The 144,179-nt window shown below is 42.7% G+C and overlaps 6 protein-coding genes across 11 annotated transcripts; 1 reads left to right on the top strand and 5 right to left on the bottom strand.

Moving 5' to 3' along the window:
- Positions 1 to 33,729: 33,729 nt before the first annotated feature.
- timm44 (translocase of inner mitochondrial membrane 44 homolog (yeast)) lies at positions 33,730 to 48,729 on the bottom strand. Of its 2 annotated transcripts, XM_079504975.1 has the most exons (14): positions 48,639 to 48,674; positions 47,853 to 47,906; positions 47,452 to 47,553; positions 46,496 to 46,672; positions 46,261 to 46,341; positions 46,016 to 46,156; positions 44,826 to 44,962; positions 43,827 to 43,912; positions 41,302 to 41,394; positions 40,228 to 40,352; positions 38,623 to 38,673; positions 38,316 to 38,405; positions 37,786 to 37,896; positions 33,730 to 35,966 (listed from the first exon to the last, which is right to left on the bottom strand). In XM_079504975.1, exons 2-14 carry the CDS (start codon positions 47,865 to 47,867, stop codon positions 35,847 to 35,849), a joined length of 1,329 nt encoding a protein of 442 aa, XP_079361101.1. In that variant the 5' UTR covers positions 47,868 to 47,906; positions 48,639 to 48,674; the 3' UTR covers positions 33,730 to 35,846. The 2 variants fall into 2 exon arrangements, with proteins under 2 accessions (XP_079361101.1, XP_079361100.1); XM_079504974.1 differs by lacking the exon at positions 47,853 to 47,906 and having other exon boundaries at positions 48,639 to 48,729.
- A 553-nt stretch (positions 48,730 to 49,282) lies between these two features.
- Positions 49,283 to 57,710, bottom strand: hnrnpm (heterogeneous nuclear ribonucleoprotein M). Of its 4 annotated transcripts, XM_079506056.1 has the most exons (16): positions 57,360 to 57,710; positions 56,623 to 56,819; positions 54,887 to 54,939; positions 54,224 to 54,231; positions 53,957 to 54,050; positions 53,413 to 53,844; positions 53,060 to 53,213; positions 52,563 to 52,612; positions 51,671 to 51,740; positions 51,437 to 51,559; positions 51,300 to 51,344; positions 50,918 to 50,989; positions 50,722 to 50,823; positions 49,997 to 50,580; positions 49,840 to 49,891; positions 49,283 to 49,704 (listed from the first exon to the last, which is right to left on the bottom strand). In XM_079506056.1, exons 1-16 carry the CDS (start codon positions 57,431 to 57,433, stop codon positions 49,541 to 49,543), a joined length of 2,274 nt encoding a protein of 757 aa, XP_079362182.1. In that variant the 5' UTR covers positions 57,434 to 57,710; the 3' UTR covers positions 49,283 to 49,540. The 4 variants fall into 4 exon arrangements, with proteins under 4 accessions (XP_079362182.1, XP_079362180.1, XP_079362179.1 ...); XM_079506054.1 differs by lacking the exons at positions 50,722 to 50,823; positions 54,887 to 54,939; positions 56,623 to 56,819; positions 57,360 to 57,710 and having other exon boundaries at positions 54,224 to 54,774; XM_079506053.1 differs by lacking the exons at positions 51,300 to 51,344; positions 54,887 to 54,939; positions 56,623 to 56,819; positions 57,360 to 57,710 and having other exon boundaries at positions 54,224 to 54,766.
- Positions 57,711 to 58,339: 629 nt separating this feature from the next.
- On the top strand, positions 58,340 to 61,982 carry LOC306927167 (ras-related protein Rab-11B-like). Its single transcript, XM_079506849.1, has 5 exons — positions 58,340 to 58,562; positions 59,834 to 60,029; positions 60,730 to 60,923; positions 61,050 to 61,130; positions 61,238 to 61,982. Exons 1-5 carry the CDS (start codon positions 58,523 to 58,525, stop codon positions 61,381 to 61,383), a joined length of 657 nt encoding a protein of 218 aa, XP_079362975.1. The 5' UTR covers positions 58,340 to 58,522; the 3' UTR covers positions 61,384 to 61,982.
- Positions 61,983 to 62,685: 703 nt separating this feature from the next.
- On the bottom strand, positions 62,686 to 75,086 carry marchf2 (membrane-associated ring finger (C3HC4) 2). Its single transcript, XM_079506859.1, has 5 exons — positions 74,937 to 75,086; positions 73,220 to 73,534; positions 68,528 to 68,723; positions 68,038 to 68,247; positions 62,686 to 67,589 (listed from the first exon to the last, which is right to left on the bottom strand). The coding sequence occupies exons 2-5, from the start codon at positions 73,399 to 73,401 to the stop codon at positions 67,431 to 67,433; spliced, it is 747 nt and encodes a 248-aa protein (XP_079362985.1). The 5' UTR covers positions 73,402 to 73,534; positions 74,937 to 75,086; the 3' UTR covers positions 62,686 to 67,430.
- A 1,356-nt stretch (positions 75,087 to 76,442) lies between these two features.
- LOC306926860 (ras-related protein Rab-11B-like) lies at positions 76,443 to 80,993 on the bottom strand. The gene is made up of 5 exons (XM_079506334.1): positions 80,840 to 80,993; positions 79,923 to 80,118; positions 78,830 to 79,023; positions 78,296 to 78,376; positions 76,443 to 78,190 (listed from the first exon to the last, which is right to left on the bottom strand). Exons 1-5 carry the CDS (start codon positions 80,877 to 80,879, stop codon positions 78,045 to 78,047), a joined length of 657 nt encoding a protein of 218 aa, XP_079362460.1. The 5' UTR covers positions 80,880 to 80,993; the 3' UTR covers positions 76,443 to 78,044.
- A 954-nt stretch (positions 80,994 to 81,947) lies between these two features.
- pip5k1ca (phosphatidylinositol-4-phosphate 5-kinase, type I, gamma a) lies at positions 81,948 to 143,940 on the bottom strand. Of its 2 annotated transcripts, XM_079505279.1 has the most exons (17): positions 143,583 to 143,940; positions 121,111 to 121,142; positions 119,492 to 119,578; positions 118,280 to 118,410; positions 117,761 to 117,878; positions 114,259 to 114,411; positions 111,878 to 112,177; positions 109,909 to 110,120; positions 108,450 to 108,533; positions 107,550 to 107,598; positions 104,425 to 104,509; positions 103,396 to 103,557; positions 102,456 to 102,597; positions 101,364 to 101,396; positions 100,945 to 101,064; positions 97,990 to 98,296; positions 81,948 to 84,308 (listed from the first exon to the last, which is right to left on the bottom strand). In XM_079505279.1, exons 1-17 carry the CDS (start codon positions 143,722 to 143,724, stop codon positions 84,306 to 84,308), a joined length of 2,160 nt encoding a protein of 719 aa, XP_079361405.1. In that variant the 5' UTR covers positions 143,725 to 143,940; the 3' UTR covers positions 81,948 to 84,305. The 2 variants fall into 2 exon arrangements, with proteins under 2 accessions (XP_079361405.1, XP_079361404.1); XM_079505278.1 differs by lacking the exon at positions 81,948 to 84,308 and having other exon boundaries at positions 97,858 to 98,296.
- Between the last annotated feature and the right edge of the window lie 239 nt (positions 143,941 to 144,179).

Raw genomic sequence — 144,179 nt, 5'->3', positions numbered from 1 at the left:
CCTATAGTTCAATGCTGGAGTATTTCAGATTCCCTTTACTAACTGAAGGCTAACATACAAAAGAACGCTTCAACAGTAGGCTACTGAATGAATGATATGGTGTAGTCGTCTAATGATCGGACTCTCATCACAGATATTTCATGTTCAAATCCCAGTCAAGTCTTGTAATACACTCATGCTTTTCAAGTAACTTTACCTAACTGAAGGCTAAAATACAAAAGAAGCTTCAACTATTCTGAGAGATGGTGTACTGGTCTGATGATCAGGCCCTCAACACAGAGGTTCCATGTTCAAGTCCCAGATTTCCATGTCTTCTAGTTCAATTCTGGAGAACTTTGAAATATAGGCTATATATTTCTAGTAAAGTGCATGAGCAAAGTATAAATTCAACATTGCACAAAGAAGTTAATATGATGTCTTTTCTCTGCATAATTATGGCCACACAGCGATCAACACTCACTCAGCAGTCAGCTCACTCTAATTCAATGTAGGCCTATTATGAATATAATGAAATGCAAATGTGTCTTATAAACCCATGGGGGTTGGCCACTTTGTGTGCAGGACACGAACATAAAATAATCAATCCAAAATCAATCAATCAATCATAGCAAAAATAGTTGAAAGTGAACAGCGCCGACAACGTTGTCCAGTTGAAAATGAACTACGCCGACACGCCATCCATACGCCGACCTCTCTCTGGACTGCGTATCAACGGCGTATCAACGTCCGCTCACGCCGTCGGACTTTTTTGGACTGTTTTTGTAATTTCAGACGGTTGAAAGTGAACTGAAAATGAACTACGCCGACACGCCGTGCACACGACGTTGATACGCCGTCCCTCTCTTGGACCGCGTATTAACGGCGTATAGACGTCTGCTCACGCCGCCGGTGCTTTTGTGCAGGAAATGTAAGAGATTTCCTCAGTGACAGAATTAATAAATTGCAGCTATATCTTTAGTGGATTTAAGTAACAGATGGAATGGATTATTACAACTAGGCCTAGTCTTTAGTGGATTTATTTGATCCAATTAAGCGATGGAATGAATAATTACAACTAAATGTCTTTAGTAAAGAAGTAATTAATACACATTTATATAAATAACTTTTTTGTAAACCTAACAAATTACTCTGTCTGTCCTTGGTCACTTTGGGGTTGGTTGTTTATCAGGTCTGGCTCCTTAATCTACTGGTAACGTATGCGCCTTGTTGATACGAGGTCTCGAGTTCGCCTCCCAGGCGAGGTTGCACTTTGAACCAAGTTTTTCTTTCTACCGTAGCTACATTGGTTTTTCCATCACTGAGTGGAATCAAACCAAGGAGGATCTCTCACACTTAAAGACAGTCTTTAAAGACTTGAAGAGACGGTAGACCACTGTTAATGAACTCAATTAAAACTTTTAATGATTTGCGAGTTCAAGCTGGTTTAAAGTTAAATGTTGTTATCTAAAATGACAACACCAACGACAGAAACATCTAGCTGCCCTCTGAACACTAGCCACTTTACACAGCGAGTGAGCTGTACATAAGAAATGCATTCATTCATTATTTGATCCCTGCGATTAAATCCAACTGGTGTCATCATAGACATTATTACAGTCACCAGGGGGCGCTCTGAACCATACCGTTCTGACGACGAACTGGAAGAAAATGTATGGTGTGTGGTCCTGCTGATTGAGCTGAGCAGGAGGAGAGTTTTTTTTCTTCCTAGGATGGCTGGGGAGGTCAGAAGCAGAGAAAGGTGAAAAGGAGGAGGCAGCCATGGCGTCACCCTCAGCTTTATGGATGTGACAATCCACTCTCTGGAGTCTGGAGGTGATGGAAGGAAGCCATCATCAGCCACACTCAGCGACGGATACAGGTCCAGTGGGCACCTCAATGTTAAATTACCATCCCCAAAACATAAGTCTATGCTTTGGAAAATGGTTGGAATAAATGTAAAGTATATGATTTGAACATGCCCAGTACATTTTGATTGATTGATTGAAGAATTTATTAACAGTTTGCAGAATTACAGTACATTTCAAGCACAAATTCAATACAAAGGCTGTTAACTGTGAGTGGACGACCCAATTAAGCATTACACTTGTTTCCAATAGGGTCCACCATGTTCAAATCATCAAAACATTTAGAGACGTACAAAAGACACTTCTATAGACAGAACAGGAATTCATCATAAAGGAGGTAAAAAGGGAAAAGAAACATATACAGTGAGGGGAAAAAAGGGGTGGGCGGTGGGAGGGATTCACGTTCAGCTCCGTTAATTTGTTTGTTTTCCTTGGAGGAGCTGCGTTGGGTCCCCAAGTTGGCTCAGTGGCCATACCTTGAGTTGGCTGTGTGGCCGCGACCGTCTCTAGTGTTGTCCTTGCGTTCGTGTTTGAGGGATTCCGATTTTACAGGGGCCAGTTTCGAATTGCAGCCGTCCGTAGGTGCCCTTTGAGAGCGGTTTTGAAAGAGTCAAGGGATTCGCATGTCTTAATGACAGTTGGTAGGGCGTTCCACATTTTGGTGGCATAGGAGCGAAAAGAATTTAGTCCCTTGTTTGTGCCGAATCTGGGTTGTACATGGTTCGTTGCACTCCCTCTGGTGTTGTGGGTGTGGACTTCGTTAACATTAAGGAAGTATCTAGACAGGTACATGGGTATCTTGGTGGTGTATCGAATCTTGTGGACCAGACCCATTGCAAGATGCTGTACTCTGTCGTCGACCCTAAGCCATTCCAGCCTGTCGAAGTGGGCAGGGGTGAGGTGGGTTCGGGGGGCTAGGTCAAGTAGGAGCCTGACCAGTTTGTTTTGGGAAGTCTGGAGCCTGGTTTTAAGGGCCTTTGAGGTGCTGTGGTACCAGGAGGTGCATGCATAGTCAAAGAAACCCTGTACAATCTTTAAAACAACTTTAGTGCTATTGCCATTGAGAATGCATTGGGCGTTTAAGTTAAATAACTCAGAAACTACAAAACATTTCAAAGTAAAAAGTTCCAGCATGTGTCTCCACATTAAGCTGAATTATATGAGTTTCTAGGTGAAAGTGATTAAGTGCCATAATCTGCCATTGAGCCCCATTATAAATTTCTACGATGGAACTATGGAATGTGGAATGCACTTCCCATTGCAATCAGAACTGCAGACTCACTCCCAATCTTCTGCCCGTGTCTGAAAACCCACCTCTTCAGACTCCATCTTAGCCCGTGGCACTTGCCCTTGCCTCGACGACCTTACAGGCGTATGCAAAGGCTCAATTTATGTAATTTAGATAGCATTTTATGCACACATATAGCACTCTATAGTATATACGCATGTAGTTTCATTATAGATATATTCCACTGTTAGGTTCTTAGTTTCCATATGATTCATGATGACTATTTTTATGTATATGATGTATTACCATGTGTTTGTTCTTGCTTACTGTAAATCGCTCTGGATTAAGAGCATGTGCTAAATGCCTAAATTGTAAATTATACGATTACAAGAAAAGGTATAGAGCAAAAGAGGAGATCCGGGCATGTTTCGACCTATACGGTCTTCATCAGGGCTGATGCCCTGATGAATACCGTATAGGTCGAAACATGTCTGTTCAATAAAGTTTTCCTCCTTTTAACATTAAGTGTGCCCGGATCTCCTCTTTTGCTCTATATCGATGTGTTATCCCGATTGATCCCAGGAGCACCTTTTTACTATATTTACATTTTTTTATACCTACACACCTCCTGAGCACCTGGTTGCCTCCTTGCCTCTACAAGAAAAGGTACTTTAGCCTTATTTGGGTTCAAGACGGAAGAAAATGTATATACAATTTTGTTACGAAACCCCTAGACAAAATAGTCTTATGACAGGTCTAGAGGCTAGGGTTTCACAACAATGTAAGAAAAAGGGATATCAAGCATTGGAGTTGCAAATAAACAGTCAACACAGGTTTAGAGTCACCAAAGGTGATGTGCTTTATTACTCTTGATTTGAGGTATATTTACATGTGGTCAAAATATATGCACGAAGCATATAATAAAGCAAAAACAATTAAGCCACTGCCAGGGGACACGGGTGTTGCCAAAATAACAAAAGAAGCAGCTAGGGAAACAAAAGACAGACTAACTAACTATCTAGACAATTAGTAAAACAAAAGCCTGCCTACCTAACTACTCTAACCAAAACTTACATGTGGTGGCAAACACCCCTTACCTAGTGTGCTTAACAAGGTTCTACCTACGTGGTGCCATGTATAGAGGCCTCTGTCTTACCTGTCCCAAGGCAGGGCATATAGTATAGAATTTACATTAGTAGTAGAACAATACACTAAAACATAAGGTTTGCTCTGGGGTCAAAGGGGAACAAAAATGATGCAGCAGTGACAGGGCTACAAACAAACAACTGAGGTGTACTGGTTGAGAGAGAGAGCCCAGGTGGGACTCAGCCTTTTATAGGCAGCAGGTGGTGGTGATTGGATGAGGGAGGAGTCAGGTAACAGGCTGATTGACAGATGAGGTGACTGGGGACTTCAAACCTGCAGAGAATGAGAGAGTGGAGGGAAGGAGAGACAGGGGAGGAATACAGAGCAACCCTACACAAACTACACTACGTGGCACGTAACGGATTAAGAGCATGTGCTAAATGCCTAAATTGTAAATTATACGATTACAAGAAAAGGTACTTTAGCCTTATTTGGGTTCAAGATGGAAGATCCAAAAATGTAAATACAATTTATATTCATATATTCATACAGTGCTATATATATTCATATTCATATGATTTGTATTTTACTCTTCTGTGATATGGATCTCCCTGGGTCTGAAATAAATGTGTTTTCTACGACTTTTACAATTGGGCAGCAATTAGTCAAATCTTTGTTAGACTTGAATGTACGATCCATTTTTATAATTTCCAAATTTCCAAAACAAGATGATTTTCCATGCATCATGTGGACAGAAAAATAGGATACATAGTTGCGAGTAATCTGCGACCTATGGTCGCAATTTATTACTATGAAAACCTGCAAAACCTGTCAGTCAGTTCGTCAGTCAGCTCCGCCCGTCACGACACTGACCTCATCAAACCCTGGATAGCCATACATGGAGAAGACTGGATCATCACCTAGATCTACATATATGGAGCCGGCCAGCAACTCTACATCTGACCCCACACCTCAAACCCTTAGATCTCTATACCCTGTACACTCAACATACGCTCCATATCTGGCCATACCAGTGCAGAATTCATTACATAACAGTATGTTGATCTGACCGCCCATGCCAAAGTGCCAGCGCTCGCCCAGCAGTCTGCCGTCACCCAGGTGGATGCGTGCACGCGACTGGTTGCTTCTCGCCCTCAGTGTTATTACTGTGATGGACAGGAGTGGAAATTACTTGCAGAAAATATCCTAAATCCCAGCACTCTAACCAACCCACTCACAAAACATCACCCCATACCCCAATGCCTAATCCAAACTGGATTAGGCATTACATCATACTGACACATTTTAGAGCTGACCAACTGGGCAGCTGATATGACACTTCAGAATTTGTTTATAGATACATTGAGCTTGACAGCGTTTCTCCTCCACCACATAAATTTGACTATATCCCTCATCGGCTTAATTCTGCACATGCTGAACTCCCAGGCCATGGATTACCACAATAATAAGCAGAAAATGAATGGCCACTGTTTTCAAATCAGACTTCAAAGTGAGCATGGGGTGCCTCAAAGTCGCTACAGGCAGCCACTGGGAATCGGAGCTGTCCTGTCGACAATGACCTTCAGAGGCATAACGCCGGCACCACTGGTGCTCTTATATGTACTGTATGAATGTGTGTGTGTGTGTGTGTGTGTGTGTGTGTGTGTGTGTGTGTGTGTGTGTGGTCTGACTGACGGTGGTACAGTAGTTCACCCCCAACATGGCTTTTTTTCCTATCGATTACACATTCCATGGAGCATTGAATTCATGGAGGTTTAGTTTTTGTCACATCCCTATTCCTAAGCCAATAATTTGCTGACCGGCGTAGTGTCCGGCGTAGACTCCGCTGGTCATCAAATTATTGGCTTAGGAATGCGACAAAAAGAATAATCTCCATGAATTCAAGGCTTCATGTGGTGTCTAATTGATCGAAAATAAGTCGTTTCTTTCATTCTTTGGTGAACTATCCTTTAATCACACTGAGCCCATGACCAACGGACTGGACCTGCTAACTGGCAAAGTCACCAAATAAATGGGGTTGACTATGGTGTGTGTGTGCGAGTGCATGTGCATCAGTGTGCGTGCATGAGTGTCCTCCGGTGTGGCTGGTGGGAACAGAACCTATAGGTTCCCTTGGTGGCTTCCTGTTGGCTGCAGGGGAGGTGATTGGTGATAAAGTTTTAATTGCTTCCCCTCAGTAGAGTAACATAATCACACTGTATCACATTAGCTCTCTGCCAACCCTATAACCGCACCTTCAGAGTAACCTCCATGCCCTGGCCTGGACCACCCGATATGAAATATCTATTCAGTACTTGTTCTACAATTTTAGACCTCCAGAATTAGAGATTTGCTGTCTTTCCCCACGCCAATTAAATTTCAAATAATCCAGTTACACAAAATGTTTATTGTAAACACATTTTTGTCACAGTTCCTGGCAATTGTGTGCATTCCATATTTGTCATTAGGCCAGTAACCTTGAAAAAAGGAAAAGAGGCAGCACAGTTCGTAGTCACGATGCAAGAAACTTTTATTGAACCGACGTTTCTGCAAACAGGATGCCTTCTTCAGGGTATTAGGCCAGTAACCACCATCCAACAATAGTAGCTTAGAGCTCTCCAGATCAATACCACAATGCAATTAATCAGTTCTGAGTACAGCAGTGGCATGGTGGGACAATGAGTTTTTAATGGAAACACGTTAACTCAAGCCTCCCTGACCTTGGTAAGAGTATTTATTTCGGGATGTATGTTCTGCCCTGAAGGAGAGTGTAGCGTGGGCAACAGCATGGTCTTAGTTATTCATAAGATCTTTAATAATGCACAGATTGTTCAACAGTAGTAAACAATCTCTCCGCAGTTTGAGAAAAGATGTTCTCAGCGAAAGACTTGTTCAATGTGATCCTGCAGCAGAAGAGGTTAATTACAGCAGCAAAGCTTGATAAGAATCTCATTAGTTTTTGGAAAAACAAACAAACACAGGATGTCAGATCTAGTTGCCAAAACGACATAGAGAGAGACAGAGAGAGACAGAGAGAGAGAGAGTGAGCAGCATTGGTTAAGAGGTGTAGAAAGAGATGACAGTAAACAGGAGACCAAGAGCGAGAGAAAATTAAGTGAGAGTGTGGAAGAGAGAAGGGAGAGTTGGGAAGAGACAATAGACAATGAGACAGGGAATGAGAGAGTGCACGAGAGAGTGCACCGTGCACGAAGGGAAGGCGGAATGAAATTAAAAGGGAAGAGGACACTATTCAGATAACAAAGTCTGATGGGGCCAGTTGACGGATGATGCTCTGTTTCTCCCCATGATTAGCATCACCAGAGGATTAATCCTGGTTACGTTTAACGTGATTGATCATTTTCATAAATAAACGAAACAAATAATAAATATATTAATACGAAATGAGAGCTAACCATTGCCAGAAATCCAGCAAGCCATGCTGACACAATGAATCACTTGAGTTGCTGGTCAAGGGAACCTCCTCTCTCTCTTCCTTTGTTTCTGTCCTTCTCTTCTCCTTCCCTCTAATAGATACACATATTGCACAAAGGGCCATGGCTAGAAATTCTGGGCCCCAAGACGAGATGTGAATACAGTACCCTTAAAACATACTGATGTTGACATTTATATTGTGGGGCAAAATATAGCCGCAAGCCCATGAATCATTATAATTTTTCATGATGGTACTGCATGAACATAACCTATACAATGTATACAATTACATTGTCATGTGTGTCTACTAGGGATGTTAATATACTATTTAATCGATTAATCGCTGTTAAGAAATTAGTCAATTAAACTTAACAGTTAATAACAATTTAGGTCTTTAGCAGACGCTCTTAATCCAGAGCAAATAACTAATCGAATTAATTGAAACGTCTCTGCTTTTGCACGTGATGTGACAGACAAGACAGTGCACTTTTCATTTGATTCTATTTCTCATACAAAGATGCCATTGCCTGGGCCTGTATCGCAAATGGTCAAATAACTATTTGATTAAGGAATATAATATGCATTTTGTATTCTTTCTGTATAGGCCTATCAGCAAAGTGTAGATTTTTAAATTAGACATTGAGGGAAATTAAGATACTCCGCTGCTTGTCAACTAACCGGTTAATCGATCGATAAGCTTAACAAAACTTATCAACTATCAATTAATGCCTTAATCGATAATTCCCATTCCTAGTGTCTACAGACAGCAGACACATGCCTATAAATAATGTATATCCAGCATGCAGTAGCCTACCATTCCTGACTGGACGTGCTTTATTTAACCCTTCACCCCAGTCCCTCAAAACCAATCAGTCAATACCATCCATCTACCTGCCATTAAGTGGCGAAAGGCGAGAATCAATCCCTTCTAATCCCCAAGATGCATTGAGATATTGAAGGAAGGTGACGGAGAAAACTCCCAAACTGATGAAGATAACAGGATTTTGATTGCTTGAGTGACTGAGTGATTGAGCCCTTCAGGCCAGTCGGGTCCAAATCCCCACTGGCCCCTCCACAGGAAACAACTGGCAGCCAGCCGGGAAATTACACGTGCAGTCGTGCAGGTCCACTTCACCATTCTACTGTATACTCATCACCGTCAAACATAGAGTCTGAGTGAAACCTCTCCACGCATCACACATCTGCCCAGTGAGTAATTAAATGAAAATGTTTACATAATTAATAACACCTAGTGTGTTAATAATTATGTAAACACATCAATAATGAAAATATGTTCTGACCGAGTAACTTCTACTTCTGCTGGCAGTGGCATTCTTTAATCGACCTTGCTAATTTTAGTTTCCACCAGGCCGAAGGCGTGCATGGGGAGTTTGTTTTCCACCCCGTCCGTCTGTCCATGTGTCTGTCTGTCCGTCCGTCAGTGTACAGCTAATCTCCACCGTTGGCCCGGTCGCTGCCAAACACACTCCCTCGATGTCAATTCTGAACCTCTGCTACAAATCTTCCAGAACAGCCTGTTATAGCGCCACCATGAGGCCGTTTGTTGCATATTACTACAGATTTTATCCATACTTTACATCACGCAAATCTGTAAACACTATCTCTATAGTCATGTGATCAACACAGATCTGTCCGCTTCCCCATATTCCATCCCGATTGGCTAAGATTGCCTTCCAAAGTTTGCAGGATTGTTCCGCTTTGAACAAAATCCCTCAAATCATAAACACAGCGTGCGATTTCCACTAGGCAGAGGAATAAATGCCACTTAATCTTTTTCAAACCAGCCTCATGGTGTTGATGGAGCTATAACAGGCCGATTTGTGTTTTTAGCAATAACTTCTCCAAACTTTGTAAGCTTACTCACTAGAGGCCAAGGAAAAACCTTTGCCCTGCATTTTTCACAACTGCCTTTTATAGAGCCACCAGGAGGCCGACTTATGTGAAATAAATGTTTTTACTCTTCACATTTTATCCAAATATCACTCAAATTGGTATACATGATCTTTATAGTCATGTGATCAAGACAACGTGATTTTTTAATGTTTGAACCGGTCTGGAACGGATGATATTGTTACGTCATGTTGTAGTATTGTTTTGTATCATCAGGCAGGAACAAACGGAACTTCCTTTTCCCTCAATGTCCCATGTCCTAACCTATGTCCCGATGTTTAGAGTACCAATAGGGGGTGCTGTTGCACCACTCGCTTCAGACTGGTCTGATTTTCATGATTTACTGGCTGCCGCTAGCCAATGGGAGATAAAACCCATAGTCGTTTTGCTGCACCTGGCAGTTATGACGTTAGTCATTCTTGTTCTAGTTTATTTTGTTTTACCTTCACTTGGTGTGTTTTGTTATTGTTGGAATTGAGAAGCCAAAATAAGTATTGAATAAAATAAGTATGAAATAAAATAAAATAAAATAAGTATGAAATAAGTATTTTATATATATATATATATATATATATATATATGCTGGACGCGAGTCTCCGATGCTTTTGGCAATTTAGTGATTCAGCTCAAGAGGGAACACCGCTATTTCTAGCACACAGATTGAGGAAAGCCCATGAGTGGTAGTGGAAATGGTCCGGAACCCTACGGAATTGCATTCCAGGGCAATGTTTCCCAGAGTGATCTACATCAAGAGCATGGGGTTCTGCTTCCAAATAAGACATATATTCACTCCATTAACTCGCAATGAAATCAGGGCATTTTGTAATGTTGAAATACAATCCAACACCCGATATCACTAAGGATTCAGGTTTATTTGATGGGGAAGTGTATACACAATTCCTGTGTTTTTCTTGAAAAATAAGTAATATTTTTCTGATCAAATTCATGCAAACCAATGTCTAAAAGGAAAATCGTAAAATTACAGCCCTTTTACTTGGGGCTGAATCCGCACCTTGCCACAGCTCTGCCACAACTCCCACCGCCACTAGGGTTGGCTCAGTTGACACCGACATTACGATCATTTATATTGCAATCGACAATGGTCGAGACATGTAGCGGACCCAGCTGGCCAATAAGTTTGAAGACTGATGATTTTAAGTTGCTTTATTAATGGATCAACGTAGAACTAAAATAAAGTAAAACATAATATGCATCATAAATCAAGACAATAATCAATAAACATATATAAGCACAAGCAGTTCACTTAAACCATATTTACATAACCAATACAAACCATACAGTGCAGATATCAAATGCAATATGAAAACAATAAACCTCAAAGAATGTAACACAAGACCATAAACAAGACAAAGATTTTCACCGTGTCCCCTTTCCAGCTGGGTGCTAATTGTTGAGTCAGTGTGTCCATGGTTTGATTAGAATTATATTTCACCTAATGCTTTGTAGATCTGCATTTTTACAAACTATCACAAGGTCACTCACTTCTCCTTTATGTTTGTACGTTCCATTGCCTTTCCTTTGGCTGTCCTTTGACTCCTTTCCATCCTTATAGTCAATGTTTGTCTCTCATGCTCAACCATGGAGGACTGTTTTAAACCAGTCCCCACCTCCACAGCTGAGCTACCTGGGTTCCAATCACCAAGTATCCTTAACTAGACCCATGTCAAATTAAAGGGCCAGCATGTCAACGCTTCCTGAACATCACAACAAAAAGGTAGACTACGGGTCCGTTGAGACAGTTTTAAACAGATTGTTTAAAGAACAGTGCACAGCACTTTTTAACCACTTAAACATCCAATAACCTGTATAGGTACAGGAACTTGGTTGTCAGGCGTCCCCCAGGGCTCTATATTAGTGACGGTTGTCCGGTGTCCCCCAGGGCTCTGTATTAGTTACTTGTTGTGCCCCCAGTAGGCCAAAGAAGACACTCCCTGAATATTTTTCAGGAAGTGTCTTAATTTGCACACACAGGGAGTGTGTGCATTCTTGTCTCCACCAAGCCAAAGGCATTGGAAGAGTATGTTTTGCACTCCGTCCATCCGTCCATCCGTGTGTCAGTCTATTCTATAGTATGTCGTATGTCCTTTTTCATGGTTTTCCACAATAAAAACATGATTTTCACATTTTTTTTTAATCGATAACCATGAAAAACGACATACTATAGTATGTAGTCTTTCATGATTTTCATCATTCTTTTTTATCGATAACCATGAAAAATGACTTATTATAGTCTATAGTATGTCGTTTTTCATGGTTTTCAACGATAAAAACGATGAAAATCAAGAAAGATGACATACAATAGGTATGGCACACATATCGCCACCGAGGACCCAAAGGAGTTTTATTTTAAAGATATTTTTGGGGCTTTTTTTGCCTTTATTGATAGATGTACAGTAGGTAGACAGGAAACAGGGAGAGAGATGGTGGGAGTCACACACAGAAAGGTTCATTGGGATCGGGACTCGAACCCGCAACACACTGTCATGCTGGATTACCAGCTAAAGTGCCTGGACCGCTAAGCCAGCCCAGGCCAACCCGAAGGAGTATTGTGCCGATCGAAGAACCTCGATCTGTACAATGGATCTCCGTGGAGATCTCTGAAGAATGGACAGAATCTCTGTGTGAACCATCCGACCAATGTCAGTGCTAGTCATATTGATGACATCAGAGATATCAGGCATCATTCCCAACAGGAATTGGCATATAGTTCATTGATTCTCAGTTTTGATTTGTGCTGCTCATATCCATAGATAAAAGTGAACATTTGAACTCTATAAATTAAATGTAATCAATGTTGAGTATAACTGCATGGACTATTTCTTGCGTAATCACTGCCAAAGATGTCTTTGGACGTCTGTCAATCCAAAGCCTACACTGCCAGCTGTCTTTTGACATGTATTGTGTTTTTAGTTTTTATGCTAGATGGCGCTCTTCGCTAACATATCAGTCACCATTTAACCCACAGTCATACAGGTAAACAGGATATTACAAAATCTCATTCATTTCATGACTTGCGTGTTATTGGATTTGAAGAAGAAAAAAGACGTCCTTGGCTCTCCATTTTTGGTCAGACATGCTATTTTCAACAGACAATATAGAGAACAGAGGGTGGAGTGACATTAGAGGCCTGCAGGTACCAGATATCAGGCCAAAGGTCTGAAGTGGACATATTCTAAATTGTAAATTGCCTCTACTCTTCATCAGTCGCCATAAATGGAAAGTGGAGGTGGAAGAGGTCTGGGATTTAATTTCCTCCGCTTACATATTTTATCCCCCTGCCCTCCCCCCTCCCTAAATCCTACCTTCCCTCCTTTCCTTGTTCCCTCCTGTCTACCTGCATGTTATCCATCATGTGATCTGACTTTAATATGCTTTAAGGCGGAATATGAGCCATTTATCATAGTGTGGCGAGGCTCGGGACACTGCCATGTTTAACATTTCATAGGCCAGTAAGTCTCAGCAGTAGAGTGAGCCAGCTGTGGAGCTGCTAATGCCTCTATTTATTCCTGCAGGCGGACTCATGGGGTCAATCCATCACCGCCAGCTCCTTCCGGTCCGCCGCTGTACCATGCCTGTTATGGAACCACTCCTTTGTAAATATCATACTAGTCACTTGATATGCCTATTGTGTGGATGGATGGATGGATGGATGGATGGATGGATGGATGGATGGATGGATGGATGGATGGCTGGATGGATGGATGGATGGATGGGTGGATACAAGACAGTGACCTTGTGGTTAGAGTGATCCGCCCTGACAGTTAGATGAGTCGTGAAAACTCCTGCATCTGATCATCCATTTATTCCATTAGATTAGATTAGGTAAATTAGTTATAATGTTTTAGTTATTTCAAATATGCTGCTGGCTGTATTCTTCTTGGAAAAATACCAAAAGATACTCCTATGGAAAGGCTATATTATTTTACTTATATTGACCAATTTAGTAGGCTTTAATTAGTATAGCCTATGTAAGGTTTAACCTCGTCAGATAATCCCCACATACAGGGCCGGCTGCAGGATGAAATGACTGAGGGGTCAATTGAGATTTTAGAGGACCCACCAGGACCGTAGCCAATGGTAGCGCTGCCCCACCAGGGGGGGGTCCAGGAGGGCTTTCCCCCCTGGGCTCCAGACATTTGTTTTTTAAATTTGCGATGAAAATGCTTCAATCAGTGCACTTTGACATACAAATGAAGAGGCTAGATCTATAAAGAACTACACACATCACATCATATTAGATTATGATACGGGGACGCCTCCCTGCTTGGCACTCAATGGGTTGGATTGGGGGGTCAAATCAACTAATCAAATTATTTGTCCACCAGGTGCATGCCGCTCCCCAATCACCCAGGCCTACTTATACCCTCTGTCAAGCAATTAGGCCTGGGGGAGGCGTGCCCCTGTTGTCCAAACAATAATTCAATTATAACCCATCAAACCAATGCAGTAGCTACAACAATTGTGATAATAATAATAATAATAAATAGACATACAAAACAGCGGGTTGGTTAATCAATCTGAAATGTCCAATGCGTTGACCATTGCCATGCAGGGACTGATGAAGCTGATTATTCTCTCATGTAAGCTGTTTATTAGCCATGGACTAACTTTGGGATCTGTAGTTGTGGTCATAGACCATATTCACACGGCGGCCATGTTGGCATTTTGCATTGAAAAAGGTGGTTGCATTTCATTAACTTAATGGCAAGTTGGCCACAGTGTGAATATGGTGAATTTCCTGTTGAGTCACCAATTTGGATCATCCAATCCAAAAAGAGAGTACCTATTCATCAGCTTCAATCTTCAATCAATTCAGATGTTGTTTGTTATTTTTTATTTATTTATACTTCACTTGTTTAACCTATATCCTGCATGACATCTCTCTCTCCTGATTGGATGATCCAAATTGGTATGCCGACCTGAACATATATTTTCTGTTTGCTAAAAACCTGGAGAGGCAGGGGACAAAACTTTAGCAATAATTGCTTTATTTTGTTTATTGTGAATGATGTTATGTTCCATCCACGATTTTTCCCCTCATTAGTTTGCTCCTCCTCATGTGACCCTCCACCCATATCTCTTTCATGCCCTCTTAACCTCTGAGCTGGATACAATCCTCTGCTCTTCCTAACTATCTGATAGTACAGACTCTGTTGTGGATAAATGGCTATGTTTTTAATCCTTGACACATTCCTTCATTTCAACAACATGTTTTGTACGATTCGGCCTTCTACTACCAATCTGCCTTAGGGAAGCTATTACAGGGTCTTATAGGGTTCCAAACTATCATTTAGCTGGGGACCCCCTGGAACTCCCTCAAGGACCCCTAGGGGTCCCCGGACCCCACTTTGGGAACCAAATACCAATGACTTACAGTATGAGTAGTTTCCCGGCCTTTGATAACCAGACTATTATCAGTTGAGACACATTGCATAGTAGAACTCATTAAATATGGTGTTGTTCTTGATGCAAATTACCCATGTCCGTAATCACTACAGTATGTTGGGTATAAATTGATTTACGGCCGGGCCATGTTACTGTGCACGGTACTTTGAGTGCTTCATTGTTCCCTATGGATTCACAGAGTGCTTTGTCTCTCCTTATTGTCTGCATTCACCCTCTCTCTCTTTCACACTCCACCTTCCGCCTCCAGCAATAAATCACCTTACCTGTCCGTCTCTATGACCCTGACCTTGATAACTATTGATGATGAGCGGATGGAACTCTTTATTCACCGCCTCATCTACCTGTCACACAGATGGGAAATGAACAGCTATCCACATTGTGTGGATAGAGGTGCTCGCACGCACGCACGCACGCACGCACGCACGCACGCACGCACGCACGCACGCACGCACGCACGCACGCACGCACGCACGCACATTTAGGCACACAACAGAGTGAGAGAGTGACAAAGAGGCATGCATGGGTGATAATGGAATAGAAATAGTTAGGTGGTGATCGAACAAATAAAGGAAGAGACAGCTCAGGAAGAAAACAGCGGGGTAGGAACGAGAGAAACTGGGGAATAGAGTCTGTGAGCAGGAATAGCAGACAGAGACAGAGAGGTGTCCTGAGGCGACCTCGGAATACTCTCAGGACAATCATCTTAATTTATACTCTGTTGTACAATGGTGTCGATTGCCAAAAATAGCAGATCTGCAAGCTTGTCGCCTCGCAACGTGTTCTGAGTTTAGATGTGCTAATTTTGGTGAGCGTCACGGCCGTCACTATCCTACTATGATTCTAGAAGTGTCTGTCTGTCTGTCTGTCTGTCTGTCTGTCTGTCTGTCTGTCTGTCTGTCTGTCTGTCTGTCTGTCACCCCGCTTTTCGCCTCACTTGACCAGTTGATCTGCATTTTCACACATAGGCATTGACCATTACGTCATGCTTGGCATCATCTGGCGTCATGATTGGCATCCCTTTTTTCAATTTAACAAATTCAACGCTGTTTATTAGCGTTTTTCGGCAACTCTGTAAACTCTAGGACTGTTTTCGCCGTTGACGACACGCATCCAGGTATGTCGTGTTACAGCACAGTTCGTTGCCTATTGAAATCAGTTACCTCCCGTCGCCTCCACTACGCAGCTCACAAAATCGCACCACTTGACAAAGCTGCTGTAACACGCAGAGCTGCGCCCCAGAGACGTATCTCAACCTACCTAGCTACCTAGTAGCATGTTATTTACAAACATCAGACCGGTCTGTACTGTACTGTACTGTACTGTACTGTACTGTACTGTACTGTACTGTACTGTACTGTACTGTACTGTACTGTACTGTACTGTACTGTACTGTACTGTACTGTACAAGCTCTCCTCCCTGGCGTGTGTGTATCACTGTGTGTGTGTGTGTGTGTGTGTGTGTGTGTGTGTGTGTGTGTGTGTGTGTGCGTGCGTGTGCGCAACAGTGACACTTGGTGGTCAACAAGCACTAATTCCGTGCTTGTACACGTGGAGACATACACATGCTTGGACACATGGACACGTACACAGGCTTGGACACGTGGACACGTACACATGGGGACATAGGGACACACATTGCTGTCTATAGGAGTGGTTAGCACCACTCAAAACTGGAGCAGGCCATGACACGGGTGTGCGTGTGTCTAGGAAACACGGAAGTGAAATCACTGCTGCCGAAGTAAAAACATTGTCAAACTGCACTATGCAACAACATTGCTTTATGTTTACTTATGTGGCCGGTTAAGACTGAGGTTAGGGTTATGGTTAGAATTAGGGTTAGGTTAGTAATAGGGATAGTAGTAGTCAGACACGATGTCGGACAATGGCTGACAACAATGTCAATATGTAGGAATATCCATACTGGCTCCATTGCCTGGTCTTGATAAGGGCTGATGACGGAGATTAAAGCATCTGATAAACAGGTTTTAGCCACTTCTACAAGTGACTTGGTGTGTTTGGATGTATAGTACTATATACATGTACTGTATGCATAAGGGAGCATAAGGCTGTAGTGACTCAGAAATAGGGAGTCAGTATTGATTGATTGATTGATTGAAATATTTATTAACAGTTTGCAGAATTACAGTACATTTCAAGCACAAACTCAATACAAAGACTGTTAACTGTGAGTGGACAACCCAATTAAGCATTACACTTACACACCAATTAAGCAGGGTCCACCTTGTTCAATTCATCAAAACATTTAGAGACGTACAAATAGACACTTGTCAAAGAACAGAACAGGAATTCATCATAAGGGAGGTAAAAAGGGGAATTCAGATTTTACGGAGGTCAGTTTCGAATTGCAGCCGTCCGTAGGTGCCCTTTGAGAGCGGTTTTGAAGGAGTCAAGGGATTTGCATGTCTTAATGACTGTTGGTAGGGCGTTCCACATTTTGGTGGCATAGGAGCGAAAATAATTTAGTCCCTTGTTTGTGCCGAATCTGGGTTGTACATGGTTCGTTGCACTTCCTCTGGTGTTATGGGAGAGAACATGAGGTAATAAGAGAACATGGGCAGTAGGGAGTACTATGGGAGCAAAATGAACTTATCAAAGACAAAGCTTTTCACACTGGGTGTGCAAAATTACAAGCTTGCAACATATTGTGAGATAGATTGCAGAGCTAACAGTGCTAACAGTTCACATATTATGACATGCCCAGAATAGGGAGTGTCTCGTCCCATAAACTGACATTTTGACAACCGTTTCTTCTCTAGCATGTGTTTCCTCCTCCATGGCCTTTCCCAGTCCTGACTAATAGAACACTGTAGCAGTGTGTAAAGTTAATTTAACTGTGCTTCCATCATCATTAGTGTTATTGATAAGATGCTGAGAGCAGGGCAGGATGGGTGATGGGGCAGCTCTCTGGCCCCAGCATAAGTCTGATTTACCCCTATGGATTAGCTGTCACCTTAAACCATTGCCTGTGTGTGTGTGTGTGTGTGTGTGTGTGTGTGTGTGTGTGTGTGTGTGTGTGTGTGTGTGTGTGTGTGTGTGTGTGTGTGTGTGTGTGTGTGTGTGTGTGTGTGTGCGTGCGTGCGTGCGTGCGTGCGTGCGTGCGTGCGTGCGTGCGTGCGTGCGTGCGTGCGTGCGTGCGTGCGTGCGTGCGTGCGTGTGCGTGTGTGTGTGCGCACGGGCGGGCGGGGCGGGGGAGAGGGGGGGCAATGGAGGTGAGACGATCTGTCACGAAATCCACCCATGGAGGGCCGGCGAAAGAAAAACAGAGACATAAAAAAGAAACATGCATGACTCATGATGTACAAACAGGAATTGGCTCATTTTGTTACCCTTTGAACTGTGACAAAGTCACAGTTTCACACTGTGAAATGTGACCTCTGAGTCACCTCTCTTCTTCTCTCCTGTCATGCATTTATGCCACTACACATCACTTCATGCCACGAGACAAACACAACTCTTTCACCATAATGTATACAGCAGGACATGAACTGGATGAGCGAATTGTCAGCACTGTCTAGTACTGTCTAGTAGTAAGTCTTTGTCAAAAGTTGAATGGCCATATACAACATGCACAGCAGATACCATAACTCATGAAGCCTGTGTCAGTGTGTCTTGCGAGGATTCGCTTTGTTCTTTTGCTGAAACAGAGGCTATCTATGAGCGCTCTGGCCATTCAATCTCGTGACATATCAGACCTCTGAACAGCAGCAAAAGAGCAGGCAGGAAGGGGGTGGGGTTGGGGCGACTGAGTGATCAATAGAAACAGCATTTGCTTCCATTGTTTTTCTTCCCCTCAGCGGAATCACAGATTCTCATAAAGAACCGCCTGCACAATTAGAGTGGGCTGGCTGACCGTGTCTGGGTTGGACGGGTGATTAGATTTAGAGAGGAGGGAGAACATCGAGAGACTGAGAGGAGAGAGGGAAAGAGAAATGGTGATAGGGAGAGAGGGCGTGAGAGGACAGAGCAGCAGTGTGGGAGGAGAGACATGGTGAGAGAAATGAGAGAGGGATAAGGAGATAGAAAAAGGATGAGAGAGAAAAGAAGATGGGTTGGTAATAGTGTATATAAATAATAAGAGTGAATGACATCAGACAGAAAGATAAAGGATAAGAAGAGGGAGATGCTGCCAACAAATGCTGAGAGATAGAGAGGGAGGAATCACTTTTCTGGCCTGAGCTGGGAGGGTGCTGACGGAGTGACATCTCGTGATGCTGGTGAGAAGGCCTCTACTACCCCAGGTCGAAGCTCTAATGCTGGGCCTGGAAGTTCCAGCACGTCCGCCTGTCCTCCAGGCCTCTGGGTGTACAGCTGGGAGGTAGAGAGGGGCTGGTCAGAGCACGCTCCCAGCCAATTATTATCATACTGGCTGAACAGGCGTGCCTGACCTGCCATAAATTTACAGACAGCTCTGCTGCTCATGTACAATGCTAAACAGAACCGCTGAATTCAAAGTGAGTCATGTCTACCTGTCTGTGCTTATGTCTCTCTCACCTATTTCTCCTTCTCTCGCCAATATACCTTTCTCAGGGCAGCCATATTGAGATAAACAGTATATAGGGCAATAGGTTACACATACAGGTGTTACCAATAATACTGATGAAGGCTCCATTCTATTCCAGGTCAGCTATTGTGCTTTCTGGCTCACTGGAAAGGTTCTGCCCAACAAAATGGAATGGAAGGTAAGGTTAAATCCTTGCCCTACTGTGTATGCTTATGGCTAACATGAAAATGCTCCCCCTCTCTCTTTCGGCTTCGCTTTGTTTCGTTTATTTTCTATTTCTTCAGGGTGATCTTATGAAATGAGAGAAAGACTATGAAATTGAGATAGGGGTGTAGGATACTGGCCACTGACTTTAGGAAAACTGGAGGCAAAACAGCTCTTAGATACTGAAAATGGAAAAACTGGCAAAAACAAGAGGCGCTTTATGAAAAGATGGACATGATAACCCCTTAAAAGACAAATGTAATTTAATGTGAAGCAATATCCCCAAACAAAAGCCTCACAGCTCTATTATCCTATAGCCTACCTACCTATATTTACCCTTTGATACCACCTTGACAACAAACAAAGGATGCATGTGCATTGTTCAAGGAAACAAATAAGATATTGCTCAAGATAGCCTAATGCTCATCAGTGTTGGACAATATTACTCAAGAGAATAATATGCTACCTGCAAAACCTGCAGTCAGTCAGTACGTCCGTCTGTTACGCCTCCATATAATATATGACGGCCATATTATGTCGTCAGTCCGTCACGCCTCGTGACCATGCTCCATATATGGTCGTCAGTCCATCATACCTCGTGAGTCGTGACATGCTCCATATATGGCTGTCTCCATATATGAAGATCACAACACTGACCTCATCAAACCCTGGATAGCCATACATGGAGGTAAATGGTAAATGGTTTGATTGATTGATTGATTGAAAATTTTATTAACAGTTTGCAGAATTACAGTACATTTCAAGCACAAACTCAATACAAAGGCTGTTAACTGTGAGTGGACGACCCAATTAAGCATTACACTTGTTTACAACAGGGTCCACCATGTTCAATTCATCAAAACATTTAGGGCCCTATTATGCGTGTCTTAAGTACCAGGTCTTATGACTTAACTTAAGACCTGGAGGCGTGGTCAATGCTGTTTGGCCACTCAGAATAGCCAAATGGCATTGATCACGCCTCCAGGTCTTAAGTTAAGTAATAAGACCTGGTACTTAAGACATGCATAATAGGGCCCTTAGAGACGTACAAATAGACACTTCTATATAGACAAAGAACAGTACAGGAATTCATCATAATGGAGGTAAAAAGGGAAAAGAAACATATACAGTGAGGGGAAAAAAGGGGGGGCGGTGGGGGGGGGGTGATGGAAATAAAATTCCGGCGACCCCAAGGATCAATTTGTTGGAAAGATGGCGAGAAAGGCCATCTAATGGATCAAAATAAATGATATCTATTCTGTAATGCTAATTAGAAAGGACTGTAAATATATATATATACCTTCAATAACCCAGCAGGGAGACAAAATACCGTGCTGTATTTACCTTACAAATGAGTGGATAGCCCTTTAAATCTTGAATGACAGCTGCACGGTACCATAAAAAATAGAAGGATACCTTAAAAACGAATAGGAGACAGACGAAATAAAGTTCTGAGGAAGTTTAAGGTTTTAACTGTAATTTTTAGTAGGTAATAAAGTCAATTTACATAGAGAATGTGCTACATGGTTCAGATAATAATAATAATAGTACAATACATCACTATAATTTAGAGTATTCAATTGTTCCAATATGGATCCGAACTGAACCTGAACTGAACTCCTCTTCACAGTATGTTACTGGCATTAATAGTGCATCTGACGTCAGTTGTTGATAAAATGTTCATTGGCTTGAGATAGTTCATTTCCGCAATATCCCACGGTGGCGCTGGTTGTCGAGCGCTCATTGGACCAGCACATGGATGATGAGACTGGTATTGTGACATCTTCCTTGGTTCCGTCATTGATGGCCATAGACCGGGAAAGCACTGAGGTTGGCGTTGCTATGGCAACCTGAAGATAACATTCTTTCCCTGCTAGCTGTGAACTCTTTCGACAGAGAAATGGTCGGCTATCTACTTTCTCACTGGCCACCAAGGTCAAATACATGTATTGTCTCAAATCAAAATAGACCTCTCAGTATGGCAAGTTAACTTGACTGGGGAAAGACAGTATGGAGACCGAATAAGGAGTCAACAAGATATAAGATCTGAATGTGGCGTCAGGAAATCCATAATATAAATATGATAAAATATTATAAAGGATAATATAGGGCTGAGATGATTAGGCACGTGGATGGTGACATGACATAAATAGGATAAGGAGAACAACCCGGAGTAAACAGGCAGTAGGCTAAGAGTAAAATTATGATAAAAGGGCAGGATGACCTATATGGAACACGGTCTGGGCCCAAGTTCTATATGTGTTGAGCAACAGAATATGATGGAATGGCCAACTTGACATGACGTGTAAACAACATGTCAGAATTTATCTATATGTCAGAATTTATCTATCAGGGGGATTCAGATTTTACGGGGGCCAGTTTCGAATTGCAGCCATCCGTAGGTGCCCTTTGAGAGCGGTTTTGAAGGAGTCAAGGGATTCGCATGTCTTAATGACTGTTGGTAGGGCGTTCCACATTTTGGTGGCATAGGAGCGAAAAGAATTTAGTCCCTTGTTTGTGCCGAATCTGGGTTGAACATGATTCGTTGCACTCCCTCTGGTGTTGTGGGTGTGGACTTCGTTAACATTAAGGAAGTATCTACACAGGTACATGGGTATCTTGGTGGAGTATCGAATCTTGTGGACCAGACCCATTGCAAGATGCTGTACTCTGTCGCCGACCCTAAGCCATGCCAGTCTGTCAAAGTGGGCAGGGGTGAGGTGGGTTCGGGGGGTGAGGCCAAGTAGGAGCCTGACCAGTTTGTTTTGGGAGGTCTGGAGCCTAGTTTTAAGGGCCTTTGAGGTGCTGTGGTACCAGGAGGTGCATGCATAGTCAAAGAAGCCTTGTACAAGGGCTCCTGTTAAGGTCTTCAAGGTGTTTTTGTCGACCAGTGAGGAGATCCTGTAAAGGAATCTTGTTCTTTGGTTGACCTTTTTGATTACGTTGGTGGCCATTTTATCACCGGAAAGATTAGCCTCCAGGATGGAACCTAGGTAGGTAATTTCATCTTTACGTGTGATAACATTGTCACCCACTCTAACCAAGAAGCCATTTGCCTTACTGAGATTACTATTAGATCCAAAGAGAATGGATTCAGTTTTTCCCAGGTGTAAAGATAGTTTGTTATCAGCGAGCCAGGTGCAGATTCTACCGAGTTCAGAGCTGAGGGCATTTTCAACCTGCAGTTTGTCCCTGTCCGAGACCAGCAGTGCCGAGTCATCTGCGAACAGGAACAAGTTGCAGTCACAAGCTGAAGTCATGTCGTTAACATATACTAGGAACAGTAGAGGCCCTAGTATGCTTCCTTGTGGAACGCCACAGCTCACTGGGAGGGGGGGGGACAGTGTTCCGTTCACTTCCACCATCTGTGCTCTCCCCTCCAGGTAGGATTGCATCCAGCTCACTGATGTGCTATCGAAACCAATTGCTTTTAGCTTGTTAACCAGTATGGAGTGGTTCACTGTGTCAAAAGCCTTTTGGAGGTCCAGCATGACCATGCCGCAGTATTTGCCAGCATCCACCTCTTGTTTGATGTGGTCGCTCAAATAGAGAAGGCATGTGTCAGTGGCAGTGGCATTTATATAGCGCCTTTATCCAAGGCGCTTTACATAGATTGTGCATTACATTCACCCATTCACACACCGATGGCGGTGGAAACCATGCAAGGCACTAACCAGCACATCAGGAGCAATTAGGGGTTCAGTGTCTTGCTCAAGGACACTTCGACACCGACTCTGGGGGAGCCCGGGTTCGAACTGGCAACCTTGCGGGTACCATCCATCCACTCTACCCCTGAGCCACCGCCGCCCCTGGAGAAGACTGGATCATCTGAACACCTAGATCTGCATTTATGGAGCCGGCCAGCAACTCTTCATCTGACCTCAAACCCTTAGATCTCCATATATGGAGCTGATCTGTTCTGACAATCCATATGTTGATCCTTCCCATAGAGTTATGGGGGGGCACGATCCCAACGAGCCCACCCCTGTCCAAAACGGTTGAGAAATGACAGAGTTACCATGTGGGGGTCCCCAGGGGTCCCAGAACCTTGAGACTCCCAAAAACCGACTGTCAGACTTGCCGACCGACCATCGGACTAACGACCGACCGTCGGACTTACCGACCAACGCGGCGGTCGGGTCAAATAGATTTCGCCCTTTTGCGGGGAAACTCTCATACTCCCAAAAGGGAGTGTGCGATGGGTGAGCAACTCAATGCAAGTGCATGGGAGGAGAATTCCGGTGTCGTCTCTATTATTTATCTCTATGATCCTCCCCCACCCGTCCTTCCTCTTGGTTTAGGCCCGACCCTACCTGGGCCTTAACTGGGCTGGCCCGAGGCCCCGCCTGGCCTTAGTAATTAGCACACATGTTACGCCTTACCCGGCCCGAAAACATAAATTTAAAAAAATCCATATATGGGCATTCCCAGACCAGCCCTTTACGGTGAGGTCGCTTCTCGCCCTCAGGGCGTCTTATATTAGGTATTACTTGGAATCAAGAGTAATTAATATATTACATATTATATTAGGCTACATATTACTTTTGCCCCCCCCCCCCCCATCTCAAAAAAGGGATTTACAACAACACAATCTGTTTAGTCTGTTTAGTCACCAATCAGCCCAAAAGGCTATAAAATAAAGCAGCAATCTCTCTTGACCTTTTTTTTATAAAGTATATTTATTGGTTTTAACAAACTTAAAGACAACAAACAGACATTACACAACAAGAACATAATAACAAACAACAAAATAAAATAAAAACAGCTCAGGCACAACACCATTATAAATAAAACTAGAAAAAGTGCCCTTCCGGGCACAGGTCTCCACCAGGAGGATAGGAGTGTGTGTGATGTTTGGCAAAATGTTTAGGAGGATGGTTTTTTTTATTTGTTTTTGCAACAATTTTCTTCATTTTGTTGAGGAAATGCAGAGCCAGATCACTCATAGCATCTCTAAGGATAGAATTGTGGATGAGCAGGACATGTGCAGCATTTTGTACAAAACGGGCCACTCCTGAAAACTTTGGAAGGCAATCTTAGCCAATCAGTGTACAATCTGAGAAATCCAACAGACTCGTCTTGATCACATGACTACAGAGATCATGTGTACCGTTTGCCATTTCTTCATACGCCTTTGATGGCAATTGGATGATTTGAGGCATTTTGTTCCAAAAATGTGTTTTGCAAAAATCAACCTGTTGGTGGCGCTATAACAGGCCAATGTGAAAAGGGTGGGATATATTCCTCAGCCTAGTAAGAAAATGTGTGAAAGATTTCACGTAAATTGCATGCTGCGTTCATGATTTGAGGCTTTTGTTCAAAACGGGGCAATCTTGCAAACTGTGAAAGCCAATTATAACCAATGAGGATGGAATATGAAATATGGGACAGATCCAACTTGAGCACATGACCATAGAGATACTGTGTAACGATTTGTGAGATTTTTGAACAGAATCTGGAGGAGAAATATCAAAAAATGTGTTTTACAAGAGTCGGCCTCCTGGTGGCGCTATAAAAGGCAGATGCGGAAAATGCAGGTCAAAGGTTTGTCCTCGGCCTCTGGGGAGTGTGCATGCAACATTTCACGCAGATCGGTGCAGTTTTAGGTAACAAATGTGAAAAGCTGCCTCATGGTGGCGCTATAACAGGCCGTTCTGGAAAATGTGGGGCAGAGGTTCATAGTTGGCATCCAGGGAGTGTGTGTGCAAAGTTTGGCATCGACCGGGTTAACGGTGCCGGAGATTAGCTGTTCACAGACGGACGGAAGGACGGAAGGAAGGACGGACACACGGACGGAGTGCAAAACATACTCTCTCCCCATGCCTTCGGCCTGGTGGAGACAATGATTGAACATACAAAGACATGGCAAAGACAATGAACCATAATGACTCTTGAGTTTTGATAGACTCCCATTCAGGAAATACATCCATACAGTATATAAATACATGTTAAAAAGGCAGACAATACAGTTATCATAGGCACACATGAATACTCCACTCAAAGGCGGCAACCACCCCCCCCCCCCCCCCCCTCCAGGCGGCAGGGCCACCGCCCCAAGAAGCGGCCCCGACGCAATGCATCGAGACCCCTGCCCGGGCGACCACCCCCCCACACCCAAAGGGCAGACCAGCCCCCACCCCAAAGCAGAGCACCCACTAGGGAAGAATGCTGGGTTGGCATGGAAAACCTCCAAGTATTGTGGCAGACAATGTTGGTCCAATATGATCTAAATAAGGGTCCCAAATTTTGTAGAAAGTGTCCAATTTAGAATGCAACAAGGAATACAGTCCATTATAATGTTATGCCATGATTTCTTTGATGGAGCAACATCCTTGATCCAAAACAAAATAATATTTTTCCTAGCAGCAAACGTTAATAAGTTGAACAACCTCTTATGTTTGACATCAATAACATGATCATCCGGGAGACCAAGTAAAAGACACAACGGGTTTAAATCGATTGGGACACCAAAAATAACAGAGAGTTCTGATACAATGTCATACCAATAGTTCTGAAGCTTCACACAGGACCAAAGACAGTGAACATAATTACCAATCTCTGTCTTGCATTTAAAGCAAAATGGGGACGCACTGACATCCATTTTATTCTTGAGAGCAGGGGTTATATGTATACGATGTAATATTCTGAACTGGATGGATTTAGTTCGGTTACAAACTGAAATCTGTTTTGCATAGGCCCACATATCTGCCCAGTCCTCATCATGAATAGAGACGTCCAGGTCTTTTTCTCTCTTGACCTTTTAACTAAACGGTACACACGCACACACTCGATACATCACTCACAATTCACAACACACACACACACACTCGATACATCACTCACAACACACACACACTCGATACATCACTCACAACACACGTGTTTGTCAAGTTTTAGGTCAGTGGGGCGAACGGTTCTCGTTCTCGAGTTACGTGCATTACAGACGTACATGGTATAATATTACTGTTTTGGCAGAGTAATACCTTACTTATATTACTCGTTACTGGGTAAAGTAATACTATTACCGTAATATATTACTAGTAACTCGTTACTGCCCAACACTGCTGCTCAGCATACAGGTAATTAATTCACTAACATATAGTATCCTCAACTACTGTTGCTTATGCCTCTGAATTTAGAAGGCAGTTTGGTTGGCCTCACATATGGTTATAAATCCCAGCAAAACAAAATAATATTTCACACTAATGGACGGACGGTACGATAACCACTAGAATGAACGGGACTCCTATTGAAATAGTCTCCACGTACATGGGCTGCTGGGCATATGGATGAATGATAAATTGTCTGTTAAAATATACATTACAGAGATTATTACAAAGCATTCCTTTATAGAAACAAGGCTTGTTTCTATTTTAACAGCAGATCATTGAAGCCACGATTTTGTAACCCATTCTTTCACACAGTGCCAATGCTTAAGCTGTAATCCTGGGCGCTACTCTCACTCTGCCAACCTGGGGAGAGCCCTGAACTGCAGTCATGCTTCCTTTAATGCATGAGGAGTGAGCAGGCCGCTTCTTGGAGTTTCCCCGGTAGGACGTAGTGTGTGGAAGGAACACGTTATTCCAACTAGTTCCTTTCCCCTCCATCAGGCGCCCAGGCTGACCATGGGCAGTATAGAGACATGGCTTACTGCATGTTTTTATGATGGTACCTACCCTAGGGGACACTGCAGAGAACATGCAAACTCTACAAAGAAAGGCCCTTTCGCCAACCGCACCTAGGGCATGGACACTGATGACATGGAGGAGAGAACACGCCCGCAGTGTCCAGTGTCCCCGGCAGGATCTTCTAGCTGTGAGGCGACAGCACTACCGACTGCGCCACCGTGCCCCATTCAAGTCACATTTCCATCAATTTTAGATTATGTTAATATTTTTTATATGAACTCTGATCCCTCTTCTTCACTAATGCCACTTGATGTAGTCTATCACTCAGCCCTCTGTTTTACAACTGGGCCTATATTTAGTTTTTAGTTTTGTTTAATCCTTGCTGTACTGTATTATAGTATTATTACACTATCGTGCTTGTTTTACCTTGATTTATTTTGTGTCCATTGTACAGCACCTTGTAACATTGTTTCGAAAGGTGCTTTATAAATAAAAATGTACTTACTACGGGCTCGGGCAGCACCTTTAATATGCCCTACATATGCGGAATTGCCTACAAAACGGCATAATTTAATCTCCCTTGATTGTGAATCAACAGCTTGTGAATAACACGTTGCAATCTGTCTGTACTGTGTGTCCTGTGTTTTCTGATCTCTTTTGTAATTTGTGTATACCGTATAACATTTGCTGTTGTGATTGTGGCTTCCGCAATCAAGGTGTCATTGAAAAAAGAGAGCTTGCTCTCAATTGACCCCTCCCTGAATAAAAGGGAAAATGTGTACGCTCCTATTTAAATGAACAGGATTCCACTGTGCAGGGAGATGGGTGCCGGGGGAGCTCAAGGACAGCATACTTAATGGGGCATCGGATAGAGGAGCCGGGAGAGAAGAGAGATGCCGCATATTAACTGAAAGGGAAGGCTGACAGGCATCAGAGACTTTGACGTGTGTCGAAAAATTCCATTTGTAAAACACAAAATGCAACCCGTGTGAAATAACATCACTCCAGTGACAAGTGGCAGGGAATTGAGCTCCACACAGTCAGTTACTTCTAAGGTCATCTCTCTTCAAGCAATTTGTGATTTAACACCATTTGCTTTCATACGGAAACGATTTGTTAGAATCTACTGTATATTATTATATCCATACCGAGCAATTCCTAGCTGAACTGCCACGACCCCCCACACACAAAGGAATTCCTATCTGAAAGCCCCATAGAAGTGCTATTTCTAGCTAACTAAATATGCAAGAATGATGGAATGATATTCTACAATCTGCATGATAGAACAGAATGCTCTATCTTGCCTTTTAGCCCACATATACAAGCCGGCCGCCTCTGATGAGCACAAGACAATACATTGAGAACAAAATAATTGAAAGAAAATGTTCAATTTATTGCTACACACAGTGACATTTATATTTACAAGATAGCAAAACGATTCACCCCTACTGCTTGTTCAGTCACGAGTTCAATCTGTAGAAACATTTTCATTATAACATACCCATTATTTATCTGTGCTACACGGTGGCATGCAGTGACAACTGAGGTGCCTTTTCCACCAGGGTTGAACCGGTTCGGTCCTTTTTTCCCGCCTAATATTGAACCAGTTCAGCGCGTTTCCACTGAGAATTATATGGTCCCGAACCTTAAAAGTTGGTTCGGACCTGGAACAAACAAATGGCCGCCAGTTCCGTGAAAGCACCAAGGTTGCAAGAATCTAGAACTGAACCAGTTCTAGAACCAAAGTTATTTTGGTGGAAAAGGGGCCACAGGGGCCACTGCCCTGGCCTACAGTAGGCTACTGTAATGTTTACTGTAGTGCATGCTGAAGACATGTATTATTAATGCAAGAACATAATGGCTTCTATTATAGGACGCTAACATTCCAGGACGACAAAGCCTGCAGTTTCTGTTCGCTTTGAATGATGATGTCAGTATATGAGGCAAGGAAGAGAAGATGGGTGAAGTGCTCCTTTAAGTTGTGTCATTTTGAACCAGTGTTTTTAGTTTGAATCAACTAATGACCTTTGGTTTATATTTGTATTAGGAGTAAAAAAGCCAAAGGAGTCAAGAGTTTTGCATTTTGAACATTGGTTGCTGTGTCTAGGATTTAAAAACAATGTACACATCAATGTTCTGTGATAAAAAAGAAACTGTAATGAACATCTGAGGCATAAATCTGTGTGTGTGCGTGCACGCGCACAGTCTGCGCACCATGTCCATGACTCATGAGTCAAAGAGATGGTGAGAAAGCAATGAACTCAATATAAAAGTAGAAAGGGATTCTTTATTTAGCATAGGCCATTGCTATTCCATGGTGTATTGTCTTCGTCACAAATGTCTTTGCTAGAGGACAAGACACGCTGCAAGGCTGCATACTGTATGTATATGCACTCACTCACCCTTCAAGCAAGAGCATGTATATGTGACGCTTCTGCCCTACTTCTGTGGGACCTGACCTGACTTGTGTGTGTATGTGTGTGTGTGTGTTCAGAGAAATGTGGCTTTATCTGTCAAGAAATCAATGGTGTCCTATGTACAGTATGTTTGCATGTGTCAGCGTAAATGCTACATTGTCTTATTGGTGTAAGTAAAAAAAAAAAGGAGCACAGACTCCTTTAGTAATTCTATATCCTGTTGTATGTATTCATAGCCTATGTGTATCAGATCCACTCTGAGTAAGTGCAGGCTATCTGAGCCAATTTTTGTATTAGGCTCAAACATCTCGTCGCAATCATCCGTAAAATAACGGAAAAGGCTTTCTTTCATCAACTGAACAACAGGTTTGAGGTCTTCCAAATCTGGATTTTGACCACACTACAGCACTGAGATTGGTCTTGTTAAGGTCTTCAATGACATCCACCTAAACAGAATTTCTGTCTTAGTATTACTTGATCTCAGTGCTGTAATCAACACATTACTATACCAACAGGAAAATTGGGTGGGATTTTAAGGCACATGTACACTCAGTATACTCCATTGGTTTGAATCATACTTAAAGGTGCAGGGCCTAATTGTGCCTTGGCAATTGCACACCTGAGCCTGTGATCTGAGTAGACATGGGATGGAGCGTTCCACAATGCTCAATTCTGTTCAACACCCGACCAACATGCTCCCACTGGCTCAGATTATGGAAAAACTAAATATCATGATTTTGCAGATGACACACATACATAATCATATTACCAGGGCCCAAGAGTTCAGATTTTGGGTAGCATAGTTCGGGTAGTAACCACTAGCCTAAAAAGGGGAATCCCTACACAAAGAACTCCAAATTAAACTCACTACCCAAACTCGAAACTAACCTAAAATAATGGCTTACCTTATTTAAAATGCAATTGAACATAGTCCTTGAAGTTTTGAACACCTTCATAGTAGATAGTATCAGAATGTATCAGAATGCTGCTGCAAAAAATTGGGACATTTACTCTTCCCATGACCCACAAATGGTTCCAGACCTAGTGTTTGGTCAACAGTGCTGTATAGAGAGTATGCACATGCATGATTTTCCCATCAGGACACGCCCCCCTCATCTAGACTGAGTGGCAACTGAGTTGTTATTGAAAACAAGCACTTCCAAACTCTGACACTTAGAAAAATAATCAAATGCATGGCATTTCTTGACAGAAAGTAGCTCATAACGTTTCTATGATATGATATGATATGATATATTACTTTATTGTCAGTTCGCACTGAAATTCGTTTTGCGACCCAGCGGCCTTGTATGCAATACATATACACATTTGACATAACACAGGACAAAAAATAAAAAATAAAATAAAATACAGTTACATACATAGAGAACATAAGGGCAGAAAGCAATGTCCACAGCTCAGTCTAGTTCTGGCCAAAATCCTGATTAAGCCTCAGAGTTGATTGATGGACAAAAGACCTCTTCAGTCTGACCTTATTGTATGCTGGAACACCATATCTCCTTCCTGAAGGCAGCAACCTATACTCTCCATACAAGACATGGCTAGTATTAGAGGTAATATTCCTTGCTAACCTTAGGATGCTGTTATCATACGTGGATGTATAGAGCCTCTGAAGTGGTTGTCCAACAATCTTTGAACAAATGTTTAGTTGTTGCAGCATCTGTGACTTTAAGGCTACAGACAAGCATCCATACCAGGTGGTACTACAGTACTGAAGAACACTCATAATAACAGAAGTGAAAAACAAAAGAAGAATCCGTCTACTAGCACCAAAGGATCTTAAACGGCGAAGGAAATAGATTCTTTGCTTTGTTTTCTTACACACTGATTCAGTCTGATCTTTCCACGACAGTAGGTGATCTATTTCTACTCCTAGATATTTATATGAACATACCTGGTTGATCTGTTCACTATGAATAGTGATGGGGGATCTGTGTGTCTCTAGAGGTGCACCAAAAATAATCTCTTCTGTCTTTTTTGTGTTAATGATGAGAGCGTTGTTATCACTCCATTCAACCACTTTATTTACTCTGTGTTGGTGCAGTCCAGGATCACTGGAACTATCTAGAAGAGAAATTAAAGTTGTATCATCGGAGTACTTTAGAATGTACTGATCTAGTGTGTCGGTGCGACAATCAGACAGACATTCCTCAGTACGACAGCTGTCGGTATAAAGGGTGAAAAGTACAGCTGAGCTTACACACCCCTGGGGGGCCCCAACATTCGTAGTTAATGCTGAAGAGAGGCTTGTGTTCACTTTCACCCTCTGTACTCTGTTAGTAAGAAAGGAAGCATACCAGTGAATTAAGTATGGATTCAGTTCCAACTGTACCATCTTTGACACAGTTGGAACTGAATCCATACTTAATTCATGTATTTTTTTGAAACAAAAACTTTCGTACAGCTGCAATGTTTAACATTGTTTAATGCAACCAGACAGCAAAGCAAAGCAAAAAGCAAAGTTCTTTGTTTACCCAGGGTGAATGGACTAAGCTCGAGATGCTTGTTTACAGCCAGACCCTGCTCATAGAACATTTCATGGTAGGGGTTCAATGCCTTGCTCAGGGGCACTTCAGCGGTGGTAATTTTAACGTGCCGGTCCGGGGATTCGAACTGGCGACCTTCCGATAACAAGACCGCTCCGCAAACCGTTCGGCCACCGCTGCCCCTACAGGACTTTTCTGTTTGAATGAATGGGCTGTCAAGGCCAGAAAGTAGTTTTTTGCCACTCAGTGGGCGTTCCTGCATAACTTCCAGGTACGATGATGTCACTCGCATACCCTATACTCTCACCATATCCCTGCCATTTCCTGTGTGTGTGTGTGTGTGTTGAGGGGGTGCATCCTGAGCAATGGGGGAGCTACTGTACCCTGAGGAGCTGCTGCCTCAGCGTAGCTTACCAATACCAGCCGAGGGGATCCATCATCCTTGACAACCCTGGAATCGTATACCTACCTACCACACACACACACACACACACACACACACACACACACACACACACACACACACACACACACACACACACACACACACACACACACACACACACACACACACACACACACACACACACACACACACACACACACACACACACACACACACACACACACACACACACACACACACACACACACACACACACACACACACACACACACACCTCCATGTATGAATCAATGTACACAGGCTTGCTCATCAGGCTCTCCACAACATGCCCCTTACTGTTCCAAGGCCAGCATAATCAATCCAGCCATGCAAGAGAAGGCCCATCTGAATTCACAGAGCACCGTTTGTGGATTCTATATACCTTCTGTACCTCTGACTGACTGTAACCTCGGTTTGTCAAGCAGCTTAGGAGAGTCATATAGACCCATTGTGAGTGCAAGCAAGGAGTGATTTGATCAAATTGTGGCTCTACGGGGGAAGACAGACGTGCACAACTGACAGATTCCATTCCCTTTGTAACACTCAGGTAACAAGTGAAGGGTTTAGTTTAGGGGGGACAATTTTACTATTAATTTGTCAATTAAATGCTGAACGTTTTTTAAATACATTATTACGTGCAGTACCACTCAATGAGTTATTTTCATTCCAGCAATTAGTCAGGCATCACATTTTTTCCAAATGGTGGATATTAAAGTCTTACTTAATTTGGGGGGGGAGGAAGGGGGTACTGAGAATTTCAAGCATAAAATTACTTCTTTGGTGCTTCAAGAATTATATAATGTATTGTAAATATTCAGCAGTGTATAAAGAACAGAATTGCCATCCTGGTTGAAGCTCTTGCATTTTAATTATAAAAATAATTATTTATTTATTCACGGGATAGAGCTTGTGTACAAATCAGTCAACATTTTAATCTTCAGCTAAAAATAGACGGTACCTCAATATCTATATATGTGAGTTGTAGTAATGTGGTCTGTGTATCTCCATGTTGTCTTGACTCTAGTCTTAACTCATTCATAGCTTACAGTAAATTTGTTGATAAGCCCACATAAGACATTCCTTTCAGAGGTGTTGCGGAAGGCAATTTTAGCCCACACACGCCAAGTTTATTAAAGAACATGTAGACACATGTAGGGCATGTGTCCCCATCACAGTGGACCACAGGTTCTCAAAGTGAGGTCCAATGAACCCCACGGTGTCCATGAGGGCATTCCAGGGGTTCCCCAGCTAAATTAAGTATAAACACTTCTAGCCGCATTACATTATTTGGCTGACAAATGTTCTCTTATGAGGGTTCCTGGCACAAAATGATTTAATTTCGGGTGCCCTTAAAATGAAGAGAGTTTGAGAACCACTGCACTGGACCACATAACAGATAAAGACGAAACAATGGAGATATTGGCACATAACATGGTCAAATTACTTCTACAGTCAGTCGGTGAAACGGACCATTAAGTCACTACACGGACAAATCTAGTGGGTGGTCTATTTGCACACAAGAGATTTTACAGTGTACACAACCTCATCATTACCCCCCATGTTAAACATAATGCTTTGTGAATGCAAAAGCTAGTGTTTAAGTGTAAGAATAGATCACATAAGAGTCCATTTTAGAGTTAAAAAAGACACATTTCATTATTAAATGTACTCTGGATGTTACTGTATACGCTACCTGCACATAGCCTATATATACACTCTAGTCTAGCTGGCCGTGGCACAAGTAGGAATGTCAATGATAATTTGATGAGTAGTACCACATCAGGGCACATTGTCTTCACATTGACAAGACTGAACACTACAAGTGAATTGAGTTCCATTTGGTTGACATGGACATACAGTATTTGAACCCAGAGCAGTGATCCTCTTATTGTTGGTTGTACACATCAACCTCTAAAGAAAAGTGAAAAAAAGATTCCAAAGTCTAATTCACAATTTCATCCATGCTGCCACCATTACATTCACAGAGGATATTGCATTTTACTCAAAGCAAATTGAATGTTACCTGAATGTTATTCAATACTTACTAAAATTAAGTGTTCCATTTCTGCTATGAAAAAAAAGAAAAGCAAATCATCTGCAAATTAACATTTTCCCATAGGAAAGGATGTAGGTCACATTGAAACCGCACTTAATTGGGCATTAATGAAACAATTTGAGCCTGCCCTTCATGTTATATTCCCAAATTCCTTAAGCTTAAATACTTGAAGGGGCATGGTTTCATTCAAATGTCCCACAACAACAATGTCTTAAAATCTGAAATTTCCTTTTATTTCAGAATAAATATACTTTGTTAAGTTTACAATTACACTGGACTATTATCATACAAACATGGGTCACAAGGCCACTATTATCCAAGACAGGGTTTGACAGAGAGGGAGGTAATTTTAAAGTCCATCACCTCATTGTGAAACTAACACCATTACAGCCGGCTCCAGCCACGTCAGGGGCTTAGTTATGTACTCATTTTACACTTTGCATCTTTTGAAAGCCATCAGAAATGTGCATGAAAGACAGAAAGCCCTGATATTTTACCAAGGAAGTAAATTAGGAGTAGAAAAGGGGGAGTACAAAGGAATCTTCAACCTCATGTCAGAAACAAACAAACAAACACTTTGGACTGTTCTGCACCAGAATAAGTAAACGGGTAAACAAACAGTAGGGGAGAATCAGACGATGGAGAAGAGTAATCTATCACCCCCTAGTGTCAAACAGTGGAATGACTGGGTTGTCTATACTGGGGAACAGCAGCTTGCAACCTGCCCATAGCAGCCTGCCGGGCTGTCCACGACCACAAGAGAAACCCAGAGCCAGTGTTGCGGGAATATGTTGGGCAGCTGATAATTAGCAGCAACACTCTATTTTGATGCTTCCTTGGCAATTGAGCCCATGACCGCTGGTCCTTCATGCTCTATCCATCCACGGCCTTCCTCTCCCCTTCCTCATTCCAAGCCTTGGACAGATCCGTTTCCAGATATAATCGCTGGGGATTATTGCATCCCAAAATGTGTCTGTGTTTTAATGTCTTTTTAAAAAAGAGTCATATGCCTAATTTAAACTCCATCGCACAATGGTGTCGCTTGCCAAAAGGAACCGATCAACAAGCTAACGATGTTAGCTATAGATGTGTTATTTCTAGCTACTAGCGTCAATGTCATACGATGAAGTATAGATTGAGCTTTAGAGGATCTGCTCAGTGCTGGAGGCCGAGATGTCCAGTAGTCTCCAGGCAGCGTTGGGGTTGAGTTCCTCCTGGTCTCGACACAGAGCCCACACATACATCATCCTCAGCACCTTGTCCTGAGAACAAACACATTGGGGTTGAGTTCCTCCTGGTCTCGACACAGAGCCCACACATACATCATCCTCAGCACCTTGTCCTGAGAACAAACACAATGGGGTTGAGTTCCTCCTGGTCTCGACACAGAGCCCACACATACATCATCCTCAGCACCTTGTCCTGAGAACAAACACAATGGGGTTGAGTTCCTCCTGGTCTCGACACAGAGCCCACACATACATCACCCTCAGCACCTTGTCCTGAGAACAAACACAATGGGGTTGAGTTCCTCCTGGTCTCGACACAGAGCCCACACATACATCATCCTCAGCACCTTGTCCTGAGAACAAACACAGCGCCCACACATACATCATCCTCAGCACCTTGTCCTGAGAACAAACACATTGGGGTTGAGTTCCTCCTGGTCTCGACACAGAGCCCACACATACATCATCCTCAGCACCTTGTCCTGAGAACAAACACATTTCGCTCTTCAATTCTACTTAATCACTATACATCATATAGACTGGTGAAAAGAAAAAAACACAATTTAGGCATTCAGTAGACAAGCTCTTATCCAGAGCAAAGTGCACGGTCAAAGTGGCATGAACGGGATCAACCAACAACAGGTATAATATGGACAAGGAATTAAGCTACTAAGAAAACAATTGCTGACGAGAAGGAAAATGCTACAAAGTAAGTAACTAGGCTCAAATCTAGATGATTAGACTTCAACCTTGGTAGTATACAACATGCAGCAGCTACTGTGTAACATTATCATACAGTACATACATAGATAGCATCTATCTAGTCAACAACTGCAGATGCAGAGATAACAATTAGCATCAAAAGTATTTGCTGATGTAAAGCATCCTTGCATCTCTTGAACGGCACTATACGAGTTAATGTTGTTATTGTTAAGTACTGAATATGCTAGGTCCTAGCAGCTAGGAGATGGGGTTGAACATGAGTTTTCAGACTACGGCAGAAGATGAGTAGTGACTTTTGCCGTCCTGACTGACGGCAGGAGGTATCCACACAAAACAAGACAGCCAACACTGGCCTTGTAAATTCACCCACCCCCGCCAGCATCGTCAACTTCTACATGGTTGGCTGTACTTTGCTGTCAACAGCCTGAAGAATAACAAGGATGTCTCTGTAATACCGACAGGTATAAACTAATACTGAATTACCTGGACCGTACAAGTACCCAGATAGCCCATGAGCATCCATAATCAAAAGAGCTTTGAGAGGAAACTGATTATGTGTCAGGGGTGAGGCGAGGAGAAGGACAGAGAGGGGAGGAGTGGAGCTGTGCATGGGAGAAACAACTGTCTTTAAAGACAGAGTCTGTAGTTTAGATCCGGCTCATAAAGCACAGAGGGTACATACACCATTAATCCACAACACCATGTTCTTTTCATCTTAGCACTGAGCCAACTGCCTGGTGCTGAAAAGATACCTCACAAGCGCCACAAATCTCTGGTGTCCCTCAGGTGTCCCCAATGGACACCGTCTGATTTTCCAGGTCTTATAAGGACCATACCAGTCTAATTCTAGCCATTAGCAGAGATAGCCCGAGGTCGTCTTCAACAATGTTTTGTATACAGTACATAAGTGTATACAGTAGTGATGCGCAGCTCGGCCTGTTCCTCAACTCACACTAAAGAAGCAATAAATAAATACAAGGAAGGAGAGAACAGAGACAGGGAATGAGAGGAAAGATAGCGCACGCACACGCACACACACACACACACGCACACGCACACTTATACACATCAGTTATACACTCTGAGGTCAAATTAACAATCAGGATTTCACAGTGCAGTTGTAACGTACCGGGTCTCCCTCCACCACCTCTCCTTTAGTGTTGCAGATCACCATGACAAGCTGGGCTTGGAACGTGATGATCAGAACTGGCCCCTGCTCCATCATCTTCCCCATGGCCAACTGAAAAAATATATTTCAACGATACCCATTTTCATATGCATTCAGCTGTCTATTACTGCAAACAGCTTTAGAAAGTTCAACTATCATTCTTTTGACCGCAAAATCACAGAGCTGATAAAGAGCAATCTCCTTCGACAGTAAACGTCTTTACACACCAAGGCCATGACGAAAAAACATACAAATTGCCAGTGAGAATCAAAAATCAACTATAGTTGATGAGGCAGGTTGACGTCTTAATTCAAGGTGACATTTTTACCTCTTTACGAGTAAGAATTGTGTCATTTTATCGCCACATAATGATGTACTAAAAAAAGTTGTTCTTGGAATGAATCGCATGGAAAGAAAGAAAGAAAGAAAGAAAGAGAAAGAAAGAAAGACGCATTGAGTGTGTAAAGGCTTGCCAGTCTGGGTCAACTCACGTCAATATTGTCAATGTCCAGAATCTTGGAGCGGAACTGTAGCCCCATGGCCTTGGCTTGCTGGATGGGGTGGGCTAACTGGCTGTACGTCTACAGGCCCACCAGGGACAGGCACAGAGGGAAAGAGAAATGAGAGAGGGCAACTTTTCTAACAACAAGAAACCCCATCCATGGATGGAAAAGTTGCATTCAGCAACAGTACTCCAAGGAATAATAGCAGTATCCTGAGATTCCAGTGATTTCATTTTTGCAGTTTTAGTTTCTTCTGCATTCTGATCAGATAGACAGTGACTTAAAGAGGTCGTACCGCCTCGTAGCTCCAGTCCTTCAGAACCTCCAGCTCCCCTCTGATCATGGCCTGCAGAACAAATCACACAGTCTTAGTTAAAGTTAGAGGAGAGATTGATTGATTGATTGATTGAAGAATTTATTAACAGTTTGCAGAATTACAGTACATTTCAAGCACAAACTCAATACAAAGGCTGTTAACTGTGAGTGGACGACCCAATTAAGCATTACACTTGTTTCCAATAGGGTCCACCATGTTCAAATCATCAAAACATTTAGAGACGTACAAATAGACACTTCTATAGACAGAACAGGAATTCATCATAAAGGAAGTAAAAAGGGAAAAGAAACATATACAGTGAGGGAAAAAAAGGGGTGGGCGGTGGGGGGATTCACGTTCAGCTCCGTTAATTTGTTTGTTTTCCTTGGAGGAGCTGCGTTGGGTCCCCAAGTCGGCTCCGTGGCCGTACCTTGAGTTGGCTGTGTGGCCGTGACCGTCTCTTGTGTTGTCCTTGTGTTGGGTCCCCAAGTCGGCTCCGTGGCCGTACCTTGAGTTGGCTGTGTGGCCGTGACCGTCTCTTGTGTTGTCCTTGCGATAAAGGGCTAATGCTGCATTCACAAGGAATCAGGCAAGCGGTAGACGGCAAACGGCAAAAACCTGCTGGACGGAATGGTAAAAAGATTAAATATTGTAACATTGATGCCGTCTGCCGTTACCGTCGCCGGTTCTGGCTGCCGGGCCGTCCTGTTCTGTTCTGTTTACCGTCCTGCTCCCGTCCACTAAAATGACTTCCAGTTTGCCGTCTACGGCTTGCCTGATCCCATGAGAATGCAGCATAATGTAGTAGTGCTGGGAAGTTGCTCTTTGGTAATGGGATTGTGAGGTAATCCAAAAATAAGAGGGTGGGTGCAGTGGTGCACTGCATTTAAATGGAAATGCCTTAATTTATTTATTTAATGTTGATTGGATGTTTTTGTCCAGATTTCCGTGGGCTTGGAGTGGTACAAACTAAAGGACCACTTCACCACTTTTCAACCTATCTTTAATAGGTCCTCACTAATAATCATGAAAAAATGGAGGGCTGGGGGCAGTTTAGAAACCGTCCTCCAGTGACATCATCATTAGGCAGATTCTTTTTTTTAAACAAGATTTCTTTTAACAAAAATGTTTAGATTTTCATTATCGTGAGAACGATGGCTTCCATTTACGCATTGCAACTTTTCAGGACTAGAAAGCCTGCTGTTTCTATTAGCTTGTATTCCCCATTGATGATGTCACTGGAGGACGGTTTCTGAACTGTCCACAGCCCTCCTATGAGACACAGACCGAGTAGAAGAACATTGGGCCATTTCTTCATGATTATTAGTGAGGACCTATTATATGAAGATATGTTGAAAAGTGGTGAAGTGGTCCTTTAAGTGCATGTTACAGACAGACAGGCAACATTATATTATCTGCAATGCTATGATTTGAACATGAAAGTCAGTCTATGACTGTCTTGACCACTTGCTTCTGATTTCTAAGCGGAACTGACAGATGATGTGACCCTACAGCGCATAAATGATAAATGTACTGTATATAATGTAGTTATGTAATACAATGTTAGCAGCAATGTGCACATACCTCCAGTACATTAGGGATTATGTCATGTTCACACTGTCTGAGGAAGGTATCCTTATCAAAGGATGGGTCTATTTTCAGAATCTCAGTCAGGACCTCGGACATCTCTGTCTTGGAGAACAGTCCACCTAATCACACATCCACACAGATGAAGATGACATTATTGTTTCATTTAAGCAGGACTGTGAAGAATTACAGTAAAACAAGGTATAGGGAAAGACCCAAAATGGAATGGAACAGGCAATGTTGCAGTTACTTGACTGACTGTTTTTACACAGTGGCATTAAAAGGTATATTCAGTGATTTGACTTAATTCAAATATCACTTATTTTTTCTTTTTTTCTGGATAATCCTCCCTACGATAGAGTGTGCTGACCATATAAGGAGTTCCTCCCTGTCCCCAGTGAGCCCCTGGGGTCAAAAAACCCTAGTTTCAGTTTTGGTGGCAGGTGGCAAAGCCTTCATCCAATCAGGATGAGAGGGGCCTTCCTCCAATCATAGATCATCATCATGTAGAGCGTGCATGTGCACATTTTGTTACCGGGGCGGACTGGGTGGTTTTCCAAATCACCCAAATCACTGAATGCTCCTTTAAAAGGAGCACTTGTTACTGTGCAGGTTTCTTGACAGACTCTTTCGAGACACAGAGTGAGTAGGCAGAAATGGTGCCATCTTATAATGAGCATTAGTGAGTTCCAATTATATGACATTAGGTTGAAAAATGGTTAAGCCAAATCAATGTTTTAGAGAGTTTGGAGTTATTTTTGTAGTATTTATTAAACCATTTAGATCTGAGGCCGATTTTGAAAAGGCCTTCTGAAAGAGGTTTATGAAAGACAGCCTGATGTCTTTCTGAGAAACTTCACAGAATTGAACCCGGAAAAGTGATCACCTTATCAGCTTGATGTCGGTTAGTAAAAACAGAAAGATGTGTTGGGGTGAGTGGTGAGTCACATATCATTGCGGCTTAAGTGACGTCATGTTGTAGTTTTCCCAACCATTGTGGTGAGTAGCTAATCACCTACAACTGGAGTATGCGTGGGCCTTTAGAGTGGGAGATCAGAATTGTGTCGTTACCTAAGATGTCAGTCATCTTCTCAGTGACAGCACGTGATGCTCTGATGAGGGCGTTGTCACTCTCGTCATATTTCATCTTCATCTCAAAGAATCCTGAATGGGCAGAGAGAAATATACACACAAAGAGTGATTGACAGAGGATAAACAAACAGACCGAGAGTAACTACACTACAGTACAGTAATGCTGGGCTCACACTACATGACTTTTGCAATCTTAATCAACAGGATAATATGATTATCGGGCTTGCTGGAGCACCTCGACGTGCTGTGATCACACGTGGAATCAGATGTAAACAACAGAGCCTGTTAAACTTGCAGTGGCAATGGACTAAGGGTTTTGATATGTCTGGGAGGACAAGAAACGTTATAGTCAGACAGTCGTGTTCTAGGCACATATTGACAAGCAGCCTGTTTTGACCGGCAGTTGCCGTCTCTTTCACTGAAGATCCGTCTCCTTGTAATCATTTCTCATCAAGAAAAATATCAAACGTGTTTGAAAATGATGATGAAAATGAGATGGCCATGGCCTCTGTGAAAATCTGGAGTTTTAGGTTTGAAACACGATATATCCTTCCACTGCTACGCTGAGGACGTCCAAATCTACATGCCTCTCACATCCAACAGCAATAACTCCCGTCTAGATGATATAATAACTTGGATGGACGCAAACTTCCTACATCTAAATGACATTAAAACCGAGATCATCATCTGTGGTCATAACCCCACCTTTCCTGTCAACACCCTGGGCCCCTTCACCTCCAATATCACACGAGCGCAAAAAACCTTGGAGTCATATTTGACTGTAATTTCAAATTTGACAAACAGATTAGCTCTCAGAGTAAAAGCGGCAATGTCTTTCCGGCACCCCAGAGCTCCTATTTTGAAGGAATCCCGGGAATGATTGTGTTAAAAGACGGAGTTTGCTCGCCCTCCCGCCCCCCACACACACTCTAGTATCATTGGAACAAGTACACACTGTTTACCTTTCGTCAGAAGCTTTTACATGGCAGCAGCGTCGCGGTACAAAGGCACAAATTAAATCTGAAATGTGGATGGCAGAAAATCCACCAAGGACAGCGATCCTGGAGTCCGATTTATAGAGGTTTGAAAATCCTCCTTCCAACTGGTTTGCACTGAGATTATATTTGCAATCCCGTAGTTGGAACGGTGGGGCGTTGCTATAGGAACCGGACCAATGTTAAAAGCTTCCATAAGCTTCAACCATTATATAGACGGAGTATACGTTATGGTACGTATATATACGGACCTGGGATATGACGCCACCTAGCATCGGCGTCCGTATATATACGTGCCTGGGGGGGGGGGGGGAAAGAGTTAATTAATGTTGTCTGACTTTAATGGTCACGTATTCTTCTTTTCTTTTATTATTTTCTTGATGTAATTTTTTACCATGTTTACTTTTTCTACTGTGAAGCACCGTGGTCTATTTCGGTTGTGTGAAATGGGCTATATAAATAAAGGTTGATTTGATTTGAATGAATGGGAACAGCATTGCTTCTCTCTGGAGTGATGGATGACTAACAGTAAGTTTCTGACATTTGCCCTGACAATACACACACCCACCAACTCAGTACTCACACACAGACGTTCCACAGAACTAGAATCCACAATGTATTCAAGACTAGAGTTAAGTGCTGATGATGCCATGACAGCAGTGGAACTCAATATTGTGGCAACTGGTGATTGTGTTGAATTTGCGCAATGTCATTTCTAATGTGATTTTATTTGCCGTCCAAAAATGATTCATCTCCAACAATCTTTTTAAGTAATGCATAATTGCTTGGCTTGCACAACACTTGAGCGCAGCCAGAGTGGGATGAAACACATCAACATTCTGAGGCATCTGTTTCAAAACGGCCTCCCTGTTCCTCTCCACCAGTCCCAGGAGGAACCCCCTGGTCTGACACTTGTTAGCTGCTACTCATTAGCCAAGTCTCTCAGTCTCCAAGGTTACAAAGTCCTTAAATAAAACAGACTTTATACATGCATTGCCTATGTACAGTGAAATATGTATTAATTTACCTCACAGAGTGTACAAATATTATGTGTCCCTTTGCACACACTCAGCATTACCAATGGATAGATTCACACAGATGATTCTACCGTTCATAAATACTGTATATGAACATGCATGGTTTAAAAGCATATAAACAATTGTATTCAAGTTATACTTATGCTGGAGTCTTACATAATATTAGATAACCCAAATCAGCCTGGTGTTTGCCCACTGACCTGGAATGTATTCAATACTTCCAAAAGTAGCCATCAATTTGCTGAGGGATTCTGATTTTGCATACAGTACACCTGCTTATTTCCCTACAAAACTGACTGATGACAAGTCTATGACATATTCCACAGCACCATCTATTGGTCAAACCTATAACTGCAGCATGAAAAATATAAAATGCAAAACTACTTTTTTGGCAGGCACATTAATACTTAATACATACTACTATAAGTAGACAATTTAAACACTCAATACAGAATAGTCACATGTTGCTTACTGTTGAAGACAGCATTATTGTCTTTGAAGTCCTTCCACTGCTGATACCATTTAGAGTCTTTGTGGAGCACAACACCCATGGCTTCCCTGGAGTACAGACAGACACACAGACACAGACACACAGACACAGACACAGACACAGACACAGACACACACACACACACACACACACACACACACACACACACACACACACACACACACACACACACACACACACACAGCAGTGTCATTCGTTATTAACATACAGGCTGTGTGTATTTGCCATGTCTCACCCCTTCATCAACTCAGGCCGACAGACAGTACAATACACATCTCACTATATCCTGGTGCATGTATATTTGTATATTTGTGAGTTCCAATGTGTAGTCTACTGAGATATTTGTGATCGGTGCTCGACTGATCATAAATAAACAAGAGCTTAGGCCAAGTCGATTACAGCAGCACTAACCATGCTGAATTTGAAGAAAACTGTGCTGAAAACTGCAACAACGCATTGATCTTTCATGTGACGAGCTGCTGAAAGTCAAGTTCACTGGACAGCTCCTCGTCCAGACAGTTCTGGATATCAGTCCTGAATGTGTTCCCAGTGTTGTGTAATGCTGCACTGACAACGTTGTCCCCTTCGCATCAACAAACCTTGTCCTCAACACCAGTTTTTCAGCACTAACATTAATACAAAATAATATCTCGCCTCAGAGTAGAAGCGGATCTCCGCCTCTTTCTTAGCACAATGCAGCCACGTATCATCGCAACGTTCGACACGGCAACTCGCTCGCTTTAGCTCGATCGGTGGTGTCTCTCATGAATCAAGTTCGCTTGAGACGGCGCGCATCCGTCGCGGTCTAGCAGCGCGGTCTAGCACCCAGTACTTTCACCACTGATGTCACTCACTGGTGAAAGTACTGGGAGAAAAAAACGCTTCAAGGACCTGTGATCAAGCTTTCACATAATGGGGTGTTTTAGTGTCATGGCAGAAGAATGGAGGGTGTTCACTTACTCGTTGGCTTCAAACACTCTACTGTCGTCATCTGCACCCTTGGAAGAGAACTCACTCCTCTTTCTGAGTCTGGAAGGGGGCCGGTAGGGACCAGTATGACCAAGGTCATCGATCTCTTTCTTTACACTCTCCATGCCCTGTGGGAAAAAACAAAAATAAAACCAATAACATTATATGCAGTACTTTAAAGACAAAGAAGTTGCAGTGTTCCGCAGTGTGATGTCGAGGGAGTGCTTGTTACCAACCCAGTCAGTCACTCGTTCTCCTACGGACTATAAATATTATTGTACTAAAATTAATAACAGGACTTTTTATGTTGCCTTGCTACCATATTGAGTATCAGACATCACTGGTAGAAGACTGTAAAGGAGAGATAACGTTATGTTGTGCTATGTTACGCAACGCACATTACTCCAGTTTCAGCCTCACAATATTGGCTCCCGGTGTTGTTTTTAGGATAGATTTTATACTTTTACTACTTGATACTTTATTTTTTTAGGAATAACCTCCCACTACACTTTTAACAGGCAGCTTCCGTAGACATCTTTAAAGCACAGCTCAAGACCTATTTCTTCACTCTTGCTTTTTGTTGAGGTTTTTTAATTTATTTTAAATCTGTGTTATTCATACATGTACTCAGTTTTGCCTTTTCTTTTATTATTTTATGTCTTTGCTTGTTTCTTGACCTGTAAAGTACTTTGCGCTGCATTTATGCCATGAAAGGTCCTATATAAATCAAGTTTATACTGCGAGGCAAATTGGAGCCCTGACGGAATGCATTTAATTCAATAAGAGCCCGGCAGACAAGCATATGAATAAACACTACATTTGAATGATATAACTTTGTAAAATAATCGGTAAGTAAAAGTAATAATCGAAAGTAAAAGGAGACGTAATACACATTCTCTTATTTTTCCAATATGCACATATAATATAATTTTATTGAAGTATCCAAATACAGACTGGGCTGTATGGGCTGCCTGTCAAAGCAAGACTACAGTTGTCTTTGGTCCCCTAGCTAGCAAAGTAAGAGGCTTTGAAGTCGAAAGGGGTTTCAACACACTACACTTTAATGTCTATGATTGGTCTATGATTGTAACACATTTTAATTTGTTACAATTTCATGTTGTCTAAAAGCTTCATAGTTGGTTAATAAGCAGGGCAACTAAACCCTTAAAACTGCAACCTACTTGTGATATTGCTTTAAATGCCCCAGTCTTTCCCAGCATCTCTCCACGCTTGGATATAGACTCTGCTGAGCTCTTGGCTGCTCCCTCCACTCCTTCCTTGATCTTCTTTCCAATGTCTGAACGACTAACCTCCTCAAGACCCTGCAAACATACATACACACCACTCAGATAATGGGACTTCCTCCCATTAAGCATGTAAACAAATGTATAAGATGATGATTTGAACTTATAACGTTTCCACATACCTCTTTGACAGTGTCTGAGAGGTCCCCCAATCTTTTCTTAAGGACCTCGGAGGTCTTCACAGTTTCTGACTCAATAGATTTCTGACAGAAAAAAAAGATGTAAGGGTTCGAAGATAAGACAGATGAACACAGCACGGCACAAATAATGCATCTCAGATTTTTTTTAAAAGCCCAATTTTTTAATCACAGAATAACTGACTGCTACAGAGGTTCTGGAAAGTAGCCAAACACTAACATATTTTTTCCGAGCTTGTGTCAGCGCGTCCGATTCGTCTAGTTTTTTGGCCTCTTCCCGGAACTTCTTGATGTTCTCCTTCATGTCCTTGTTCTTGTTAAGCTCCTGCTTCAGGTTATCCATAAACCCTCCCAGGAAACCTTTCCTCTTGCCTCCACCTTCTGACGAATACCGTACCTACATGAATATGAGTTAACGACACGTTTTAGTACAATAGTGTGTTGAAGCAGCTTGAATTTGTTATCTGGCAGTGGGTCTCTTGATGAAATGTTATTGAAGGAGTATTTCACTCCCCAAATGACTTAATACTCACACACCCCATGACAGCTTGCACACAAGGAGGATAATTTAATTTAAGGAGGATAATTAAATTTTCCTTTCTACATCATTCCTTTACACTTACAGTGAATAAATAATTCAAAAACTGTGAATAGTTGAAAAGGAGGGGGGGGGGGGGGGGGTCCAAGGTTAAAAACAGCAAAACTTTAGTTAATTTTAAACACACAGAGTGTAATCCAAGTGTTATGTGTCCAGTTGTATGCTCTTTCCTTCCAAAACAATTGCTTTATGCTAAAAACATTTTATTTTATTTTATTCAGTTCCAGTTCAAACCGTGACATGCACAAGTGAGGAACGTGTTAACAAGCACACGCGCCACAGTGAACAAACGTTTCGGCTATCCAGCCTTCACTGATGAAGGCTGGATAGCCGAAACGTTTGTTCCCTGTTCAAAATGAAATATATATTTTTTTGAACTGCAGCCTTGGTGTGTGCGGATCACTTCATTCACCATAAATTAATGTTCTACAAATGGAGATTGTATGGTACTTGTACTCAAGCCATCACAGGGTGAATGCCTGACGCATAGGGAAAGGGGTCGTTTTAGGAGTGAACTACCGGTACTCTAAGAAAAAGGAGGAATGTCATGGGTGAAAAATCAAAATGCAATCAACTACCTGTGAAGAATTTGTAAGGGACCCACATATCCTGTAGGCATGAGGTCTGTTGTGGAGGAGCAAGTAGGGGCTGGATACCAGCAAAGCTCTTCTGATACATATCTAGTGAAGAAGATAGATTAAACCTCACTCAAATACTGTAGACCAGCGGTTCCCAAACCTTCAGGCCCGTGACCCAAAACAGAAATTTGAAATTGTACCCAAACTAGTGAAAATAGCAGATCTACAAGTTAGCTACGAGCTTATAGATGAGCTATTTTCACTACTTCTTAAACAATTGATCAGTTGAGACGAATAACAGTCTAGGTCCATAATTTAGTCTGACCCCTCCCCGAAAAGGCCTATCTGTCCTGACCCCTAATCCATCATTTATACATTATGGATAATTAGTGTGGACTTACTGTTATTCGTCTCATTCGTCTAATTTATGGAATTTCTTATTCTTCCTGAAATTACTGGGGGGAAAAAATCATAGAATTGTTTTCAATTCATGAAAGATTTATTTTTGTAAATGTTTTGAAATATTAGAAACAAAATGTAGGAAACACCAAATAAAGTGACCAACAAAGGTCCTGACTCCTGACCCACTGTGCTGTCTGCTGTGTAGTCTACACAGCACAGTGGGTCATGACTCTCAGAAGTGTCTACACTAGACTACCAGCCAACTTCCTTTACAGTTTGTTATGAGGACACATATGTATGCATACAATTAAACTACACACTAGATTGTGTCATTTGTGTTAGAAAATGGGAGTCCCCAGGGCTTTTTGATTATTTTAGCCCAAGTATGTGACTGTACTACCATGCTTGTTCACATTTAGGTCTAATATAGACATAAAGTATTCAATCAATCAAAGATATTCTGGTCCAATTGGTTACAGATGGAAGTGAAAATATTCATTAAGACAAGAAATCCAGGACTAGACTCCAACATGAACACGCATATAGATTTTGCTCAGACATTTTCCTGGTTGTTTTCCATGCATCAAATCCAGCTTGGAGCTCATTCCATTCAGACGTTAGCAAGCTAGCTTAGCCTTTTTGTCAGAAAAGGCTCGTATCAATATTGTGGAACAAGACGTTTGATGCATACACGTCTCTGCATAGTCAATGCCAATTTTGCCAAATGTGCAATTGTAGTAAAGGTTTTTGGAGACATAATTTAACAGTGGTTAATATAAACTCACCTGATAACACTGGCACAAGGAGGTCGCCATCTTGCTAGATACAATGTGTGACCTTTTCCGGTGATGACCTTCTGACGTACGAGTGGGAGGGGCTTGGTATTGTACACACAGCATGAAAAGCTCATGTTGCGTAAAAGGGCTCTCCTAATGGGTCATGTTCATTAACTTGTTCCGACCTGACATAATCTAAACTAATTCCCTAGCTCCGACCAAGTCCAGCCACAATAACGTACAGAAAGACAAATAAAATTACCTTTTATTTTAAGGTGAAATATAAGGCAATCACATCAGGTAAATCCTTCTACACGAGAAACAATTTCACACTTTTAGGCCAATGCATGCCCCTCTAGTCCAGTTATGCTTATGCCACAACCTACCCAGTCAGGTAATAGTGCAGAACAGAAGTATCACAGTACTTGTAGCAGAGAATTGGAGGAAGTCAAGTCAGTACTACTACATGGAGGACATCAGGGATCTTCATAAGGGCATGAAAGGGATATATCTGTAGATCTTTCAGTTCCAAGATAAATGATGCGAGGGGGAGATATATATTATACATATACACTTTGTGCATTTATTTTGATGCTTGTACCTGTATGAAAAATAAACCTCTTCATTCTTGAAATGACAACAGAAACCAAGAATTTCCAGATTTTCACATTTTATTTATCAAAAACACCTTACAGGTCAAACCCAATGATAGGTGAAGCATGATGTAAAAGAAATAAAGTAAACTAAAACTTTGACTAAAAAAATTAAACATCGAACAATATCTAAAAAAACACAACTGCACCGTTACAAATGCCTAATAAAGTAACAAAATAATTATAAAGGTCATTCAACAGACAGGGCGCTTGGATATCAAAGCTATGACGACACGTCAAACGTACACACAAGATAGCTTATGCATTCCTATCAATCCTAACGTCGATCTCTCTCCCATTCAGCCTATAGCCATTCATACTCCGGCAGGCACGCTCAGCTGTCTCAGGGCAATCAAAGCGGACCACACCACAGCCCTTGGACTTCCCATTCTCCATCTTGATGTCTGCATACTGGACCATCCCTGTAGTAGGTAGATGGAGATAATGTGGTTAAAAGTATTTTGATGAATATTTATAACTATTTATAACTAGTATTTGTAACTGTCACAAATGGCAGGCAGGCAGACGGTTAAATCAGAAATAACAACAAATCTTACCACATGTGTTGAAGGTATCCTTCAGCATCTTCCAGGTGAAGTCAAAGGGCAGCTGGAAAAAAAAGTACATTCAGGTCAATTTGAATCCCATCTGTAAAGTTATTGTAAAACGCAATCAAAAGATTGAAATCATAGATGTCTTGTATGAGACACTCACATTTCTGACAAAGATCTGGCAGCCCTTCCTAGGGTTGCCAGCTCCAGGGCCTCCAGCTGCAGCTCCTCCGAAGGAATTGCCCCCAAAGCCTCTACCGTCCAGATCAGCAGGACGATCAAACTGGCCACCAACACCGGCACCGCCTCCCATCCGGTCCATGTTGGCACCCATTCGGTCGAGTCCTCCAGACGGGAATCGGTCGAGGCCGCCAGCAGAGCCCATGCGGTCAAAGTTGTTCCCCATCCTGTCGAGGCCGCTGTTGCCCATGCGGTCCATGCCCACAGGGGAGTTGAAGTCGAGGCCGCCACTCATGCGCTCCAAACTGGACGGGCCTAGGCGTTCGAACCCAGTTGGGCCGAGGCGGTCCATGCTGGAGCCCATACGGTCCGCGCCGGAACCAAGCCTGTCCATACTGGGCCCCAGCCGGTCCATCCCCGAGCCCATTCGGTCAAAGCCAGTACCCAGCCTGTCCAGCTCGGACGCGCGGTCCATCCTATCCATGCCCATCCCTGCTATACGGTCCATGCCAGCTCCTCCCAGGCGGTCCATTCCAGCACCCATGCGGTCCACACCCATGGAGTTTCCTACAAGATTGCGGAGTTAAGAACAAAAACAAGAGACAAGCAAAGATATCACATAATGGGACCAAGTCACAATGAACACCAGACCTTATGAGACACGCCAGGGGAATTTTTTTAAATTATCAAAATCCTGAAAGTACTAACCCATTCCTCTTTCAAAGGACTCTCCAAAATTATTGCGAGACATGCCCATTTCATTTCGACCAAACTCCCTTTCAAAAGCACCACCATTTCCACGGTCCATCTCTGACAATGGAAGGGATTAAACCATTAGAAGAGATCAGCAAAACGGGAAAATGTTCCACGCTCGCTGAAGAATACGTGCTTAGTTTTTTCTTACCATTTGTTCTGCCCATTCCAGAGGGTCCGAAGCGGTCGCCCATGTTGTTCATCCCACCAAAATTGTCCATGCCTGAAGAGCGTATGATGGATGCATTAAGAAAAGCAAAAAAAAAAAAAAAACTACCACAGCTGTATCATTTATGCAACACTTCGTGCATAAGAATGCAACTCAAAGTGCAATACAACACAGCAAAAAATACAAAAATAAAGGCACAAAATTATCAGCAGTTAAAAATTAAATGGTTCATAAAATAAAACAGAAAGAAGCAATGATACAAGCTATCCATTTGCCTTTGAAGACAAGTGGAGGCTTTTAATTGGTGCATAAAGATGTTTACAATGTTTAATGAGACCTATGGATAATGCATAAAATCACACACCTCCCATGCGACCTCCTACGTTTCCAAAGCCAAGTGCATCCATACCTACAAGTCAAAACAGCCAACTGTGATTAGCCATTGCCATAGCAAAAAAACAAGGTTTTATATAACCTTTTTAACACATGCAATGCCATTACCTCCGGGGCCCATGTTGCCCATGCCTGCTGGTCCTCCACCACCCCCTGGTCCTCTGTTGATTTGTGTAGCATCAATGGGCTGGCCGCCAGGCCCCAGGCCCAGACCAATACCACTCAGGCCACCTGGAAGAGAGCAGATTATGGGAGTAGAACATCTCCATCAGTCAAGGCAATGGATTTCTAGGATTTTTATCCTGATTAAGTAAATTTTGTTTTGTTTTATATTTTACTCACGGGGAAGAGCAGCTGGTCTCTCAGGTGGTCCAAAGTCTTTGTTGTTGTTGTTGGGCATGGACTTCTCATCCTGAAAATGACAAAACATATTGAAATAATGATCAGATCATGTAAACATAGCTTAAAAAGGTACGTATAGTAGAGACCAGCGGGTGGCGGATTTAGCTGCGGGTGAACCACAGTTTAGGGTGGATTAGGGTCAATTCAATATATTATGAATTCATATCGGATAAACCACGGGTGAAATAATGCTGGGAATAAATTAATGGCATCTATCTATAGGATTTATAACTAAATTAATGATATCCATCTATAGTCTTATAATAGTTTTTAAAAGGCACAAAATCTCGGCATATTTTCCATCAGGCACAAATTAGACGCCTATATTGGCTAAGGAAGGACCACAACAACAGTGTAGAGCCTAGAGTGGCAGCTGAGAGTGTGAAAGAAACTTACAACTAACTGAAACAAAAGGGAAGAATATAAGTTTGGCGTGGGACTCGGTGCCATGGGACTGCATGGGAGCGAGGGTTGGACTTGGATATGCCACATGAAGACGTTCGTTGCGATGCAAGACCGTGCAACGGACGGCAGCATTGTTGCCATGGAAATGGGTATATACAACCGCGTAACTGTCGGCAGTGGTGAGTGACACACCTTATAAATAGCCGATCTACAAGCTCACAATGCGTAGCAGCGAGCCAGCGACTCGTTGTGAGCTTGTAGATTGGCTATACTACTGTATACACTTTTGCTTCCCTGCAGAGGATTTCGGGTGGTTGCGGATATATAAATTGGATTAATTAATGCGGTCGGATAACGGGCGGATTTGGGTGACAAAAAAAGCTCATCCGTTGATTTTTAACGTATAGTATAGGCTGAAGCAACTTACCAGTTTAACATGCATGACCCTGTTGAACAGCAACTGACCATTGAACATGGCTAAGAAGAAGTAGTTAAGGAAACGCACAAGACATTTCAAAAAAGGTTTCAAAAGATTTTAGGTGAGAACAATGTGGATAAATAAGTGCCTGCATGCTAACTATGTCAAACGAATGTTTTCTTTTTCACTCAAAACCGGAGGCTCTTGTCATATTCAAGCAAATCAGTGAGGCACAAATATTCTTTTAGTGAAGTTGAGGAGAGTAAATACTAAAAGCGCAATGGACCAGTGGGACCACTACTGAAGGAGTTGTGCACATAGTGCCTACTGTTATTGTAAACGAAAACAAATCATTTAATAGTCATATTAAATATATGAAAATTTGTCAAACACAATTAAGTTAAAATCAACAAATTCTAACGAGCCGATGAGGTAACAAAGTTTGCATCTCTGAGTCACTTAACACCATCAATCCCCACTAATATTATATTTTCCAAAAAGGATACAGACAGCCTGGACCGCTTCGATGGGCATATCGAAGGTGACTGTACCCATGCCTCTGCTCTTCCCATCCTTGTCCTCAAGGATGTCCGTCCTCACCACCATGCCTGCCATGCTGAACACCTCCTTCAGTTTCTTCCAGCCCACTTTGTAGTCCAGCTATAAACAATAGGCCAGACAGATCTGGTTAGTTAGATGTTCACATTACAAGTTAGGCTTAAATCTGGAACATCAAAATGGTAACATTCTGTCTCTAAATGCACTGTTCCTCTCTAGATATACAATACAATATATTGCATAATATTCCTGAAACACTTGTGGGAACATTTTTTTATATCCGAAACATGGGGCCACTTACGTTAGCCACAAAGACTGTGCTGCCGATTTTGCCAGCCTGCAGGCCATGGATGATCTCGTTGGGAATGTTGGGGTTGTTCATCAGGCTGGGAGGGATATTGACCGTTGGGCCACCAGGGCCAGGCCCAGGGCCCATGCGGTCCATGCCCCCCATATTACGGTCCATGTTCATGCCGCCGCCCATGCGGTCCATGCCCCCCATATTACGTTCCATGTTCATGCCGCCGCCCATGCGGTCCATGCCCCCCATATTGCGGTCCATGCCCCCCATATTGCGGTCCATGTTCATGCCCCCCATATTACGATCCATATGTCCCATGCCACCCATGCCTCCACCCATACCCCCCATGCCACCATGGCCTCCAGCAGGTCCTCCACCCCCAGGTCCTCCGGCCTTGTGCACTTCCCTCTGGGCAATGATACCATCAGGGTCCTGTGGCACATGGGATTTACACAAGGATTTAGTGAAATGCAACAGAAACAGTAGACCAAATTCACATTCCACATTGGTTTCATAGTTCATTATGACTCATGGCTTGGTCTACCTCTTTGACTTTCAAAGGACGTCCATTGCAGTTGTGTTTGTTGACCTTCTCCACAGCTTTCTTCATCAGCTCCTCAGTCCTAAACTCAACAACACTGTAAAGGAAAGAAAAGTCCAGTGTTAACAGCCTGGTATGTTGTAATGAACTACCAGCTTTTGTGTTTATGATTTTCTGTTGAATGTTTGTGTACGAGTAAATGTAATGTTAAAAGGTGACATAAAAAAGTGTATTCCTAGTTTAGTTTGTACGTGTGTCCATACTACTTACGCGCATCCCTTTTTTGATTGAAGACAAGGTAATAGCCCAAAGAAGATTTGAAGAGAAAAGAAAATTAGTAAAAGCGAGACATGGAACACTTCAATTGGCAGTTGAGTATTTTTGAATAATTGAGTATCATGCACAAACATTCATTTGTAAGGCTTTGAAATTTAGCCTTCAATATTAGACATTTTCGGATCTCACAATCCGCATCAGACACTTACAAATTCCAGAGAGCGTGGTGATTCTTAAACCACTAAAAGTATTTTCCGACTTCAAAAGTCAGAAAATCCACAAAGAAAAGGGGATTCCCTACAACAAGATATTGGAAAGATCTTGCCCATTAAACCAATTCTAAGGAAGGCATTACATTTAACAACAATCTAACAGCCATGTTTCAACCGATTGCGGACTGGACCACATTTATACTATACGTTCAGCAACCACAGGGACATTATAAGCTACAGCAATCCCACAGGACCGGCTAGGAACCCTGAAAACCTGTATAATTAAGCACCGACCCATCCGTCAGTGCCAAGGACGACACCAAACACTCCTCAGTGTCACCATCTGACACACTCCCCCCAACAATGAAAGTAAATAAAGAAACCCAAGCAGACAAAGATTTGTCTAGCTTAATTCATAGTTTTTATTATGCGTTTTTGCACTTACCCTTGATTTGCCTTCTGCGTCCATTAAGTGTTCCACGTACGTTACCTCACCCACTACAAATCAGATCCCAGAGACGACACACACCAAGGGAGAGAAGCCGAGAGAACAATGGGGATTTAGAGCAGAAACACAAGTGGGGCTGGCCGGTGACAGTGAGCTCGGACTGACAGTCCTGAGCCTTCCCCCAGCACCTCAGCAGCAGTAGCAGCACAATCTGGTACAGGTCTACAAAATGCAAGCTTGCATCTTATAGAACAAAATGAAGACTTCTTAGCCTGTCCCTGTTGGAATCCAGAAACACCAGCAATAGATTGAGGACAACAACTCTTAAGTAGCCATCAGCCCTCCCATTTGGATATTGCCATCGAAAACCATATCTTCTGGCAATAGATTGAGGACAACAACTCTTAAGTAGCTATCAGCCCTCCTATTTGATATTGCCATCAAAAACCATCTTCTATGCAGGAAATAATTAACCTGTTGGCATTTTCAAGTTAGAAAAGCACATTCAATGCTTCAACTCATATCAACCCGCTTTTTGTCAAATATTGCCATTGGAAACCACAGGCTAATGCACCAATACATTTGCCCATTGTCTGTAGGCGTTCATCTACACTAGCAAAGGGCAGACTATGATATCTACAAAAAGCTGTTCATCTCTGAAATACAGTGAATCTGATTTTGTATGCCACATCGACCATAGCCACGCCGTAGCTCTAGAATCTTGATAATGTGTCTGTTCAATGAAAAGGGACATCACTGGCTACACCTCTAGCTACAAGGACAGGACGCAAGAAGCTGCTTCATTTTGTAGACCTGTACCCCAAGAATTCCCGAACACACGTCAGTTTGGCACAACATGGAGATCTGCTGAGAAAACATTTGCCACGTCAAGGTTCAAACCTAAAAAAGAAAATGCAATTTATAGCCACAGTCAAATATTATAAAATCAGTACGAAGTACTGAAAATGAATTGGTAACCTCTTAACACATGCTTCATCACATTAAAGCAGATGCCAATTTGAGGCATTGCTTTTGATACATCTGAAGCTTGCCCAAGCCATTTAGCTGTGCAACTTCTAACAATGTAGTCTGAATAAACAACAGTCATAAATTCTACATTTTATCCAAGTTGATGGACAATAGGCTCCATACGGAAATTCAATTGTTACATGAAGGTCTCAAAACTGTCTCCAATTGGAACATCTCCAAGATTGTGATCAGAGTTTTACTAAATGCTGGCATAATGCACCTGAAAGCAATTCATTGCCTCTGGGCAAAATCACGATCGATGATCGAATCACAGTCGATGAGGATGTAGGCCCATCCTTTCATTCGTTTCACCATTCAGTGTCACAAGCTATTGAATTTGTACATTTGTGTAATATCTTGTACAACTTCAACGTCATATGAACCATATGGGCTTTGGTAATGATAAGAGGAAATAACAGATGTCTAAAAATCCATGTTCCCAGCACTACAAATCTTTAAACTATGGTAAGATGACCAGAGTCACCAGACACATGCCTCTCGACTTGAGGACTCCTCCCATTCTTTTTCTCTCCAGCCAATTCCCATAGGACTCATGCCACATTGTACACCTCGAGTCCATGAGCAAATTTCCCAAAAACCCTTCAAAGCGAGCCAAAGTGATCCTTCACAATGACCAATGAAGATGCGTCTTTTACAAAGACCATAGTTGTACAATAAGTACAATTCTTATGTTGAGACGTTACCTTTTTCTTTCATTAGGTCTTTGAGTGCTTGCCATTTCACATCGTAGGGGATGTTGCTGACAAACACTCGGTATCTTTTGTTCACATTTCCATGTCCATGATAGGGTTCAAAGCGCCCGCCACCGCCTCTCTTCTGGGGCCTTTCCTTCCGCCCCCCCGCAGAGTCCTGCTTAATGCCGGGCTTTCCATTCATCTCGCTGTGTAAAAAAAAAGGGGAAAAAATAGTTGGATTTTAAGTCAATATCGATGAGAATGTAGAATTTAGCAAGGGTTACTGTTGCAGAATAAACCATGGTCAGATTTATATCGTATATTATAATGCGGAGTAGATTTCTTTGTCCAACAAATAGGCGGGCCCAAACACTAGCTAGAATTAAATTAAACATTTGTTCCAATTTGTAATAAAGTGTTATATAAATTAAATCTATGAATTCATCCTTAACTATATGTCCAGTTACCGGGTTTTAATTAACTCATCATCGTGGCCAATGTGACTAACGTGGATTCCAAAGTACGACCAATGTATTTACTAAACTAAAATGGCGCATTTTGAAATTAAGAAATGGCTTGCGAAAGGGTCATCTGTCGCGCGAAAGAGGTTCGTGCGAGGTATTTAATAATTAAAATGTAGCCAATAAGTAATATAGCTGGATAGCTGATTAGCGAGCTAGCACCTGGCTAGCACATGCTAACAAAGAAAGGTTGAATGAATGAATCAGTGTCTCGTCGTTAGTTACCCTTGGTGCTTGGCTGGCTGCACCAGGGCCGGGCCTGTTTTCTCTGGAGTACCATCGGCCTTTTCAGTCGACATCTTCTTGCGCAGTTTCCGTTTGTTTCTTCTTGCGGTTTTAAAATGTGAGCTGAAATGTTCCTTTCACACACTCCGTTTCTGTTTATAGCAACTTGCGTAGGCCTAAATTACTTTAAAAATGTATACAACTAATAACACCATTCACAGGACTACTGTTTGTTGCAGAAGAGCGGCGTTTACACCCCAGAAGCTAACGATTAACGAAATGGCGGAGAGGAAAAAATGTCACCAGTGTTTGTTATCTCGGGGTGGAATATGATTGGAGGAGAGAAGCCAGAGAGGATTATGGGAACCGCATTTGTAGTTTACGCCTTCTCCAGAGCCTTGCCTTCTCCCATTCTTCCACTATCCTGAAACCAGAGCGATGGCTCTGCCTGAAACCAACTTTTGCATAATAAACCCCACAAATATAATATGGCATACATGCCATCATTATGATTTATTTGTATCGTGTGAACCATTTAATAAAACATGTATATTATTTCTTATTTATTTAAAACATTTCTGCTGCTTCTTAGTGCTTTTTCTTTTGTTAGCTAGTAACTACAAACTGTTAATGCAAATTTCAATAAATCTATCAATATGCCTACTAGTACCAACAACAGCAATACAAAGAATTATATACTTTCATCCTCCCGTAATAGTTTAGAAACACATATACTATTTAATTATAATAGACTACTACTATACTATTATAAACGTTTCAAAGTGTTTTTATAAGATTTATTTTTGTATTTATACTCCGCAGTACGAGGGTGTCGCGTCTCCAAAAACAACTGATCTACAATTTACAACGTGTCCCGATCGCGACGCATTCAGTCGCATTGTTAGGTTTGTAGATCAGTCCTTTTGGGCACGCTCTACTACGCCATTGTGCGACTCCTCCTCCCCCTCTGCGGAGCCAGGAAGCACCCGGCCCGGCCTCTCCCCTAGTCCCCTCCCTGGCCTGAGTCGCCTCCCTTCGTATCGGTTCGGTTGTTGGGTTGCTGGGTGTGTGTGTGACTGACTGTGTGTATTGTATGTATGTGTGTGACAGGCATACTGTAGCAGCCGCAGTCACACAAACAAACGACATTGTTATAAACCATCATGGGAAACAGAGACGATGAGTACGACTTCTTGTTCAAAGGTAAAGTTGGGATATCGTCCACATTTAAAAGAAAGACGTTTGAAAAACAACGTGAACTAGCGAAGTTAGCCTTTTAGCCGAGCTAGCCTGCGTTGAGTGCTCTGTCAGTGTCAGGATATCACTATCAGCTGCTGCTGGTTATTAGAACAACTAACGTACCGTTTACAATATCAAGTTTTAATGTTTCTATAAACTGCATCGTGTAAAGTCAAATAACCTGCAAAGACTCAAGCCTGTTAACAAATACGAGTTGTTAATTTGGGAGTTGTTTGCTAGCCAACATTTAAAAAACAAGACAAATAAATGTCAACAATATAGAAAAAATACAAATGTGTGTATAATTATGGTTCTTAATATATAGAACAACATGGATGAACATTAATTTGGCCTTGCGTATTTCTGTTGGCATTATGACAGTTCAGAAAAACAAAAAACAAAGCAATGTCATTTTATTTTCATATTGTGTGCGTTAAGTGTTCAATGAAAGGAATTTAACTTCAGATTTAAAATTCAGATGTACAGATGTACAGGCGTATAGTATGGTATCATCCATTTTATGCTTTTCCAGGAAGAAGCCATTCAGGGACAGGAAAAGAGGCTTCAGAATCTGTTGAGTCAGATTTCCCAGTTTGTAGGTTGTTGGCAGCTTCCTGCTGCAAACTTGGATAAGATTTTTATGACAAGCACTAACCAGCAACTAGCAAGCAATCCATAAAACTATTGTTGTGTCACAAGTTCACAACTGGATGACTTACACTTTATTGGATATTAATTTCAGTCATCTTACTAAGTTACATTTTATTTGAAACTACTGTATTTCAGTAAAAATTCTGTGATCTTAAAGATTATTTTTTGGGCTTTTTCTGCCTTTATAGACTGTACACTACAGTGTGGTGACAGGGAATGGGGAGAGAGATGGGGGGGTGACACGCGGCAAAGGTCGTTGGGATCGGGACTCGAACTCGCGACACGCTGTCTGGCTTAAGGCTCATTCATAGTCTGGATTTTGGTTGGTGGGGTGACCACCGGAGCTGAAATAACGTTGAGCGATGAGCGGTGGTGAGTAAAAACAGAGAGAAGAGCTGGGGCGGTGGCGGTGGTTTGCTCTTCACCGCGGCTTGTGACGTCATGTTGTAGTTCGGTGGTCACCTCACCACCGAAAATCCAGACTATGAATAACGCTTTAACAGCCTAGGTGCCCGGACCGCTACAATAGCCAAAATTCTGTGATCTTAATAGAAGCTCAAACTTGTCATCTGTTTTGGCTCTAGTTGTTCTGATAGGAGACTCTGGAGTGGGGAAGAGTAACTTGCTGTCCCGTTTCACGAGGAATGAATTCAACCTGGAGAGTAAGAGCACCATTGGGGTGGAGTTTGCCACCCGCAGCATCCAGGTAGATGGCAAGACAATAAAAGCCCAGATCTGGGACACAGCTGGACAGGAGCGCTACAGAGCCATCACCTCAGCGTAAGTTTAACATTTTATGTGTTTGCCTTCAAGGTAAGGTACTGCCTACTTACTGCAGGCATATACAGGTCCTTCTAAAAAATATATATATTGTGCAAAAGTTAATTTTCTTCCAAAAAAAAGGGAAGTATTAAACCTTTTTTTGTTTAAATCTTGATGAGCATACAGCTCATGAAAATCAAAAAATCCTATCTCAAAATATTAGAATATTTTACGAGACCACTAAAAAAAGTTGTTTTAATCAAGAAATGTCGACCATCTGAATGGTATATTAATGTATGCAGTCAATACTTGGTCTGGGCTACTTTTGAACAAATTATTTCATCAATGGGGCATGGCATGGAGGTGATCAGCCGATAACAGCCGTAAATTGTCCTCTTGACAATACAACCTAGATTCTTTGTGGGGTTCAGGTCAGGCCAGTTGGCTGGTCAGTTAAGCACAGTAATATGGTAGCATGGTCAGTACACCAGTTACTAGTAGTTTTGGCACCGTGGGCAGGTGCCACATCGAGCTGGAAAGGAAAACTATCATGTCCATAAAGCTTGTCAACATACTGAAGCACAACAAAGTGCTCTAAAATATCCTGATAGATGGCTTTTGCACGATATTCTATTTTTTTAAGAAGGACCTGTATTCTTTTAGAATGAGATGATGTAGCTTCCTGCACTTATATCTTTTCTTACTCCTTTGTAACCAGGTACTACCGAGGGGCGGTTGGTGCTCTCCTCGTTTATGATATAGCCAAACACCTGACATATGAGAATATGGAACGCTGGTTGAAAGAGTTGAGGGACCATGCCGACAACAACATTGTGATCATGCTGGTTGGTAACAAGAGTGACCTGCGCCACCTCAGAGCTGTGCCCACTGACGAGGCTCGAGCATTCTCAGGTAAAACCAGTAAAACACCACAGAACACTGTTGTGGACAACACACTGATACAGTAGTGTACATACGAATGTAATTCATGCTCATCTGTTAGTCTCTAAAACAAACTTTACTCTTTCTCTGTCTCAGAAAAAAATACACTATCATTCATTGAAACATCAGCATTGGACTCTACTAATGTAGAGGAAGCATTTAAGAACATTCTAACAGGTATGGAAAGTGGGGGACAGTATTGTACAGATCAATGTATTATAAATTAATCAGGTAATGACATTTGAACTCAATAAAACAAAAAAATATATATCTTTCTTCCTCAGAAATCTACCGTATTGTATCACAGAAGCAGATAGCCGACAGATCTGCACATGATGAATCTCCAGGCAACAATGTAGTGGACATCAGTGTCCCTCCCACCACTGATGGGCAGAAAGGCAACAAACTACAATGCTGCCAAAGCCTGTGACACTCGCCTTTCTCCGCCTGCTCCACACCCACCCCGATACATCACACCTCCCTTTTTTCCCTGCACACCCCATGTTTCATTCCCATAACACTGCTCAAAGCCAATGCGCTCTAGTATGTCTCAGTCCTTATGTCTTTTTTCATTCTTTCTTTAATGTACAGTACCTCGTTATCTTTTAACTCACTTGTGCTCTTCTTTTCAGCCATCACATTTTTAAAAAGCCTTTGTGTCACTTGGTTTGTCATGGATTCAATGAATGTCGTTCCTGCAATGTAGGAACTAGGCAACATATAACATAAGTATGTGAAAACGGTTTGAACTGCTGTCACACAGTATTTGGTGTTCTGGAACATTTCAATGGTTACCACTAGATGGTGCTGTGTAAATAAACCACTGACAGTTGCTCCATCAGATGAAGCAGTTTTTGCAACGATATGCATTTGTAAGTGTGGTTATTTTATTTTTTTCGTCTGTGCATCAAGTTATGCCAAAAATACCCAAATTGTGTATTTATTAAAAGTATATTTGGCTAGACCTGTCATTGTTTTACTTTAAATGTAAGCACTGTAAAAAGATTTACAATAAAGTCCTTACAAATATGTGTATTCATCTTTGTGAAACTGCTAGTGGATAGATACTAAGTACTCGGAGTATGCTTTGCTAAACTGAAACTGCTAATATGCTTGGGTTGGCTTGTCACAAACAAGTTGAAGGCAGCAAATAATACCATTTACTATTCTCATATTTATTCAGATAGATATGGAAGTATTGGAAAGTATAGTGAAGGTGAGTGGTGCGGATCCCTTATGCCTCTTAGCTGTTGCATTAGGCAAAAAGCACTAATCTTTGACATTGAGTGATTGAAATGTACAACACATTTCTTTCCTACATGCTGGGAAGAAAAGCCCCCTATCAGAGTTAACCCAGTGGTGTCACAACTCAACCATTTCTAATGCAACATATGGAAGATGGTGTTTATTCCAACTAAGCTTCTTATGTTTGCCCAACGCAATGGGTGGGGTAAGGACATTCTGACCACACCCATATAGTAGCAGACTGCTGACATATTTGCTTCAGAATAGGTCTGTCCTTGCCTGAATTGCATCAGTTTTGTTTATGTGGGTGTTATAATGGGCAATGAGCTGTGGTGAAAAACAGTAATAATAATGGCACTTGATGTTTGTCAAAGAGCATAATCCTTGACTTATACAAATAAAACTGTAGTGGAAATATTAACATTGCCCAGTTGTACATAGTAATACATCAAAGACAACAATTTAAGCAAGGAAACCAATAAGCCAATGTGTTTACCCACACAGTTGCTTCATGTTTTATTTGCTTTGCAAACATTTCTTGGCTGATTTGCAAGTACCAATATTTTGGTGAAGACATCTTTCACTTTCTTTTTCCACTGCACAACATAAACATATTTAAAAACTAAAAAGGAATTGAAAACATAAATTACAAATAATATACATTAATATGTCCACACAAACACACAAAAACAGTGGTAAAATGTTGATTAAAAAACACTTTACCAACAAAACAGGTCTGCACACCATGTTGCTATTTATTTAACAAAAAAAAATCCCTTTCTGGATTAGCATGATGAGGAAGCTATAAACAAACAAACTAATCCCATTATATTATGATGAAAGTGCCACATGATGCTGAAAAACAAAGACTTAATTCTTCTTTGGAGAAAACAGGACCTGTTACGGTTTTAGATAGCTGCATAACACTGAAAGGAGTAAGCAGGTCTGTTGAACACTCAGAGCAGTGTTGCATATTTTGTAGGCAACTTGTACAGACTTTCTTTCTTTTTTTTCTTTCTTTCAAGGTTTACTGTAGCAAACATTTGTTATTTAACTGCACACTAACTACTGTAGTTATACTGTCACACTGCGGTCGCGCAACAATTCTGCGGGTAAGAGAGCCAGTTACAAATGGCAAACACATGGTCAGTCGGAGATGACTCATAAGCTTACAATGCAGACAAGCCCTCTGGGTGCATCTCAATATTGTCATCCTTTCATTGTTGTTCTTTTCAGCTGATTTCAAGACATTATTGGTTAAAGCAATAGATGCTAACTAACTTTTCCACTAATTGGTCACAGTGGCTGATGGATCCAAGATTTCTCTATTTACGTTCAGCTAAATAGCAATACAAACAAGACTAAGAGACTACAAACCCCACTGCCAGCCTATAGTCCGTGCTGCTAAAAGGTATGGGATCACCAAAATCTGTAGGGTTCAATGTGGAATCTAGATTATAAAATGGCTTGTGTGAAAAGTTGATATTTTCGACTGAGGGTGGCACTACAAGATGGTCATGGACTCACTAATAGTTGGGGTTCATCTTCCAAGGAGTTTCCTTGGCAATGTCTATTTATACAGTAGAAAGTGTTGACCAAGGGTGGAGCTAAAGAAAAGCCAATGGCATCACCAAATTCTTTAGGCTGCATCCTTGCAGAGTGCATTATGTTTCATGGCAATCTACCCATTAGATTATTTGGTTTTGATAATCTTGTGTGCACATTTTGGCCTATTGGTAGCACTACAGGAAAGACCATTCGGCACCAAAATCAGTAAATGTCATCCTTTGAGGAAAATGAAGCCCAAAACAGCTATCCTTGGAGCCCTGTTATTTGTGGGTATAAAAAAAAATGGATTCACAGGTGATTGTTAATAATTTTCCAATTGAATATGAACCCTGCTTCCATGATTGACCAAATTCATAAAGCAGTGACATGAAAATGACTGGCTTCACCATACCAAGTATGTATGTTAACACAATTTGACCTATTCTTGTAAAATAAAAAAACATTTTAGACCACAGGATTTATTTAGAGTGAAAATCAACACTTGCAGGAGGGGATAATCAACAAAATGTTAAGATTGAGTCAAGGACTCAGTGAACTGGTCTGGCTGGTATACTATTTTTTTTGCTGAGCCACAGTTACATATATCACTGGCACATTTCCCACCATTTTACTACAAGCATAAGTTATCAGTGCACACACACACACACACACACGCACACGCGCACGCACAGACGCGCACACACACACACACACACACACACACAATTGTTCAAGCATACAATCATAGAAAAGTGTGCATACAGTAAAATCCAGACTCTCTGGCCTCTGTACACCACAGTTAAGGTTCCCAAATAAAAACATCAATTCACATTTAATATAGACTACCTGCAAAACAATGATCAATCTAATTTGAAAGTACAAAGAAGACAAAGAGCGGTGTAAGTACACTGCATCCAGAGTGTAAAAATGGAGGGTGCAGTACTTAGTTTAGACAGTTTTTGGTTTAGACTAGTCATTGGTTAGACCAGTCATTAGTCCTACAACTACAACCTATCTCAAACCCTCACCCTAAACCTAACCTCCCACGGGGCAGCACACCTAAACCTAACCTTAACCCATGTCTAACCAATGACTAAACTAAGTATGCACCCTGTGTAGGGAGGGTCAAATGTTTAGAAGAGAAACAGAAGTGGCATCTCTTCTGAGAGGAACTGAAACCCAACAGCCATAATACCATACATAAAGGAACTGAAATTGTAAAAAAAAAAAAAACTGACCCGTTTCTTTCCTATGTTTTAATCCTTGCTCTCCCTCTCTCTTCCCATTTTTCTTTCCTAAAAACTACAAATGATGGAGCCTGCACAAAAACAAAACTTTTTACACCTGTAAACCTGTGATGTGACAAAAAAGATATTTGGCCGTGGTGGAGGTTTTTGCATTAGGTATCACCATGAAATGAATTAACAGCGGCTTAAATTCAGAATAGTCTGGCACCACCAAACACTGGAAGTAAAATAATCTAAAATCACCTCGACTTCTATTAGAATACTAATGACTTGGGGCGCCCGCTGACCAAGTGGTCCAGGCGCATGCCACATATAGGCTCTGGCCTGTCAGCATGTTGCGTGTTCTAGTCCCGTTCATGACGACCTTTGCTGCTTGTCTCCCCCTGTCTCTCTCTCCCTCTTTCCTGTCAATCTTCACTTAAAAGGCAGAAAAGCCAAAAAACAAATATTTAACAAAATAAAATACTAATGACTTGATTGGTCATAGCTGAAACGGAGAGCTGGCTTTGATTGGTCAAAACACGACAACAAAACAGAACACACATTGTATGAATCTCCTGTATGCTCCAATCCTTCATCACTGAACCACACACAAACCACATGCACACACATTCACGTCATTATAGAAAAGGAAACAAAATATTAAATAAATCACCCTACGGCTATTCACTTCATTTTCCGATTAAAAGTATGCTTTTACGTCTACGCATCGCAAATTACATCTAATGCTTGTGTAAACTGTTCCCTTAAAGGCATGTACATTTGTACTTTCTTTTAAACTTTACCCTATACATACACAAATCTGCTCATTAAGGCTGCATGTCAACCGAATACCTGTAAAGAAGAAGGGGGGGAAAAAGTGTTGTTTTGTCATTAATTTCCTATGGAAACATTACATTTTCAGCACTCCCAATTTTTTAGGACCTAGTGGCAACCTGTTAAATTAAGTTGAAACAATATCAACTTCGTCTGAAGAACAGTGCCCATCAATGTCACTTGAGACTGAGAGCTGTACCAACCAATAGGAGTGAAGCACTGCTTAACTGGATTTTCGATGTAAACACGACCCAAGTCCTGATAATACATAAACATGAGGATGCTATATAACAATAGTTCATAGGGAGTTGTATATTTGTTCATTCTTCAGTGGTTTAAAAAGCAAAATAGAAAAGCCAAAAAAATAAAATAAAACCGCTTTACATCAGAAAAAGGGGACAAGAAAAGAACCTTTCTTTCCAGAGTAGTTTTAAACAGTGCATGCATGCAAAACTGTGCATGTTGTTAGCTGTTCTTTCATGTATCATGACGCACACCACTGTCCATAGTGTTTTATTGCACAATCTCAGGCGTTACCATTATCGCACCACCATCGTTGCTTGGATGATAGAGGAGAAAATGAATGCAGACTAAATGTCAAAAGAAAATATGATGGGAGTACATTATAGTGCTGGGAGTTTTTACACTCCCAGCTACGATTTGTGTCTTAAACCCTCAGACAGGATGCAGGTATCAAACAGTCCAAACTGATCAAAGCCTCCATGTCCATTTCATTAATAGCTTAAATCTACAATCCAGAGCAAATATTAATGATTACATTTGTATTTTAACCAATCTGTATTTTAATCTGAAGTGCTAATTGGGTCATTCTTCTAAGTTCTACCTGGTGTCAGGCAGGACATCTACTGGTTGACAATGTCCAAGTTATTTGAAGCAGTGCACCAGATTGGACAGTAGATGCACTGCCATTGTATAGGGGGGAACTACCATGGAATAAAATAAATAACACCCCAGTTTGAAGTGAGCAGTGCCTTTGAGTTGATCTGCTGCACCCACTATCAAGTACAGGACATCATAGTAATTTATTTTGCCATTGACTTTAATGGGAATTGGGGGCGGATGTTTTTGACAACATACAAACAAAGTCACTTGTTGGAGCGGTTAGGACTGCTCAAAAATACTTGGATTTCTGTTAAAATTCCAACACTAATGCGGCTTCTAGACCAATGGTAGAACTGCTTTCTGAAGCAAAAAAGGATGATAATGAAGACAATAATCCACTTGACACTTCAGGGTTTCGTCTTCTTTTCTTCATCATCATCATTACCATCTCTAGACATCTTCCCCATATCTTTTGGCATTACCATACGCTGTTCCCTTCTCTTGAACAAGTTTGACAAACATCAGAGACTAGATAGACTTAACCTAAATGTAATCATTTCTGCACCAGTATGCTGGCAACGCTGAAGATGTCAAAACAAAACAAGATGTGAATAAATAAGTGTTGATGGGATAAGGGGAAAAAGAATGCAACCACAAGCGCTTCTTTCAAGTCTAGCTGGGAGGCCAGGTGGAATGAAGAAAGCCCCTGTTATGTCCATTAATGATACCGTTCATCATCATTATGAGCTCTCTCCACCGTGACCATCTTCATCTCACCTCATACTATACTTTCATCTGCAGACTTCTTCATCAGTTTGGTGGCTAGCAAGGAATGCTGGGTAGAGTGAGACCCCTTGGCATCAGGAATGAGCAGGCGTACTTTCTGATTGGTTCTTCTCCATTCAGAGTAAAGCTGACAGTGGTAGCGGAAGGATACCTGTAGATTAAAGAGGGAGACGGGTCAATGCAATGTTTTAAGTGCTGAAATCTAGTCAGCCATGGTTAATATAAAACTAAATAAGCACAAAGCTAGGGCTGCTGTCATATTATATAATTATTATTATGGATAGTCCTTTTAGTTTAATTTCGATTGCAGAACAGTGTGTACTTATAAACACAGCATGTCGTTTTTTTTCCTGCCAAAACAGCTTGTCGTTTTTTTCCTGCCTGATAATTGCTGTCTCTTTGTGAATAGACAGCAATTTTCACCCAGTGTGTGGCGGTTTCGCCTGACCATTATAAAAGTTCTGATTGACTGATAAACCCTCATATTACGACATATTACATAAGACAGAAACTCAATATTTACCTTATAACTACTTAAAAACGAAATTTAAATGTTTTAAATTCAAGGAGCATTTACAACATTGTCTGATTGACTTTACCAAGGTCCAGAGGACGTAGATCGTGAAAAGGGCAATGGTAAGGGCAATGAGGCCCACAGCCTCCAGCCTGCTCTTCAACTGAAGATGGTCCTGGGCGCCCCTCAGACACAGCCAGCCTGAGATTGCTGCTAAGGGTGTGATGAACAGGAAACACACCATGTCGCAGAACAGTGTCCTCTTCTCATTACGAGGTCCTGGGTCTCGCAGCCACTGTGGAAGAGGATGAGAGAGACATTGCAAGGGACAGAAGGTGGATGTGTAAGAGCAGAAGTGAAGTGTGAGCATGGGGCGACAAGCCAAGACACAGATGCAGGGAAACAAGGAAGGGAGACGGAAAGAGAAAAAGGACAAGTCACTGTAAAGTGTAAAATCAGTGAAATCACAATATACTGTACTATGAGGAGGCACATTCAGTGAGCAACAGAAAACGAACTTGATAAGGAAAAGAAAGGAAAGGGAAAAGTACAGACAAGGCGAAAGGCATTGTTACCTCTGTGAGAGGCCTTGGTCGGCGCTCAATGGTGAACTCTGTGTGGCAGAGCTCACAGTAGCTGGTGTTGGAGGAAGAGAGCCACTTCTCCAGGCAGCTCTTGTGAACTGTTCCCAGGGTACCTGTACAGTCGCAGGGGGATAGGAGTCCCTCTCCATTAGCTCCTTCATGGCAAATTCTGCAGATGGGACCGTCACTGAGAGAAAGACAGAATCAGATCAATAAATTAACATAAATAGACAGCATAGGCACATGGCCTTCTTCTTAATGGTTAAGAATTGTTGTGTGTAAGGGGCAGCGGTGGCCGAACGGTTTGCGGAGCGGTCTTATTATCGGAAGGTCGCCAGTTCGAATCCCCGGACCGGCACGTTAAAATTACCACCGCTGAAGTGCCCTTGAGCAAGGCATTGAACCCCTACCATGAAATGTTCTATGAGCAGGGTCTGGCTGTAAACAAGCATCTCGAGCTTAGTCCATTCACCCTGGGTAAACAAAGAACTTTGCTTAACTTTGCTTTGTGTGACCAGGTTCATTTCCTGGCACCATGTGACCCTGCCACATAGAATGTGTCCAGGTATGGGTAATGATAGAAACAGGACATACATGGTGAAAATAAGGGGACAATGTCAAGTTTTCCAGTCCGCCTACTAATATGCTATGGTCCACACTCAGTAGCTCTGAGCTCCAGCAATAGTAAGACTCTGCCAGTGTATTAAAGTGGAGCAGTATTTGTGCTCTGGTGTGGTCGAATTCCTGACTGGAAGACATTAAAGCAGTTGTTTTGTGCCAAGAAGACAGCATTTTCAATTATTTAGTTTAAAAATGGGAGGTTTGATAAGGGCCTACAATCGTTCATTAGTTGTCTACTAGTGAGGTGTGTGGCTTGTGAGAAGAAACCTGACGCTTAAAGCATTTTTGAGAGGCTGTATAATTTCCTTTATGGGAACTAGAAATAAGAGAAATAAAGCTAAACTTGTAGAAATCGGAAAACAAAAGAAACATGTTGACAATTTGTATAAGATCTGAGGCCATGCAATTTGTTTTTGTGGTTGATGGGATAAAATTGTGTTATGCTATTGTAATTAATTTTAAGTGGATACATACTGTATCCGATATGGATGCACTGATTCTAATTTTCTGCTGCCTGCGATCAGCTTTGACACTTCTCCTTACCAGAGACCACCTTCACCTCATGCCTCTGTCATGGTCTAGTGAAGTCCATAGTTATTTAAGGTCTAGTCCGCAGTTGTTATAGGCGAGAGGCACATCCGTGTTGGCCACTGAAGCGGGGCGTGGTTATAAGTACAAGCCGTATACGTATAGAGTTAAAATGTTGCTCCCTGGCCTGGTGATGGCTGGTTGTCTCCTAACCACAGGCATGGATGTGGTTACAAGCCTGATTAGGTTATGGTCTCATGAACCAAGGTGTGAAGAGCTGTGGAACCGTAAGCTCAGCAGGTCATGGGTGTTATTTCCTCTCGTTTTACAGGTCACACACTGGGTGAATTTTGTCAGGGTTTTGGAGACCTTAACATATATCCGGACAAGTCTTAGTGCTTTTTCTGGTTTTATCCGCTTAGCATTTTTGTATTGAGCTGTACCCATTCTGCAATCTGTTAATACAATTTTCAATCGATCAATATAGCTACTGGGGTTCCTCGTCTGTAATGCTACGATGGAGATTGGTACAACCAACCAGCCTGTTCCGTGTTACTGCAAACAGTAGTCAGGGAGGTACAGGCATATTTTTCTTGGAATATGACTAGGGGCGCATTGTTTCAAAAGATGTTTATCGTCTGTACTTTAGCCTACTGCAGGGCTATTCAACTGGCGGCCCCGCGGAGCGCCCCCTAGTGACCCTTTGGATATTTTTTTTTAAGAGAGAAAGTTACAGGTATGATGTGTGCGATATATAAAGTGCTAGCTAGATTATCATAATGACAGTAATCCTAAATTATATTCTATCATGGGCTTTTGGAGAGAAATTAGACAGACTCCTGCAGTCTGTGTGTGTGTGTTTTCAGGTAGTGCTCGTTGACGCTCGTTCTGTCAAATAGGTCTATTCTAAGGTATAGCATATACTTGTATAGACATATAACACCCTGTGCTCATACTGTGCACAAATGTATTAGCCTACATAAATCTTTGTGTTTGAACACAAAATGCATTTGTAGAATCCAAAAAAATCCACGGTTCGTGCGCACGCTGTGCGGCCCTCCACACACAATCCTTGTGGCCCCCGACCTAATCTAGTCGAATACCCCTGGCCTACTGAGTGCACACTGTGAGACAGAGGTGGGGAAGTGATGAGTTATTTGCCACTTCCTTTAAACTGTTATGTTAACGCTTTTGCTCATGCCCCCCAGCACACAGGATGGGCGGGGTGTTCCTCCTGCGATGGACAGACCATCAGACAGACGGTGCGGTAGAGTTTTTCTCTAGAGACAATATAAACATGCATGCATATTGCTATTTGAATTGAAATAAAGGTAACCTACTGTTGTTCAGGACAAAACACAGATAGTGTTAGCCCCACATTTAAGTATCAAAAGAAATACATATGAATGGTTCAAAGGACAGGTCAATTAACACGTTTTAGTTCAACTTTGAATAGCAAATATGCCACACCTTCGTGAACTACATTAAGTTAAAGGAGAATTCCATGCTAGAAGGCTTTCTTACCTTTATTTGTGTGTGTGTTATTTTGTGCAAAAGCTATTTTATATATAGCTATATATTATATATTATCTGTTCATAATGTAAATAATATCCCAAGCGGCACACTTTACTACTTATTTAGATGGAAATAAGCGAATCAGCACAACACCCCATAGCCCCATTCAATTCCCATTCAATTCAATGCAATTCATTGAGGGCTTATGGTAGGGGAAATAGCCAATAAGGAGTTTTTGCACAAAAAAACACCTGGACCTCTTTGGTGGGTACGTAACAACTACAAAGAAAGGTAAGAAAGTTTTCTAGCATGGAATTCTCCTTTAAAGACATGCTATGAAATCACAGTCAGTATGACGGCAGACTGCTGGGCGAGAGCTGGCGCTTTGGCATGGGGGGGTCAGATCAACATATGGAATGAAGTCTGTACTGGCCATATATGCAGTGTCTTAAGCGTACAGGGTTTGATGAGGTCAGATCAACATAAGGAATGTCAGAACAGGTCAGCTCCATATATGGAGATCTAAGGGTGGCAGCGGGGGCAGTGTCTTGAGTGTACAGGGTTTGATGAGGGCACAGGTAGGGCCAGGCCTTAAGTTTTGGGCCTGCCGGGCGCGGCTGCACTAATAACGTTGGGGCGGGCCCGTCTCGAGTTTGAATGGACAGGTATCAGTCAAAAGGGAGACATCGAAGAAGAAGGACGGGTTGGGGGGGAATCAACATATGGAATGTTAGAACAGGTCAACTCCATATATGGAGATGGAGGCGTGATGTCACGAGTCGTGACCATATATGGAGGCGTGATGTCACGAGGCATGACCATATATGGAGTTGTGATGTGACACACGGAAATGCAGGTCTTCATAGTAAATGCGACCTAAGGTCGCAATAAATAATGCTGCCATTAAGTGCCCATAGTTGTTCCCAATAGCCTGACCCGGACATTGCATGCACTGCACTCAACTACCTCTGGGGGAACTGAATGAGAGTGGGTGAGCGGGGCAAGGGAGGCTTGACAAGCACAACTGTCTACCACTCAAGAAGCAGGGACGTGGACAAGGGTTCACATGCGCCATGATGTGTGTGTGCACTCTGTTTGGACATTTTCATTGGACCGTTTCCACCGAGCCTGAGGCAGCTGTGGGACCACGGTTACAGGAAATTGTAAAAATGATCTGCATATCGCGCAACATTACACCACATTTGGTTACCCATCAAATTATGTCCTGTCCTGTTACCACTGCAATGATGACAGGTTACAGAATCGGATGAATACATTCTGTGTAATAGTGTACCATTTTATGCCTCGGCCATGACATAAACAAACTGAAACTATATTGCACTGCATTTTCTTGCCATGCTGTACATACAGGACAAAACAGATGAAAAACTGGTCGCTGCCAAGGGCTTCAGACCCAGTTGAGTCTGTTAACCCTGTTCATGAATGAATGCATGAATGAATGTTCATGAAGGGATGAACATAATGTTAGGTCAGACTTTGGCCTGGTTGTCACCTTCAATATTCTATGGTCATAACTTTGAAATGTACTCTAACTGAAGAAAGGTCTATATACAACAATATAACTTTACACCCACTGACTGAACCATCACACCATTTTAATAACTGTTAATTAGGCATGGTTGTGACTGAGGCACGTCATATACCTCCATCACCATTTGCTAGGATAAAGAGGAACATGCACAAAGTACAGTAGGGTGGGTTAACTGCCATCAACTGTCCTTACACAAAGCACTTAACAGCCACTGTCGCAAGTTTAGCGTTGTCCAGCAGCTAAGGAGTGGACAGAACAATGTATTGGGCCTCTACCACAAAGATCAGATTGTATTCTCAGTCACAAGACAACACCCTCTCTGATGAAAAGGATGTCAGTGAATATTGTGCTCTTTATCAACAAGGCCAATACCATGCCTTTCTGGCCAACAGATATATTAATATTAATGCCCTCGTCTAAGCAGAAATACAGACGTCCTGAAAGAAAATCAGACTATAGGACTTACCTCTGTGTGCAAACCTGCTTGAGGACAGAGGACAACAGCCGTCCATCTTTGGCTGTGACCTGGGTGACATACTGTGCCTGGCACCCATCACTGCCCGCTTCCTCCACACTCTTTGACAGGGCTGCATTGCCAGCACAGTCACACAGTGATCCGGGCAGGTGGCAACACTCCCCTGTTGTCATGGTTACAATGTCCAGAGAGTGCCCGTGGGGGTGAGGCTGATGGTGTTGAGGTTCAAGGGCGAGGGATGAATGGGTGAGCAGAATGTACAAAGCTCTACCCTGCCCTCCCACAGGTTGGAACGGTTAGGCCGAACTGGGAGGAAGAAAGAGAGATTCAAGGTTGTGCTTCTTTTGTGCAGCTTCCTTCAGACAATGCAGCACCATAGGTAATACATTTATATGATAATAAGCAATTATTAAGCATACAATAGGCAGACCAGAAAAATGTTCAGACAGCAAATATAGCTGAACAGAAAGATCCACACACCAAATACATACTGTTATAGGATTTTTACTTTCTACTGTGACATTGAGTGCAAGGCTCTCCCTCCCTAATTTCAAGAGAAGCATCAAATACAAACCATTTCACAATTATTGGGTAATTTACCAGACAATGATGAGGTACACTGTTGTCACTAACATGGAAAGTGTCAGTTTGCTGATGAAGCAACTTGCACTCTCTTCCTCAAAATGTGTCAGTCCAACTTAAGTAAGTAATGCACAGCAGAGCACAGCTAACTGATAAACAGCTGTCTCCCCTCAGATAACACATCATCAAGATAAAGCCATTGACACTCAGCAAATGCTGTGTCAACTTTCTGAATTTTGTTTACTCGTAGTCGTAGCCACACACAATAATGTAAAGTAAACCGATCATAATCATATAGCAGAGTTAAACAATGTCCTTTGAGTAAAAAAGAATGAAGTGTATTTATACGGTTACGACTATGAGTTAAAATTACAGGCTCTTTAAGCAAATGTACATTATCTATGCATGTAAGCTATTTGCCTGTCTTTAAAGGGGAAATATACTAAAGGCAGCATTTCATACTTTGAAAACCCAGAAAAAGTTAACCAAATATTTTCTAATATAAAAGGGAGCTAGTGTATTTTATATTTCCCCTGCCTGGCTCCCCACACACATACTGTATGTAAAGCGACTTTGAGTACTTAGAAAAGCGCCATATACATTTCAGGTATTATTGTTATGCTATGCTAGTATTAACAATTAAATTGGTGATTAGTTCATGTATGTTCTCTTTTCTGCCTTTACTTCCAAAGAGACACATGTGAAAATCATTGTGGCAGTGTTAAAACAAATAGAGACATAATCTGAAAAGGAAATGTATGCCATGGGTCCATTTAATTAACGTGCCAGTCAGCTGTTATAAGCTTGAACTCAGACTATATTGTCTGGCACCGCACAATACACTGTACCAGTGTACCATAACCATAATAATAATACACAAAACTAACGAAGCTTTCTGGGTTAAGTAAATTTGCGTCGTGACGTAAAACCCTTTACGATAATGTGAGATTATCACAGAGAGAAACTACCCAAGTTAATTATCATAACCATCAGCAAATAGCATGCATGCCATAGATAGTTTGTTGTCACAGCTGTCTCTTTTGAGCTAGCAACTAGCTACAATTGGCTAGCGTGCTAGCCAACGGACTGGTGTCAATAAAAAAACCACATAAAGGGGTCTGCTCACCTCGTGTTCGTTCCCTTTGTCATTTTGGTAGACGTCGTATCCGAGTAACGTGTCCAAATACGTGGGCTCTACTGGAAGCCAACGTTATTGTATTATCATGATCAATCCTTTCGCTAAAGCTAACAACCCATTGCTGTATCGCACTCAGCTGACAACACAGACACAACTCAGGGTATCCACTGGCTGTGTGCCTCACAAGGGTTATGGGGAGTCGGAATTGACGAAATTTTGAGGGTGGATACCTATGGTGGATACATTTCGTCGCCGCTGTGATAATAACGCTTCACTTGCTATGCAATGCATGCACCCCGTGTCATTATCAATGAATTCACTATAAACATAATACATTATAATATGCTTAACACTGTATAATTATTATAGTTATAGAACTAATATGTTCATAATCAATGCTTCATAACAATAATAATCATAGCACATGAAAAATGTGATGACTTATATTTTATAAATGCTGGACAGACCTCCCCAATAAGGATCTTAATGTATTATAATTGCCATATAGTAATACATATGTTATAATCACTGTTATAATGAATTATAGTGTTATCATAACTTATAATCACACTATATATAATTATAACTGACTTATAATTTGTAAGTCACTATAAGTGGTCATGGGTGCTTTAAGAAACTACATTCCTGAAGGTGTAGGCTGAAACCTTTTTTTGTTCTTGCAGACATTTAATTGGTTAATTGGCTTATCATAGTGACTTCTGACTTTACATTACATATAGTAAGTATAGAATGCATTAGGCTATATTATATTGTATTATAGTGTAATAACTATGAGAATTATGATCTATGATAACTATGATCCTCCTGGCCTAAAGAAGTCTATAGTGACCAGGCAGTAATTATGAAGTATATTGATTATATGTATGTCATTATGAAATGCTTTATACTTGTATGTATTTGCACGTAATTGCAACGTTTCGACCTAGTAGGTCGAAACTTTGCAATTTGTTGTCTCATGGAGCTCTAGAAACTAGTGTGCGGATGTTCTTTTTCTTCCTTGAGGTTTACCTTGATGCCTGACATCCAGCACCTGGCCTAAATATAGACATTGAGATGTGCACACAATCTTCTCTGTGAAATATTCTATTCTAATCATTTAAAAATATGTTCTTTTAGATATACAACTGTATTATTTGGGATACAATTAAAACAGCCATGGTCTAGTTCTTTCTTGGAGAAAAGTGCAATTTACAAACAATAATCCCAAATGCATTTTGAATGAAAAAACTTCAGTGACTGAAATAGGCTACCATAACCATTCAGTTGCTGGCTGGCTGCCAAATAAGCCTTAAACCGGAAATACAAAGTAAAAGCACCCTTGTACTACAAACTAAAGAACCAGGCCAACAGTGCCGGAGATTAGCTGGTAACAGATGGATGGACGGACACACACGGACGGAGTGGTAAACTGTTTCAAAACATACTCTCCCTATGCCTTTGGCCTGGTGGAGACAATAAATGGTTGCCACCTGGTCAGATAGATAGGGTTTATTTATATTTAAGTATTCCTTTTGCCATGGCAAAAAAAGTTAGGGAAATATCAAGACATTACAGTATGTATATGTATAATATGCATCACTGCAAATGGCATTTCTGCCATAACAAACATAAGGCATACCAACCAACCAAAAACAACTTTCTTTTAACGGTAGCTCGTCAATTCCAATTAACAAACTAAACTAATAGCAGTTAAAATGGCTTTGTGAGAGTGTGGAGCTGGAGCATAATCCAATGTGGGAGAATATTCCCATCCTTCCAAGTTCTCTCTCATGTAAACCAACACATTCTCCTTGAACAGATGGGTGTAAACAAAAAAAACAACAAGATGGGATTGGGTGCAAAGTTTGCAACCACCATTCTCTAAAAAGTTCATTATCCAGGATAGTGAATTTTTATGCCGGTGTTGCCTCTACAGAGTGTAGATGGTAGTTTTGATCAATGAAAGTTCTGGACACAAGCGCAAAAATCTTTTTAGGCAGATTGATCGGTAAAAGATGTCACAGTATAGGCCAACTGTACAGACTCAGAGGAACTTGAGGGTGACCAGATCCAAATGGTTCATTTTAGGGACAGAAGTATCACTTGCGTGGGACAAGTGGGACGGGAGGGACAATGTCATATTCGATCAAATAGGCCTAATATTGCCTATAATTTTGTTATTAAACCCCTCTGGTGTCACATTTTGTTTTAAAATTATGCTAATTTGGTCATGGGTGGTATGGCCGACATGGTACTGTAGCCTATAGGGGATATTTCTCATGGTTTTTTTTTAACACATCTCGTGGGAAGAGACAATGAGAGCAACTATTGGGGGACTAACTATTAGGGCATTTGAACACTGACACTTGCCAGTCACAATGTGGGACAGGGTGTCCATCTGTGGGATGCCTGAAAAGTCTTGGAAATGAGACTGTCCCATACAAAGGGGGGACATCTGGTCACCCTACTCCAGACTGATATGGCTTACTACATCACCAGCTACCAAATTAATCATACAATTGCTATATTATTTGCTGTGGTTGTGTAAATTACTTACATTGATTTATGAGATCACCTGGAACATCAGTAAGGAAGTGTATAAGATTGCGATTGATAGAACTTTCTTTCTCCTTTGGTATCTCTGTGCAGTTAGCTTCTCAATAAAATAGAAAACATTTGTCTCAGCTTGTCTCACTCTTGTTCTTGTAACCTCAGACAGTCACTACAAATCATGTCTCTGGCTCATTTAATTCCACACCGGACTCAGAGCAGAACAATTCAAGAGGCAACTGGAAACTCTACTCTAGGGTCTACTTATTACCAAAAAGCTGCCTCCCTCCCCGCCTCTGCTGCTTCACTGACAAGTGTTGATTTAGCAAAACAACTGCAAAACAACCAACATGGACTTTGGTCCATGTAACTCTAGAGAAAACCATAGAACAAGGAATGTAAACTCTGAAGGAGTTTTGAGAGTCAGAGACTTCTGAACACATGGAGGTATAAAGACAGTAGCAGCATAATGGTGCTTAGAGTAAAGCAGAAATCAAGTAAAATATAGTTTGTGGGATAATAAAGGGGAGCCGGTACAGTTGGGTGTCACAGGCTTTGGCAGCATTGTAGTTTGTTGCCTTTCTGCCCATCTGTGGTGGGAGGGACACTAATATCCACTACATTGTTTCCTGGAGATTCATCATGTGTAGGTTTGTCAGACATCTGCTTCTGTGATACAATACGGTAGATTTCTGTTGAAGTGGAACAAAAATAATATATTAGATAGATAGATAGGTGTATTTGTTTTAAAGTTTAATTAATTGGCAAATTGTGACCTACATGATGCCACTTCTCACCTGATAGAATGTTCTTGAAAGCTTCCTCTACATTAGTAGAGTCCAAGGCTGATGTTTCAATGAATGACAAAGTGTTCTTTTCTGAGCCAGAGAAAGAGCAAAGTTAATTATGTATTTTAGATAAGTTGCAAAGTTAATAATGCATTTTATAATAGACTAACTTAATTGCATTACATTTATATGTACAACACTATTATGTTGTCCACGACAGCGGTCTGGGTTTTTGGAGTTTTGTAGAAATAAATGTACCCTCTTGCCCTGCTGTGCTACGAAACCTGATGTATAGATTTATGTGCAGGTTAACAGACTCTGTGAACAGCATCATTGTAGCACTTTCCAACCCTGTTAAGAGCTCTGTCAGGCTATCATCTAAGATGTGGAGCCACTGGCATTCTAGCCTGTATGTACAGAGATAAGTCCCCCTTGTTTGTTTATTTATAGTTTGTTTACTTTTGTGTTTTTATGTTTTATGTGTTCCGCCCTATGGACCCCCCTGTGAGTGTCTTGAATAAAGTTTGAATTGAACTGAATTACCTGAGAATGCTCGAGCCTCGTCAGTGGGCACTGCTCTGAGGTGACGCAGGTCACTCTTGTTACCAACCAGCATGATCACAATGTTGTTGTCGGCATGATCGATCAACTCTTTCAACCAGCGTTCCACATTCTCATACGTCAGGTGTTTGGCTATATCATAAACAATGAGAGCACCAACCGCCCCTCGGTAGTACCTGGTTACAAAGGAGTAAGAATAAACATACGTGCAGGAAGCTAAATCATCTCATTCTAAAGCCCTAACCACACCAGAGGCAACTCCTTGCAACATACTACTTGCAACCATTATGTTGCAAGGAGTTGCATGGGTATGGCAACTGTGGTTTTTTGTTTGCAAGGAGTTGCGAGTAGTTGCAACGTGCAAGGAGTTGCAGCTGGTGGGGTTTGGGCCTAACAGAACTGCACTAGGCAGTACCTAGCCCCTCTCGGTACCCTCCGTAAAGCTTTTCTGAAATTCGGACCTCGCTTTACGTAGGGTCCCTGTGCATTTATTCCACGCTCTATGGTAGGCAGATGTACATACCCTCCGTTCAGGCCGTGCTGCGGCCTGGTGGTGGTGGTGAGATGTTTCAAAATATGCATAAAGCGGCTATAGGAGACGTGGGAGAAATTACATTTGGCACAGATGCCGTTAAGTATTTTTTTGACTGTTTTGGCTTCCCTCTTCCTTGACTTCCCATTGTACCGCCTCCCGCACCGAGAGTGGCTAGCTGCACGTCCCTACGTTCCTGCCTCTGATCTGCTCTGTCTCAGCTAGCCACTCTCTGTAGTCAAAAACGGTCAAACAAAGATTAAAAATACTTAACGGCATCTGTGCCAAATTAAATTTCTCCCACGTTTCCGTTGTCTCCTATAGCCGCTTTATGCATCTTTTGAAACATCTCATCACCACCACCAGGCCGCAGCACAGCCTGAACGGAGGGTATGTACATCTGCCAACCATAGAGCGTGGAATAAATGCACAGGGACCCTACGTAAAGCGAGGTCCGAATTTCAGAAAAGCTTTACAGAGGGTGCCAAGAGGGGCTAGGCAGTACCTTACCTTGAAGGCAAACACATAAAATGTTAAACTTACGCTGAGGTGATGGCTCTGTAGCGCTCCTGTCCAGCAGTGTCCCAGATCTGGGCTTTTATTGTCTTGCCATCTACCTGGATGCTGCGGGTGGCAAACTCCACCCCGATGGTGCTCTTACTCTCCAGGTTGAATTCATTCCTCGTGAAACGGGACAGCAAGTTACTCTTCCCCACTCCAGAGTCTCCTATCAGAACAACTAGAGCCAAAACAGATGACACAACAATGACAACATAACCAGTGTTCGATGCAATGAAGCAACCAGGTGCTCAGGAGGTGTGCAGGTATACAAAATGTAAAAAGGTGCTCCTGGGATCAATCGGGATAACACATCTATAGAACAAAGCGGAGATCCGGGCACACTTAAAGGTTAAAAAGGAGGAAAACTTTATTCAACCGATGTCTTCATCAGGGCTGAACCAGTGTTCTTGTTATGTCTCTGGCCAAATGCTAGACATGAATCAAGTGACTGATTTATGTATTTCCGCACATGTACATGTGCAGGGTTTACTCAGTTTAACAGTTTTTAGGCTTCAAAATCCCTTAAATTGTATCCAAGTCGTTCATGGTCATTCACAGGTGGTTATAACTATGGTACTTCTAGACTATAGTGAACCACAATGGACATAATTTGCTAAATAAAACTTTAGATTTTTCCACGCATACAGAATTCCAGATTTCTGTCATGTTAAATTAGTTACCTAACGTTTCCAGCTTTAATCTACTCGACTAGCTGGTTATCTATGGTAGACTACCTGCAGTTGGGTATAGTTTAGCACAGATATCATGTAGCATTAGCATTACTGGCTAGCAACCAGCAGTTCACTTCCTCACTGTGCTGGCACTCAACTTCCACAAGTGAGACGAGACAACAGGGGCACCATGACACCCTCACCTGTAAATTAGAGGGATTGACTTACTTTTGAACAAATAGTCGTATTCGTCATCTCGATTTCCCATCTCGGAAAGCTGTTTTTCTTCTTTTAATAGTTATTAGAATGGATATATCGGCTCCTATCCCGTCTACAGTACTAGACAGACACCGGCCAGACTTCAAGGAAGGGAATGGGCACGTGAGCTGACGGATGACTGCATCGACCAATGGGGAAACGTCTTTATCCTGTATGCAAAACAATATTGACCAAAATAAAAATAAACTACTACTACTACTACTTCTATGATGAATTCCTGTTCTGTTCTTTGACTATATAGAAGTGTCTATTTGTACGTCTCTAAATGTTTTGATGAATTGAACAAGGTGGACCCTCTTGTAAACAAGTGTAATGCTTTATTGGGTCGTCCACTCACAGTTAACAGTCTTTGTATTGAGTTGTGCTTGAAATGTACTGTAATTCTGCAAACTGGTAATACATATTTCAATCAATCAATCATAAAAAATACTACTACTACTACTACTATAATGATATAGGCCTATATATATATATATATATATAAAAAAAAATATTATTTTTGCTGCGTTGATGAAAAATGTCAGTATAAAGACACTATGGCCGGCTATGCCCTTCATGTTATAGCCTACTAAACAACGTTTTCTCTTGTGACAGGAGAAAGTAGGCCTACTAATTGGATTTTGGTTGTCATGCAGCCAGTGAGTCCTGTAAAGATCCCCCTAGAATATAACATAATACATGAAAACATATGATCTGTAGTTTCAATTTCAGTATCACAAAAGTGGCAGTTATTGTGATCAATATTGAATTTCAGTCTTAGCAATTCATAGAATGGATCAATATTACTTACAGGGTAAGTAATATAGATAACATTGATATCCATTTCTTAAAGCTGCCAATCCAGAACATATTTGAAAGGATACAAATAAATTGATCTGCTTGGTGAAGAATGTTAATATAACTAGCACATCCACATCTGCAGTGGTTGAAGGTGGTCTCCATACTCCATAAGAAACAGATCTTGGGTAGGACAAAAACTGGAAATGTCTTTTGCAATTCTGTCTAAACCGCAGCACACATATGGTAGGTAGAAATAAAACAGCGACAACAATTCATAGACATAGAACTGCTTTATTTTTGTATTCATTCTGATCGGGTTCAAACACACACACACACACACACACACACACACACACACACACACACACACACACACACACACACACACACATACACACATACAGCCATCTATTTATCGTCTTGTATAAATAGATGAATATAGACAGATATACATAAATACACATGTCTGATATGCATATTCATTTTTAAATCATGCTATGTCTTTGTAGGCCAAAAGGACTCTCCCTACAATGAGGGCACATGGCGATTTGAAAACACATACACAACACAGCTGGACAGTCAGAAGAACCCCCACTGATTTGCATGTAATTAAAATCAACAAATCTTTCAGTTTAGAATATCTTACAAAGAAACAGCTCCAATTTATAGACCATAAATATAGCTGCATCTCATTAATCACATTGAAGAACATGATACAGTAAATCATGTAAATCGTAATAATTTCTTGCCAGCAGCAAAAAACAAAAACAAATAAAAATAATATTCTCCAATTCAAATGGAAAATATATTTATATATTTTTATATATGTATTTATAATTCTATGTACACATTCTCAGGAGTACAACTATCGGAGAGATAAATAAATACAACAGCACTAATGGGGGGGAAAAAGATAGGCCTACATTTCAGATTCCTCAATAAGGCAATTAAAAGAACTAAAAAAAACGGACTGTACAAAAATATTGCTGCTATGCTCTCCACACGATGAACAACAGCAAACATGTTACAACTGGCCACTGCACATCATGAGAATGAAATGATCCCTATTTCACAATGTCTTACTTTGACATGAACTCCCTTACACACACAAATACACACAGCATACCAACTAACTGAAGAAAATTGCTACCTGTGACAATAAAGCCTAAATGTATCTTAGTTGAGAATCATATGCTGTCACAGAAACTACTGTAAACAACACTAATCCTGTGTAATGATTGTGATTAACGTCACCTTTTACATACTCAATAATGGTAAACTAAAGTGCTGTCTAAAAACCTACCCATTGCTAACAAAACGGAAAATGAAGAATTCTGGAGTGTCGTGTAGTATTGTGTGTTATTTGGCCTCTATGACTAGCTCATTTTCAGGTCCTTTTCTTAAGTGCAAACTCCAAATCCATTTACAAACTGCCATGTGTCTCAGAGAGAACATTGCAACGTTCATTGAAATATACTGACAATATTAACTCTACTAGAAATGCTGTCCTAATTTTACAAAGATTTGACATGTTGTTTAAGATAATTCAATTGGATGATGATGTTAGGAGGACCAGTGGTGTCAAAAGCCAACCATCATTGATATGTTGATTTCTGTAATTATTAAAACTGTCTGAATCAATATTCTTAGAAAATTATTTGTTTGCATCTGTCCATACGCAGGGCAACATTGGAAGACATTGTAATGATGAAAATATGAATACAGTGATTGACAATGTCTACTCTCTTAGTGTTGCGACTGATTCCACTACTTTGGGGGTTGGTATTTCAGTAAAAGTATACTGAGAAAAGTTGTAAGTTGTAACACTGAACATCCATGAAGTAATGCTAAACACTTGATGTAAAACCAAACCAGTGAAATTAGCTATTATTGAACAAGCTATCAGCTACAATGAATATTAAATTGTAAAAGCAAAGAGTTTGCACTGCAACTAGTTCACTATGAATGATCATAGTGAAGGCCATGACCCCACACAAATAAAAACAAAATAAATGTGCCCAGATTTAAAAAAAAAAAAGAGAGAGATACAAAGAGAATGATTCAAAGTAAAAACATAAAAGTTTCTCACCACTGAATATGTTCACTAACAGGAATGTGAGGGTGTTGTGAAGAGTAAACATTACTCTTTTTTGTTGTTGTTTGGTGATCATAGACCTCATTTTTATTTTGTTCTTTTTTTGGCAGGGGATAAACAGACATACAGTAAAGACCATAAAGATTGTAGCATAAATAATGTAGGATTAACACAGAGCAGAAATAAAATAAAATGTAAGAAATATTTATGTTAAAGAAAAAAGAGAAAATAAATAACATTTCTGATTGTAACCAATGGGACATTCCCAAAAATAAAAATATAAGACGTGTGTTTGTTATTTTTGCTATAGGTTTACTCTTTATTTTTAAGTTGTCGAGAATGGGCGGTGATGTCATCACTGCACATTTCCCCCCTCCTGTAGCAGGTCACTATTTTTCTCTCACCTTTATTTTCGTTCATTTTTGTAACAATGTTTAAAATCCAGGTTTGGACTGGGATCCTGCTGCCACTAGTGAGGTCTGGACCACACCAGGGCTGGTCCTCTTCACGAAAGCACCTTCCACTGGCTGAGAGGAAGCTTTACTGTTAGAGAGAAAGAAAGAGAGAGCGAAAGAGAGAGAGAGAGAGAGAGAGAGAGAGAGAGAGAGAGAGAGAGAGAGAGAGAGATAAAGAGAGAGAGAGAGAGGGGGGAGGGGGATGATAAAAGTGACCATTCATCATAAAGCAAAAACCTGTCTTCTGGCATTACTGAGTAATGAAAGTAAATATATTGACCTGACCGATCCAATCCAGTACAAATAAATCAGAGTAAAAATATTAAAGCTGAAGAGACATCTATCTACTGTATTTCATATCAAACAACTGTTTGGAGTATGGAATCATGTCAAATTAAGAGTGACAAAGGACTCACATGTCAAAAAGACTGGTATGCTCCTTGTTTAAACCATAGGGAAGTGTGATTCATGTTTTTTCACATCGCAAGTGAGCAGAATGTCTGCAGCTTAAAACCACAGCTAAGAACTGGCAGGTGTCAGTGAGCTTTTAAGACAGTTCAGCCTTATTGTGCTTTAGCTATCTTACAAAGCCATGTTGTACATTTGGTGGGATATCTTGTGGATCAGGCAATACTGGAAAGAGGTGAGAGAGAAAAACCAAGCCAAAGCCTGATGGTGACGCTCACCGAAAATCAATTATTTCCCCCACGAGCGAAATTGTCATATGGCAAAGATTAAAGTAAATTTGGTTTAAGTAGAACAACAGCTGGGTCTGAGAGACCAACCTCTCAGAAAAACCCTTAGGGGAAACGTAGACCCAGCTGTGTTAGGATTCGGAATAGGATCACAAATTACTATTGAGATACCCGGTATATAAAAAAGATAAAAGATAAAGAGTATTAATTTCCCCTGTGTCTAACATTAACTATCCAGCTGTGGGAGTCTTGCCGTGGTGATGTATGAGGTGAAGACATGGAGAGACGCCACACAGTCAGACGGTGGGAGGCAGTGTAGTAAACACTGTCCTTCATGCTGCTGGAGGACTACATGGGTGGTGTAAGGTTGACGGCGGATCCTATATGTAGTGACCATAGCCCACCCACTGATGTACAGCACAGCATGTACAGTACAGATCAAACAGAATGTCGGCCCACATACTGTAGATGTCTTGCCTAATTCAATGAACCTGATAAGATGGAGAGTTATGTTTAATTAAATAGAACCAGCCTACCAAAATAAATCAAAGCTTCCCTCATAAGAACAGAGATTAACCTGCCAATCCTTTTAATCCAAGACTGCCTTTAAATGCAGGGACCTCCCAGGACAAGATGGTCTATAGGGCTGAATTTAGGGAATGCAGAGTCTTTCTGTGGAATTCTAGGACTTTTTTAAGGGAATTTTCCTGTTGTATATTTTACTCCTTCTCACTTACTGTCTCACTCTCCCCATCCCCATCTGGCACAGGCTCCTCTGAGCCATAGTGTAGCGGAGAGTACACCCAGGTCCTGTCCTCCGGAAATGCAGCCTGCATTTACACACGCACCGCAGCAGAGGGGGCCAGAGGGCCAGTGGCACACAGACAGAAGCGGCGGAAGGGCAGGCAGGAGGAATACAAACACAAAAGAGCACAGGAGCAGGAAAAGAGGAGACAGGACAAGAACATTAGAGAGATGCATTGACCATATCCACACAGTGGCCCTTTTGCTCTTACGTCATACTCAGGAGAGGGAGGGAGAGTTTTTCTCACAACGTATAAAACATGGTTAAAGTGGTTAAAGTAAGTGTGATGCTGTAATAACAGTCCCCTGGACTCCACTGCCATAAGTTTTCCAACATCTGAGTATGACATAAAAGCAAAATATATCATAAGCCATGTGATTATGTTCAATAAAAAGGAGGAAATGCTGCCCAGACAGATTAGAAAGTGTCAGCTTGATAGAACATTCAACTGTAAGAATGATAGTGTTAAAGACATTGTGAAATGTTAATGCACATTAGACTTCACTGCAGGCTTATATACATATAGGCCTGTAAAACGTAAATGCCAGCAATGACACGTAACTGGTTGCATTTGGAATAAGAACACGCTAGTCTTTTAAACTGACACACCCGTAATTACTGAACTAAATATTATCATGGGTTTAACTGTGGCCTGTAATGAATCACATGCATCATTCCATCTCTACATTGCCTAATTTGGACTATCTCCTACGAAGCAAAATGACACAGTGAGTCGATGCATCAGCCAAACAGGGGAGGGCAGCAGCAGGAGAAGGAGGAGGTGGCAATAGTAGTGGATGGAAAGAAAGGAAGCCAGAATGCCAGGCCTGCCAAACGAGCCAGAGAGAGAGAGAGGGGGGGTCTTCTTCCAAAGCAAGTGTCTATTATTTAGATAGACTCAGACAATAGATAACTCCACCACGATACCCGGCCAGCCTCTGTAAAAGGCTTCCAGTAATGTCTTTTTCCATAAGGTACTGGCCCTTTAAAAGAGAGCAAGCTGCCTCTGAGGCACGTGAGGTTGGTGATGAGGATGATGGTGATGGATGGAGTCAGAGGTGGCACCGGGGGCTGATGTCACAGAACACACACACACGCACACACACACACACACACACACGCACGCACGCACGCACGCACAGTCGCACACACACACAGCTAAGCGCTAAGGATCAAAACCGCGCCGTCATTAAAGCAACTTCTCAGGTACAAACAGAGAAATCTGACACAAGCAATAAGTGAATCGGTTTAACTAAATGTCAATTCAAATGAAAATCTGGGAGTAAAATAAACATTTATTTATTTTTAAATGGACACAGAGGGCTATATCCCTTACCCCTTATCCATAAACTTATTTGCCATTTTTTACTATTTTAAAATAGTTCAAATAGCTGATCTACAAGCTCACAACGTGTAGATGTAGATCGGCTAGTTGAACTATTTTAAAATGTTTTTCAAAATAGTGAAAAATGGCAAATAGGTTTAGGGATAAGGGATAAGGGATAAGGGTGGCGCAAGATAAAACACTCCTCGTCATCCCTAGTCTCCGACATGTCTCCTGTAATTCAACATGACCACAAACAGATCCATAGTGGAGAGTGTGTAACCACTGACCAGACACCAATTATGAATTCTGACTAAGCCTACACATTCTGCGGTACTATGATGGGTGTGTGAGCAAATGACTGCAAACTGTAGGCCTATCATGGTGTGTTTCACAAGCAGCTGAGCAACCGCTACCATTTAACACAGAGGCAACACCATGAGCACACTCACAAAGGATCAGCAACAGCACACTGGACAAATAACTACAGAGATGCACCCATCTCTTTGCCAAAAGTAGCCCATCTACAAGCTTGGGAGATTGTGAGAAATTGTGAGATTTGAGATTTGGCATGCAATTTGAGACCAGTGCATATGTACCCAGAATTACTTGCTAGAATGGAGTAACAAAAATTACAGCTGAACCGAGGTTTCCTCAGACAAGTAGAGACAATCTGGGTCCACCCTTCTGGAAACATACAGCAGGTAAATGGAGATATGTAAGATAGTGGAGGAGGAGGAGGTAAGCGGGGACAGGCCCCGCAGAGCAAGAGTAATGGAGGGGCAATGTGAAACATAATGAGAAGGTCAGAGATGGAGTCAAGAGTAGGCTGCTTTCTTTTCTGTTCACCGCTCCTCCTCTTCATATTCTTCTTCCTTCCCTCCTTATTCCCCCCTTGTCTTCTCTATTCCCACTGTGCCGTCGCACCACTTCAATAACGGCCGGGGAAGAGCAGTCAGAGCAGAGAGAAAGAAATTAAAAAGGGTACAGTGAGGGCAACGATGGAGATGAGAGTCGAGGGGGAAATACACAAAAGAGCCCGAGGCCTGCAGAGTGAAAAATCAAATTCACGGGGAAAGTGAAGTGGTTGAGTATAATAACCAAAAGAGAACGAGAGTAGATGAAGGAGAAAATGAGACCGCAGCTGAAGGAGAGGAGGAACATAGTCATGAAAAGTGAATGTGGAGACTGTTGATCGGGGTTGAATAATTCAAACACAAGTAATTCAGACGAACTTGTGAAGTGAAGAGCGCTAGCAGCGCAGTGCCTCAGCTGACTTCAGCAATCACTCCAGACTCCTCACCGCTAAACCATATACTGATATTTATCACAATCACTCTAGACTCCTCACTGCTAAACCATATACTGATATCAATCACTCCAGACTCCTCACCGCTAAACCATATACTGATATCAATCACTCCAGACTCCTCACCGCTAAACCATATACTGATATCACTCCAGACTCCTCACCGCTAAAAGATATACTGATATTTCCCGGGGGAGTGGGGTGATTATATATCATGCCGGGGCAATCCCATGTCTATTAGCTGGTTCTCCATTCAGTACAAGTGAAGTCAATCCCCAACCCCAACCCCCCTTCCCGAGATATCTTGCCTTGTCCTTCTGTTCAGTGTCACTCAAAATCCTTGCGACAGGGGTGCGTAAATCCTGCATGTTATGCAGTTTGACACAATCCCTATGGTATAGGCTACAATAGTAATGCTAATGCATGCATACCGGTATATATGCGTGTATATTCTGAAGAAAAAATGTAAAGGCTCCAAATCTACCTTCTCCTAATTGTCGTGTAACAGTGTATACTGTATGTCACCATGTATAATTTTACTCAACAGAGAAACAGGTTTAAGTGTGTAAAACTCACTACAGTACCAGACCAGTTACTTTCACTGGACAGGTGTGTATGGGGTCAGAACAGTATCAAAAGTGTCATGGTAAATCTTACATATTTGTAACTCACAAGTTCAGATTTGCAACTCACGTGAGTGAACTCACAGGTTCACATTTGTGTTTTGTATCCACAAGTTCAGATTTGTGTTTTGTATTTGTGTTTTGTATTTGTGTTTTGTATCTGTAATTTGCATCTGTGTTTTGTATCCGTGTTTCGCATCTGTGTTTCGCATCTGTGTTTTGTATTTGTGTTTTGTATTTGTGTTTTGTATCTGTAATTTGCATCTGTTTTGTATCCGTGTTTCGCATCTGTGTTTTGTATTTGTGTTTTGTATTTGTGTTTTGTATCTGTAATTTGCATCTGTTTTGCATCCGTGTTTCGCATCTGTGTTTGAAACACAAATACAAAACACAGTTGTGAAACACAGATACAAAACACAGATGCAAATTACAGATACAAAACACAAATACAAATACAAAACACAGATGCGAAACACGGATACAAAACACAAAACACAAATCTGAACTTGTGGATACAAAACACAAATGTGAACCTGTGAGTTCACTCACGTGAGTTGCAAATCTGAATTTGTGAGTTACAAATCTGTGAGACCTTTGAGACTGTGCTAAAACTCTGCTGCTCTACTATTGAGACTCTTCTGACATTGGGCGTTAACGAACGTCATCATTGGCTGAGGGAATCTGTCAATCATTCTGATTGACAGATTCCTCGGCCAATCAGATCGGTCCGCCTTCAGCCAATCCTATGGCTCTAATGCCCTGGGGGCACGCTGGTCCATAGCTCTAATGCCCTATGGTGGGGGGCACGCTGGTCCATAACTCTAATGCCCGGGGGGCACGCTGGTCCATAGCTCTAATGCCCTATGGCGGGGGGCACGCTGATCCATAGCTCTAATGCCCTATGGCGGGGGGCACGCTGATCCATAGCTCTAATGCCCAATGGCGGGGGCCACGCTGGCCCATAGCTCTAATGCCCTATGGCGGGGGGCACGCTGGTCCATAGCTCTTAACGCCCTATGTAGTCCATGAGCCAGACCCCCCTAATTTGCGCGTTAATTACGAAATGGGTGGGCAAATTCTTGTTTGAATTTTTGACTAGCTGTACATCTCTTCTTCACATTTTTGTATGATAACAATCGCAGACTAGCAGCTTAGTGGTAGTTATCATGCATTGAGTACATGCACCCCTATATTGCCACATGCAAATTGTGACAACAAATATATGATCAACTTTTGAACCTTACTTTGTGCAGAGACCAATGAAACCACTTTTCTGCATAATTCAAATATGGGGAATTGATTGGAATGGTTATTTTACTTCCACAAAACTTCCATATATGCTTAAATTAAATTTAATGCAGTATTTTGCACACACATCTAAGAAATTTAAAATAAGGCTTGCAAATATCCCCATTTTGGAAGTGTGTGCTAAGAACCAACATGTTCCTAATGGCTATAGAAAACTGCTCACCATTCTAAGCTTTAATATGAGTGGTAACATGTGTTTGTACGTTTTGTAACTCTAGAGATACAATCAGAAACACTATTATAGTGTGATAACACGAGCCAGGGCCATAGCTATAGAATCAAATCGGTGGGCAAAGCTGGTGTGATTTTTTTGACTTGTTGTGCATCTCTACTTCACAGTTTGGCATGATAACCATTGCAGACACATAGCTTAGTGGTCGTTATCATGCATTGAATATGTGGCCCCCTATATTACCACACACATTCTTACAAAAATATATGATAAACGTTTGAGCCATTATTGTGTAGAGACCTATAATCACACCTTTCTGCATAATTCAAGTATGGGTAATTGACTGGAATAGTCATTTTACTTATTCAATACTTTCATATATGCTTAAAACTCGACACCGGCTGAAGAAGTTCCTCATGCAGAAGACCCCAACACGGTGTAGTGTCTGGCCCTGAGACTTATTGACAGTCATGCCGAAGCAGGGTCTCACTGGAAACTGGTGGGGCAGAGTGAATGGATAGATGATGTTGGTTGGACACAGGGTGATGCGTGGCCGTGGACTGAGGGTGCATCCCGCATTGACACCAACCACAGATCTTGCAGCTTTAGGCGTGCATCTCGTGCTTTGTCTGACTCAGCTCTCTATGCACGTTGTTGTGCGTCACGCATCCGGTTGCAGTATAGGCTCGGGTACCTTTGGGCATATTGGCATGTAAAAAAGGTGATCTGTAACTGCCATCTATTAGCCAATTCATCGTTCTGTTGAGCTGGTCAAGTCATGGTGATGTCAGAAGTGATGTCAGCGGTATCACCTTTTATGCCCATCTTTGTCAGGCATGCCCAAATATGGGGTCTATGCAGATGTCAGAAGTCGGTGGGACGAACCCGTATTTAGGCATGCCCAAATATGGAGTTGCAGAGACAGAGGCCTTGTGATGTCAGCTGTGGCCCGGGCAGAGGCCTTTTGTGGCGGTTCTGGACAACCATGGGTCCGACCAACTCGACACCGGGCACTGCACTCCCTGTGGGGGTGTAGAACGTGTGTGTCGAATTTGAAGTAGGTGGGGCGAACGGTTTTGGTGTTACATGTATTACAGACGTACAGCTGTACAGACACAGAGACTTTGCATTTATAGTTAGATGATACATTGGCTACTATATTCCCTCATTTAAAACCTTTGATTTTGACATGTTAACAAAATGAAATAAGAATGTTGACTCTGTCAATACAATATTCAATTGACAGAGTCATGCAAAATCAGGCATATTTTCCTATATAATGCCTAATTTGCATATTTAAATATACAATTTCAGAAAACTTAATACAATAAATCATTGTTTTCATGTAATTAATCAACTATAGGCCGTGTTGGGACCCCAGAAAAAGTGCCTAGAAAATGAATTTCGTTCCCGCGTCATGGGCACTACTCATTCAATGCATTTTTTCAAATCAACCTGGGGACCACTATTGTGTTGGGTGGGGATATGGGCTAAGATTAGTGCTTTTGTAACTTAACACTTGCTATGCATCCCATGTGTATACAACATCCCACTGTTTCTCAACCGTTGACTACTACTGGTAAAATGTCCTAATAATAATGACTCAACCAGACAATCCGGTGCACTTCCCCTTTCTTGAGATTCTAACTCCCTTTTCCTGTTGAATTTCTTGAACTCCAACTTGTCAGTAAATGACTACATGGATGGACTCATCATAGGTCACCAGGTCATTCAGTGCACTTCCCCTTTCTTGAGATTCTAACTCCCTTTTTCTGTTGAATTTCTTGAACTCCAACTTGTCAGTAAATTACATGGATGGACTCATCATAGGTCACCAGGTCATTCAGTTCACGGTTTCTCAACTAGTGGAAAGAACATTTAAAACAAATCAACAAATCCTACATTACTAAATGCATGGTCAGGGACCACATGCAATACCTCCACGGACCACCAGTGGTCCACGGACCACCTGTTGAAAACCCATGGTCTACTAGATGGACGTGTGTATGCACGTACAGAGATTTTGTGCATTAATTATTTAATACTCCTATCTGTATCAATATGAATGTGTATATTAGAGTGTTCTAGATAGATGTAATCATACATCAGAGCATTTCAATGTGGCCTACTAGGGAAGTTTCATGGTGATCACTAGTTCTTAAGTTTTTTCATCCTATTCACCCATCATGTATATAGGTGAAAATAACAAAATGTGTGATAAATATGAAAAAGCTGCTCCTGTGGAAGTGTTATCATATATTAATTTACTTATATTGACCTTCTAAACAATTTAATATAGGTATGGTTTTGCCCACTCATTTCGTAATGAAAACTTGTCTGGCTCATGGACTAATGGCGGGGGCACGCTGATCCATAGCTCTAATGCCCTGTGGTGGGGGGCATGCTGGTCCATAGCTCTAATGCCCTATGGTGGGGGGCACACTGGTCCATAGCTCTAATGCCCTATGGCGGGGGGCACGCTGGTCCATAGCTCTAACGCTTGGGGGGCACGCTGGTCCATAGCTCTAATGCCCTATGGTGGGGGGCATGCTGGTCCATAGCCCTAACGCCCTATGGCGGGGGGCACGCTGGTCCATTAGAGCTATGGACCAGCGTGCCCCCCGGGCGTTAGAGCTATGGACCAGTGTGCCACCCGCCATAGGGCGTTAGAGCTATGGACCAGTGTGCCACCCGCCATAGGGCGTTAGAGCTATGGACCAGCGTGCCCCCCAGGCGTTAGAGCTATGGACCAGCGTGCCCCCCGCCATAGGGCATTAGAGCTATGGACCAGCGTGCCCCCGCCATAGGGCATTAGAGCTAAGGAACAGCGTGCCCCCGCCATTGGGCATTAGAGCTATGGACCAGCGTGCCCCCCGCCATAGGGCGTTAAGGCTATGGACCAGCATGCCCCCCACCATAGGGCATTAGAGCTATGGACCAGCGTGCCCCCCACCATAGGGCGTTAGGGCTATGGACCAGCGTGCCCCCCACCATAGGGCATTAGAGCTATGGACCAGCGTGCCCCCCACCATAGGGCATTAGAGCTATGGACCAGCGTGCCCCCCGCCATAGGGCGTTAGGGCTATGGACCAGCGTGCCCCCCACCATGGGGCATTAGAGCTATGGACCAGCGTGCCCCCCACCATAGGGCATTAGAGCTATGGACCAGCGTGCCCCCCGCCATAGGGCATTAGAGCTATGGACCAGCGTGCCCCCCGCCATAGGGCGTTAGAGCTATGGACCAGCATGCCCCCGCCATAGGGCGTTAGAGCTATGGACCAGCGTGCCCCCCAGGCGTTAGAGCTATGGACCAGCGTGCCCCCCAGGCGTTAGAGCTATGGACCAGCGTGCCCCCCGCCATAGGGCATTAGAGCTATGGACCAGCGTGCCCCCGCCATAGGGGATTAGAGCTAAGGAACAGCGTGCCCCCCAGGCGTTAGGGCTATGGACCAGCGTGCCCCCCACCATAGGGCATTAGAGCTATGGACCAGCGTGCCCCCCGCCATAGGGCATTAGAGCTATGGACCAGCGTGCCCCCCGGGCGTTAGAGCTATGGACCAGCGTGCCCCCCACCATAGGGCATTAGAGTTATGGGCCAGCGTGCCCCCAGGGCGTTAGAGCCATAGGATTGGCTGAAGGCGGACCGATCTGATTGGCCGAGGAATCTGTCAATCAGAATGATTGACAGATTCCCTCAGCCAATGATGACATTTGTTAACGCCCAATGTCAGAAGAGTCTCAAAAGTAGAGCAGCAGAGTTTTAGCACAGTCTCAAAGGTCTCACAGATTTGTAACTCACAAGTTCAGATTTGCAACTCACGTGAGTGAACTCACAGGTTCACATTTGTGTTTTGTATCCACAAGTTCAGATTTGTGTTTTGTATCCGTGTTTCGCATCTGTGTTTTGTATTTGTGTTTTGTATCTGTAATTTGCATCTGTGTTTTGTATCTGTGTTTCACAACTGTGTTTTGTATTTGTGTTTCAAACACAGATGCGAAACACGGATACAAAACACAGATGCAAATTACAGATACAAAACACAAATACAAAACACAGATGCGAAACACGGATACAAAACACAGATGCAAATTACAGATACAAAACACAAATACAAAACACAAATACAAAACACAGATGCGAAACACAGATACAAAACACAGATGCGAAATACAGATACAAAACACAAATCTGAACTTGTGGATACAAAACACAAATGTGAACCTGTGAGTTCACTCACGTGAGTTGCAAATCTGAACTTGTGAGTTACACATATGTAAGATTTACCGTGACACTTTTGATACTGTTCTGACTCCATAGGTGTGTGTGTCCGTGCGGATATATATATATATATATATATATATATATATATATATATGTGTGTGTGTGTGTGTGTGTGTGTGTGTGTGTGTGTGTGTGTGTGTGTGTGTGTGTGTGTGTGTGTGTGTGCACGTCACCTGCTGTGTAGTACTAGTTACATCTGAGAATGTATGGTTGTGCACAGTGTGTCCTCCTGACCCTGTGTCTCTCTTCGTTTCCACTGAATGAATAATAACTGGCTCTTCTTAAGTTGAGACAGGGCAGGGCAGGCTATGTGAGCAGACTGATAAATAAGTGAGGGAGCTCGCTGACTAACTTGTTGCTATGTAGGACCTCTGATGGCACATTTAAAGCCCGAGTCATACTCGACTGCGTGCCGGTGTCGTGGGTCTAAAATAGCTGATGTGCTGTTGTGAACAAGCTCACAACATGTCGCAGAACTGTGTATAAATCACAGGGTGCTTGATTGCTGACAGAAAACACACCTCCAGAGCAGAACCACCAGTCGTGAAAAGAAACCAAGTATATTTACAATATATTGGCACTTCAGTGATGCTTGCAGAACTCCTTTCTGCCTCGTTCCTGACCACATCACTGTCCAATAATCACGGGTAACGCGACACCTCTGGTGTAATATTGCTCGTCTGTCCGTTGGTAAGTAAGTAGTGACGTGACATACCCAATATGACAGATGTTGGACGCGCCCTCGCCCTCCCCCCAAATCTCGAGACCACGTCCCAAGTGAAGTTTGCAAGCCCTATTGACTAATTCTACAAAATGTACTGGAGTAGTTTTCCACGTTGAAGCTCACTATCTGGAGCTGTGATCACTAGCTCTCTCTGCTATCCTCTACCAGCCCCTCATACATTCATTCATGGCTCTGCTTCTGGGAGTATTTAGACCTGCCAACACAACACTATCAGAGAGATCTGATGGTAGTTGGTTGTTGCTGGGAGGACAAACACGCACGCACATCCACAATTACAATTTAGACATTTAGCAGATATCTCTTAATCCAGAGCTACTTACAGTAAGCAAAACAACATAATGGTAATAGGCCTACATCAAATACAGAGAAATAGTCATCAAGGATGAAGGATCATAAGTAAGCTAAGAACCTAACATCCGTTGAAGAGTAGAATATCGCACGCACGCACGCACGCACGCACGCACGCACGCATGCACACACGCACATGTCTCCCTTTCTGACTCCAGCTCTTACTAATATCAAAGCTGTCAACGCTGTGGCAAGTGAGGTGAAGCCAGCTGTTTTATCTCCACCCCCCCCCCCCCCCCCCCCCCCCCCCCCCCACACACACACACACACACACACACACACCCCAAACCACACTGCAAACGGTCGCTGTCAGGTGGAAACATTGTAGTATACCGTATGTCCAAAAGCGTTGCCTTTCAGGAAATGGGGAACAAAAAGAACCCGCATTCCTACGGATCCAATACGGTTATTGCTTCTTCACAAGCGTAAGCGTTTCATTGGTTCAATATTTATATCAAACCATAAAATCTTTTCAAAAATACCGTAAAATAGCCAGCAGCTCGCAGCACGTTGTGAGCTTATTGTGAGCTTGTAGATAGGCTATTTTCGCTACATTTGCACGACAGTCACGTACATAACGACAAATCATGGTATTTTGACAGTTAAAATATGGGGATACAATGTTTCTGGACGACTGCGACATGCTATTAAATACACTGCATTGCACACCGCACCGCACCCTTCATCTCTCTCATACCAGTGGTCTGGACTCGGCATCTTCTCTGAGGTCCTTGTGTCAACGCTTCTGTAGGACAGGATCGTACAGGCTCAGACTAGTCCATTCAATCATGAGCAACAGTTCAATATGCATATTGCAATTAAATCATATTTTATTGCAATATATGTTGATATATGTCGCATAATATAATATATTCTGACCACACATATATCACACCAGGATGCTAGCTGAATATGCCATGCTATCTTAAAGGAGCACTTCACCCACTTTCAACCTAATTGGTCCTCACTAATGTTCATTATAATAAAGGATAATTTATGTATGGCAGTGGAAGTGTCGATGTTGTTGCATACCTCTGGAAAAATGATTGACTTTGCTGGCTCTGATTGGTTGGGAAGGCTGCTACAATGGACCACAGTGGAAACAAGCCCACTATAGGGCTTTTTGTGTTAATAATCACGTTAATAACGTATTCGATCAAAAGACGAGATACGCAATACCACATTCACTTCCTGTAAATCTCAGAACGTTGTGAGACACGTAGTGCGACGCGTTGCTCAGACCATAAATTAGGCTTAAGATGGCACAATTTCTGTCTACTCTCTCTGCGTCTCAATGTCAAAATCAATGGGGATTCCAAGCTAAACTGACGCCTTTCTCTTCCTGGAAAGTTAGCATTCTGAAATAGAAGCCAAAAAGACTTAATTACCAATCCCTGCCTACTGTCATGATGATGTCACTGGTAGGCAGATTTCGGAACTGTCCACAGCCCTCATCTGAGACACATACAGAGTAGACATAAATGGTGCCATCTTCTAATGAGCATTAGTGAGCACCGAGAAAATGGGCGAAGTGGTCCTTTAATGGCTATGTAAAAATGATGTATGTGATTGATTGGAGCTGGACCTCCTCAGTAGTCTGGTAAGTCTTACAACGTATCACTTCATTGAGCGCATGGTTTGTCTGCCTTTATCTGTCCGTATCATTTATAATAGGCCTATCTCACAGCCCCATTTCCACGCCCACTTCCGGTAGATAGTGGTGTCATTTAAGGCATTTACACTTTTTTTCTCTGGAGAATCTAAGTACATTTCCTAATGTTAAAATGTCAAAGACCGATAATAATATGAAGAAAACACAATGGTATAACAACTCAAATAAGTAGAATAAACCTTACCTTTACAAAACGGTAGTTTGTGGCTTGTGAAAATACCTCTTTTAACATGGAAGCCTATGGACCGCAAAAAAAATAACACCACTAGCTCCAAAAGGGGGCGTGGAAAGGGGGCGGGGAAATGCTGTGAGATAGGCCTATTATAAATCCCTACTATATCAGTCTTAAGGAATCATTAAAGTCAAACTGTGAATTTCTGCATCCAACAATATGTTTGCATGTGTGTATACCGTAGTACTGTAGGTCTGTTAACTGTAAGTGTTAACTTAGGCTAAAAGGCTTTAGCTTGGCCTAGCTTAGCTTACAAGGTCTGTGATTGGCACGTCGTCCTCATCATCTACGGAAGCCTGGCTGGTACACCCGGATCCCGACACCAGGCTGGCCGTATCTGCTTCCACTACCACAACCACCGGGCTGGATAGAGCCTCCAGGGGATCTGTGGCCTCTGCAGTCCCAGGAGAGGAAGCGGCAGCTGGGGAAGAGGAGTGGGAAGAGGGCTCAGGAGCCATGGAAGAGCTGGAAGGGACGGCGGCAGCAGGAGCAGCAGCAACAGCAGCAACGGGAGCTTCAGCCCCAGTAGGAACCTCATCACCAGCTGCTTCCTCTACCTCACTGTGGAGAAAGAGAAAAGAAAGGGAGGTAAGATTGGTACTAATTAGAGATGTCCCGATACTGTATCGGTATCGGAAAAGTATTGGATCGGCCCTTATTTGGTCATATCGGTATCGGCGAATATGCCAGTCTAACCAACGATCCGACACAGGGGTAAGGGGTTGACACTATGGCAGGTAAATAAAATGTTGGGGCATGTGGAGTTTGCTTTCAAGTTACCCAAACTGCAAGTGCACATTTGATTGAGGAGTCTGCTATAAACACAACACAAGATATATAGCTAGATGCACGCACGCACGCACGCACGCACGCACGCACGCACGCACGCACGCACGCGCGCACACACACACACACACACACACACACACACACACACACACACACACACACACACACACACACACACACAGTGGGTACATCAAGCCCCATTAATTGGGGCACTTACAGTAAGCAACTCTAATAAAACAGAACAGATGTGCAGGGCTATTAGATTTGAACAAACAGGCTCTAAGTAAAGTGTAATGGATGTGCCATGCGTGCGTGGGGTGTGTGTATTCATGGTCTAGTTGCCAGCCGCCACTCTAAGACTTACCAGCTGTCTGTGTGTTAACACAATCCATTATTCTTCCTGTCCAGATCACTGACTATTAGCAGAAAGGATTTAGGCTTACCCAGACTGCTTTCTCAGCCTGTGTGTTTGAGCTTCGCTTCGCTAGAGTAACACTCTAGTGAATGAATAGTGAGGAATAGCAGATTTGGCATCTTACAAGGAGAGAGCTGATTGACTGAATGGTTAATAGGGGGCACAGGGTGACAGTCTCCCCCTATCTGTTACAATCTATCTCTACAGCCCCCTTCTTGTCCTCACTGTCTCATCCTCTCTCTGCTCTGCTCACACCAGCAGGTGATCTCAGGCTGCTTGGAGAAGCAGGGGCATCCAGAAGGTTCAGGTTCATGGCTCTGTGTCATTCACATTCACTAGCCCTTCAGCCCCAGCCATGCTTGCAGCAAGCTCCTTCCAGAACCTCAGGCCATAATGTTGAGCCCCTAGAGCCCCTCCCAGCAAGCACGGTCAGGACCTGGACCAATTTGTGACGTCTCTATTGGGGCCAGATCAAGTCAGACAAGTCAGATCTGGCCCAGAATATCACCTGATTTCAACCAACATGAATTCTGCCCACTAAGAGGGACATCCCTGGAAGAATCAGAGATCAACTTAAGTCATATCATAAGTCATAACTAGTCAGATCTGGCCCAGAATAAACTACCGTATATTATTCCAACTGGCGAAGACGTCCTTGAAATTACGTAAAGATCATCCCTATATGGGCTGTGATCTGACCTAGTCCTGAATGTCACCGGAGGACGTCATCATAACGTCATCATGACGTCATTTGGCCTGCTGGGCTGCCATCAGACGCAGATGTTTCATCAGTCTTCCTCCCTCAGCAGCCTCACGTCACCCTGATCATCCAATTGATTCCAATCCAGTCCAGTTCATTTAATTTCATGTTCAGTTTAAAATGAAGCTAAAGTGAGATAAAAGTAATCTTTAAACATTTTAGAATATGGGGAGGTCTAGCTTATCTCTGTGTTTTGCGGGTGGGGGATTAATCCACAGCCCTATATTGACTTTCTGGTTTGCCTATGTTGGGGCTTTTCAAAACCATTCACTCCCTCACAGTGTCAACCCATAGCGCACCCACGCACGCACGCAAACACGCACCCACACACCCACACACACACACACACACACACACACACACACACACACACACACACACACACACACACACACACAGAGTACAAAATAAATCCTGATAAACACGCATACACTCGCTTTACTTAATTAGATGCCTTCTCCAGATAGTGCCTGGCACATTCTGTCTGACCATAACCAGAAACTTAAGTAGACCTCCCAGACCCTAATAACAAAATGGGTTAGTGCATTCGCCCTCCATATTTGTTCTGTCCATTAACATGGGACTTAAGTATCTCAGACTGAAATTGCTGAGGTTGCGTGCATGTGTGCGTTTCATGTTGCACAGTGAGGGGTGCTCACCCAACAGCTGGCTTAGTCTAGGTAGGAGGTTGGCAGCAGATTATTTATAGCAGGGTGCCAAACTCAGTCATATTAATGATTGGGGTCATGGACTACTCATTATAATGGCTCTACAGCTTAGCCTACCCCCTATTAGGTCGCATGCTCTTTACCTGGCAGGGTTCTATTTCTTGTTGTTTGCAAAGGAAAGAACATACTGGTCCTGATGGTACTGAGGGCACCGTAGCATGGGTTTTAGCGATCAGAGCAGCACGTGATAGAAGTTAAAACAAATATTTCAATGCCCAACAAATGAGTGCTTCAAATAGGCTTTTCCAATAGTATAATACCAAGAACTTTCAACTGAAGTACATGAAACAACAGTCCGGTAGAAATACCGTAAAATTGTTAACTCATCCATTTGTGACAATGAGAATGAAGGGAGTTCAAGAGTTAAATTAACACTCTTACTGTGTACCTCTAGTGTGTGTCACTGGACAAGAATAATTAATTTATACGTTATCCTCAAGTGACCCATGACATCCAACACTGGTACTGCATGGTCCTAAGGCATCGCAAACACGCATGCACACATCCCCAGACGTACCTAGTGTCAGGCCAGCTCTGTGGAATAGTGATGGTGGGTTCACTGTCATGCCTTTTCACCTCCACCTCCACTGTGATGGTCTGCTGGTCCTCATCACGACAATGCAACTCCTCCTGGGTTCTGCTCCCACAAACAAACACATAATACACTCAGAGGAAATAACGTGTATGTACAAAGTGAAACAGCCTCGCACACACAAAGTTCCACTCATAAACAGACCAACAGACTGACCTACAGTAGCACAGTTTCCATTCACACACACATACACACGCCTACCACACCCAAACACGTCTGCTGCTGTATAAAATATGAAACTAAGAGCTGTGGAAACACGGAATGGGACTTTCAGCATGTTAACTTGTTAAAACAAGCATGGCCTTTGTGAAGTGAAAGCAGCATTCACTGTGCTGCAGACTCACCGCCCGTCGTGGCTGACAGACTGGGTGTGTCTCCTAGGGACAGGGACAGAGAGAACAGTGTCAATACAAGCTTTATGGTAGGTTGTCATACTGGGCAGGACATCAGGGCGGGTTCCTAAATGATGTGACAGGACTTCAACATAGACATTTCATATGATTTTTTCATCTCACATTTGATACTCTATGTATGTGACTATAAGTGTGTTCATAATGCGTTATAAACACGGGATGCATGCCACGTTTATAATGCACTATAGATATTATACTATAGATACACAAGATATTATAATCTTCTCATAAAGTATATATGTATAATTATATCTATAAGCGCTGATAAATAATCATTATACTTAAAGCTTAATCATAACACATTATAAACTTTATTATAATGACTTATAATATGAAGTATTATAATACTTCATAACTTGCTATGTATTCCATGTTCATAACACATTATAACAATTCTTATAAGACAATATAAATTTCTCATAAACATTTATAATTATATAAGTACTGATAACCTTTATCATAACACATTATAAAGCTTATTCTACTGACATTTTTTTATTTATTTTTTTAATGTCAAGTAATATAATACCTAAAACACATACAGTATTATGCGTGTCTTAAGTACCAGGTCTTATTACTTAACTTAAGACCTGGAGGCGTGGTCAATGCTGTTTGGCCACTCAGAATAGCCAAATGGCATTGATCACGCCTCCAGGTCTTAAGTTAAGTCATAAGACCTGGTACTTAAGACACGCATAATACTGCCCATAGACACTTGTGCTTTCTAGGGTATAATTTGGGGCCCTAAGGAAGAAATACAAAATGAATATCAACATCAACACTGTCCAATACTTTTTGGCAAGCAGTTGCTGCTGTCAAAATATGACCCCCCCCAGTCAGAAAACACACCTGAAATAGACACTCATGCTTTCTACGGTGTGATTCGGGGCGCAATACCAATATACGTATGCATATCAAATATAGTGAATTCATGTCACAGAGACAACAGGCGTAGCAGTTGCTTACACATGGAACTGAACACAACTGTGTAATATGGAATATCTTATGTGTGTTGCCAGGTACCTGTAGCGCGGGTTGTCTGATGTGTCAGACGGAGATCTCTCAGGAATGGATAGAGAGGTGGTGGAGGAGAGTGTGGTAGCGATTGAGGCAGTGGTGGCCTCTTCAAATGACGGAGGGGTGGAGGTTAGGAGGTCAGATCGCCCTGGGAGAGAAAGACAGAGATAAAGAGAGCAGTGAGATTGGACCATGATATTATATAAGGCTGTGTGACTCGACAGTTGACAACTGACAATGTGTACCCCCGGCGGCCAATTTCCTCATTATGTAGGCTCAGGTACAGTTTCTATTTCCTCATTATGTAGGCTCAGGTACAGTTTCTATCCCCAGGACATAAGATTTCAGAACTCAGAAATGAAACTGCAATAGGATTACAGTTTATAGATGTGGAATGTTAAGATTCTGGTCAGTGAGAGCCAATTAGGATTTTTGCTTCTATTTTTCAACATTTTCAGTACCCAAAACCAGATATATACTGTACATTTGAGAGAATTCTGCCTGTGTTCACAATCGGGTGATCATGTCATAGACCGTGACGTATGCGGAGTATGCGGAAGTGCCGTTTACGCCTGTGCTCTGACGTCACTCACTTTACCTCTGCATTTACAACCCAGCTTTTGCAGTTTCCGTTTCCGTGATGCGATGGGCCAAAACAACTTCTCTTCTCAGTGCTACGTATATTTACACTCTGTTGCACCACTCTTCGACACACGACATTCACAGAGAAACAACAATACGGAACAATAGCAACACAGCACGGAACAGAAAACACACGATCAGTGGGCAATGTGTGATTGTGTGTCTCGGATCGCACTGCAACACAAACATGTGGTGTTAGACGCGGGTCGAGCTTCTAGTATTTAACAATTCTACTTCTATCTACCTGAGAGAGAGAGAGAGAGAGAGAGAGAGAGAGAGAGAGAGAGAGAGAGAGAGAGTCTACCTTCATCCTCCAGTGTAGGAAAGCTGCGTGCTCCTCTCAGGTCATAGATGTTCTCGTCTCTCTCACAGGGCAGCCGGCTGGCTGACCAGGCCGCCCCAGGACCAATGTACTTGGGCACCGTCAACGACACGCGGCCTTTCTTAGACGGAGATGACTTAAGAGCTGGTGTAAATGGAAAGTGTGATGATAAATATTGTTGCCGCTCAAAGATTCTCAAATCAATGCATGGCTTTTGAATAATGCATAATTAATTTTGTCTTGGGGTCATGGTACAAGCAATACCCATATAGACTACAAACAGCTACTCTATCTTTTTTGAGGGCCACTAGCCTCTCCACTGCATGGCTTTTCGAAATTACGTCATAGGCCAGCCAAGTTTATGGACTTTTAATGTTTGTCAAGCAAGAGCCTATAATTATACATTTCCCGGCCCAGCCAAGTCTATGGACTTTAATGTTTGTTTAGGGTAAAATGATGATGTAATTTGTGTCAGCCAAGTCTATGGACTTGGGTTTAGGGTAAATTATGACGACGTAAGACTACATCTTGTTATTTCAATTTTCAATTTTCATGGGTGAACATCAACATGCCCCCAAAAATCTGGGCACTCCTCACTTCACACATGTGTGATGTTTGAGGGACGCCAGCCCCTCCTATGCCCAGCTTTGAGTGTTTGTGTAAACACAAACATTGAAGACAAAAGTGAGGACGCAAATTGTGATTGGCCAGCGTGATTGGGTGGGATTGGTTGAGAATGAGATGATTTACACTTTTTTAACATTGACAGAAACATCAAATTACCCTTTGATTTATGTGCAAACCTTCATCTTTGAAGTGGGATGCAATGGGAAATCAAATTGACCTTTTCCCACCAGCGTGACATTTTGCATGCCCTAATAAGGCATTCAGCAATATGATTTCCCTGACAAGGCTTGGCAACAATACAGAGTAAATTCTGGAATTTGAATGAGTTACTCATGATCACAGAACTGACTATGTAAGGAGATGTCTCCATCTGAACAAACTCACAGGAACTCTTCTTGAAGACGTTGTTGCTAATGAACTTGAAGAACCTGTCACCATAGAAGCCTGGCCGATGGACCGATACTGTGTCCTAACAGAGAGAGACACAGACAGGGTGAGAGGAAGATAGTGAAGTGAAAAGGACCAAACCAAGTGAAGAAAGGCATTTAATCCTGTCCATCATCGGATCCACTTTACTAATGTTTTCTTTTCTCTTGACCCACATAGAGGCCAGTGACAGAGAGGAACAGGGAGAAAGGTATGGATACTACTACAGCATGACCGATGCCAATGAAAGACTTTTGGATCCGATGCTGATCCCGATTTGATAAAGTCCTAGCCACCAATTAACCAATGTTTTGACTGATATTTTGTCCAAAATCAATTAAAAAATGTTTTTTTGAAAATAGAAAATTACAAAAATGCTTATCTACAAAGCACCCAATGTGTTTCATGGCAACACATTGTGAACTTGTACTGTATACCTGGTATTTTTAAACATTTTTTGAGAACATCCGAAGGATTTCGCTATATAATTGCAGACACTAATGCTGTACAAAAGTCAAATAATGGCCGATATATATGGGCCCGGCTCTACTGGATACACAGAAATGGTAAATGGTAAATGGTGCATTTATATAGCGCCTTTATCCAAGGCACTTTACAGAGATTGTGCATTACATTCACCCATTCACACACACATACATACACCGATGGCAGCGGAAACCATGCAAGGCACCAACTAGCACATCGGGAGCAATTAGGGGTTCAGTGTCTTGCTCAAGGACACTTCGACAGTAACTCTGCGGGAGCCCGGGTTCGAACTGGCAACCTTACGGTTACCATCCAGGCACTCTACCCCTGAGCCACCGCCCCCCACAGACTCTGGTACACAGTGGTGACAGGCTAGAGGCTAATGTAGTCTGTCCATTATTCATGATCCTACAGGCTAAGATCACACTGCCACCAGACCAGACTGACAGATGACACTGGGTATTTGGTTTAGGCTGATAAAGGAATAAGGTGGATGCACATACAGGTGGAGTAGATGGAGAGACGAGGATAGAGGAGCGTGGCGGTAATGGGGGCGGGTAAAAGGTTAAGGTATAAGAGATGAGGAGAAAGGAACACAGAGACATTATGTACAAGCTGCGGTAAACAAACATCAGCTGGATGCAGAGGGAGGGACGGAAGCCAACTTGGCCCAAGTCATTTGAACAAATTTCAGACCCAATTATAGTGACAACAGAACTGTAACTGCCAACAGAAGCCACTTAGAAATCCAACTACTCTTCCTCGCCCCGGTAGCTATTTCTGAGCTTTGAGCCAGCATTGCTCGAGTGCGTGTGTGTGTATGCTAGAACAAGATAAAGAAAATGTGGGAGAGAACAAGAGTGTGTGGGAGATGTGCAGGTGATTGGGGTCAGAACTACTTTGGGAGAAGACAGAGGAGAGAACGACACGGAGAGGGGAAGGATGAACAGAAAGCCTGAGCTCTCATGCAATCTATGGATGTAGAGTACAGTATGTTTAAAAGATTCACTGCATGGATTTGTTTTCACTTATCTCTCAAGGTCTCATATGCACGCACACACACACCGCACGCAATGCCACGCACGCACACACACACACCAATGTTATTATAGTTTAAAACTTTCATTCATTTTTATTTATTTTTGAGTGGTGCAAACCACTCCCTTACGGACTTGTGTGTGTGGGTAGCTGGCTGGCTGGGTGGGTATGTATGAGCACGAAAACAGCATGGTTGTATAACTCATTTCTCAAACGTTTCGGACACGGGGCGGCACGCCGGAACCGGCCCGGCGCCCCGGGCGCGTTCCTGGGGGTCTGGAGCTCCCCCCCCCCCCCCACCCCCGGGGACCACCACATGGTAACTGTCATTTCTCTATCGTTTCGTACGCGGGGCGGCTCGCCGGAACCGGCCCGGCCCCCTGGGCACGTTCTGGGGGTCTGGAGCTCCCACCCCCCCCCCCCCACCCCCGGGGACCACCACTTGGTAACTGTCATTTCTCTACCGTTTCGGATGCGGGGCGGCTTGCCGGAACCGACCCGGCCCCCTGGGTCTGGAGCTCCCCCCCCCCCCAATTTAAGTCAAAAGTCAGGCAAAATAAATACAATAATAATAATAATAATAATAATAATAATAATAATAATAATAATAATAATAATAATAATAATAATAATAATAATAATAATAATAATAATAATAACAACAATAAAATAAAACTGCCCCAAAATGAAATAACTTAAGAATGCTGAACATCAAAGAGAACAACAACAGCAACCAAACAAGATTCAGCTCAAGAAACGGGATAATTCAACAGTTTTTCTTTTGTTTAACCTCCCTAGAGACCACAGCAGACAGTATCAGACAGACTAGACTACATGTAAACACAGCTAAAGCTCTCCTCAGTCTGTCTGGCTAGGATGGTAACACACCTTAAAAAGGACATTGTAAGTCAAAGCCAAAGTCGAGGAATACAAAAATAAAAATCAACATTTATTCATTACTGACAAGGCCTTGCATAGCAGAGCTCTAGGGTGTATTGCTGACCTCTTAAAACACTACCATACTTCAGTCAGGACAACTAATTGTTATTGTATATAAAATTAGCAGTATATTTAATTTGGTTTGTTGATTTAGATACTCTGAGAAATTACATTACATATCCAAGGTGTCTCCAGTCGCTAGACAAAGGTCTTTTAGCTGTACTGCTGACTAAGCTAAGATTAAACGGAGAGCAAGCATTAGCACTTATAGTGAAGCCCTACATGGGTGAAGCGTTGTTCAAATGTTTTGGTGAAATACATCAAAAAGAGAGTTTATTGTGTGCGGACATTCCCTTTTTCTTGGCAGTGAAAAGTTTGCTTATATATTTTCTTTTTAACGTCTGTCATTGTATTTTTTATAATGTTTCTTTCTTGTATTTCCTGCATTGTTTTATCGTCATTATTTTAGCTATATAAATAAATGTGTTTGTTGTTCTTGTTCTTCTTCTCAATAAACATATATTAGTATAGAGCATGTGATTATGGAGACTGTATGTTGAGTATGTGTGCCTGCCCATGTTTGTGTTTTATGTATAGCGGCATTAAAAATGCAAACTTACCCCATCATGAACCAAAGCCTTCCACGTGTGCTCCAGTTTCTTGATTAGCCTGCAGACACAAACAGAAGCCCCCTGTTAAAACATGTATAACAGTCAACATAAACAGCATGCCTGCAGGCTATGCATGTCTGTCGAAGGAGACCTGAAGGTATTTAACATAACTCTGTGGTATTTTAGATACAGACCTTTATTAATCCCCTGGGATGAATTCAGTCGCCAGAGGCAGCACAGCAGTTAGCTGTATCCTTTTACTTCATTTCCTCTGTATCTGTACTCTGACATTTTTAATCAACTTAAGTTCAGGTCTGTCATGCCAAGCTTTTCAGCCGCGAGCCCTTATTTTGAAGAGCCCAAAAGCTGTTTCGGTGAACCAGAAGTAATAATCGGTAATTTCCGGGGCGATCGCTAGTTATTATTCTTTCGTCACAAACACTAATATAGTAAGTGCGACATCGTGGGGAATCTTTATTGAGCTCCTAAAACATCGATGCTCTGTATGATCACGTCAATCTGAGCCTCAGTTCCAAAAAAAACGCAGATAAAAATTGTCGCTAAAGATAGAGTTGACGTAGCGAAAACATTCAATGATGTCACAACACGGAAGCAAAGCGTTGCCAGGTGCCAAGAACCGGTAAATATAATACTGGCGATTCTGGATGCATTATAACCTAATAATTCGTCCAATGTCGTCCTAGGCGAACTGTGTCGTCCAATGTCGTTTTAGGCAGAGAAAGAGTTTTTCTGGGTGAGGACTGAGGATCCACTTGAAAATCTCAAAATGGTTTGCGGCCCACCCATCTGAGCATGATAATTGTAATGATTGATCGATCAATCAGGCAATCAATCAATCAATCAAGTTATGGCTGACGGCATGTGGTGATTGGCTGTAGTTCTGATTACCTGTAAGATTGCAAAATGTCAATGAGTCCAACGTAGAGAAGAAGACTCTCCCCTTTCCCATTGACTGCTGGGATGCCTCCCATCCTATTGAGAGAAGAAGAAATCATTTTCTCTGTATTAATATATACTTTAGTTACAGATCACTGTTGTCGGGCAGAAACCTTGTATGTCCAAAACAGTTACTTCTCAGGAAATGTAAAAAATAACCTATGTTCCAATGGAACCAATGTAGTTATTACATTCTATTATATATTAAGGAAACCTCTGTGCACCAGTCTGTTCCACATTTGTCTCCTCAGTGGGTTGAGCAATTGATCTGAACATGCAGTTTCACGTTCCCAAAATGTAAGCTGTTTATTAGCGTTTTTGTGTAAACACCGGAGGTTCGGGCTATGGAATCTCTAGCTGCTGCCTAGACCTGTCTTCTATGCACACGCAGACACGCACACGCACACACACGCAGACGCGCGCGCACATACTGTACAAGCTCACACTGCTGTTGTGTGCTTATAGATCCGGTATTTCTGTTACTTGTATGTGATACTGTAGTATTATGACGAAGTAGAGCATTAAATTACAAAAGAAAAGTAAAACATAAAAAGTGGAAATGGAGATACTTTAGTTTCTGCCTGACAGCAACGACAAAACATACCAAGCTGTGATGGTTCATGTCAAAAGAATGCATGGGTCCTAAACATGCATGAGCAGGTAGAGTGTCACGAGTGTTCACAAAAACAATCCTGAATATTTGTGTTCATTGCTGCACTATACATACTCTTAACAACTCTTAATAACCATCTTAACTTTGCCAGGTGTAAAAGTCAAGTCAACAAAAAGCATTTTTCTCACTATGAGATTAGCAGCGCTGCGCAGCACACACATACAGTACACACCGTTGTCAACTTGGATCAGTGCCGTCCGCTCACTGCTGCCCTTTCAGATCTCATCACTCCACTAGTCCACTTGTCTCATTTGCTCCCCTTGAAAATGGTTTGCGGGTCTTATCACAGTGTGAGATTGCTAAAGATGGCAAGTGCAGAGCCTCCGAGACCGCTTTTGATTGACAAATATGAGGCGCCGTTCTGGACAGAAATCGATCCAAATTGTGCTCCCTCTTTCAGTCTCTATACCGGCGTCGTGTGTGATTAGGCTTGACTATAATCCAGAACAGAAAAATGGACATTCTGACATTCATAGCGATACATAAAAATAAACGACAAACTAACGGTGGCAGTTAAAGGACCACGTCACCACTTTTCAACCGCACGCGCGCGCGCGCAGCCGCACACACACACACACACACACACACACACACACACACACACACACACACACACACACACACACACACACACACACACACACACACACACACACACACACACACACACACACACACACACACACACACACACACACACACACACACACACACACACACACACACAGCCAAACTCACGTGTCGTCAGAGTCGATGGTCTCCCCGCAGGCAGCTCCTCCCTGGATGGACTCCATGGCTGTGGAGTAGAGAGCTTTCTGCTGGGTCTGCACAGGTCTCTTCTCATCACTGCCTCCCGGTGAGCCCTCCATCTGTCTCTCCCTCTCTGCCTGGTCGATGTTGTGGACCCCCAGCAGCAAGCTGTAGTCCATGATCTTAAAGCTTTCCAGAACCTGGGAGAGAAAAGTAGGGATGCACCATGTTGAAATCTTGGCCGATATCCATTGTACATTATTATTAGCAGCATTGGTCAAATCGATCAATGCCGACACCGATACTGCAAAATACAAGTTTCTAGTACGGTTTACCCTACACTTGTTAGTAATACAGTAACTGTGATTCAGGGTGCAGGAGCAGCACACCACTATGGGGTACACATATTCCACAGCCAATGGGGTACACACAAACACACAAAGTTGGGCATAGGAGGTGCTGGCGCCCCTCCAAATTATTTAAGAAATATATATTAAAATCATATTATGATTAGTTTGATTACTTTTTGCACCCCTATTTACAAATGTAACCAAAGGAAAAGAAAGGCTCCATGATGAGTTGACTGTGCCGGGCACACAGCCAAACACACATGAGCCAGTGATTGATGTGACATGAGGGGCCGTGCTTTCACCACACCAGACACCCCATGTTTCACTGCTCGCTCCTAACAATGAAGATCTAATTTATAGATGCAACCCCCTGGGCGGTGTGGGGCGATAAACACGCACATAAATATCTCCTCTTGTCTCCATCGAGTCACTGTATGTATACGCGTTCTGTTTTCCCTACTGAGTTCATTCAGTTCACACCTCCGACTCGTTTTGCTCCATCTGTTTGCCACCCACCCCATCCCCTCCCTCAATTGCTCTTCTCTAATAACACTACATATTTCCAAATAAGGGAAGTCCGTCCTCTGCATTTACCCGCCCTAATTATTAGGAGCAGTGTTAACGCAGGACCCAGGGAGCAGACTGTCTTGCTCAGGGACACACAGACGTCGCCTGGGAGGACCGGAGGATGAGCCAGGAGTCCAGGACGGTGAACTTATGATTACCAGGCCGCTTCTCCACCCACTCAGCTAAATGATTTCCACACTCCACTCGGTTGATGTCAAAACCACGCCAGAGGGAGGACTAATTTTGGTTCACATGATAACCAAAAAAAATAAATAAAAAGAAGGTCATGCTGCATTACACACAGGATGCTGAGTGAAGCAAATCATGCAGCACTCCTGAGCTCAACTAGGCGGAAATCGCTTGCATGCAAGCCAACATCGTTATCCTCCACTCCCTTATTGCCTTGCATAGTTTACACAGTCCATCATTGATTGTCTTACCGGAGCAGCTCTCTGGGGGGTCATGATGAGCATAACATTACATGGATCCAAGATTCAGCAGCAATCAATGCCTCATACTATTCTCATGCTGATCTCTTTAATCAGTAATCAGTGTAAATTATCCTTCTACAGCACTGCCCTGACCCCTTCCCTCAAAAAATGCAAATCACTGGCGTCCTTTAAAACAGGCCTGAGAATCCACCTTTCAGCAGGCCAAAGGGAGAGGAAATGATCGCCCCCACCTTGTTATAACCACCTTCTTTTTTCCCCCAACCTGTACATGTCTTTGTTTTTTATTATTTTTTGTGATGATTTGAATTTTGTTGTTATTTTTCATGTCATGATTATGAATTGAATACCCAGGACCTGAATGGAAACAAGACTGCAAGGACTATTTTCGGTGATATCCTTTTAGACTAAGTGTTTTGACTGTACTCTGTTTATATTTCTGCCTAATAAAGTATTCAATCAATCAATCAATCAATCAATCAATCAATTCTACTGCACAAATGTATCACTACTTATTCTGGTCCAGTATCAGACAAACCCCTCCCTCCCTTCCTTCCTTCATTCCTTCCCTCCCTCCTCTCTGGCACTCACCAAGCAGTCTCTCTGCAGCGTCTTGACCAGGGCCTGGTACGTGTCTTGGTCCAGTATGAGTCCATCTTGCATGTTCTGCATGAAGTCCAGGTCTTTGAAGGTGGGCCTGGCCTTCTCTCGTTCCTTCTTGGAGGCGCGCCTCTTGTAGGTGGAGCCCTTCAAGTCATACTTGAGGTGCATGCGCACCACACGGGGTAGAACGTTGTTCATCACGACCACGCGGATGTTCTTCCCCCCGGACTGGACACAGTAGAGGCCGAAGAACTTGGGCAGCAGGGTGCGAGGGTTCTGGTTCAAGTTCTGCGTGAGGGGTGGATAAAAAACAAAACAAATGAAAACAGATAAAAGACAAGACAAAGTGCTCTTTTTAAGTAACAGGTAAACAATAACATTGTGTGTAACATTGTTGTGGGGTATATCCAGTCCAGAAGCTGACAGACAAGAAGGCCACTCGAGGTGAGACAAAATTGATTCAGAATTGATTCAATCTAGCCTGTAGTCAACTCAAGCAATGAAGCAAATCGGGTTAGTAAGGCACAGTTAAAACCCTGTTTGGACCCTGGGATCAGCGCCAGCTCAGCTCCATTAGAGAAATGAGAGTTGAGATACTGCACTCAGATATCTACTGGTCTACTGTATAGATAGATTGGCAGAAAGAAAAAAAGACATAGTAAGAGAAGAGAGGAGCGTGATTGTAGAAGCCTGACCCTCTACAATCACTCTCCTCTCTCCTCTCAAACCCAAGGGGTTTGAACTGAAGCACAAAGCTGAGTCCAAAGCTGCTGACCTTCAGAAGGACTGATACATAGAGAGGTAGAGTGAGTGCAATGGTGGAGAGACAGACAGACAGACAGACAGACAGACAGACAGACAGACAGACAGACAGACAGACAGACAGACAGACAGACATGTGGTGAGGACACAGCAAGAGACAAGTCAACACAGACACATGTAAATGGTAAATGGTAAATGGTGCATTTATATAGCGCCTTTATCCAATGTATCCATGTGAAATGTGAGAATGAAATAAAGGAATAAGACAATAATTGAACTAGAAAAAGCATTTCCTCGATATACACCAATACAAAGACTCAATGAAAAGTTGAATATATCCACATTTACAATAACATCCGTTGAAAGCTGAACATTTTACAGTTTGAATACATTTAGCTAATGTATGCAGAAGTAGTTAGTCACAAAAAAGTGTACGGATTAAATGAAGAAGGATAACAAGCAACGAGAACATGGGTGTACTCAGTGCCCAGCAAGCACACAAAATACAGAAAATACAGAAAAAGCCAACTGATTGAAATTGGGCATAGATTTTGGGTGATGGAATAACGTGACCTACTTTATACAGTGCACTGTATAAATATGACAGGCTGCCACCATCTCTCAGTTTGCGCATGAACGTTTTGGACCGACAGATAGTGCCTTATATTAGCTGTGATTTTCACAGCTAATCTAATCCTTAGATTACATCTCCTCTCTTTATGTGTGTCCATCAATCTCTAGGCCGCAGGCAGCCCTCTGGTTATGTCCCACAACTGTAAGGTCAAAGCTTGATCTCCAGAAGAGCTGGCATGTTCTCTTGAGAGTCTTTGAGTGGCCGGTTAGTTTTTCTGCTTAAGGTTTCACTTAAGGCTAATAACACAAACTAGAAATTCTATGGAAATCTTGCATTTTAAGGGAAATCTTAACCTAAGATGCTTCATGCAACCAGGCCACTGAACCTCTTCCTGCTTACTCATTGTAAACTGCACCATATTAAAAAAGTGTCGGGTGACGCATAATCTATTCGCCTTGAGTCTGTCTCCTGCAGAGATGCCTCATGTTGTCTTGTTTGTATGCCTGCCTGTCTCTCTGTGAGACAACCTATTCATCCGTCACTGCATCTCAGTCTCAATGTCAAAATGTCCTGGCCTCTGGCCACCGTACACAGTTCCCACGTGAGCCTGAATTTCTCTACTTTCATTAAGCCACACAGTCAGACCAATTAAGGCCACCAAGCTGCTAAGAGCACAACCAAACGATGAAAAAGTAAATGAGTTTGAACGCTCCAAGGCCATTTCCACGAATGGTTAAATGGATTCCTGTGGTGCTTCTGTGGCTGTGGCGGTTGTCACGCATGAATATGAACAAAGCTCCATCTCTGTCTGTCTCAGTGGGAGGTGAACCTGAGAGACTGAAATAGCAGCATGGACATACATGGAGCTGTTGCTGCTTATAAACCGGTTCTGAGTGGGACCGGGGAGAGGAGGGTAAGGGGCACTGTTGGGTGAAGTCACGCTCCGTTAAGTTTGACCTTAAGACATCCATCCGGCTGCAGAAACACCCCGGCCAGTGTGTGTGTGTGTGTGTGTGTGTGCGTAGAAGCTCACCATATAGTATCCAGGAAGTAGTTTCTGTAAGAACTCTGCCTCCTTGTGCATGACTGTCTTGATGATGAATTCGTCGTCCCTGGTCAGATAGAAGACTGATCCGCTCGCTCCGGGATTGGACAACTCAATCAGAGCCTCATTACACACGGAGTACTACACACACACGCACACACACACACACACACACACACACACACACACACACACACACACACACACACACACACACACACACACACACACACACACACACACACACACACACACACACACACACACACACACACACACACACACACACACACACACACACACACACACACACACACACACACACACACAGAGAGAGAGAGAGAGAGAAACAGAGAAACCCCAGTCAGAAATTGTTAAAAAGCAGATCCATAACAACCCACGGAATGGGAAGCTTTGACACGTTCAATGATTGCAGTCAGGAAGTTAAAAGGCTGTGACAACTCTGGTGTAATGCATCCGTGCCACAGAAACCACAAGGAATATCTCTGACAGCTCCTCTAATGCCCCTTTTTGAGAACACATCAGTGACTGGATCACGGCTCTGTGAACAGCGTACTACTGCACAGCTTGGATCAATATCAGTGGATGACGCACGCATGCACAATCTTTGTGGGAGACAGTCATTAAAACCAATTTCTACACCTGCATCACTGTGATGTGTAGAGTAATGACACACACACGCACACACAGACTGTGGGATGTGGAAAAACAGCACCTAAGCGACACAAGTTTATAATGTCACTGAGCCAACGGTAAACAAACATCTATTAGCACTTGAACTTGTACTTTCATAGGCTCGCATGACATTAGCCATGCTTACCATCACATATTCATAGTCAGTGTCAGTGTAACAGGCAGAAACAGTGGCGTCTGCCCTGACGCCTACGCAGTACGCATCTTATAGGCTCAATGTAGCCTGACAGCGTGTCACGGGGTCAGAGTCCCGAACCCGACTGCATGTCACTTCCCATCCTGCCTGCGTATGTATTTATCATAGATTTTATTTTTCTGTATGTCTCAACTACACCCATTTTTTCATTTTTAAGCGGTGCAACCACTTCATTAAGGAGCTTTGTGTGTGGCTGGCTGACTGCCTGGGTCTGAGCACAAACATAGCGTTTGGTTGGTTTTCACAACCAAGTGTCACTGTTGCACAGCCTAACACAAACACACATATTAACCGTATATATGATGATTTCAGGTGTGACAGTACAGTACAGTACAGTACAGTACAGTACAGTACAGTACAGTACAGTACAGTACAGTACAGTACAGTACAGTACAGTACAGTACAGTACAGTACAGTACAGTACAGTACAGTACAGTACAGGGACCCCCACACGGTAACTCTGTCATATCTCAACCGTTTCGGCCTCCTGGGCGCGTTCCTGGGGGTCTGGATGTTCCCGGGACCCCCCGGGGACCCCCACACGGTAACTCTGTAATTTCTTAATTTCATAATTTTGACAGATATGTACAAATATCATTTGATTTTGTAACCCATTTTTCACCCCGTGTCAATTATCTAATGTGATCCACACCCACCGCCAACCTGGGGAAAGCGACGGACTTGAACTCATGCTTCCTTCATGCATGAGTGTCCAAGTCGCTCCTTTACACCTGACAGGGGGGAGTTTCCCTGGTTGGACGTAGCGCGTGGAAGGAACACGTTATTCCAACCAGTTCCATTCCCCTCCATCAGGTGCCCCGGCTGGCCAGGGGGAGGCAGTTTAGAGACCAGGATTACTGCATGTTTTTGTGAGGGTACCTACCCTAGGGGACACGGGGAGAATATGCAAACTCCACACAGAAAGGCCTGTTAAGGCAGTCTGTAGGACACATGCTCAGCAGGACAATAATAATAATGAGGCAACACAAGAATTCAGACTTTGGAAGTATGATGATTTTACTCGAGTAAGGAGCCAAGACTTACATGACCTGTTCATGCATGGAACCCCCAGTCTGATTCCCAGAGTAACATAGGGTCACAGCCTTTATAGCTTCCACTCCCACAACAGCCAACCCCCAACATAGCCTCAAGACTTGAGCCAGTTCAACAAATGGGACAGTAACATTGTGAAACAAAACAGCACCACAGGGGTGTGACAGATGAGATAATCTCAGAGGAAATGATTTAGAGAAGATACTCTTATATAAAGGGGTATTATTAAATGTTTACATCTAAATTTCTACGACAGGCCCTTTCGCCAACCCCGCCTCGGGTGTGGGCACTGATGACGCGGAGGAGAGGACACGCCGCCAGCGCCCACAGTGTCCCCAGCGGGAATCGAACCCAGGTCCTTCTAGCTGTGAGGCGACAGCACTACCGACTGTGCCACCGTGCCCGTGAAGCATTTTTGTAAACAAATATATCAATCAAACCCCACAAGCACATAGATGGCTTTTTGGTATTTATGGCATTGATGATGCCAGTCTAAGAGAGAGGGCAGATAGGAGAGGGCTAGCGGTCTGGCCAGGGATGACATCGATGGACAACCCTCGCACACAGTGCCGCGCACACACACAGACAGTGTGTGTGTGCGTGCGTGCGTGCGCGTGCATGTGTTGCCTTGCGTGCTCCCAAACTGCTTACATCTTAGGGAAGAGCAGTGATTCATGCCAAGCCCCATACTGATGAAGAATGACAAGCTGCAGACCTTCCTCCTCTCTCTCTGGCACTCTCTCTCTCTCTCTCTCTCTATCTCTCTCTCTCTCTCTCTCTCTCTCTCAGGCACTCTCTCCATCCCTCCTCTCACGCTCTATGTTCTTCTATTATAACAGACTCGCCCTTTCGTTCTACTTCCTCGCAGAGCCTTTCTTTTAACAGACAAACATTAATCTTCTCATTTCTAATTAGCTCTCTGTCTATCATCTCTCTTCTTCTTACCCATCCTCCTCGCCGTCTGTTTACCGGTAGCCACTATCCTGGACTTCCTCCATTTTGATTTCACACACCACTCTTCCTCTCATCCCACCATCTCTCCTCAGTGTTAATTCAACTCTGGGAGTAAAAAAATCCATTTGGAGTTTTACTGTGCAACAGGTGGGATACCTGAATTATTTCCATCTGGTTGCATACTGCACTGTGCCGTTGAGGTTGGCAAATTTGGTTCCATCCACAGGCACCCAAGCAACTCAACCCAACCTTAACCACTTGAACCCCAGCAATTGAAGGCTTAAAATAGGGACAACCGGAAGTTTACGGAATGCATTGGAGTCTATGGGCTCGCGTGAGTACATGGACCACGTGACCGTGCTGTTTTCTGCCCCCTCAATATCGCAACTCTTCTATTAGATGGCTCTGGGTCCACTTTACTGAGAGTAGAGGGTTCAAGTGGAGCCTGATTTAAACATAGTCATGCGATGGTGTATAAATTAAGCTTAGGTTTTGTATGATCACTCTAAAGAAAGTATTCTCTTTAATTCAAGCAGTTACTGTATGTACATTATACGGAAAAAAGAGTCTCACCAGATAGTCATCCGGTCTGATGCCGAACAGTTCTCTGAAATAGCGGAAGGCCACAGGAGCGTAGGTTTTGAAGCGGAAGTCTGGGAAATGGTGGGCTGGGGTCAGGTTGCTACCCTCACTGAAACACACACACGCACACGCGCACACACACACACACACACACACACACACACACACACACACACACACACACACACACACACACACACACACACACACACACACACACACACACACACACACACACACACACACACACACACACACACACGTCACACACACACACACACACACACACACACACACACACACACAAAACACCACAAAAGAGCACACTGAGTGTAATGAAGGGATAATTCTCTGCTCTTCTCTTCCATTATAATAAAAACACTAATACAATACAATATATACAGTATATTCACACAATGCACATATTAATACCAAGTCCTATTCCAAAAGCGTATTATCGGTACTGTAAATGCATGGCCAGGGTCTTGTTAGTCTTGCTGCAGTAGGTACCTGGGGAAGAAGATGCTCTCCACCACATAGAAGTCCTGCATCAACACATCTCTCTCAGGCTTGGAGCTCAGGTTGCCCACTGTGTAGCCGATACCCAGCTGGATGGCTCCTTTCAAGGCAGAGGACGTCGTCTGCAGGTGGGTGAGGGACAGATAGGTAGCAGGGTTAGATTGGGTAGAAGTGAGTTATGTTACAGGATTATAAAGTAGCTATGTTACCAGATTATAATGGGCCTATGTTACAGTATTATGAAGTGAGTTATGTTACAGGATTATAAAGTAGCTATGTTACAGGGCCATAAAGGAGCTACAGAGCATTACAGTATTATAAATGAGCTATGTTACAGGATTATAAATGGGGCGACAGTGTATTTCTTTCTTTCTTTCTAAAACGATTTAGAATAGTCAAAACAAATGTGTTTACCCCCCCCCCCCCCAGTGGAAACTGCTCTTGTACCCTGATCTGATTGTGGTTAGACACAATCAGATTACAATTTACAATTTACAATTTAGGCATTTAGCAGACGCTCTTAATCCAGAGCGATTTACATTAAGCAAGAACAAAAAGCTTGGGAATACATCACATATATAAAAAGCATTTATCATGAAACATGCGTAAGCTAAGAACGTAACAGTGGGATATTGGAGGATTGGAGGATTGCACTCTGATTACTCAAGAGACACATTTTAAAGATTAATTTTAGTTCAGTGTATAGAGAGTGACAGAAAAACAAGGGCAGCGAGAGGAAGAGAAAGTGAGAAAGGGGGTCGTATTCGAACCCAGGTCCTCGTGCTCACAAGAAGCATTATGGTCTGTGCACTAAGGCTGATCGAGCCACCAAGCACTGCTCAAGACACAATTTATTTAGTGCTATTAAGTGTAATCAGACACCCTGTAGAAAAAAGGTACATACTGACAATCGGTGTCAAGTGGCAATCATGAGAGCACAAGTACAGGGCAGCACTCTGGATTCGTCAATAGGGGCACAATACTGTAGTGGCTGCATTTAACCCATTTTGGGCAGGAACCCCTTGTGGTGTTAGCATTATGTTATGCTTTAGCTATTGAAAAATAGCAGATCTACAAGCTCATAGCGCGCCACCGAGTGGCGCACTACGAGCTTGTAGGTCTGCTATTTTTGAAAAATCGAAGAACGACTGACAGAAACATAGCTTTTTAGAATCTGATCTCAGGTCAAAATGGGTTAAGTACCTTCTTGTATGTAGTCTCCCCTGAAGCATCCACCCCTCTGTGGCCCATCTTCTTCCCCTGCCCTGGCAGGCCTGAGGAGGAGGGCATCTGAGAGGACAGAGAATTAAAGAGAGATGCAGACGCACATGAATCAACAGCTATTATGGATGGAGATACTAAAGTTAGATAATTATTCAAACTAGAGAGGTGCCCGTGGGGCCTTTGCGGCGGTGCCCGTGGGGCCTTTGCGGCGGTGCCCGTTGGGCACTGGTCTACTTGGAACGATGCACGTTGGAAATGCTTGCCCAGATATTATGTCTGTGTCCCTTTTTTTTGCGGCTTTTGCCTTTATTTTATATTTTTTATAGAGAGACAGACAGTAGGCTGACAGGAAATGGGGGAGAGAGATGGGGGAGTGACGTCGGGATCGGGAGTCGAACCCGCAGCACACTGCCAGACTCGGGCTACCGGACAAGGTGCCTGGACCGCTGAGCCACGGCCCGGGCCGCATGTGTCCCTTTTATGCCCGACATCAGAATGATGTCAGATTTGTGTGTCTCTCTGTGTCCCTTTATTCCTATATATGGAGTTCTGTGTCAGCCATGCCCAAATAATTATGGAGTGTTGGGATGTCAGAACAGGCCAGCTTATGGAGTTCTGTGTCAGGCATGCCCAAATATGGAGTGTTGTGAGGTCAGAACAGGCCAGCTCTGTGTCAGGCATGCCCAAATATGAGGGATGAGTGCTGGATCAAGCAGGAGCATATGATTCAATCATGACACTCCTCTTTGCATTGTCAGGATGTGATCCTTTGATCCGTACTGTACAGCAAAGACGAGCAGACCAGAGGTGTGTTTAAGAACAATGTTTGCAATAAACACAGTTTATTTTATTATTTATTGATTTTATTTTTTACATCATATCTAATAGAATTTCCTTACAGCAGGCTTAAGTTAATCTGTTGATTAAACCAAACAAGAAAGCTAGCAGATAGTCCATTGACATTATTCTATTACACTTCTATTCTATCAGACTCAGTTTGACTTTGAGTTTTGCTAGCGTGTCTGATAAAGCAATGTGATTTTAACAGATGGGGACAAACAGCATTGGCAAACAAATTGCCTGTATGTGCATGAGTAGTAGCAGATGGTGCCGGGTTACCACATCAAGACACCCAAGTTGTCAGTCAGGGAAAGGATTTATTTAGAGTTTCAAAATTGACTGGGTTTATTTAACTTAAACCCTCGATATACTTAGTAAAATTGACCTGAGTCAGCAGCACATGCTTGGTCCGCACTTTTCCCCCTCTCTTTTCCCCAGAAGAAGGACGCTAGCTGCGGCTCACATGTGGGTTAAACATTTTGAGATGTATCTTGTGTCGTCCTGTGTGGCAAACCTAACTCAAGTAGACTAAAGCAAACATGTGGGACATAGTTTACAAATACTAACCTAGGTCTGATCCTCATATAAGGAAAACCTTTTTGAGAGTAAGGGTTTATTACATTCCGTAGAAGACATGCACAGCTGGAGTAGGATGTCAGTGTCAGACAGTGAGTGGAGTAGTTATTCACGTGGAGGATCAAAGAGAGGAGTTTAGATGTGAGGAGAGCATTACAGAGACGGTCACAAGGACAGCCTACCTCTGTGATGAAGGCCTTCCTAGCAGCAGCATCTGAGGGAAAGAGACATAGAGAGAGAGAGAGAGAGAGAGAGAGAGAGAGAGAGAGAGAGAGAGAGAGAGAGAGACAAAAGAAAGATGTCCGTGTTAGTAGTTCTGAGAGGATGTGGACATGTTCCATTACCATCATTAGTGCTGGAACAAAGATAAAACCCCAAAGGGGTAGACACAGCAGTACAACATTACGCAATAAAACAGTCGAGCACACCTGGGGCCAACCAGTCAGTCAGTCAGTCAGTCAGTCAGTCAGTCAGTCAGCCATCAGTCAGTCAGTCAGTCAGTCAGTCAGTCAGTCAGTCAGTCAGTCAGTCATCAGTCAGTCAGTCAGTCAGTCAGTCAGTCAGTCAGTCATCAGTCAGTCAGTCAGTCAGTCAGTCATCAGTCAGCCAGCCAGCCAGCCAGCCAGCCAGCCAGCCAGCCAGTCAGTCAGTCAGTCAGTCATCAGTCAGTCAGCCAGCCAGTCAGTCAGTCAGTCAGTCAGTCAGCCATCAGTCAGTCAGTCAGTCAGTCAGCCAGCCAGCCAGCCAGCCAGCCAGTCAGTCAGTCAGTCAGTCAGTCAGTCAGTCAGTCAGCCATCAGTCAGTCAGTCAGTCAGTCAGTCAGTCAGTCAGTCAGTCAGTCAGTCAGTCAGTCATCAGTCAGTCATCAGTCAGTCAGTCAGTCAGTCAGTCAGTCAGTCAGTCATCAGTCAGTCAGTCAGTCAGTCAGTCAGTCAGTCAGTCAGCCATCGTGCACGTCACTCAATCAGTGGAACTGCAGCAGAGATGAACATTAGTCTCAACTCCTAGTACAATCTATTTATAACCCTACCCACTGTGGGCTGCACTGCACAGGGGTGAAGTGTCACGAACAGGCGACACACGATTACCAGACGGCCTCTCTCTACCCATTCAGCTATGCTACAGCCATATAGTATAGCGTTAGATTAGAGGATATTGCATACAGATATAATGATTTGAGACTGGAAGAAGCAAAGTACATTCATCGTTATATTCTATTTTATTTTAACACATAGTAAGTAGCCTTGGAAACCAATGGTTCCTGATCAATGTGAGTGTGACGCATAGGTCAGATTTAGAGTTTAATAAAAGACCATTATTGGACTAAATGTTCTTCCATCGTCTTTAACAGCGGAAGAAGTTATATTACAGCACAAAGCTCTGTGAAATTAATGCTAGCATAGATGATCTTTAAGTATCAAAGACAAATGTACTGTATTACAGTATTACTGTATTATATATAGTACAGGAATATTATGGGTTTTACCCTATTGCCAAAGGTTAAACATTAAAACAATGTATTTAATAACAACTAAATAAGTAAATAACAAGTTTAAAAGTCTATATCTGTGCTTAATGCATATATAAGCCAGTCGGCAGAGGCTTACAGTATTGTCGGTATCAGTTGATAATCATATCCATAACGAGCGCAGAGAAACATTTTGGTGAGCATGCATTCTGTATAATGGAGAACAGTGATGCAAAGGAGATGAGGAGCAAAATATATCTCTGCCTTATTAAATCACCAACCGGAACAAGCCTATAGAACACAGGGGCTGATTAGTTCAGGGCGGTCCAGGAAGTCTCATCAACTTCACACATTGGAAAAAATGGAGGACAATTAAGCGTACAGCTGGAAAACAACCTGTCTGAACACAGCACTGACAGGAAATCAATTATAAGGAAAGTGCCCTGGCACGAGGTGCACTAGAACAAACCAATGCAAGACACTGACGTAACACAGGACTATCATAAAGTACATGGAATGCAATAGTATACTACAGAATAGAGGTGCTCCGATCGATCGGCCACAGATCGGTGATCGGCCGATTTTCACTCAGAATGACTCGATCGATGATCTGCAATTTACCCGATCTGGAGAAACCGATCTTTTATACCATTTTTTTTCCCCTCTTACGCACAAGATCGTTATCGGTATTGTCCGATCGTGAGAAAAACAATCGGTGACCGTTCGGTCCCAAAAAACCTGATTGGAGCAGCTCTACTACAGAATATAAACCAAATAGAGACTAAAACAGAGAGGAGATAGTCACAAGTTCACAACTTCATGATTTGGTTGCAGTTTGACATGAATAGAAGGGCACTGTGGCATTTCTGTGGCCAAAGTCAAATGGTCTTATGTTTAGAAGATTATATATAAAAAGAAAAAGATAATTAGACCTTGGATGTTCTATCTTTTTCTGTACTTTGAGAACGGCATAATCATCTCAGGCAGAGCAGACAGATGGCAAATGAAACGCGACTTTGATATTACAGCCAAAGCCATTTTAAAAGCCCCCCGACATCAGTGATATTTACAGCTAAAGACATTTTAAAAGACCTCCAACTTCAGAGGTTATTCATCCTAATGAGCCTGTTCATGCTGAGATAGGAAGCCCAAACTGCTGCACGACGGCAAAGTCATCATGGGGAGGGATGGCATCTTCACACACAGCCTTTTTCCCCCCTTTCTCCCTCTCTGGCTCTACATGCTCGCCTGCCTGCATCTCATGGATACCCATGTGACTGAGCGGAGCAAGAGAACATTCTAAACCCCCCCCCACCCTCCCCCCTTCAGCTTCTTGCTGTCCCCTCTACCTATGTTGTGCATTGGGTTGAGCAAGCAAAAAAACGTGCCGATGAAATCTCAACAACCCTCACTGCAGGCAGCGGGAAGAAAAAAAAGAAGAAGAAAGAAAAAAGAATACAGTGCACATTCAAAACATGACAGCAGCCACTTGCCAAGGGTAGCCAAAGGTTACATCTCCTTGCTACTCTGCCTTGGTAATATTATAATTGTTTGTGTGGCTGTGGAACTGTGTGTGTATGTGTGTGGCTGTGTATGGCTGTGTGTGTGTGTGTGTGTGTGTGTGTGTGTGTGTGTGTGTGTGTGTGTGTGTGTGTGTGTGTGTGTGTGTATGCTTCGTTACCATCTTCTCTATCATTTGTTTGCGTGTGAGTGTGTGTGTGTGTGTGTGTGTGTGTGTGTGTGTGTGTGTGTGTGTGTGTGTGTGTGTGTGTGCGCGTGTGTAAATGGTTAAACCCACCAGTAGTGTACATGTTTTACATAGTATAATCCTCTGAATTAATTTGATTCCTTTAATAACTCTGAGACTGAGTGTACTAGTACAAACTGTAACCAAATGGACCCTTACCCTCAGTTAAATTACACTGTTAATGTGTACTGTGTGGCTGTGTGCTGTATCATACTAAAGCCATTCCCCTTCCCTTCCACATGCCTACATCCCTTAAGGCTGCCTTGAGAGTTAAGAGTGTGGCTTTGCGTCAGTGTGCGTGCGTAGACTGGTGTGCATGTGGGTGTGTGGCTGAAGGCTGAGGCCAGCGGGTTATAGGCATTGTGCATGCACCGTGCACGGCTGCACGCACACAGTGAGCGTATGCCTGGCTGTGTGTGCAAGCCCACCGTGCATGCATGCATGCCCGTGTTTGTGTTCCATCCCGCTGGCACCTTGCGGGCCGTGCCATAGCAGTCGGAGCAGGAACATGAAGGTTTGAGCAGCTCCTACACGGAGCCATCCATTAGAACCGTCCGCTGCCTCTCTATTCTGCAAAAAACTGAATTATGAATAATAGTAGTATTAAGCCCATTAAATTCGGGAAATCTGCTATCTTTGAATAATGCATTTTTAGAATCGGGGTCACTACAACAGTACTACAATAGTGGTAGTGATCAGTGGAGAGAGTTGAGTGAGATATTGCATTGTACTAGTATTTCTTTCTATATTTCCATTTTCCAGACCTCCTAATGGTGTTTTGTCATGAAGAGCAGAGAGACCTTCTGTTTATCCATGAGAAAGGATGCTCATTTGATCTATCAGTGAAGTATCAGCCTCTGTAGCTGCATTTATTTCAGTGATCTGAGCTAATCTGATCAGTCTCGGGTCTCGTTTATTCACAGCAGAGATAAGTGAACCAGTGACGGCTGCAGCTAATTACATTAATAATGAGACAGTTTTATTTGGGTACACCAGAGAGCAAGCTGACATTAGTCAATAGTACTGTCAATGCTTCGTAACTGGTACAAATCAAACTGGTACAAATCAAACTGCTAATTTTATTCACTGTGTGACAGCAGGTCAACAGCGGTGGAGATATACAGCTCACTTCTATCCATCAATGGCAATTTAAACTAAAGGAGATAACAGAATACACAAAACTTGCAACACATCAATATAAATATAACATTATGTTTGGCAACATTCTTACCAATAATGGGAGTTGGCAGAATGTAGACGTGGCATATGGAGGTACCAGAAATACATACCGCCCCCCTGTAATAAGCTGTGATACTGTACACGAACCCATCCAGTATATGGACAATATAGCACGGCCGCACGCACACGCACGCACGCGCATACGCACGCGCACAGTGTTTGTACAGTATGTACAGTATATACAGTGTGTACTGTATATACTGTACATACTGTACAAACACTAGAGGTTTGTGCCGTACTCTGCACCACGTTGTACCCGATTTGTGTGTGTGTGTGTGTGTGTGTGTGTGTGTGTGTGTGTGTGTGTGTGTGTGTGTGTGTGTGTGTGTGTGTGTGTGTGTGTGTATGAATGTATATATACAGTAGGCCTATATATAATACAGTATATATACACTGAAATTGTTCACAAGGAATGGAATGGCTGGACAAATAAATAGCTTATCATGCTGGTTGTTGCCCCGCAAGGCTGTTATCTTTAACAGCCTGCTCTTCTCTTGCCACCTTTACCAGAATGGTCCATTACTACTGAATGTCAGTGGATGGTAACCGACCAGGGAGAAGGGAATTCAAAGCTGCATCTCCTCCATCACCTCCTCCTCCTCCTCCCTCTCTCTCTCTCTCCCTCCGTCTCTCTCTCGGCTGCCCTTTGTCACCTCCTCCTCTCTCTCCCTCCCTCTTTTCTATTCTTATATTTCTAAGTTATAAGTGATCTCTCCTTGTTGTTCCTCAGGGAGACTAGTTGAGCCTGGGTAGGCCATCATCAATGACATCAGCTCTCGTCTACATCCGTGGTTCTCAACCTGTGCGCCCTGAGGATATTGCAAAGGCTCGAAATTAACTTTTATTTTCTTTTACTTGGTAGTGATGAGTGATGAGTGATGACCCCTCTACCTCACCAGCTTTTTTCAAATCTGGCGAGGGTTTACCCATGCTAGGCAAATCTATGGACTTTTAATGTTTGTTGAGAGCACTAAACCTGACGTCAGGTGGCAGCCATGGACTAGGAGCAGGGGAGCAGCACATAGGTTGGTGAACCAATAGGGAGCTGACATGCGTTTAAAGCGCTATAGTTTGATCTGCCTCTCTATACCAAGAAAAGTCAGGAAAACTGTCAGGTTAGGGCCCATTTGGTTCCATTTGTACACTCTCTTAGTTACATAACCTGATAAGGGTTCCTACTATGTACCATTTAGCTGGCGACCCCCTGAACTCCCTGAAGGACCCCTGGGGGTCCCCGGATCCCACTGTCCTACACACTGTGTCTGTGCATGTGTAAGCACAACAGCATCCACGTTGTTGCCTGATGATAGCTGACTCCGGGGCTCCACCGGGCGCGTCAGCGTCGCGTCTCTGTCACCGTCAGGGAATGTTCCCTTTTTAATCAATGAAGGGTGGCTCCACTGCCTGCGTTGCGTTGCGTGACTGCTTTAAAATTGCCCCGGTTAGTTTTTTGACGCACGCACGCACGCGTCTGGTGGAGCCCCGCCGTGAGGGGGAAGCGTCCCCCGTTTGTTTCTATTCCACATTGTAACCAGTGCCAGCCGTTCTATAGCATACATGTGTTGTTTGTTCAGTCATTAGCATGCTCTGTACAATCAAGTATTGCCAAACAGAGATCAACTACTGCTATCTTTGTCAACCAAAACGGTCGCAATTTCCGTCCTCCAGATAATTGTCGAAACCCTAAGATTAACAAACACGGAAGCCTAACATCCAAGTCAGTGTTCATTTAACCTTTACACACCAAGAGCATTTTCCAAAAGATATTTCTTCTTGAACTGGTTTGTGTCATGAGTGCACTCACACTGTGGGTGATTTTTCACTGTTAATAAATGCATTAACCTGCATGAATATAACCAAATTAATAGTTTGATGCGGAACTAAATGATTTTCACCATGTATGGTCTGTCTGTCTGTCTGTCTGTCTGTCTGTCTGTCTGTCTGTCTGTCTGTCTGTCTGTCTGTCTGTCTGTCTGTCTGTCTGTCTGTCATTGTTATTCCCACAGAGATCCAACCTACTCAGGAGTTCAGTACAGAATACAGATGTGACCAAATCCAATCATCCACTCACAATGTGAATATGCTGCACATGTAACTATAGTTGCACTCTCTCTCTCTTACATGCACGCACGCACGCACGCACACACACAGCACACGCGCACACACACACACGCGCACAGTAACCTTCAATTCTCATACAGAGAATAAATTATATTCCATGTTTTGAAATACCACACTCATACGAACACTCATACTGTATATGAGAGGAAATGTATTTTGAGTGCTTAAAATGTACCTAGGATGCTATTTATGATATGATAATGTATATCTAGGGTCTGAAATATATTTTCAAATACAATTTGAGGCAGATTTTTGTATAATTTTAAAGTGCCTTATAAATATTTAGTATTAGACATTTAGTGATTTAGGGTCAAATTACCTTACAGTAACAGACTAACAGTATAATATCATTGCAGTTGGGCAGAAACCTCATCTCCATATTTCAACACACACACACACACACACACACACACACACACACACACACACACACACACACACACACACACACACACACACACACACACACACACACACACACACACACACACACACACACACACACACACACACACACACACACAGTTCTTTTCTCTCCCACTTCCCTCGTTTCCATGGCGCCCCAATTGAGGTCAACCAGGTTTTTATGAGTTGTGCACGTGTGTCGGGTATCAACAGACACATGCTGCCTTCTACATGCGCCCTCTGACGAGTCCGGGGGAATTAGCATTGCAAATAAAACATATTCACTCATCTGCATTGCATTATACATGCCAGACCAGGAGGACAGTGGAGTGGACACACTCATCTGCATTGCATTATACATGCCAGACCAGGAGGACAGTGGAGTGGACATATTCACTCATCTGCATTGCATTATACATGCCAGACCAGGAGGACAGTGGAGTGGACACACTCAAGTTCTCTAAGCACCGTTTGCATTGACTATATTAACGCTCCATGGCAGTTACAATGGGTGAAAGATCAAGCAGCATCCATGCCTTCACAGTCGGCAACCGACATGGTGATGCACGCATCATGATCACCATGTAAACACTAAACTGACAGACGGATGAATCAAGAGCCAAACATAAAAGAAGCTAAAAACCCACAGAATCACAGAAGAAGTGAACAGTGGACCACATCCACTTACTGAAACAATCAGCTCAATATGTAAATGAGGCATACAAAACAGATCAAGATGAAAGCATTCCCGGCGGCGCCCGCTGGCCAAGTGGTCCAGGCACATGCCACATACACTGTAGGCTCTGGCCTGACAGCGTGTCGCGTGTTCGAGTCCCGTTCGTGACGACCTTTGCTGCGTGTATCTCCCCCTCTCTCTCTCCCTCTTTCCTGTCCATCTTCACTTGATACTATCAATAAAGGCAGAAAAGCCACAAAATAAAGAGCTAGCCTAGAACACTAAACCCGGGTGATTTTCACCCAGACAATTATGTTCATGTGATTTCCATAATGTTGCTGATGTCTGAGGTGGGTGGATCATTGGGTACCTTCAGGATGCTCAGTGATTATAGAAGGTAGTGTGTTTCCCTGCCCACATCCCTGTTTTTTTCTACAGGCAGGTGTTCGGCTGAACTTCAACCACTTCCATTATTTTCTTTATGAATATTTTTTAAATAATAGCCACATATGGTAAATGGTGCATTTATATAGCGCCTTTATCCAAGGCGCTTTACATAGATTGTGCATTACATTCACCCATTCACACACACATTCACACACCGATTGCGGCGGAAGCCATGCAAGGTACCAACCAGCACATCGGGAGCAATTTGAGGTTCAGTGTCTTGCCCAAGGACACTTCGACATGTAGACAGGAGGAGCCGGGATTCGAACCGCCGACCCATGGATCATTGGACGACCTGCTCTACCTCTTGAGCCACAGTCGCCCCGCCCCACCCCGCATCCCCCCACATGGCGATTTGAGTTCCTCAAATCGCCATGTATTGTTGTACTTTAATATATTTTGATGAGAAATATCTTTTTATGGAATGTATTATATTGGGTAAAATATACCCGGGTATAGTGTTGCCAAAATTAAGGTTTAGTGTTCTAGTCATTTGTTTTAATGTAACGCAGTCTCTGTGTGGGGGGTGTCCCTTTACACATCAGGCTTTCTTTTTAGTGGGGGGACAAGGTGTGTGTGTGTGTGTGTGTGTGTGTGTGTGTGTGTGTGTGTGTGTGTGTGTGTGTGTGTGTGTGTGTGTGTGTGTGTGTGTGTGTGTGTGTGTGTGTGTGTGTGTGTGTTTGTGTTAATTCTTCATTGATCCGACCCAGTTGGGATCAATAAGGGTGTCCCCGGAGATAAACTAAGTAAGAGACAGTCTGTGAAGCGATGCTCTGTTATTGTGGCAGAAGCTTAGTAATGGTGTTCTAGATATCGATTCGTTTTGACTCCTTTAGGCCACAAGAAAGCAGCAATTGCTTACTGTGTCAAAGGGCTCTGACCTTATCTACAGAAAGAAAAACACTCAATAAGATATTTGTAAAAAGAAATTAGGAAAAATCAATGACTCAGCCATTCTTTGTCCTGGATTGATAAAACTGACCCGGTTGTCAATTTAGCAAGTAAATAATATTTTTCCACTATATTCAGAGTTGGAGAAAGGAGCAGCCTGGGACCCTTGTGATCCCAAGATGTCTGCTCCACCTCCTGAGCCACATCTATGACATATGCTGCAACATGACCTTGTGTACACTGAGTGTATATAGGCCTTAAACCTGGACGCGGAGAGAAGCAGCCTTCAGTTTCTCTGCATCACGTATCTGCTACACTGTTTTAAGTACATTTCTGTTTGCCACAGACTTTTATTAAGGTTTTTGATTCATTTATTACGGTGCACTGTAACTCTGCTGTCATATTTTGTTTTACTTGAGCTTATTCTTACCGTCTCTGCACTTTGTCTGAATAACATGAATGTTTTGTCTGTGTTTGTCACAGGATACTCAGGATTAAACTCATGCCGGTTCTGTTCAACATCTTCTGTCACACATGAATGCACACATATATCTTTGTAATTTGTTTAAGGCACATTAGGTGAGACGAAAGGTTACTTACTACATATACTTGGGGCATGGGCTATTCAAGTATTGGCTAATGGCTTATGTTTTGATCGAGTGAACTTGAACAGATCCGAAGTCAGAACCATCAGCACATTTCACCTCAGTCTTTTGTCTCAGTAGCAGGTCAGATGGGTTTTCGGTTTTTCCATGACTGCACTGCTTTGGCCCTGCCCTCTACTCCCTCTGGCTCTGGCCATGGTCCAGCATGTAAGAGTAGGCTGTGCAGAAGCCTAAATGACTGTCTACTCCTGTGTTGTGTGTGTGTGTGTGTGTGTGTGTGTGTGTGTGTGTGTGTGTGTGTGTGTGTGCGTGCGTGTGTGTGTGTGTGTGTGTGTGTGCATCCATCCGTGCGTGCTTCCTTGTGTGCGTGGTGCGTGTGTGCGTGCATACGCGTGCGACTCGTTTCTCATCCAATAGAACACCATCGAAATAATGACTTGCTAATGTGCTAAGCTGTTGCTATGCTCATGCATGCAACCAGACGCACGCACGCACACACGCACACACACACACACACACACACACACACACACACACACACACACACACACACACACACACACACACACACACACACACACACACACACACACACACACACACACACACACACACACACACACACACACACACACACACACACACACACACACACACACACACTTGTCCCTACATGTTGCAGACTAAGCAGCATGGCTAAAGTCAACCATGAAAGAAAATAAATTTCAAGTCTCCCAAGAAAATGTGTCAATCATGTCGGTACACATCCACTTCCACAGTATTAGTTTGAAAACCCTGTCTATTCAACACACATCTTCACAGAGCGGGAAAGAGACTCTTCATATGCTGCTGCGGACAGTGCATGCATACCATGCAATGTATGGTATATGCAAGTATAACACAGCGAACGCCTGGAGGGAGCAGAGACTAGAGAGGAAAGCCTTTCACTATGCCAAGTCAACTGAGTTTCCATTATGATCAATAGTGTCAGGCGGGCAGGCAATAAAAAGCTTCCTGCCCTCTCTTTTTTTCATCTGGCTGGAAACATCCCTCAGAGACATGGAGCCGAGAGCTGCTGGATGATGAGCCATTCATGGCAGAGTGGACCAGTACCTCTGGCTCAGACCTGCTCCCGCTGATGAATGAAACTCAAAACAGAGCCTTTATTGAAACAGGGAGTCTGTATAAGAAATATGCTTTACATAACAACTCTGCATGTTCTCTTTTAACCCAAAAGTTATTAACCCATTTAGGCCTGAGGCCGATTCTAAAAACGCCTCTAAATCCTGACCTAAGGTTTCTGAAAAACTTTTAAATGTTTTACATTTTTGAATACTGTACATACTGTACAGAACCCAAAAATGGGTTCCCGTGGCCTGAGGGGGTAAAACACCAAAAGGGGTTCCCGCCCAGAATGGGTTAATCTTCTAGTACTAGTACTTCTAGTCCATGTTCCTTGATGCCTATATACAGAGACAGACATTGTCATAATAGTCATAATAGTCATTTGTTAATGTTCAGTTTTGGTTCACCGCTTGTCTTCTTTTAGTAGCTGCTAGCAATACCACAGTAAGCTTCTGAAACTAATGCAATTTACAGTCTGTGCTAAATCGATAGTATGGCGTCCGTCCAGTTAATTTATGTTCAGTTATTCCACCTCTAGATACTCCTTCGACTGAATCTGCCAAGTAAGTGCCAACCTCTCACTCCAAGATAAATATTGTGTTTAGTACTTGTGGAAAGCCTGGTTTCTATTTACTAGTCTGACTGCGCTCAGATCTGGTCTACTGCATGTATGCGGCCATTTCCATACCGGAACCACGCATGTACACATGCTGCAAGTCGCAAGTCTGAAAATAAATGAAACAGCAATAAATGCATGCACTGTCCATCAATATAACATAATGAACGTTCCGACATCCGGACTGGGGCCAGCCCTACTGGGGCCAGCCCTACTGGGGCCAGCCCTACTCCGCAGCCACAAGGCCACTGTCTGGTAGTAGACTACTAAAGAGCTTCTTCCAAAGGCCAGGATAATCACCCGCTCAATGAGGTAACCAAAGCAAAGCTTCAGAAACTCTAATATCTCCACCAAAGACCCCCCCGTCCCCTCCCACAAAGTCCCTGTGATGAATAATGCCAAAGACATGACAAAGGTCATTTTTACTGCATTCTATACACTAACTTCAGTAATCAGTATATAACACAATTACACAAGTCACTTTTACAGAAGTCAACATGCTGACAGGTGGAGTTACATTGTCTCTACTGGCTGCTATTATACATTGGCTGCTATACAGTATTGTATATACTGTAGCTTGTTTTTTAACCAATGCTCAAGTCTCCGATCTTCTGCTTTAAACGCACTAAGGAGGAGATACATTTATATTCAAACGTCTTAGTTCATAGTTGCTATGAAAGTGAAAGCTGTTGAATTGAGAATCCTGGCAGTTACTGTCAGCAGTCACATAATTGATTCTTCTCATTTCCTGCAGTCTGATCTCTATCAGGAGTCACAGCACATTTCGTTCCAAACTGTATGACGTTCCTAATGGACTATAAATGGACGAGGTGGTTATGAAAATGTCTTGTTTATTCTATCCGTAGTGGACTCTGACATGGAAATGGCAGGTATGGGCGAGGGCTGCGCTACAGCAAGCTTTGTCTTCATAGTGCATGTGGGTTCGACTCAGTTCTGCTCTGCCAAGTCTTGATGTGTGCACTATGAAAATGTCCTGCTGCCCACTGTGCCCACTGCCCAGTAAAAAAAAATCACACTCACACTCACACTCACACTCACACTCACACTCACACCCACTCACACACTCACACACTCTCACACACACACACACACACACACACACACACACAGTACACACACACACACACACACACACACACACACACACACACACACACACACACACACACACACACACACACACACACACACACACACACTCATAATGCAGGAGACAGCAGGATGTTGTGTTTCCGAAAAAACGACCTTGCTGGCAAGATGGCCGTGGTCTGCATTAGGGTTAGTTAGCTACGTGCATATGGTCAATTGAATTGGTTTGTACACTAACTGGCTGAGCCACTAGGGGCACCATCAAACACATTTGTCTAATAACCACTTAAAACCTCTACAGTGAGTCTACACTAAATACTTAATTGGCCGGGGTTGTCTCTAAGCCAAACTCTAAGTTTGTTTTCTTTCCTACTACATCAAATCTCTTAGTCAAAAACAGAGCTTGTAGATTTGCTACTGTCAGCAAATGACGTTCCCTCCAGAACAGGGATGCTACTGTTCAAGTGATTAATAAGACTGAATGATGCCCCAAGCCAAGTCAACAAAACACACAGACACATGTGAACGTGATTCCCTACAGTATCCCATAGCTGGCCATATCTGACTATTTCCTTCACTGAAGACCAGGATGTGAGGTCCATTCACCATGTCATCATGTATTGTGAGCCAATATTTCGGCCTGTTAAATGAATGGGTATACTATAGAGTGTGTACATGCATACAAATGTAATACAAAACATACAAATGTTTCTCAATTCAGGGTATCAGTTGACATTCTCAACCACATACTGTCGAGGAAGAATTGTCTATTTATACTTTATAGATATGAATTTGCTTGTCAAGCCAACACGGGCATATGTTAGTGTGTTCCTTCAGCAACATCTTGCTGCTCTTGGAGAAAAGCAGCACCATGTTCCTTCCGCAGGCAAACAGTTCAGCACTCAAGGCTGGACACCATTGTCTGTCTGTCTGTCTGTCTGTCTGTCTGTCTGTCTGTCTGTCTGTCTGTCTGTCTGTCTGTCTGTCTGTCTGTCTGTCTGTCTGTCTGTGTCTGTGTAAATAGATAGATAGAATACTTTATTGGCAGTTTAAGAAAATATTACAGAAAATGACATCATTTTAAAAAACGCCAAATGGACTTTGACACAAAAAGAGCCTTCGCTTGTTTCCATTGTGGTCCACCATGTAACATGAAATTATACACAAACATGACTGTACAAACAAAACAACCATGAAACAAATAACAAATAATCCATAAGGCTGGGAGCTATATACAAAGAGGTACCCTAAGACAGGGGTTCTCAACGTTTTTGGCCGGGGACCCCCGGAAATGCTTTGGCCATGTCTCGCAACCCCCACTTCGCCCCCTCCCCACCCCCAATACAAATTGATCGCTACAATAACCTTAATAATAGAGAAAATATATACTAAAACCAGATATAATCATTAAGGAAAGTTTATGCATGCACTATGTGTACTGTGTAAACTCCCAATTTTCATTTTCCAGCCATTCAGCTGCAAAAACAAAAGAAAAAAAATGTTTTTTTTTTTTTATCATCTGGGGACCCCCCGGAATAATTTCGGGACCCCCTGAGGGTTCGTGACCCACAGGTTGAGAACCCCTGCCCTAAGAGAAGAGTCCAGAGCATGGGAGATGGGCTATCCAGGGTCAGAAGCTAACTATGACCAGTTAGTGTGCAGATGGAGCCATGATTTAAGGTCTTTCCTAAATCTTGCAAGAGAATTTAAGGATTTCAGGGCTGGAGGGAGTGCATTCCACAGAGTAGTGGCTGCGTAGAAAAAAGCATTTGTTTCCCTTGAGTGTCCTGAAACTGGGGGGAACTAGATCATGTGAACTTCCTCTGGTTGAGTACCTGTGAGCATCCCTCACTCTGGGCAGGTAGCCCAGCAGGTACTTAGGAACAGAGGCATCTGTGTGTGTGTGTGTGTGTGTGTGTGTGTGTGTGTGTGTGTGTGTGTGTGTGTGTGTGTGTGTGTGTGTGTGTGTGTGTGTGTGTGTGTGTGTGTGTGTGTGTGTGTGTGTGTGTGTGTGTGTGTGTGTGTGTGTGTGTGTGTCTCTCTCTCTAAGGTTCTAATAACTAGAACAAGGACCCTTTCTATCTGAACGCCCCACCTCACACACCCACCTGCCATAACCCACCTCCACCCCCAAACCCGAGCCATATTTGTGCCACATTTGGAGGCAGTTGGACTACTGTAACTGGTCTAGGGTGGAAAGTTTCGGAAACAAGCCCTAAGGGATTTTGTTTTATCCTTTTAGCATTTTTGTATAAATGTACCTCTGTACTTTTTTTGCAAACAAGAAAAAAGTATTCAAACAATCAATCAATTGTAACACACAAACGCACAACACTAGATGTGAGATTTGTTGATATGCTGTGGAAGTGGAGACAAGAAGGAAGGAGAGGCGAGACAGAGTGTTTCTATGGAAGAAGCTAGGGAGGAGTTAACAGCATGAAGACATGAACAAGCAGGGTGGAGAACTGGAGATGAGCTATTTGGATCTTGCTGCGGTTTGTTCTCGCTGACAGCAGCACAGGCACCTCCTCACGTTAGGTGACTCAGTAGTAGAAGCCAGGTAATCTAACTACAGAGAGGCCTAATTCATGCCCTGTAGAAGGTTCATGACAGAAATGTTGCCTTTATATATAATAAAAGCTTTCTTTATTTTATAGAACATTGGGGAACCCTGGTCAAGGAGGTATAGGTTTAAGTGGTTAACTTAATATGACCACTGGTTGTCCTTTGGTATTATCCTGAAGAATGCTCCATTGCCTTCTCCTCAGGCATAGGCTTTAGCGAATAAGGCTAACATTTAGACAACCACAGCTCCGTCAACACAGACCAGTCTCTGCAGGTTGGGATCCAAACAAGCAGACCAAGCCCAATAAATACCAATAATATTTCCCTAACGTGACTCACACGGTAAGTAAGGTCACAACATGTTTTTGAGGCGCCAGTAGCAAGGCCTAGTGTAGACGGTCACACTGACAGCACTGCTTTTGTGATAGCCTGAGGCATACAGTTGCTCAACCACGCTCACACAGGGCAGAGCCCATTGGAAATCACAAATGACATGAGCCGCCCTCTCTGGTGTGAGGCTATGCTGTTAAACGTAAGTAATTTCAGCTCTGCTCAGCTCAGATAAAATTAATGCCCACGGACAAAGAGCACTGAACAACGCGCCGGGTTTCTGGGAGAAGTCACTGACAGTATGAGTAAAACGGCCAGAGGCTGATAATATGAACCATAAATGTAATGTAGCACGTTTGCCACAGGTGTTGTTGGGACCGCATGACGGCCTCAGTGGAGACAGGGAGATTGGAGAGAAATGGCTATAGTTTGCGCTGCAAAGTGTATATACACTAATGGTGGTGCATAATTGCATATCCTATTTTCTTTTCTTTATTTTTTATGAGGAGAGGCAAGTGTCTCTGCCTGCAGCAGGCTTCATAGTCATCTAGAACCAATAAATGAACCCTAGTCTGCTCTCTGGTCCAACAATAAACTCAACATCTCACGAGTTGTGAGCTTGTAGATCTGCTATTTTTGCAGAATGTTTGTCAATTCTTGCAGAATATTCAACTGTTTTGCCAAATGTTTACTTAACATGCCCAGAATATGGACACATGGTTGAATGTGGTTCATGAATGAATGACATTACATTCTCAACACACAGAATCATTAAAATTTAAAAGAAACCTTCAGGCTCCACCATCTCTCTCTTTCATTCTTCCACTCTGCAAAGATGGCATGTCATTCACTAAATGGTAAATGGTGCATTCATATAGCACCTTTATCCAAGGCGCTTTACATAGATGCATTAGATGCATTAGATAGGTGCATTACATTCACCCATTCACACACTCATTCATACACCGATTGTGGCGGAAGCCATTGCAGGTACCAACCAGCACATCGGGAGCAATTTGGGGTTCAGTATCTTGCCCAAGGACACTTCGACATGTAGACAGGAGGAGCCGGGATTCGAACCGCCGACCCATGGATCATTGGACGACCTGCTCTACCTCTTGAGCCACAGTCGCCCCACTGAACAGACAGTGGAATCAAACCCCTTGAATAACAATCAGGGAGACATACACACCAGCCCAAGTCCGCGCAGCGTTGCAGGGGGATTGCACAACAACGAGACAGCGCTTCACCTGGCAGAAAATGATACGCATGTCATTGTTGTTTTCTCTTCATAGACCCTTAAATGTGTTGTTGGAAGCATACAGCAGAAGATCACAGTAGACTTCTATTAAAGAACTGGTCTGAGCAGCAGCATTGTCCAGAATACTGTACAAATATTCTTGTCAAAACACAGCATTACATTAAGAAAAGATAACAAATAGGACTTGTCAAAAGTCAAAACACATACTAACTGTATACGACTTTTAGCTTCATGTAGGCCTATGTTTTATGTGTTTAGTGTTATTTGTGACAACATATGGCCTCATGAAGCCTTCAAGTGACTGGATCATACTGGTGTCACGTTTTAATTAGAAACAGCAGTAGTCTTCACCTTTCTATCCCATCCTGAGGGACAGGACACTATGACACTATAGCACAAAACCGAGCCAGGACCGTAATGCTTGGCTGACACCAGGAAAGCAGGCAGTGAGGAATGACAGAGCCATGCCATGGCCCTTTGCATGTACAAAGTCAGGGGAAAGGCAGAAATGACCCCTTTCCCATTGGACCAAAAAAGGGGTTAAAAATAGCATTAATTCCTGGGAGAAATGTCTCTGCAGTAGATGTTACAGTTCTGATCAACAATGAAAGCATTAGGGCAGGGTAGGCAAGGCAAGGCAAACATTCTCTTATTCAAATGTTTACTGCATTTACTGCTGTGTGACGTTTAGGCACATCGCCAAAACTGAATTGGTAGTATGAAGGAGTACATATATTGATATATTGCCATACAGATTTTTTTTTAGCACAGCTATAGTGAACCGACCTGTGTAGAGAGTAGACAAACACATTTTAAGAACCTGGCCAAGCCCAATGGGAACTAATTGGCTTTGCTGTCATTTTACATACTGTACCAGACATCAACTGATTTCAGCCAGGGACAAGAGCAATATGCCAGCACATTTACTGTTCAGTTCAGTTAGTGTTTCTAATGTCTTACTGTCAGTAAAACATTAGTGGTTGAACGTAAAATGAACTGCATCACCAAAGTACGTACGTAAATGATGCCAACAGACTCAACAGAGGAGCCAAAGTCCAAGCACTGTCAAGCACATCGTGCCAGCCAGAGCAGCACAACCAGAGGGAGAGAGATAAAGAGTGCATGCACGAGTGTAAAGAGGAAGCAGATGGATCAATTGTAAATTACGCAGCAGGCAGCCCCCCCCTGTGCCTGCGTCAGCAGTTCAGACAGCCACTCGCCTGCAGCTGAGAAAAAAGGGAGCGATAAGGACCGAGGGATAGTGACAAACGAGTGGCAGAGTCCAGGGAGTCTCTCATAGTCATAAGGGAAAAGGGAGAGGAGAGAACAGGTTCAATATTTACCAATTCACAGACTTGATGCAACTTAAGTCATTATTTAAGGCGGTAATTCTAAACCCTTTTAATTTCAAGGACCCCAGTTTCATATGTATTTAGGCCACAGACCCATTTGATTAAAAAAAAAAAAAAAAAAGGCACAAATAAGCTTTGAGCTCCAGTCTATACCTTTTCAATCAACCAGAAAGAAATGTCAGATTACATTATGTAATGTTTGTATGATACTGTTGATGGGGATTTAATTATAACCCCATGGGACCCCAATTTATACTGTAAAATCCCCAGTGTTCATATAGTGTGTTCAGTTAAGTACACAAACTTAAGGGTCCATTTGATCATTATTCACAATTCGTCAGAGTTACAGATTACCGTCAATTAATTAGCTACCGGCCCCCTAAAGTCCCCTCAAGGGCCAATGGGGGTCCCAGTGAATTAAAATGAGCACATATAGGCCTTTGTGACTTGAGCCTAGTTGTGCAAGGAGGGATCATGGAAGACTGATGTAGGACTGATGCCAATGGTAGTCATGTCACCCAAGAGTCATGTCTATATTGTCAAAGTAATACATGTTCTCCCTTCGCACTTTATATTTCAGTTGAATAAATAATGCTATTCCATTCATTTCAGATACTGTGATGGGGGGATGAGGGGAATAACAGGGGATACACCTATCCCTCCCTGCGTGTGCGTGTGCGTGCGGACACGTGTGTGTGCGTATACTAAATTTAGGCTCTGCCTCTGCTTTAGCTGAACAGAAGCACACCTGGCTGGTAGGTAAAGGCATAATATGTTTGGAATCCTAGACGCCTTCATTTAGATAAACACAGCCTATATGAAATTATACACTACAGAGTTGGCCATAATACTAGCACACTGAACGCACAGGCCACATGATGACAAGCCTGTACAGTTGCCGTTTCTTCTTTTCCTAATATTTCCCTGTTCTGCAAGCCTATGCATGTGACATGTCAGGTCAAACAAAATACTGTACGGGTTCATTTTGTTTACAAACAACTAACACAAAATGTCTGCAGACAAACTGGAAAACCTTTGGCAGGGCAGGAGAATCCATCTTTATCTCATCAAGACATTATAGAATGACTTTAAGCTAGAAGGAATGGAGTTTCTGCTCTCACGGTGATTTCCTTATTGTCTCCACCAGGCCGAAGGCATGGGGAGAGAGTCCGAGTCCGTCCGTGTGTGTGTGCGTCCGTCCGTCCGTCCGTCCGTCCGTCCGTCCGTCCTTCCGTCTGTGAACAGCTAATCTCCGGCACCGTTAACCCGGTCGATGCCACATTTTGCACACACACTCCCTGGATGCCAACGATGAACCTCTGCCCCATAATTTCCAGAACGGCTTGTTATAGCGCCACCAGGAGGCCGCTTTGTGCAAAACAAGTTTTTGGACAGTACACCTACAGATTTTGTCCAAACATCACGCACATTGGTACACAGTCTCTCTAGAGCCATTCAACGAAACGGGTCTTTCAGATTTCTCAGACTCCATCCTGATTGGCTAAGATTGGCTTCCAAAGTTCGCAGGAGTGCTCAGTTTCTAACAAAATGCTGCAAATCATGAACACATTGTGTGACTTCCGTGAAATTGTGCACGCACATTCCCACTAGGCCGAGGAAGAAATGCCACATGAACATTTTCAACTCAGCCTCATGGTGGCGCTATAACTGGCCGAAAAGTGTTTTTACCTCTAACTGCACGGATCTGTGGATAACTGTGGAATTTTTCACATCTGCTCTTTATAGCGCCACCAGGAGGCCGGCCTATGCAAAACACATTTTCTAATATTACTCATTCAGATTTTATCCAAATTTCACGCAAATCGGTACACATGCTCTTCATAGTCATGTGATCAACACGGGTTTGTTTGATTTCTCATAATCCACCCTCATTGGCTACGATTGGCTTCTAAACCTTTCAGGAGTAGCCCGCTTTGTACCCGTTTTGTACAAATCGCCACAACTACTCAACGCAGCGTCCGATTGTGGTGAAACGGTCCATGCATATTCCCACTAGGCTTTGGAAGAAATGCCACTTGACAGTTTTCAAATCAGCCTCATGGTGGCGCTACAACAGGCCAAGCCGCGTCACACACACACGTTTATATTGCTCCTAAACATTTTGCCAAACATCACACACACACTCCTATCCTCCTGGTGGAGACCTGTGCCCAGAAGGGCACTTTTTCTAGTTCATTTTTGTATTGTTCCTTTGTTTGTTGTTTTTCTCGTTTATATTTCCTGTTTGTTTTTAAACCTGTTTTTGAAAAGCTATATACCGGTAAATAAAGTTTGTTATTATATCATTATCAGTTCATTGTTTCTTTCCAGTTAGGCCTACATTTTCCATTGCAGGGGTGGCAGTGGCTCAGGGGGTAGAGTGGCCGGTAGAACGGCTGGATGGGAAAACCGCGAGGTTCCCAGTTCGATCCCGGGCTCCCCTAGAGTTAGTGTTGAAGTGTCCTTGAATGGACAATCCATGTAAAACGCTTTGGATAAAAGCGCTATATAAATGCACCATTTACTGTACTATTTATTGCATGTGAGGTAAGGGTGCAATATGTTAGCACACATTTGTGACATAACCGGTGCAGCTGGGACACACTTTAGCTAGGCTAACTGACTAGAAAAGGGCCCAGCCAGGCAGGCGGCCAAAGGCACCTTCTGACACAGCTGAGCTGAACTAGTCACCCTCTCTGCTCGTGCTCTTTGATTCGCTTGGCTGTTCTGTCTTGAAGTACTGGTTGGTTCGATTCGCCCCTCGATTCGCTTGTCAATGTCAGTGTGTTTAGTCACCATGGACAAGATGAAAACCCCTCAACCTTGACGAACAGCTCAGAGGACCGCTGAAGCATAACGTGAATGACGTTTGGCCCATTCAGCAGTCCAATGAACGTTGTGAGGTACTGTATGTTGTGTGTTGTGTCATATAGTATGTGCATTGTGCACGTGTTCAGGCTGGATAGTGGATATGCATTCGCGGCCACACACATCCACTGAGCTCTCAAGACAGATAACAGCAGAATCTGTCAGCAGTGCACCACTGCCCTAAACAATAAACATGGAATGTTGTTGTTAGTAGGAAATTAACACAGAAGGAAGTTGACTAAGGAAGGGGTCGAGTGCTAAACCTTTTTGCCCCTCTTTTTTTCCTTTTTCTTTTTGAGGGGCGCTAGCCCCTCCTATATAGTATATACAGCTTTTGTCCCCACACGTCTCATATTTGCCATTAACAATGAAAGGAGAAATTGGGTCAAATGTCTGCCAAATATGACGTAAATCTTGTCCCCACACGTCTCATATTTGCCATTGACAATGAAAGGAGAAATTAGGTCAAATGTCCGCCAAATATGACGAAAATTCGTACGACGACAAGAGCACCCCTCACTTCACACGGGTGTGATTTTTTTTTTTTAACCCAAATGGGTTCTCAGATTGTACAAGTACAAGTGCTCAAATGTCTACACAGCCCTAGATGTTTCTAAAGTAGATAATAAACAGCTTCATTCAACACCCAAGCAATGTGGTTAATTTCACACACAGCAGGTGAAGGAAGGTTTTCTAGAACATACTGTACACTAGATGTTGTTGGTAGGGCTGAGATGTTTTTTATGTTCTATTTATTAGTTTATTTGTCTTTTGTATACTGATTTTATGATGTTCTCTGTTGTGAATGTTATTATTACAGTGATTTTAGTTAACAGATGTTTTATGAGTGAGATACCATAGCTATGCTGCAATTATTTATTTGGATCACAATGGAATTACGTCCTCAGACTTTGTGTGCAATCCTGATAATTGTACTGTACTATGCACTTTGGTGAATTGTATCATGAATTTATCAAATCAAGTCAAACACCCTTTCTCAGTCCACTTGTAGACCCTGATCCTTTTCTTTAACCATCAGCCACCGGTTTTCCACCTGCTCTTTTTAAATCATGCACATTATTATCTACTTGAAAAACTTGAAAAACGACTCTACCTTCTTGTTATTTGACTTCTCTATTCTCTTTCCTTATTCTAACCCTTCCTGTAACTGCAACTATTGAGAGCTTGCACAATAAAATAATTCCACCAACAACGCTGTTTTCATGTGATGTGACAGTATAGTTATATTCTGATTGGATGGAGCCTCAGATGCAGGAACGGAGTGGATCCTCTCTATAGTTCATCATGGAAGATGCAGATGTTCAGCACAGCTGTCCGTCTCCCCCAGCATCACATGATGCCATGCATAGTACTATAGCCTACTATCACTGACACCAGCATCCCAAACAAGACTCACAAGACACACACTGTCTAGTCTACACTGAGCAGGCAGGCAAATGAGGAAATATTGAGTTATATCCAGATTCCAGACAGTTGACAACTAGATGACTTTGACCGACTGACCGTCAAATAACAGGTACAAAAACACCACATCGTTATACTGAGCGTCGAGTCTGTTTCTTCCATGATGACTGACTGGCCACCACCTACCATAGTTCACCTACCTGCTTGCTTCCCACATCTATCCAGCTAACTCAGCTAGCACTAGCTGCTAGCAAAGATGACTCTGCTCTGCTGCTCTGGACTCTCGGGCTATACAGCTTGGTCGTCAACCATCACAACACAACCACGTATGGAACACGTATAAAAAATAAATATGACAGTTGGGATTTATTATTAAAACAGACAAAAAAATGAGTAGGCCTACCCATGTCTCCGGCGTCCATCCCATAGCTAACTCCAACGACCGTGTCCGCATCCTCGGATGCTGAAGCTGAAGCCCCGGATAACGAGCTCCCATCCCTGGCCTCGCTGGACAGCCCCACCGCTCCCTCGGCTGCTGCTTCCATTCAGACTCCCAGAGAAAGGGCGAGCCCTCCGACAGAAAGACCCGCAGCTTAATGTGGATGATTCCGGGAGATGATGAACGTGTCGCGCGCCGTACAAACCATATGATGTAAAAATCTAAATAAGAAATTGCTCTCTCTCTTCTCTCTCGGTGTTAATCCCTTACGGTCCTCTCATCCGTGCGGTGGACCAGGACAACAGCAGTACTATGTACTACTGACTGGCTGCTGCCTGCTCCTCCTCACGACTACACTGCTGCCACTATTACAAATATGCACGCACAGTGCACAGTGCACACAGCAGGCAGCAGCTTGCCCGTGTGTCGGGCATTATGGTGCCATCTAGACAATTCTGCTGTAACTGCAGTCATTTGATTTGAATAAAAGTAGCATACGTAATTACGTACAACTTCATTCCATTCACTAAATTCAGTGTGTAAATCAATTACTTAAAGTCT

The sequence above is a fragment of the Electrona antarctica genome (assembly GCF_951216825.1).
Source record: "Electrona antarctica genome assembly, chromosome: 7".
In the NCBI taxonomy this organism is placed as follows: Eukaryota; Metazoa; Chordata; class Actinopteri; order Myctophiformes; family Myctophidae; genus Electrona; species Electrona antarctica.
The sequence above is the reverse complement of the archived record's forward strand: the minus strand, read 5'-3'. Positions and strand labels throughout refer to the sequence as shown.

Excerpts from the sequence above, each read along its gene's own strand:
- hnrnpm (XM_079506056.1), bottom strand. The coding sequence starts at position 57,433 with ATGTCGACTGAAAAGGCCGATGGTACTCCAGAGAAAACAGGCCCGGCC. Across the intron at positions 53,214-53,412 it reads GCACAGTCTTTGTGGCTAAC|CTGGACTACAAAGTGGGCTG; the intron begins GTAAGTGGCCCC and ends TATTGTTTATAG. Across the intron at positions 50,824-50,917 it reads TGGAATGGGCAGAACAAATG|AGATGGACCGTGGAAATGGT; the intron begins GTAAGAAAAAAC and ends TTCCATTGTCAG.
- pip5k1ca (XM_079505278.1), bottom strand. The coding sequence starts at position 143,724 with ATGGAAGCAGCAGCCGAGGGAGCGGTGGGGCTGTCCAGCGAGGCCAGG. Across the intron at positions 110,121-111,877 it reads CGCTGCAGAGAGACTGCTTG|GTTCTGGAAAGCTTTAAGAT; the intron begins GTGAGTGCCAGA and ends TTTCTCTCCCAG. Across the intron at positions 108,534-109,908 it reads ACCATCGACTCTGACGACAC|GATGGGAGGCATCCCAGCAG; the intron begins GTGAGTTTGGCT and ends TTCTCTCAATAG.
- LOC306926860 (XM_079506334.1), bottom strand. The coding sequence starts at position 80,879 with ATGGGAAATCGAGATGACGAATACGACTATTTGTTCAAAA. Across the intron at positions 80,119-80,839 it reads ATACGACTATTTGTTCAAAA|TTGTTCTGATAGGAGACTCT; the intron begins GTAAGTCAATCC and ends TTTTGGCTCTAG. Across the intron at positions 78,191-78,295 it reads TTTCAAGAACATTCTATCAG|AAATCTACCGTATTGTATCA; the intron begins GTGAGAAGTGGC and ends CCACTTCAACAG.
- LOC306927167 (XM_079506849.1), top strand. The coding sequence starts at position 58,523 with ATGGGAAACAGAGACGATGAGTACGACTTCTTGTTCAAAG. Across the intron at positions 58,563-59,833 it reads GTACGACTTCTTGTTCAAAG|TTGTTCTGATAGGAGACTCT; the intron begins GTAAAGTTGGGA and ends TTTTGGCTCTAG. Across the intron at positions 61,131-61,237 it reads ATTTAAGAACATTCTAACAG|AAATCTACCGTATTGTATCA; the intron begins GTATGGAAAGTG and ends TTTCTTCCTCAG.
- marchf2 (XM_079506859.1), bottom strand. The coding sequence starts at position 73,401 with ATGACAACAGGGGAGTGTTGCCACCTGCCCGGATCACTGTGTGACTGT. Across the intron at positions 68,724-73,219 it reads AAGCAGGTTTGCACACAGAG|TGACGGTCCCATCTGCAGAA; the intron begins GTAAGTCCTATA and ends TCTTTCTCTCAG. Across the intron at positions 68,248-68,527 it reads GACCAAGGCCTCTCACAGAG|TGGCTGCGAGACCCAGGACC; the intron begins GTAACAATGCCT and ends CCTCTTCCACAG.
- timm44 (XM_079504974.1), bottom strand. The coding sequence starts at position 48,668 with ATGGCGACCTCCTTGTGCCAGTGTTATCAG. Across the intron at positions 46,157-46,260 it reads TCTCAGACACTGTCAAAGAG|GGTCTTGAGGAGGTTAGTCG; the intron begins GTATGTGGAAAC and ends GTATGTTTGCAG. Across the intron at positions 44,963-46,015 it reads CATTTAAAGCAATATCACAA|GGCATGGAGAGTGTAAAGAA; the intron begins GTAGGTTGCAGT and ends TTTTTCCCACAG.